This window comes from Canis lupus, chromosome 26, assembly GCF_048164855.1.
Source record: "Canis lupus baileyi chromosome 26, mCanLup2.hap1, whole genome shotgun sequence".
Taxonomy (NCBI): Eukaryota; Metazoa; Chordata; class Mammalia; order Carnivora; family Canidae; genus Canis; species Canis lupus.
The window spans coordinates 40,242,946-40,387,124 of NC_132863.1; the positions used below are offsets into that span (position 1 = coordinate 40,242,946).

Consider the following 144,179-nt stretch of genomic DNA (forward strand, 5'->3'; position numbering starts at 1 on the left):
ATTAAGTTTTGCTTGTAATACACAGAGGATTTCTATTCTATTGTGTCCACGTATTTGCAAGGTACAGGCATTTTTTAATTTGGCCAAAGAGAAGATGATAAAGGGCAAGATGTGTGTAGGTTTGTTCAAGTGTGAGCACTGGAAATTACTACCAACAAAATAAATCCAATGCAAACATTACGGAATTAATTCCAAAGTCACACATAAATGATTTGATTAAGGAAACTCTTGCACAGCCTAGCAGGCTTGGATAGAGAGTTATCTGCAGTTATTAACTACACATTTACAGATACAAATTATAATTAGCTAGCTCTTGATCTGGGGCTTATTATATGCCAGCTACTATTCCAGCTCTGTATATAGATTATTTTATTTTATTTTATTTTATTTTATTTTATTTTATATTTATTTAGTATATAGATTAATTTATTTAGTTTTTGAGACAATTCTGTGAGGTGGACACCATTGATTCTCTTCATTTCATAGATTAAAAAAAGGAGGCATGGAGGTCTCATGCAATATAACCAAGATCATGCAGTTAATAAAATGACAGAGCCAGAATTCAACCCAGGCATGATGACTGCAGCCTCTGGGCTCTTCCCACCACCATGCTATATCCGAGGTTCATATTCAAGAAACAAGGATGCACTTTACAGTTATCCGCAAAGCTTTTCGTCATAGGATTCACTACAGGGCACATTCCTTACCTGCCCTTGGGTTGCAGGTGCTCCAATATCAAGACATAGCAATGGTGGCATTACAGGGTTTTAATTATTATTTTGCTTTTCAACATTTTCTCTGATGGCCACTTATTGCTTTTCTCGGAAGAAAACAAAGTTGCTTAAAAAATACAGACAGTTCTTGAGGACGGGACACTGTCAATACCACAAAGCGGCTCAACCACCCTCCCTACCAACGGCCACTCGGCATCATTACACCAAACCACAAAAACCTCGTAGACACCAGAGGCAAAGTTTCAGAATTCCTGATTATAACATGTCATGTCAGTGTTTCACATACTTCGCATACAAATCTGGAAGATACTGCCCACCCACGGAATTTACTGTTGACTTGAGGCACCCTGGTGTCTGTATCCCTGGTGGAGGGGTATGACGTGGGCAAACGAACACCACACGAACCCTGAACGTGGAATCCGACAACAGCTATTGTCTGCTTTGGGAAGGAAAAAAGGAAGAGAAGGTCCTCCAGTTGGGCAGGATTAGGAGGTGGCATTTGAAATAGGCTTCAAAGGATGGAAAGAATTCCAACAGAGAACGTGAAGACCCTGCTAAGTGCAGGGGTTGTTGGTACTCTCCTCTGATGCTTTTTTGTTTTCATTCATTTGCTCAGCAGTGCAGAGCACCTAACACCCACTGTCCCCACTGCCATTGGGATTGAGTGGAAAGACTAGGAACAGCCAGCCTGGTGGTTAACGCTGTGGGACCTCAGGTTGGTCGTTGGGGCTTCAGTGCCACCGACTCCACCACTCAGAACCTATGTGTCCTCGGAGAAGTTCCGCAGCTCCGGTTGATTCATGTGTAAAATGGGGATAAAAGGGCCTTTCTTGCCCCCCATCACAGTTCTTGTGATGATTCCATGACTGAAGGTAGGTAAAGCACTATGACAACAGCTGGCACACAGTAATCACAAAACCAAGGCAAGCTCTTGCCAGTACAGTGAGTGCCAACTGTTCCGGGTTAGGGCAGGGCGGGCAAGCCCCTTCTGAAAAGATCACGCACAGTCTTAGCTAGTTTAGGCTTTGCGGGACACGTGGTCTCTGCCTCTCCTGGGCCACTGCTGCACAAAGCAGCCATAGACAAGGTAAATGCATCGACGTGCTGTGTCTCAGTGCAGTGTTCCTTACGGACACGCATATGAATTGCATGTAGCTTTCCTGTGTCACAAAACAGTTTTTTTTTTCCCCTTTCAACCATTTAAAAAAATCTGAAAACTATGCTTAGCTCAAGGGTTGTACAAAAAATAGGTGGAGGAAATTAGGTGCTGCACAAGGGCTTGCTCTGTATGATTTCTCACGATCGCATGTGAATCTGTAATGATCTCACTCGTACGTTGAGATTCCAGTACAACTCTTTTACAAAAACAGGTGGCAGGCCAGATTTAGCCCCTGGGCTGTAGAGTGCTGGTCTCTGGATTAGCTTCTAGGTCCCTACTCTTCTCTACTAGAATTGTACACCCACAGCCTTGGCTGGAGAACTCCACAGCCTTCCCACCGCACAGGAAATGTATCTCCCACCTCTCTGATACTGGGCTTGCTGTAGCCAATGGAATATTGGCCGACAGGATGTGAGCAGAGGCTTTATCCAGTTTTGCTTTGCTGTGTGTGCTCCTGTGAGTGGCCATGAGATCATGACCATCACTGACTAGAAGAGAATGAGGAGATTCACAAAGTAGTCTGGAACCCAACGTGAAACCTGGAGCCTGGTCCAGTTAACCTAAAACCTAAACCTAACCCTAAGTGAGAAAAATAACTATCTGCTGAAAGCCCCTGTGGGTTTTTTTTTTTTTTTGGGGGGGGGTGTTGTTAGGCAATATTATTTCAGCAATGGTTGATTAACACACTATCTAACGCCCTGAGCCAAGCACTAGGGCACTGCTTTCTGGTCTTAGAGGCCTTTGTCAGGGGGTAGGTTTTGTCTGCTTCACTGTAGTCTCTGTTTTCCAGAGGAAGGACTATGGATTTGTAGCTTAGTCTGACTAAACAAATGTGGGCTTATTTTAATGGTTGACCATGCCCACCGGATATAAAAATGCAAGAGCTGTCAGAGGATATGTGTCCTATTAGTCTTTGCCTATTCAAGAACAATTTTTAAAACTTCAATACTTGTTTAAAAAAAAAAAAAGAAAGCTGATTTTTGGATCCGTGGAATCCTTATTGGAATGGTCACAGGTAATGTGCCATGACTTGCAGGGAATGCATCTCCAAGGTGACCACGATGGCCCTTTGCAGGAGCCTGTTGCAGAGGAGGCCCCCATGTAGATGGGAGGAGTAGAAAAGGAAAAGAGAATGGAGAGAGGTCGTTCACAAGGTGGGAGGCAAGGATCACTACTGCTTGGTGTGTGAGCCTAGACAGAGGGCCTTTGGCCCCATGCCCTGGTGCTTCCTGTGCCGACAATGGGGAGAATGACAAGGAAATGTCTAGGACCACTACCTGCTAGTGACTGATGACTTTTTCAGGAGCTCGATCTATAAAGTGGGGCCAGCATCACCTATGTTGGAAAGTTGCTGTATGGAGTTGAGGTGTTGGAGGCTCCCACCTGCCACTGGGAGCTACTATAATTGCCTTTGGCAGCTAACCCAATACAAAAACAGCCACGATGACAAATTTGAAATTAAAGCTTTTATGGATACAAAGACATTGCTAATGAGGAGCGCCTCTTGGAAGGGACAAAGAGGAACCTAGAGAGACTTCTCACGACACATCCTTTTTTCTTTCCCTAATCCATGTGTATGCATTACGATTTTAAAATACAAACAAGACGCTTAGAATGCAAGACTTTTTTTTTATAAACGACTTTCATAATTAGAAAGCTCGACACATCATCTTTCCTCAATAAGCGAACATCTGACAAATGTAAACTCACTTCATCTATCAGTTAGATGCTTGAGAAACACTGGAGTCTTTAATCACATGGATTCCTACACGGCAAAGGCTTTTTTTCTATTTGAACTACAACACAAAGGCAATATTTAGGAACAGCACACATCAGAAGAAATCATGCTCAAGCATTCTGTTCATGTCGAAAACAATCTAAGAAACGCAAGCAGTTTAAAATCAAATACCGTATTTTCATAAGCTGTTCTGACTGGCAGGGGTTGTAAACTATAGCTTAGGGACCAAACCCAGCCTATTAAAAAACAAAAGAAAAAAAAAGAAAAAACCCCACACAACACAAAACCTTTCTACTGAGACCTGTAGGTCCATAATGCAGTTGTACAAAGTAACAGAGAGATCCCTTGTACCCTCTGCTCAGGCTTTCCCGGGGCAATCCACCACCTGTTTTTGCACAATCCCGGAGCTAAGAGCGGTTTTTAGATTTTTAAATGCTTGAGAAAACAAATCAAAGAAAGTATTTTGTGACGTGGAAAATTACATGAAGCTCATTTCACTGTCCATAAAGATTACCTCGAGCACAACTATGCATTCCTTTACGTATTGTCCACGGCTGCCTTTATACTACAAGGTCAGAGTTGAATTGTTGCAACAGAGACGGAATGGCCACAAAGCCTAAGATATTTACTACCTGGTTTACAAAAAAGTTTGCCGACCCCTGGGTTAGAGACTGGGTGAGGGTCAGGGAAGAAATGAGTATCTGGAATAAAGATTTTTTTCTTTCAAAGGCTGCACATTTCTAAAGGACATTTGCAACCATGGATGCCCTCAGATACCGATATTAGAGATGTCTTTCTGCACCTGGGGATGGAGGGATGGAAGAGGCAAATGCATCTAGTTTTTCTCAAAATCCAGAGATGTCTGTTTTAAAAGAACTCTACAGGGGGAATCAGTTTCTCTTACTCATAAAGGGATCTTTTACCAAAATGAAAAGAAATGAAGGTAGGTTGTTTCAAATCCATAGGTAACCACCAATACAAGTGAAACACTATTCCCCTCCTGGGACACTTAACACTAACAAGGGCAGAGGACTGTACACTGAATACTAGAATTAACTGTGTCATTCATGTTACCCGTGTGGCTTTGGCCAAAAGCTACACTCTGTGTTAGGCTGAAGACAGTCTTTTGCAACCTTTTAAGAAACATATGGTACAATGTGAGTGGGTACAGTGGCTTGAGAACTTCAGAATTGTTTGACACACGTACAATCTGTGTCTTCAATGGATCAAAGTCCCTAGAACTAAGGAGTGAGGATTGAGTCATGTTAAAGAGCTGCTTATTAGGAAAAGACCATGCACTGTACCACAAAGAGGGCATTTGGTGAAGCCCTCCTAATGCAAAGTATTTTGGGCAGGGCTGGTGGGGCTAAGTTTTTTTCTTTTTTAAAATGTTATTTATTCATTAAAGAGAGAGAGAGAGGCAGAGACACAGGCAAAGGGAGAAGTAGGCTTCATGCAGGGAGCCTGCTGTGGGACTCAGTCCCAGGAACCTGAGACCACAAGGAGCCAAATGCAGATGCTCAACTGCCGAGCCACCTAGGTGTCCCTTTTTTGTTGTTGTTTTAAGATTTATTTTACAGGAGGAGAGAGAGAATCTCTCTCCAAGCAGACTCCTTGTTCAAGCAGACACATTGCTCTCCAATGGGGGGTTTTATCCCAGGACCCAGACCATGACCTGAACTGAAACCAAGAGTCAGAAGCCTAGCCAACTGTGCCCCCCGGGGGGTAATTTTTCAAATGCTGGTGCTACTAGATCTAGTTATGATGGAAGCAACTGCAAATTCAAATTTGACCACAGACACCAGATCCTGGAAACTGCATTAGCATGAAAGGTCTTCACACAGGGGTAAGGGGACCATGGATGGAATTTACAGGGTCCAGGGGACCTGGACAGGAAAGAAGAATTGATTGCACTAGCCTCTAACTGAAATCAAGCATTTCTGTCAATTCTGGATATACGTACCACACCATGGTAGCATTAGCAAGTCAAAGTCAGTCAGGTATTTTCATATGACGTATGAAATATATCATTTTTCAGGTTCTAGTTATCTTGAAACACCATTACTACTTCAAAATAGATACTAGATCTGCTGCTAGAACTTATTTAATGCACTAAGTGTACATAATTCAAAAAATATTTTGATAACTATTTCAAAATTTTTTTTAAAGATTTTTATTCATGAGAGACAGGCAGAGACATAGAGGGAGAAGCAGGCTCCCCATGGGGAGCCTGATGCTGGACTCCATCCCAGGACCATGCCCTGAGCCAAAGGCAGACATGCCAACCACTGAGCCTCCCAAGTGCCCCTATAATTGTTTTCTATTAAGCATCACTCAGAAGGTTTTCATAGACTTCATTGGACTGAAAGAGGTCCCGGACTCAAAAAAAAAAAAAAAAAAAAAAAAAAAAAAAAAAAGAAATCCAGCCTTAAGGCAGTATTGGATATTAGAAGGACTTCCACCTGCAGGCCTCAGATGTGGGTTCAAATCCCAACACCCCTGACTTTAGTCAGACGCTACAGTTATGTAACCTACCTGCATTGGAAGAATGCAAAGTTGGTCATGCCTGCAATACTTGCCCCAGCATGTGGTCAGACAGCCTAGGGCCATTTCTACAATCATCTAATGATACCCATAGTTGACTTTTTTCCCCCAATCCCACCACAGACAACATTCTTGCAGAAAGATCTTATCCTTTTTCTGCCTTAACACTCAGAACTCATATGGTCCCATTTCTGATTCCCCCCCTCCCGCCTCTGCCAGGGGAAGACACCCTATACTCAGTGGAGAACTGGACTGCACGTATCATGCAGGTATGTCGGGCACACCTGGGTTTTACTACCTGTACTAGCTGTATTTTTTCTGGAGGTATGTTCCCTTATTAGGACAAATGCAAATACCATTCATAGTGAAGTCTGAATGGAATGGTGCAGAGAAATGCTTGAACATCATGGTTCTCAGTGCTTGTTGCTCCTATGCAAAGCCCTGGGTAGCCAACCAGTGGCCATGACCGTTGCTGTACCAGCAATGCAGACAGGTCTCCTTCTTAGGTTCTTTTTTCTTCCTTCATAGGATCAGCAATGTAATTCTCAGGGTCTGATGCCAAATGAAAAGGCAGGACTCCTTGCTTAAAACTTCAGAACTTCAGGATGCCACGAGCAGAGCACACAGGTATAGCACGGGTGTCACGTCCATGAGGACAGCACCTCCACCCCCCTGCTCCCCACTGCTGTACATTAGAATCACCTGCAGAACTCCAGGAACTACCACTCCTCCTTCCCCCTAGGTAAGATTCCATATACCTAAGTGCTTCCCGGGTAACCGGGGCCACTGTTAAAACCCACCGGACTAGACTGACAGAAAACCTTGGACAACCGCCATGGACCAACATCAATAAAGAGCAGGCAAAGGCAGCCCCAGTAAAGCCTTGACCAAAGAGAAGTGTTTGTATATTCAGGCATTCAGGATCTGAGCCACGTGTTTCTAGAAAAGTCATCTCCAACTTTTAGGAGGTTGCATTACTGCTCGAGAGCAGAGAACACTCATGACCTAGTGTCTCTTTCCAGGTTTTAACTTGGCACAGCTACTCCAGAGCCACCACCTCCCCGCACCCTTCACATCAGCAATGGCTTATGACCAGCCAGGTAACCAGGGAAGGTCCTGGGAAGGGGTATGGCCCTTCCCACCTGCTTGGGGCTGAAGGCACTGCCATCTTGGACCACGTGGAAGAAATAGAATGGGTGAGAAGACGAGAGCCACATTCCCCAACCTCAGAAGGTCACAGTACTGGTTCTCAGTTATTTTCCAGTCTGCCTCCCTCCACACAAAGAAAAGGACACACAGGTTTTGTTTTACACCAGTTGATTTTTATCATTAAGCCAAATGCCTGAAGCGGAGCATTTAGAGGAGCAAATGGAGAATCTGAGTCTTGTTGGATGTCAGCCAGAGAGTATGCCCAGAGGCAGGCCTTCCGCACATCCTTCCTCCTCAACCCCATTAACTTACATCAATAAGGCTTCTTTGGGATTGTCCACATCACCCTGTTCAGATCAATTATTACTTGAACAGAATTTTTCTGAGACCCAGCCTAGCATTTTGTTAGCATGGACTCTGGAGTTACCCTACTAGGGGCTGAAACCCAAGTCCGTTCTAGAAGGTTCTTCACCTTTATTATTTTGGTTTTTGCCTTTGGACAAGAGGCAGGGATCAGGGTGAGGTAGATGAGGCAGTCCCCTCAAGTGCCAATATAGAGAGTTGCCAAAAATCTCACTGACCAAGGTCAATGCTTTAATACAATTTTATGTGATAGGATCCAATCTACCCCTGCAGAGTTGGCCCTAATTCCCAGGCCAACTTCTAACACTAATTCACGAAAATACAGTGACTGACCTGTGAGCCAGAGTTTGTCAATTATTTCTTGGTTACAGAGCTTTTGGTGCCCCAGGCAAGTGCCTCCCTTCCCTTACCCTAGTCCCAGTTCTGGATGGCACTGGGAGAAACCAGTGATGGCAGGTTAAGTTCAGCATAGTGCCTGGCTCAGAGTAGGGACTCATGTTGTCATGGCAACAGAAATGGGGGTTTCATCTTTAAGAAACTAGATGCGGGGATTAAAAAAAAATCCCTTGTTCTGTAGTGTTTAGAAGGCAGCAGGAAACTAAGAAAAAAAAAAGTGAGGTCATCTGGATTTCTGGACTCTTCTCTGGAGATTTTATAGCCAATCTAAATACGGATCAGAAAGACCCGGTTTTTCCTAAGGCCTAATCTTGAACTCGTCTGTTGCATGAAGTAGCCCCCTGCCTTGAAGGGACACCCCCCCCCCCAAGACATTTAGCATTCTCAGTACCTCTTTCCCACATTTTAAACACATGATCATTTACCCCATTGCTTTCACTCAATAGTTTGGGGGCTCAGGGGCCAGCAAGCTACAACCTTCCAAAAAACAGCCTTTTTTGTAAATACGGTTTTATCGGCACACAGCTATGCCCATTTGCTTACCTATTCCCAGCTCCTTTAGTTACAATGGCAGAGTCCAGGGAGTGTGCTACAACAGCAGAGGTGAACAGAATTGAACAGTTTTATCAGACAAAGGCCAGCAAAACTCAAAATATTTACCAGCTGGCCCTTGACTGAAAAAGTCCACCAACCTCTGGTCCGGGGGGAAGACAAACTGCAAACATCCTCGATTTCCCTTCAGTCCCATTCTGACCTTGAAAACAGAGGCGCAGAAACTTGGTCTTTCTGGTCTGTACCAGGTCAGCAGCCCCTTAGGCCTTCAAGGCTGTTCCCCCCCCAGTTGTCATTATCTGCATATTTGAGGTCTCATCCTAGAAGGGTTAGTAGCCAGTTTACTCTCCCACTTCCTGAATTGTTTTACAAAGTTTTATCGGAATACAGACAAGTTCATTCTTTTTCTTCTAGCCCATGGCTGCTTTTGTGCTAAAACTGGAGTTTCGTCACATGAAACCTTATGGCCCCACAATGCCTCCAATACTATCTGATCTGGAACTCTTTGCGGACAGATCTTTGCTCTATGGGGAATCCCAAGTTGCTGGGTGATACCCAGGGAGAATTTCAGAGCCCTGAAGTCCATATGACTGGCAGGGTGGCGGGGGTGGGGGACGGGACCCAACTTTCTAAAAAGGTGGTTTCGGAGTTTACCTAAAGAGCTGTGATAGGAGAAGTTCGAGGCACGTTTACATGATTTCAATCTATGGGTTCCCACTTGAAAGGTCAACAGCCCTCCTGCTACTAAAAGAGAAACAAAGATAAGACTCGCGACAAAGGTGACAAAAGGATCTGTACAATGCACTGGCATGCAGTCACCAGACACTCCCCTGGACAATGGAAAAACCATTCCAAAGCAAAGATTAATTCTAACACGGGTCTCTGACATCATTTTCATCTTTTTCTCCTTATAACAAAGAGATCCGATAGTGTATGATCATTCATCTGCTGCCAGACTTAAGTCAGGTACATTCACACAGGATGCATAACAAAATCAGCTGCATATCCTTCATAAGTGAACTATTTATTCCCTTGTATACAATCTATAAAAGTTTTCACGTCTTTCCCCCCCTCGTTTACCAAAAAACAACATATCTATTTAGTCTGTTTTAAAAGCACAGATGTTTAACTTGATGACAGCACATAAGAATTTGTATTAAACAAAGATTGTACTTGAAGATGCCAAACAGGGAAACCACTCTGGATAAATCATATCCACTGGCATTCCAGAGCCTCCTCTAAGGTTTTTGCCCAAGTAAAATGTCCATCGACAAGACGTTTGGATTTTCATTTGTTGGTTCAGCAAACACCAAGAGCTTATTAGGATGAAAGACACTAAGCTCAGGCTGATTCATGCATCACAAGTCCCAGAACCAAAAGCCCCGGCCCAGGGCACCCCTCATCCTTTCTAGGTGAAGGATGTTAAATGCAGGTTCAGGATGGATCTGCGAGCGTTAGCTTGATCTCCGACGCCACCTACAGGTCACACTGCGTTTCCCCTTCGCTGCAGCAGGGAGACCTGAAGTCCCGCGCGCATCTGTGCATCTAGAATGCGTTACCGAACCATCCAGAATCCATTACTGAACAGGGTGGGGATGGAGAGCCCCACACACCTTAATCAGCCTAAATGGAAGAACGTAAGGAGAAGTGGAACGTTCCTCTTACATCATCCTACAGAGGAGTCTGCCTTTTTATTAGAAGACAATGATAAAAGGAACCACACCAAGGCATAAGGCGAACACTCCTAACCATCACCCGAGCTAAGAAATAGAACCTTTCCGGCTGTCCCCAGGCCCTCCACGTGTCCCCGCCGTCCTCTTCCCCTTCCGCTAAACGACACACATCAGTTTAGTTTCCTGCGTGGTCTGGAGAGTTTCATAATGCCATCGGAGGCGGGTGGAGCTTTAGGATCGGAATCCAGCATGAAACTATCCCTACTGGGATAGGGCGGCGCGCAATGGAACCCCCACCTTGGAACCACCGGGTCACAGCCAGTGGAGAAGGTGCACGGGGGAGAAGAGAGCAGGTGCAAGGGGGGTCTCCGTGGTGTTGCTCCGGCCTGCCTCTCATGCCAGGGGCTGCAGCCGTGGCCTCCAGGGCCTGTCAAGTTGGGGCAGCCGACCCCACTGGAACTGGCAACTTGAGTCTGGCTTGATGGGGGTGTGGGTAGTGGGGGGCTGGCCCGCAGCATCTGTCTGGGATTCGGACAGCTGACCGCCCTCTTTGGCTGATCTAGAGGCACTGGCTGGGCTCCAGCGATGTCTCCAGCTGCCCCGTGGAGACCAGGGTGCCCAGCTGCCCCGAGGCACTGCTTTCGGGTGGGAAGGTGACCAAGTCTGAGTTCTTGGTCTCACTCTGGTCATTGTGCTGCTTCTTATGGCATCTCAGGGAGTCGTCCCTGACGAAGGAGGCACCGCAGGTCTCGCAGCGGAAGGCCCGCTGGGTCACTATTTTGGCCACATGCTGGGAGCTGCCCCCGCGGGGCCCTTCCTGGCCCTGCGGGGCCTGGTTCTCCGTTTTGGTCTCGTCCCTGTGCACCTTGTCAATGTGCTTGGCCAGGCTGCTGGGCCGCTTCGTGTCGAAGCTGCAGAAGTCACACTTGAAGGGGCGGTCGGTGCAGTGCACCCTGCTGTGGACGCGCAGTGCCGCGGCGCTGGAGCACGAGTAGCTGCACTCGGGACACTTCTCCGGGTGGTCGGCCTGATGCAGCCGGCTGTGCTCCAGGAGGTCCGCCCGGTCCCGGCCTTGGAACGAGCAGTGCAGGCACTTGAACGTGTGCTTGATGCGGATGTGCGACTTGAGGTTGGCCTTCATGGTGCAGCGCACATCGCAGAACTCGCACTTGAAAGGCTTCTCCCCCGAGTGCACGATCATGTGCCTTTTCAAGTCCGAGCTGATTTTGAACTTGGCGCTACAGAGCCAGCACTGGAAGGGGGTGTCCCCTGACAATGGAAGGTGTGTTTCCATTAGAGCAGGCAGGCAAAAGAACTCCCTCCCTGGTTCCCCCCCTTGACCCCAAACATGCGTCAGATGCTTGGCCGCAGAGATGGTGAGGTCTTTGAACTCCCTAAGGCAGCCACTCACCATGGACATTAACTTCTTTTATCCTCAATCTTATGAGCAGGTACTATTAACCCCATGTAACAGAGGCTTACAGGTCAAATAGCCCGATTTTGAACTCAGGCACCATGGCATTCAAGTCCATACTCTTCACGAGGACACTTTACTTCCAAATCTCTTGCATTTCATGTAACACTCCAAAACTGGACACGGAAGACATGCAATTTATAACTGTTCCAAATCAAACTAGGACTTATTGCTTAGTGTTTTAAGCTCTACGGCATCCATTGATTGGCTTGCATTACTAAAGTTTCATGGTTACATACCTAGACGGAATTTTATTTATAAGATACAGAAATAAGGCTCAGGGAACAAATACTGAAAATCCATCGCCTCCTCTGTCCTCTGAAGGCACTGCTAAGGATTTTTAATTCTTTTGGAGGTTGCTACCGTAAAATCCTTATCATCAGTTGAACATAGCAAAGATGAGGATCTCACTTACCCTATACCACTTCCACCCCTCCCCTCTAGCCACTGCCACCACCACTGCTGCCGCTGCCGCCGCCGCCACCACCACCTCCTCCCTCCACTGTTGGGTGTGTTTTACTCCTCTGGCATTGTCTTCTACATTGGGTAATAGCCTCCTTTTAGTCCACCAGCTTGCAAGGTTTCTAGAGGATTCCCTTGTCCTCACTATAAAACCTCTCCCTACTTGTCAGGATTTTCACATTTGAGTTCAAGAACATTTGCATTCTGACCAGTGAATTCCTATGTTTTAACTAGTGTTAGAATCACACTCTAGTTTATGACCGGGTAATAGGTCATTCACCAGAGCCAAATACTTCAACAGAATTCCACCTACCTCCTTAGAGGGTTCACAATTTAGCTTGATTCTTGATTGGACTGTGCATGGAGGAAAAAAAGAATCTTGCAATAATCTCAAAAGTCACCCCGTCTTTTAGTGCAAATTTTGAGGTTTTTGTTTTTTTTTTTTTTAACCTTCAACATAGGAATCATCCTGCTATTTCCCTTTACTGAAATTTTATTAGCTATCTTCAAATATACAAATGAGAAATTTTGTTTTCTCCCTGGAGTTTATCATCCAGTAATTTCCACCAGCATGATAGCTGGAAGTTTGATTTCTTGCATATTTTTTGTCTTATCTCTATTTGTATACTTCAAGTAGTTTAGCTGGGTATAGAATTCTTCATTCAAAATCATTTCCTAACTTTGAAAGCACTATTCCACTATCCCCCCTAGAAGCCAATTATTACTGAGAAGTTTTTCTAGGTTTGACTCTGCCCATCCATTCTGTCCTGCTTGGCATTTCATGAATCCTTTCCACTCCCATGGCTCCTTGGAAATGGGAAATTCTTTTCCCAATTTTCTCACTTCTATTTTCATTTTTTCCCCTAGACCTAGTCAGTAACAAAACTATAAGTTTGGTTTTTAGTGGCTGACCCAAATCAGTTTTTTCTTTCTTCTAATCTCTGGGAAATTTCTTTACCTTTGTAGCCAGCAACTCTAGTTTTAACTCATACTTTGTACTATTTTTTCACAGAACTCTTCTTGGATGTTACATTTTTGCTAATGGGTAGATACCAATTAGAACTGAAAGATTCTTGTCCATCATTCAAGTACTCTGTTAACTACAGCATTTGTTAGATTTGGTGCATTTTAGATGACTCATTTCTTGCCAACGATTCATAATCCATAGTTGACATTTAGATTAAGGAAGAACAGACTGATTTAAGGATTAGATATAGGTGGCTATGGGTTTTACCTACTACTGGGCAGCATGGGCCAAATTGCCAATAGGCTTTAGCTTTTCCTCTGAGCTTTGTGGCCTTGGCAGTCTATATCCCAGTTCCAAGTCCAGAGCTCTCAGGGAATTAAGACACTGTCTAGAAAGATTGGGAGGCAGCCATAGAGTTGGGAGCCATGTATCTGTTGGAAGAGGTTTTTTGTTTTTAAACTTAGTTTCAGATGTCAGCACATTCCATCGGCTTGCCATCTTCATTGAAAAGTCTCATTTACTGAGCCCTCTTATGAGCCCCCTAGTCCCCAATTTTCTGTGCCATGATGAATTGGTTGATTCTATCTATTGTTATTCAACAGGGTCTCACAAAGGGAAGATAGAGCTCTTTGGCACAAGTCTAATTTTTAGAACTAGAAGTCTGATTTGCAGTTCTAGTCAACTAATTTTGCTACATTTCTGAATTCAACCATGTGATCAGTTTATGTGAAATGTCTGAAACACCTAGCTCATATCAGACTTTTGAGATACATCCTTTGCTTAACGGCTGTATTGGGTACTCATCCCCAGCTGTGGCCTATGTAGTCAAGTTAGAAAACCCAGCTGTCAGACTTTCATGTTTTACTGAAAGTTGTCATCTTGGTGAAAAACCACAGAAATTCCAATTCCTTTACCTACTACAAGTCATTTTAGTTGTGTTTTAGTGAGACGAAGGTTAAGAAACTGGAGAACAAGTGAGGCACAGGTTTCCAGGCCAAGGACTTACCTGTGTGGGACCGCAGGTGGACGGTGAGCTGGCTGGAATTGCGGCTGGCGTAGGGGCAGAGCTGGCATTTGTATGGCCGCTCATCAGAGTGTATCCTCAGGTGCTTCTTGAGACTGCTGCTGTCCACAGCGGCGTAATCACACAGGTGACACTTGTGGGGCTTCACACTGGTGTGGCAACGCATGTGCATGGTCAGGTTGTCTTTCCGGCTGAAGCACTTGTCACAGAACTCACATTTGTGTGGTTTGTCTCCTTCAAACACATAAGGAAGATTCAAGGTTTTAAGGGTTTCTCGATTAAGATGACTGCAAAGAGATCTGACCAGGATGGCGGTCTGGACATTTGGGTCTGCCGCTTTTGTCCAAATGCCCAGAAAGGAAGATACTGAAATATTGTTCAGAATGTTGGGAACGGAGAAGGTGTGCTATCCATTGATGGCTCACAAATTTTAAAGAATCCTAAGGAATAGATCAGATCAGATTGAAGGAGAAAAATCATTGGCCAAACCCCGTTTTTTGGGGGGGGGGGGGGAAGGTGTGGATATAGAAGCATTCAAGATCAGGTGTAGGGATCTTGGAACAGCTTTCATGGGTCAACAGTTGATGAAACATATAGAATGGTCAAGTTGACTCCTCCCTTACTTGTACCAAATCATATAATGGTATCTACCCCAGGCTGTTAGATACTTCGAGTACAGATATTCGAAGAACAGAACCCATGGCCAGAGCATTTCCTCTAGTGTTCCATCCCTCCCCTACAACCACTCCAGACTGATCATATACAAATAAGACATCTATCCAATAACTACATGCTTGGGGGAAAACCAGAACCAGGAAGACATGCTCAACTCAAGAAGTGAGGCTCTAAAAGCAAACCATTTTCACTTCCATAATAATTCCTATTAAGACTCTCAAGACATTGAGTCAAAGAGCAGAAAGGAGGTCAAAAAAAGGACTTTGAAGTTGGAGCTCAAGAATCTCTCAGAAGGCTGCCCAAAAGGACAACAGGGAAAATATAAGACATGAAAGCCAGTTCTAGATGGTCCAGAACAGAGCAAATAGTTATTTCTCAACAGTAATGACAGTCACAAGTCTTAAGATGGTTTATTAGGAGGCAGGGTGGTACAATTTCAGAGGTCCAAGAATGAGCTCTTAGTTTTCTGAAATGCTCAGATTAGCATGTAACTCTTCAGACAATGGAAGCAGTGTCTGCAAAGTTCTATAGAAATTATTTAAATAGACTCCTGTACTTGAACTAGCATTCAGTGGTAAGAGAAAATAAAGCCATTTGATGACTCAGAGCATCACACTTGAACTGTGTACATCAGAAAAAAGGAAGTGGATAAGATGTGGAATATAATAAAATGGAAAGCATTGCTTCCAAACCACAAGAGAACCATAAAAAAAAGGCAACAGGACACAAGTAAAAGTCAAACTATGTATAAGTAAAAACAGATTAAGTTTCCCTGCTAAAACTTTTAAAACATTAAAAAAAAAATCAGCTTAAGGTACATAAATATCTTAGGAAAATACTTTAAGATAGGAGTGTCAAATACTGCGCAAGACAGAAATCCTGGTGAAAGCTACTAAAAAATTCATACTGAAAAGATAAAACCAAATAGATGTGACTCAAACTTATGAATCTGGTATGGTTTCACAAAAGGTCTTTCAGAAGTTAGGGTGTATTTTAAAACCATTTTCATTTAAGAAGAATCAAAATCAGATTACCAACTCCCTAGCGATGGGCAGGGAAAGCTCCACGTGTCAAAACCCAGAGCCTAGCCCCGTTTTCAGAAAGTTTGTAGACTTAAGTTCATTTTTAACAAAAGGCTGGAAGCAAACTGTAATTCAATGTACTAGAAATAAAGAAACATAGGTAAATCAGATAAACAAAAAATGGTTAAAAAGGGAGGTTTGCTCAAGATACCAATACACCAGGGCCTTCAAGCTCAGCATTACTGCCTTTTTGGCCAAGTAATCCTTTGCTGTAGGCGGTTTTTAGCAGCATCTCTGACCGCTTCCCAGTAGGTGCCAGCAACACCTCCATCCCTAGTTTTAAGAGTCAAAAAGGTCTTCGGATTACTATCAAATGTCCCCAGGGCTGGGGGGACAAGACTATCTGGTTGAGAACCATTCCAACCGACATTGGGAAAGGAAAAAGGGACCACAGATCAAGTCCATCACAGCTTAAGTAGAACTTTACCCCCAATAAATGAAGACTTGATAAAATGGATAAAGTTCTGGGATGTATCAAATTATAAAGCCTGAACCAGGATAAAAGCAATCAATGACCATTAAAGTTGCTAGGTCAGAGATGAACCCTAAGGTGAACTGTTTGAGTACTCACTGTCTCCTTTCCAGGAGAAAATTCTGCCTCCTTTTCCCAGTGACCACAGGTTTGGCATGTGAATTGTTCTATCTACTAAAATAGGACTGAAATGGAGGGATCCCTCTCAGGCAAATGCTTTTAAGACCTGATGTGTGGTTCACCAGGTTTCCCTTGCCCAGATGACCTGTAACATTCCAGGTCAGAGTTTTTGTTTTTTAATTTTAAAAAAATTGGGGGGGGGGGAGGAGGGAAGGGTAGAGGGAGAGGGAGAAGCAGGCTTCCTGCTGAGCAGGGACCCAGACACAGGACCCGATCCCAGAACTCCAAGATCATGACCTGAGCCCAAGGCAGACATTTAATCTACTGAGCTACCCAGGTGCCCCTCCAGATCAGGGAGTTCTTAATTCAGGGTTATGGATAAAATTGGGGGGGGGGGTCCAATACCTTGTATGGCAAACAATTACATTTTTATTTCTATTATCTCTAACTGGAATTCAGCATTTCTACCAATTATGCATTCAACAAACCCAGTATGGTACCAAAGACCCTGGACAATAAATGGGAGCCATGTTCATACCCTAGGAGATTTGCTGCAGTTCTCCTGAAGGATCATTTATGCTCATCACTACTTCACAATTAATTTAGGATCTAGTAGCTGATCTGCTAACATTAAATGTAGTTTTCTTCATGTTCCTTTGCATACTGATCATCTAGGGGTAAATAGGGGCTCATTAAAATGTGTTTTTTTCCCCCCCCAGCTTTGGGATTAATTGATGTGACATTAAGGTATGCAACGTGATGATTTAATACAAGTATATATTGAAAAAGGATTACCACTATAAGGTTAGTTAACACCTCCATCTCAAATATGTTATTTATTTATTTATTTATTTATTTATTGGGAGAACATTTAAGGTCTACTCTTAACATTACAGACTTGAAAGTTGCTAATGGAACCGTCACCACAGAGTACGTTAGCTCCCAAGAACTCATTCATCTTAGAACTGGAAGCTAGTACCCTTTGACCACCATCTCCCATTTCTCAAGTCAAATTTAGAGAAACAGAGTAAACAGTAGTTTCAGTATGTCCAGGTTGGCTCTGAGATTTGGGGTTTCTAACAAGCTCCCAGGTGATGCTGACACATCTTGTCTTTGCTACACTTCAGGTAGCCAGAGTTTATGTATTAAAATACCACACGTTTAGCACAGCTAGAACTTGTACTGAAATATAGTTGAATGTGACTTCATTTAAAAACATTCTGGAAAGGATTCAGAAGCTTCATAAAATTGCCAGGAGCCCACAGCAGAAAAAAGGTCAAGACTGCCTTCATCTGGCATGTTCCAGACAGGCTATTCCACCGGCCAGGTCCTGGACAGAAGACCACAAGGTGCAGAGTGGTGACGGGCTCTGGGAGACCCAGGGAGGGATGGAGCCATCTTCACTTGTCCCTGAGATGGACACTGTCCTAACAGCCTAATCTACACTCCATCCGCTGAAAGAGTCATAAGCAGAGAGCATTGCAGGCGTGTTCTATCAGGCTTTCCAGGAAAAATGTTTAACATTCAATTAACGGTCTACAGCACAGGGAAAGAAAAAAAAAAAAAAAAAGCCTCCACTCTTTTCATGACCAATTAACCCTGATTCTAATGCCAAATGATGAAGTAAAATAGGATAAAAAAAAATGGAAACACTAAGTCAATCTCCTTTACTAAGCTAAATAAATGCTACATGAAGGGTGCCTGATGGCTCAGCTGGTTAAGCATCTGCCTTCAGCTCAGGTCATTATCCCAGGGTACGGGGATTGAGCCCCACATCGGGCTCCCTGCTCAGTGCTTTTCCCTCTGCTTGTGCGTGCTCTCTTTCAAATAAAATCTTAAAAAAAAAAAAAAAAAAAAAAGGTACACGAGCATCTTGAACATTTAAAATTCAACTCTAATTTTCGATTAAAAATTTTCATCCAGGATAAACTGGCATTTGAGGTATAGAAAAGAAAGATAACTTTTATTTTTTTTATTTTTATTTTTTTTTTATTTACTTATGATAGTCACAGAGAGAGAGAGAGGCAGAGACACAGGCAGAGGGAGAAGCAGGCTCCATGCACCGGGAGCCCAACGTGGGATTCGATCCTGGGTCTCCAGGATCGCGCCCTGGGCCAAAGGCAGGCGCCAAACCGCTGCGCCACCCAGGGATCCCGAAAGATAACTTTTAGAATAAAGGTAATAAAAACCCCCAAGATCAAGGCCTTGTTTCCCAGGTCTTGAATGCAAGCACATCCAGCTTTCTAACTTACTCTCCCCCAAATAAGCCCACAGCAAGTCCCTACTCTGGGCACACAGAGGTCCTGTTCTTTGGAGCTGCTCCTGTGTCTGCTGCACTCCCCTCCCCCTCTCCCCCTGCCATTTGCCTGTCAAACTGCACCCCTTCTGTTCTCAAAGTGCAGGGAGTGCCTGGGGGGGTCCTGGAATCTCTTCAGGTGGTGTGGTCTGCAGTCAAAAGCATCTTCATACTACTAAGAGGGGACGACTTCATGGTCGACATTCTCTCTCCTGTGGGAGCACCTGGGCAGCCCTTGCAGGTGCCTGAGCCCGGATCACCAGCCCCTGCCGACCCGCACTAGCAGGATGGAGATGCATCAGGGCCACACCCTCCCAGTAAACCCAGGGCCAGTTTCACTCAGGAACAGCCCTTCCAGCAGCAAACCCTATTCCTTACATTAAAATCTCTCCCCCTGAAGCTGAACACTGTCATGAAATGGGAAGTATGCAAACCAAAGTACGCTGGTAGTTTTGAGGAGAAGCCCTGGCAGGGTGGCTGCATTGCAAATGAGGTGAAGAAAGAACAGACCCTCTGTGGCTTTTTCAAATCTGGTATTTGGCGAATTCTTGAAGAATGAATGAAGTCAGTCTGTCATTTCCAGGAGAATTACTAACAATGCTGTGGCAGTAACATTCCAGTTTCAAACCCAAAGTAGGATATGGAACATCTATCCCTTACCCCTGGTGTGCAGCTTTTACTGAGAGTGGGAATATTATTATTATTATTATTATTTTTTTTAAATTTATTTATGATAGTCACAGAGAGAGAGAGAGAGAGGCAGAGACACAGGCAGAGGGAGAAGCAGGCTCCATGCACCAAGAGCCCGATGTGGGATTCGATCCCGGGTCTCCAGGATCGCGCCCTGGGCCAAAGGCAGGCGCCAAACCACTGCGCCACCCAGGGATCCCGAGAGTGGGAATATTAACAAGGGATTTTTTTTTCTATTATAAAATGGGTCAGTGTCTAGAAGAATTATGTAAGTTGGTAAACCAGGATTCTCTAAGTGACCAACGTAGGCCACGTCAAAAAAAAAAAAAAAAAAGAAAAAAAATCAGGCATGAGTAAGAGCCATTCAAGTGTATTCAAGTAAATACACTCTGAAACTAATATGTTAACTGGATTTAAACAATGAAATGTGTTACCTCTAAAAAACAATTGATTTTATCAATTCGAAAAGCTTATGGATGGGTCTTCAGAGTCTATATAGCAACTGATCCTTAAACTACCCTCAGGCACCTTGGGGGTGGGGCTCAGTCCAGTAAGCAACGGATTCTTGGTTTCAGGTCATTTCTTCATGGGTCATGGGATGGAGCCACGTGTCCAGCTCTGCGCTAAGTGGGGAGTCTCCTTGAAGACTATCTCCCTCTGTCCCTCCCCCACCCACATTTTTTCTAATTTATTTTTAAAGACTTGAGAGTGAGGGAGAGAATGAGTCAAGGGGAAGGGTGGAGAGAGAGGGAGAACCAGACTCCACGCTCAGCAGGGAGCCCAACATGAGGCTCAATCCCCAAACCCCCATACCACAACCTGAGCCAAAGGCAGATGCTTAACCAATTAAGCCATCCAGGTGCCCCTCAAATAGTCCAAAGAAAAGCTACCCTCCGTTGTGTTTTGGTAGAATGTTAGAATTTCTCTGGAAAGGCTTTCAACAAAATATTCCATTTCCAACCACATGTGAGGCATCAGATTTCCTTCAGATATTTCAAAATACACGGCAATGGACTGCATGCAGCGGTGAGAATCCAGCTGACTTGAGGAAATTTGCAAAGATATAGATAATACCACTGCTCACTTTTTTTTTGGGGGGGGGGAATTAGTTACTTCTCATAAAAGATAGTTATAAGGAGCTTCCGGGTTTTTTGTTTTGTGTTTTTAAGATTTATTTTTTAAGTCCTCTCTCCACCCAGCGTGGGGCTCTAACTCACAACCTTGAGATTGAGAGTTGCATTCTCTACCACCCAAGCCAGCTGGGCGGCTCTGGCTGCTATTTTTAAGTGGATAAGTATTTTAAAGTTTGGTTTTTAATTTCTAGCGCAGTAGATATAGACAGCCACAAATTTGGGATAGGGGTGGGGAAGATCTTCAATCTTTAGATGTAAAAGGATCACACACAACACAGTGCTTTGAGCAGCACCATTGTATCAGTTTGGCAAAGGTCCAGCCGAAGCCTGAAGAGATGACCTGCACGTATCACCAGGCTCGGTCAGGGATGCCCTTCAGCCCACACACCAGTTCTTGATCTTGTAAGTAGAACCTTTGCTCTATGAGCCAGCCATGTGGCCAGAGTCAAGACTTCTTTCTCCCAGCCTTCATTTCCATAGCTAGGAATGGCCATGTGACTATGTTCTGGCCCTACAGACATGAACCCCAGTGACATGAAACTTGTGGGCAGTAAGCCAGCTCGGACCATGCCAACGTGGGCTACATCCTCAGGATGCCGAAGCAACAGCATAAGAGCCTGAGTTCCCAAAACCACAGGACTGTCTACCATACTTAACTCAGACTGTCCCAAGACAGAAATATCTTGGTTTTAAGCCACTATTAGGTCTCACGATCACAAGGGATACTACTTCTGGGTCACACCCTGAGGGAGAGATGCTGTAAGGCCCCCAGACCCCTCTCTTGTTTTTCACTAGTTAAAATATTCAGAGAACTAGAGCATTTGCCCTGGAGACGGAGAAATAGCTTTAGTATCTGCTAGAGAAGCCATCTGTCTGCTCCCCTCTGTATCACTGAGTCTGAAGCCCCACCCGTGACAGGGCCTTGCCTTCTTTCTGTATCCCCATCATGGTCTGTATTATTCCAACAAGACATTAATCCAACCCCTTCCTATCTTCTGAGGCCCGGGCACTGCTGACATTTGGGGTCTGGGAATTCTTTGTCATAGGGCCCAACCTGAGCATCGCTGGAGTTCGGTGGCACCTCTGGCCAGCTACATAGGGGAGGTCTCCTCTTGGTTCACGTAGCTTCTGCAGTCTGCGTGCTCCTGCTGACCTCATCCTGGCAGCCCTTTCAAGTTGAGGACCAAACTTCCCCTTCACTATGGTACCTCTCATGACCTACCTTTTCCTGGGAAAAAGGACCCTTTGTCCTATTTGCATAGGACGATGCCCATTTCACTAGATGCCGAGAAAGCGGTCCTCCTATTGGAGCTCTCAGGTTTAGCTGTGCATGAGGCTGCCCTTCTGGAAAAAACCTCCCTGCTCTCCTTGATGCCTGAGGTGGCTCATATCCCACTAGTCACCAAGGATGCTGCTTGGGGAGGATGCAAGGCAGGGCATAGCCCATGGGAGGGATGCTGGGAGTCCCATCCCTGCTAACGCTTTCCACTAGTTCACAGAGCAGTTGCCTTGTACCTGGAGATGAAACTATAGGTTGAGGAGGACAGTCATTCTACCAGCGGTGGAGTACCAAGTTGTGCTTAAAAGAAAGTGGATTATAAGCCACTTGGTTCGGTTTCTGTAAGAGCCAATCGATCAGTATCTTTTTTTAAAGAATCTGAGAGAAGGAATGGGTAGGAGTGGGGGGGAAGGGCAGAAAGAGGGGCAGGGAGAAGCAGACACCCTCCTGAGCCCAGGGCTCCACCTCAGACCGGAGATCATGACCTGAGCAGAAGGCAGTCAGGTGTGTGCCCCGCCCTTTTGTAGTCTTCTTTACGCTCAATGTAGGGCCTGAACTTCCAAACCCAAGATTAAGATCCTTGCTCTCCCAACCGACTAAGCCAGCCGGGTGCCCCAGAGACCACCAGATCTTAACTTTCACAGGCTCATACAGGGTCTACACCAGAAATCAAAAGGTGGGCAAAGTTTCTCTGAGGAGCCAGACAGTAAACGCCTTCAGCTTGATGTATCGTGCAGTCTTTCTGGCAAAGACTTAATAATGCCACTGTAGGGTCAAAGCAGCCACAGATGACAAATGACAAATTGTCACAAGCTGCATTTGGCCCACAGGCCATAGTGTACAGACCCTTATTATAGATCATAGAAATTCCTTTGCTCCGGCACATCTTATTTCTCTGTGTTCTCAGTAGCTGGCTGCTCTTAAGGAGGAACTGTTAAGAAGCAACTTTATTATTATTTTTAAAGATTTGAGAGAGAATGTGTGCACACAAGTAGGGGAGAGAAGGGAGAGGGAGACTCCCCACTGAGCAGGGAGTGCAACGTGGGACCCGATTCCCAGGACTTTGGGGAGTATGACTTGAGCCAAGGCAGGTCCCTTAACCCACTGAGCCAGCCAGGTGCCCAACAACCTTATTACTCTTACGTGAGATTTAATAGGGCCACAATGCCTCTTAGCCCTGCCTCACCAACCTCTCCAATGAGCTCACACCTTCCAAGCCTTTGCACTTGCTATTCCCTCTGCTGGAATGTTCCTCATCTGGTTACATAGCTATCTTTATAGTTTAAGGCAAGCATCTTCAGAAAGCCTTTCAGGAACAGCCTAGATCTGATATCCTAGGATAGGATCTCCCAGGATGGTCTCCTAAGCCTCTTTTTAGGTCACAGCCCAACCCGCCAGACCATTTCATGGGGCAGAGTCCATTTCTGTCCTGCTCACTGCTATATGTCAGCACTTAAATTCATATCCATTTCCTTTTTTTCGACATTAAAGTTTCAAACAAATGAATGGATACCTACCCGTGTGGATTCTCAGATGGCGGTCCAAATCTTTCATGCCATGAACAGTTTTGAAGTGGCAACCTGGAGGAGGAAAAAAAAAAAAAAATCAGCTTTTCTCAAAATACAGCCTCAAAAATAAGTTACTATAAACCTGAAGTTCTCGGGGGAAAGTCACACCGAGCTCTGATGCCACAGGATGCTTGGAAGGCATAGAATGTTCCTGTGTGGGGATTACACGGAGTGTGACAAGGACTCCGAGGATCAGTCAGGCCCAGCTTGCCCACCAGTGACACCCCCCCACCCCCAGAACGGGCTCCGTACATTCAAGTTGATGCTTCACCTGGGTAGCAACAATTGAATGTCCTTTCTCCGAGGGTCACGGTTTGTTCCTTGGACTCTGAGGGGGGGGCCGAGGCAGGGGCTTTCTGGGCATCACTGCTGTCCGTGGAGGGACAAGTTGGTTTGGGAACATCATTATCTAGTTCTGAAGCTGAAATGGAGACAAAAAGAAGTATTAATTTCTCAAATATAACCACCATGGGAAGTCTTACAATATAAGCAGGCTTGTTTTACCTCCATCACCTCTCCAAAAAAAAGAACCATTAAAATGGAAAGCCATAGGGGACCTGTGTGGCTCAGTTGGTTAAGCAACTGCCTTCGGCTCAGGCCATGATCCCAGGGTCCTGGGATTGAGCCCTGCGTTGTTGGGCTCCCTGCTCAGTGGGGAGTCTACTTCTCCCTCCCTCTGCCACCCCCCACTTGTGCTTTCTTGCTCTCAGATAAAAGCCTTCAAAATTGAAAGCCACAAAAACTCTGGCCTTACAGAATTCCTTTCTTGAACTACCAACTTCCAGGAAATATAGGAGACAAGGGACATAGTAACAGGACAGACAACTGGCAAGGTTCAGGCTGCCAAACTTTGCAATGGTGGCTTCTCAAATGACCAGTGAAGACTTAGTTTGTAGATTTTTGGACCACAAGCTGATTTTATTATAACGATAACACGAATTACAAGTGGTACACAACAACGGCCAAATATTAGAGATGATACAAGGCTGGTCCAGCAATGTCAAGCTATTTTTGAAAGCTTACTCAATTTGAGTTGGTTTTGTCTCCACTCAGTAGGTCACAGACCACACTTCAAGCACCACTGATCTCCTGGACAAAATGCCACTGCTTCAACAAATCATTTAGAGAGGGAGGAGGAGAAAAAGCCTGGAGAGGAGGAGGGCTTGCGTGATCAGGAGGTTACTTGGGTCCTGATTTTATTTTATTTTTTTTTAAAGATGTATTCATTCATGAGATACAGAGAGAAACAGAGGCAGAGACACAGGCAGAGGGAGAAGCAGGCTCCATGCGGGGAGCATGATGTGGGACTCGATCCCGGGTTTCCAGGATCATGCCCTGGGCTGAAGGCAGACGCTAAACCGCTGAGCCACCCAGGGATCTCTAATTTTAAACATAAGAGCCATGTAAAACCATGACAAAGCCTGAACACTAGTTTTTTTGTTTTGTTTTGTTTTAGGGTGTGAAGATGAAATTAGAGTTTTTAGAGAACATTCTCCTAGTTCAGGGATGGTTATTTACAAGGTGTATAGATATCTGATTTGCTTCAAAACAATCCAGGGCAGGGGAAATAGCTGGACAGAAGAAACCAGACTGGCTGCGTGTAATGGATATTGAAGCCCAGCACCAGGTACATGGGATCATTTCCTGTGTAGAACTATGTGAAATTGACATTTTTTTGGGGGGGCCACAATGGTCAGATAGTTTCATGGGGTTCAACCTAATGTGGAGGTTTAAAACTTTCTGTAACAAAACCCAAGCATTCCTAAAAGATTAGAAAGTGAGTGCTTTCCAAATAGATTTAAACCCAAGGAACAAGAGGCGCTGTGCTGTTAGTCTGAAATCTAAAACAAAATTTACTAGTACATATAAGTTAGAGGCCAAAAATTGGGGCTTTCTGCTCCAGATACAGAAGGTGGATTTTATGCTCAGTGAGAGGTTGGTTTCCCTTGAGAAGCTAGTGAATACGGTGAAGGCTTCAGCTCTGGGCACAGGGCTTGCTTAGCTATTTGCTAACAAAAAGACTTAACCTGAGCCTCTGTTTACTGCTCTGAAAAAGGATCACTGACCTGCTGTAGAGTTAACAATGCAAATTCTCAGCACATCACCCAGCCTGTGCCTTGTAAGTACTATTCAGGGATGGAGGACCTCAGGGGTCACAGCTTAATGGTGGTAGTGCTCAAAGTCCTATAACGGGCTCTGAACAAAGTGACCTAATCCTATGGGTCTCAATTGAGGGTCATTTTGCTCCCAGGTGACATTTGGGAATGCTTAGAGATTTTTTTTTTTAAAGATTTTATTCATTTATTCATGAGACACACAGCAGAGGCAGAGACACAAGCAGAGGGTGAAGCAGGCTCCCTGCAGGGGGTCTGACACAGACTGGATCCAGGACCTGGGTATCAGGCCCTGAGCTGAAGGCAGCGGCTCAACCACTGAGCCCTGCCCCCACCAGGTGTCCCTGCTTGGGGACATTTTTGATGGTAATATGCACACATATAAGGAACACTGGCCCCTCACTGGTAGAGGCCAGGGATGTTGCTAAATAACCTACAATATACAGGAGAGCCCCCATACCTGTGTCAGTCACCTGAATTGTGGGTTTTAAATGTAGCTTCCCAGGGCTCACCCCAGATTACCAGGGGTGAGGGTGGTTAAGGATAGGTCCCAGGAACCTGCACTTTTGAAGTGCTGCCCGGGTGACTGACACTCAGTCCTTGCTTCTCAAAGGGTGGTCCCCAGGGCTCCAACATCAGCATAACTTGGAAGCTTGTTAGAAATGCAGAACCTCAGGTCCCAGCCAACAGATTCCATCTGCACGTTAACAAGATCCCTAGGTGATTCCTATGCACAATAGGAGGAGCCCAACGCCAAGGCAAGGCTTCTCAAACTAGCGCATCAAGAGTACCTGGAGGGCTTGTCAAGGCTCAGGTGGCTAGGGCTTCACCTTTAGAGTTCCTGATTCAGTAGATCTAGGGTAGAGCTGGTAATTTTTCATTCTAACAAGTTCCCGCTGATGCTGATCTGGCAACTATCCTTTTCAAAACTGCTCAGTGAGAAAATAAACTGGCTCAGAGATGCTGAATAAAGGGTGCAGGGCTAGAAGTTTTCAGCTGATCAAAACGCACACTTGCCAGATCTGAAGGAAGCCCATCACTAGGCCCCTTAAGAGGAAACCCAAAACCTTAGCAATTCATATTAAAGAAAACCATTAGACGGGTAAGGATTTTTAATCCCAGAGAAACCAAAAGAGATTGAAAAGTGAAATCGAAGGGAGAGGTTGTTAAGGCACTGTTTCAGGAACTAACTGGAAAGCCAGCTACGTTTCAAATTTCAGTTCTATCATTTATTAGCTGTGTGACCTTGGAGAAGTTACTCCACCTTTCCTGTTCCTCAATAACCACATCTAAAATGGGGATCGTGGCCCTCACCTCCTAGGTTTCGGTGAAGATTAAGTCCTTTAATATATGTAAAGGGACCTGGTACAGAAGTCAATGCTACATAAACATCGATTTTGTCTAATGATGTATACACACGAGCCACCAGATTCTGCAAGGGAGCAAAATGCACTGGGCCAGGAGACAGGCAGAAGAGATGGGGTTAAGGCGATAAAGCAGTCATCCAGTGCACAAAGGGCCTCCCAAAGAGACTTCCTTACTTTTAAACCTCCCAGAAGCCAAGCCAGGCTGGAAACCCACTCTCTTCTGATGATGAGCTGGGCCAGAGACCCTTCTAGCATGAAAGTGGGGGTGGACCACATAATAGAACTCAGTTTAGCACAGTCAACATTTTAGCCCTATGAAAAACCACTGTTCCTTTTAAGGTTAACCTTTTTTTTAAGTCGATTTTTTTTTTTTTTTAATTACTGGTCGTGACTGAAGTCTACCTGTTGACCTGCTCCATTTTATTTCTTCCAAAAACCTATTTGAGTCACAAAGCCATTTGCAAATTAACAGTGGCCCACTCCTGCTAAATTTGAGGGGGGGGGGGGGGGGGAAGGAGCCTAAACAAACCTCAAAAAGGAGGTGGACTTTTGTTCAGTTTGACGCACCTAAAATGCAGGAGGAAAAAAAACACCGCATCAGTTGGAAGGTTGCTTTCTCACTACAGTGGTGGCTGGTGCTTAATTCTGATTGTGTCCTGCTCCCACAGGGGGCATCCCAAGTTCCTCACAACGCAGAGCACCCTCAGCCTTGGAAACAGAGGGCGTCTCCAGGAGGCATCTCCCCAGCAGTGTGTGCAAGAACAAAAAGGAGCCCATGGCACTAACTGAGCAACAGCCAGGGGTCATTCAGGTTATGGTCTTTTATGATTGCTTCGCCCCAAGATTCAACACCCCCAACAACATTCTCCAGTTCCTCTTTTACAGAGGATCAGCAGGGGGCCCTGCCCCCTCCCCCAGCTCCCTTCCCAGGAAGACCCTCCCGAGGCAACGCGTGTCCATTACAATCCTGGGGCACAAAGGCAGTTAATGGTGTTTTGGTTAATGGTAGCTCCAGCCAGCCAGATTTTAGTTTTAGGGACTGTCGTTTCAAAGTAGCTTCGTTGAACGTCTCCCCTCCACCACCTCCTCGGGCCTGTGGTCCTCCAAGCCCACGGGACCTGCCTGCACCGTCGGAGGTGGGAGCCTTATTCGCGGAGACCCCCCCCCCCCCCTTGCTCCCTTTCTAGGCCGGAAAAACCCAGGGGGAGACGGAGAAAGAAGTTCACTTCGAACTAAGAGGTTATCAGCTAATCGCGAAGGTGGGGTGGGGGGGTGGGGTGGAGAGGAGATCGAGTGGAAGTTACGTTATCTTAATCTGAGGGCAAGATAATCAGAAAGGAAGCGCCTTAGAAATGCAGACTCCGCAACCCCACCTCACCCCCGAGATTCCAACGGGGGGGGGGGTGCGCGAGCTAAGGGTGGACCGAGGCATTTAGCGGCTTAGCAAAGCTGCCCACCTGCAGCTTCTTCAGAAGCGGAGGCTCCACCGGCCACTGGGTGAGAAATGCCGCCCTGAGGGTTTAGGCTAGCCCCGGGGTCCCCCCTCCCCTCATCCCTCCTCTCCAGCCACCTGGCTGCCGGCTCAGCCCGCAGAGCCCGACCGTGCACTGTTCTGCTCAACGCACCCCTCCCTCCAGAGCTTCATTTAAAGTAAACAGGAGGGGAGCCCTGGGTGGCTCAGCGGTTTGGCACCTGCCTTTGGCCCAGGGCGTGATCCTGGAGTCCCGGGATCGAGTCCCGCATCGGGCTCCCTGCATGGAGCCTGCTTCTCCCTCTGCCTCTCTTTCTCTGATACACATAAATAAAATCTTAAAAAAAGAAGTAAAAGGGAAAGTCCTCCCATCACCTGTCGGACCTCAGGTGCCCCCCCCCCCCGCCGGCTGTAGCCTTGCTGACGTCCCCGGCCTCTGCGCTGCGCCTGCAGTGCCCTCTGCGCCCCCCGCTCCCCCCCGCCCAGCATCTCCAAGCCCCTCGTCGGGTTTTTACTCGACGCCCACCTCCGCGAGGCGCTCCCTGGGCCGCGCATTTGCAGGGCCCCCTCCTCTGCGCCTCCGCGCTCACGCACCTGACCCCCGGCAAGCCGAGGGGACCAGAACTCCGTCTGCTTGGTCCTCGCCGTTGCCCACCCGCCCCCCCCAGCACCCGGCCACCCCCCGTCCCCCGGCCGCGCCGCCCCAGGCCAGCACCAGGAGGTCGGGGACCCGGCGACCCGGGCCGGCGCATCCTCCCGGGGACCCGCGGCTTCCCAGCGCAGGGACGGAGCCGCAGAGTTTGCCGGAAGACGGGGCAGCTGCAAGGAGGTGCAACTTCCAACGGCGCGGGGCGGGGCGGGGCGGGGGGCGCGGGTCCCAGGTCCCGGGGCGCGCGCGGCGCTACTCACCGGGCACCCCGGCGGGCGCGGGCGCGGCCTCGGCGGACTCCCTGCGCGCGGGCTGCGGCCGCCGGGGCCCGAGGTGCTGAGGCCGGGCCTGCTTGCGCCGCGACATGGCGAGAGGGACCTGCCTCCCGCAGCCGCCTCCCGGAGTTGGGCAGTCACCCCCCCGCTCCCCCGGCCGGAGCGCGCATGTCCCGGCAATTCTGCTCCTCGGCCGAGCCCGGGCGATTTATCAAGAACCCTGACGGCTGATTGGCCCGGAGCCAGGACCTCGGGGGTCCCCGGGCCGCGCGCTCCGCGCCCCTGCAGCCCTCACCACCTGAGCGCTCGTTAGAAATGCAGACTCTCGGGCCCCGCCCCAGACCCGCCGAATCAGAATCTGCATTTTAACAAGCTCCCCAGGTGATTCGCAGGCACATTAAGGTCTGGGAAACCGCGTCTGCATTTTAACGAGATCCCCAGGTGATTCGCTTGCCCATTAAAATTTCAGAAGCACAGCTCTCCTCCAACTTTCATGTGCGCGCGAATCACTGGGGATCTCGTTAAAATGCAGATTCTGACTCAGTGGGTCTGGGGTGGGGGCCTGAGCTTCGGTATTTCTAACGAGCTCCCAGGTGATGCCACGGCCGCTGCCGCTGCTGCACCGGCCGTGTTTTTTGGATTCTGGATTCTGACTTAATTAGTCTGGGCGGAAACCTGGGCATTGGTTTTTTTCTTTTTTTTTTTTTTTTAAGCTCCCCAGGTTATTCTGATGTGCAGCCAAGGTTGAGAGGCCTGACCTCCAGCATCTCTGCATTTAAAATTTAAATGAGGCTAGAGAGTCTCCAACTGCAGAGGAACCACTTTATGGAGGAGTCCATTAAAAATGCAGATTCTGAAAGTTTTGGCTTCCGGCGGGCGGCCGAGCCCAGTAGTCTGTGTTTCTAGACGGCGCCCCCCTCCATCCCCCCATCCCCCCATCCCTGGCGCGGTGACTCGGGCGCCCCAGGTCTAGGACCACCCGCGCAGGAAGCCTGGGGCCAGCAGGGGCGCGGCCCGCCCAGCAGGTGACGGGGGCGTGGGTCCTGGGGGGCGGGTGCGCTAATTGGCGTTCATGCTCAGACTGGCTGGGACCTTGATGAGACCCGAGGGGGACCCCTCCTTGCAGCAGGTGAGCGACATCCAACAGGGAGCAAAGGAAGCCACCTACATCCCTCGGGTGTTTACTCTCTACAAATTGGGGAAGTTGCTGGAGGCGGGGCAGCGCCCTAATCTTGCCCAAACCTGCGCGTCACGTGGGGGCCCTTGCGAGAAAAGAGCCGGGTTCGGCCTGAATCCGGGTTATCTCACAGCGCCCCTGCTGACAGTCTACGCTGTGGCCCGCCCGGCGCCGTGGGGTCTCAGCAGCCGCCTGTCGCCCGCCCTTCTGTGGGGTTGCCGGTGGCAACTCCTAGGGCAGGGCCTGTGAGATGATGGTTTTTTACGTTTCTCAAAAACTGAGCTGGTTTTCTCCAACTTCCGGCCGATTTTCACGTGGCTGAATGGATTTTAGGGAGGGTTGTGTAATGCCAGGTGATGTCACCCAAGGTTAAATGTACTTATTTACGCGTTTCCTTACGACTTTTTAGAAAAGCAATCTCTACCCTCCACGTGGGGGCTTGAACTCACCACCCAGAGATCAAGAGTCCCAGGATCTATCTATCCACTGAGCCAGCCAAGTGCCCCAAGGTTAAATTTTAGAGCCAAATAAATTTTTTTTAAAGCAACTTTAAAATTTTTCTTTGGGATGTGCATCTGCCTACCTACACACATGTATAAAGCCATTTGAGAACTTAGGTCTGTGCTTAGGGTTATCGTGCCTTGTGGGACGTCTCAGCAGAATACTGGATTCCCGCAGGGACAGGGGCTGCCTCTAGGGGAAGCTACCCAGCCAGAAGGAGGGGAGGTATCGGATACCTGCCTGAAGCGAGTATATGGGTTTATATTTAATATTTATATAGCATCTTGCCAGGTCAGGTGCACTCAGTTGGATTAATCCTTGGTACATGACACCTGGTCATTACTGATCCGTTGCTGGCTTATGTTTGTGTGGCTGCTTGTTTGTCCCAGGGCTTATTAGGATATAATAAATACCAGGGAACCCATCACCCAAAACTGGGAGCATAACCTAAACCCCACGTACTTCATTCCTTTGCTTTATCTTTTCAGCAAGCTCTTTTGCACCTACATGTAATCTTAAAACACCATTTTAATTTTTAAAGAACTTAAGGGTGTGTAATTTTCTATGAATCCCTCCCTCATTTATTATATTGCTAAAACCATCCAGATTGCTGTCACTGTCCTTGTCTGACTGCTGGGTAATATTCTATGGTGTGAAAATAGCACAGTTTATTCATCTGCCTTCCTGTTGATGGACGCTTGGGTTGTATCCCAGTCTTTGTGAATCGTGTGGCTATGATCTGGGATCCTTCTGAAGTGTCAGAGGTTAAGGTTAAGTGACTGTACACATTTTTGGATGGTAGGTGACTGTTTTAAGAGATTATGCCAAAGTGGTGGCGCAAGTTTACATTTCAACCAGCCAAATAAGAAATACTGGGGAGCCACGTCCTTTACTATACTCGGTATTTTCAGATGTCTTAATTAATGTACAGATGTCAAATTAATATTCAATGATATTTCACTATGGTCTGGATTTGCATTTTCCCTGCACGTACGGTTTCAACAAAAAACAAAGCAAAAATTGTTTTTCACAAAAGGACAGCAACTGATTAAATTTCTTTCATTTTTTGAAGGTATTGTTGTAATACTTCTTTTTTTTGGTAATACTTTTTAATACATCCGTTCAAAGTTATGGCTGTAAATTGAATTCACTACCATGATTGGTTTTAATGGCTTGACTTCAAGGGTCATAACTGAAAATCTGAAAAAAAAAAAAAATACAGGTGTACCTGGCTGGCTCAGTCAGTAGAGTACATATGTGCCTCTTGACCTAGGGAGGGGCTGTGAGTTCAAGCCCCACGTTGGGCATAGAGCTTCCAAAAAAAAAAAAAAAAGAAAAAGAAAAAAAAGAAAAAATATAACTCATACAGTAGATATCTAAGTAAAAGCCGGGTATCATTCATTAGCTATGATAAGTCATGATTTTCCTCCAATCCCATTCATCAATTATACAAGTTGACTATTTGTTTTTTTTGAAATGCAGCTCATAAATTTTCATCTTCCCTGATACTCAACCTGGGGCCTTTGCCAATTAAACTGAAGAGGGCGCATCACTAGATCTTTAACAGATGAATTCAAACCCACTGGACAATGTTTAAACCGATCAGAAAATTCTGTTGCTTAAGTTTAAACACGCAGAATGAGGTTTTTCCAGGTGATACCTTTTCATTGTCCTTCAGCAACAAAATTACAGAACAAGGAAACTATGGCCAAACATGCATTTCAAAATACTTTCACCACAGGATGTTTCTCTAGGCAATGAGTTACTTTTTCATTCTTTATATATCATCTTGATCCTGAATTTTTTTTTTTTTTTTTTTTTTTTTTTTAATGCTTGTGGGATGCCTGGCTCAGTGGCAGGGTCCTGGGATGGAGTCCCACACTGGGCTCCCTGCAGGGAGCCTGCTTCTCCCTCTGCCTATGTCTCTGCCTCTCTGTGTCTCTCATGAATAAGTAAATAAAATCTTAAAAAAAAAAAGAATGCTTGTTGGGTAGTTCCCTTCAAGAGAAAGTAAAATTTTCTTTTTTTTTTTTGAAAGTCAAATTTTCAATGCTTGTCACTTTTTAAAGGAAAAGTGGAAAATCTCTATAATTTTGATAACTTAAGTCTTTTGCCAAGAGATAAACGGTGCACTTATGAATTATATGAAGGATTCTCCTCATCTCTCTATATCTCTTTTCAAAGCATTATAAAGCCTGAGAGGCAGTAAAATGTAAATAACACATAGACTAGAGCCAGCATGAGTTAGAAAACTGGCTTTGTGACTGTATGGCCTCGGGAAAGCTGCTGTGTGCTCCAGTTTTCTCATCAATAAAATGGCAATGTTAACACAGCTAGGGCGAATGAATTTCTATACGCAAAGGACACAGGACAATGTCTAGTGCCGAGTCAGTACTCCCTAAGTGTTAACCGTGTCTATTTATAATAATAGAGTGAATGTATTAGTTTACTAATAAGTTATTAGGTATAACAATAGCTCACAGTCCTCTACAATTGGTGGTTCCAATTAAGTAGGCACAGATATTGTTGTCCATGGGAACTAAATTGGAAGCAAACAAGCCTGTGTCTTCACTCAACCCTTCTGAGTTGCAGATTTTCCATTCTTTTCATACCAGTTTCAATATATGTATATTATTATTTTTTGAGAAATAGGGTGAGACAGCATGAGTCAGCGGTGGGGGGGTTGGGTAGGGAAGGCAGCGGGAGGGGGAGAGGGAGAGGGAGAGAAAGAATTTTAAGCAGGCTCTCTGCCCAGCACAGAGCCTGACGTGGGGCTGAAGTCACAACCCTGAGATCATGACCCGAGTGGAAATCAAGAGTTGGATGCTTAACTGAGCCACCCAGGAGCCCCGTTATATGTATATTAAATGAGAACTTCATTCATTTAATATTGCTCAACTAATTGCTCTCTTTTTTAAGAGATAAAGTCATTGCTCACCTGACTTCCGTCTTTTCTGCTACCTTTCTCCACTATGGATACAGGAATGAATGAATAAATGTTTATCCAGGTACAAATAATTCCCCAAATGCGTGTAAAGGCAGGAGCAAATCTGACTCTTTTCTCTGCTAGGAATTTATTTGTTCAATTGATAATTTTTTGAGCTCATACTACTACCTGGCTCTGTTCTGGGTATGGGGTATAGAGTAATATGCAAGACAAAGAAGACCCAGCAGGGCAGCCAGACAATGAATGAATGAGTGCATGAGGTCATGTCAGATAAAGATGGGTGCCCACAATCAAGATGACATGGGGTGGTAGGAACCTAGAGTGACTGGGTGGTATTGGGGAGGGTTGCTGAGTTTGGCTAGAAGTGACCTTTGAGCTAAAACCTGATAATAATAGGCAACCATGGCAAGAACCACAGAGAGCATTTCTGGTGGAGATAACCAACAAAGGCTCTACGGAGATCAGCTTTGGTGTGTTTGAAGCAAAGTAAAAAGCATTGGTGACCAGTTAGTTCCCAGAAAAAAAAATATGGCTCGTAAAGAGTTGGGAAAAAGAAAAAAAAAAAAGTCCAAGCTCGCTTATGAAAGACATGCAAGTTAAAATACATTGAAATTCCATTTTTATCTTGTCTGAACAGGAAAGATTAAACACACATATTCGCAAAGGTGCACATCTGCCACGATCCAGCTATTCCTCCCCCACACTGCACTTCTCGCACTTCATGAGAATCACCTGGGGACCTTGTTAAATGCAGATTCTGACTCCAGTGAGTCTCAAAATTTAACATGAATACAGATCACCTGGGGACCTTGTTAAGGAGCGGATTGCGATTTCAGGGCTTCTCAGACATCCACATGCAGAAGACTGACCTGGTGATTTTGTTAAAAGCAGATTCTGGGCAACCAACCTATAAAGAGGTATTCAGCCTCACTAATTATGAGGGAATGAATATTAAATAACCACAAATTCCTCTCTTTTCTCCCCCCATTAGATCAATAAAAATTAAAAATGCTGGTAACATCTACCGTTAGCAAGAGCACAGGGAGTTGGGTCTTCTAATGCATTGCTGGTGGGAGTGTGAATGTTTATAGCCACTTCAGAGGGCAATTTGGCAATACCTTTTTAAATGTGCCCTGCCAGTGATCTATTAATTCTGCTCTCCATGCATTCTCCAGAGAAAGGTCTGCCCATGCGCACAAAGGAGCATATCCAAGGATATTTGTGGCAACACCACTGTCGTAGTAAAAACAAAGCAAAGCAAAACAAAACACACACACACAAACACTGAGAAATAACCTAACTACCCAACAACAGGGGACCGGTTAGGTTAAATTAGGGTTTAGCCATACCATGGACTACCAGGCAGCAAATAAAATAATCATCCAGATTTATGTACACCAGCATGGCTAGAGCTCCAAATATAGTGCACTGAAGACAAAGCAAGTCCCACACAGATAGAGTCAAACACCTATTCAAATCCATATATGCTTTCAATGGTGAAATATAAAAATCCAGAAAATAAAAAGTACTAGAAGGATACGCACTGGCTATGTGTTAAGCAAGATGATGGCAGGGGTAGCAGCTTGAGGGAGGAAGGATTGGAGAGCCTCAGTGTTCTGTGTCTGGGTAAGAAGATGTGATCCTTAGTATTATCTCCTTTTTAAAAAAAAATATTTTTAAATTTATTCATGAGAGACACAGAGAGAGAGGCAGAGACATAGGCGGAGGGAGAAGCAGGTTCCTTGCAGGGAGCCCGATGTGGGATTCCATCCTGTGACTCCAGGATCACGCCCTGAGCTGAAAGCAGATGCTCAACAACCACTGAGCCACCCAAGCATTCCGTATTATCTGTTTTTTTTTTTTTTTTTAAAAAGGGGGAAGTATTCCCATATTGCTTGATAGTTAAATAGTGAAAAAGCAATAATTAAAATAACTAAATTATGGTTCCGTCATACAATGGAAAACATTCCAAATGACCATGACGAGAATAATGTTATTTCCTTGTGCACTGATATGCAATGTTCTTCAAGATATGTAAAGTGAAATGTTCAAAGGACAGAACACAGAAATTATGCTATTGTGTGTGTATGTATGTTTTTACACACATAAATTGTGCATATACAATGTACGTATATATGTATGTATGTTTTTACATACATGCACACACAACAGCATAGTGAAAACATACACATATAACGGCATTTCTCTATTAAATTGAACACACACAGATACACACAGACACATGAATGCCGAGGAGACCAGGGAACTGGTAACATGAATTATTCCTGGGGACTGCACAGCAGTTGTCTGAATAACTGACATATAAGGTATATACTTCTTGGCAATCTCTTAAGTTAAAAAATTTTAAGTCATAAAATTTGGCACACCCACAAGAGTGTAAAAAACACATAGGTGTGATTTATGGAATAAAGCAAACACCCTTATAAACACTCAACAACTTAAGATCTAGAACGTTCTTAGTTTTAGAAACTCTTTACATGTTCCCATCCATTAGCTTTTTCTGCCTTCTGCCACCTTCTTCCACTAGCTCTAATTTTGTGTAATTATTATTTAAAAATAGTTTTATTACTGTATGTCAACTATACTTCAATTAAAAAAAAAAACCCAATAGATTTGTCACCTAAATAATGTTGCTTAGTTTTGCTGCATGGCTAATATTCCTTCCATTGCTTCTTTCTTTTTTAAAAAAGACTTTATTATTTATTTGATAGAGAGAGAGAGACTGAGAGTACAAGCAGGGGGGAGGGGAAGGGAGAAGCAGGCTCCCCACTGAGCAGGGAGAAGATGCAGGGCTTGATCTCAGGACCCCAAGATCATGGCTTGAGCTGAAGGCAGATGATTAACCCACTGAGCCACTCCAGCACCTCCTTCCATTGCTTCTTTAAGTTTGTGAGATTCACCATGGTGTGCAGGCAGTGCAGCTGATTTTTACTCTTGCATAAGCTCCACATGAATTTAACCACGTTTTACACCTTCAGTGCCAACGGGTGGTTTCCACTTTGGTAATTATGAGCAAACATAGCTGTGAAAATTCTTACACAGCTTTCCTGGTTCTTGTGTGTAAGTTGCTCTGTGCCCAGAATCTGCATTTTAGCAAGATCCGCCCCCCCCCCCCCCCCCCACGACTCTTGCGTGCGCTAAGTCTGAGGCGTGCAGCGTGGGGAGGAATAGTTGGATCCCAGCATCTGCTCACCTTCAACTTTCCTAGGAACTGCCAAACGATTTTCCCATGTGACTGTATCAATTTATGTTCCTATCAGCATATGTAACTTTTAGTTTTTTAATAATTTATTTATTTGAGAGAGAGAGAGAGGGAGCGAGAGAGCACAAGTGGGCGGGGAGGGGCAGAGGGAGAGGGAGAAGCAAGCTCCCGGCTGAGCAGGGAGCCCCATGCGGGGCTTGATCCCAGGATCCTGGGATCCTGAGCCGAGGGCAGATGCTTAACCTCCTGAGCCACCCAAGCGGCCCTCAACATATGTAACTTTGAAAATGAAAATGAAAGAAGAAAAGGGGGGGCAGGGAACTAGTTAAAAAAAGTCACTAGGGCACAGTCTTGGTTGAAAATATTAACAACCACTACACAGATCTTCACTTCTCCTTTCTGCTCCCACACCCCAGCTCCTCCCCTTCAGGGCTTAGAATCTGAAATGACGAAATGAATTACTGGAGGAAGATACTGTGTGGGTGACACGGTGGATCAGGGCCTTTATTTGTAGAGAGAACAGCCTCCACTTCACCTGCTGGCTCCTACAGGTTTGGTAGTTCCTGAACTATAAAGGAATGTGGTCCAAGAATTAGACCTGGGGCAGGGTGTGGCAAAACTGGGGTTGCCAGTTGTCTTCCTTAGTCCTGGGGAAATGTGAATTTCCGATCCCTTTGTGGCAACACTGGGATCACCCAGACCAAGTGTCACCTGCAGATTCTCTGAGTGTTTCTATATGTCTTAGGCCACACAGTCACCCTGGCTCTGACACTGTCCACTAGGGTTTGCTCCAGAGCCGTTCCTTTGTTTAATAAACATTAACTGGGTTCTGTCTGGTTGTGAGACACCATGCTCACATCCAGGAACGCAACAGCAAGTCTTTAAGGAAGTCACGGAGCAACGAGGAGGGACAATGAGCAAACAGGCAGGTGCAAGACTGTGTAAAGGTAAAGGTTGGCACGGTGGTCAGAGAAAGCTTCCTGTAGCAGGTGGATTCAGGAGACTGGATGTATAGGACGAGTAGGTTTTGGGCAGGTGGAGAAGTGAGGTGAAGAGGCTTTCAGGCAGAAGGGACAGTTTGTGCAAAGAACAGGAGGTAAAGAGATGGCCCTTTTGGAGAAACTCAGTCTGGCTGGAGGTGGGCGGAATGCTGGCAGTGAGGCAGAGGAGGAGGTGGGAGAAGGAGGTGCAACCGCCGTGCAAGGCCAGCAGGACACACTCAACCCTTTTCTGCTTCTCCTTTCTCCTCTCTTCCTGTTCAACGTGGACGCATCCAGAGGCGGATCCCAGGCTTGGTGTGACAAAGTGAAGGTTACTTCACCTTTCCTTACCCGAGAAGCAGCAACACTGGCAGTGGAATGACTCTGACAATGAAAACAGTGAACGCTCACAGACGCTCACTGTGTGCTGGGGGCTGCGTTAGAACATTCTACAGGGAGTATCTCACCCGAGTCCAGCTCTCCACAGATGTGTGCTTTGAGCAAGTCCCTTAACTCTTGAGCCTCAGACTCAGCTGTAAAATGAGGATAATAATTCTGCCAACCTCGAATGGTTTTCCTGAGTATTAAAAGGCAATGTGGGCACCTGGATGGCTCAGTTGGTTAACTTGGTTTCAGCTCAGGTCATGATCTCAGGATTGGGAGATCGAGGCCTCTGCACTGAACATGGAGCCAGGAAGATTTCTCCTCTGCTTCTCCACCCCCTGCTTACATGCTCTCTCTCTCTCTAAAATAATAAAATAATAAAATAAAATAAAATAAAATAATAAATAAAATAAAATAAAATAATAAGATAAAATAATAAAATAAATAAAATAAAATAAAATAAAATGTATGTAAAGAGATCAGTAAACAATAAATAATGAAGAATATTACTTATAATTATTATTGGCAGTCATCCACCTACTCCCCAACACTATACTAACTTTGAAAACTACTCTAAAATATAATAACAATGATTGTAAATGTGATTGACCATAATATCTATATTGCACTAGGCATGGTGGGGATACATCTGTGAAAAAGACAGAAGGGGCTGTGTCACCAAATAAAAGTGACAAAACAGAAGGTTATTTCCGGTGGATGATGCTCCAAGAGATTATCTAGGGACCCATCTCCTAGCTTATTGCTATACTGTCCCCTGGAGTGTTTCTCTCAAGACGAACATCCACACCTATGATCTAGTCCATGGGAAGGGGCAAAGAGGCAAAGAGGAAGAGGAAGGCAAGAGGCTGCCCTTTATAGAGTGACCTAGAGTATGTGTGTGTGTGTGTGTGTGTGTGTGTGTGTGTGTGAGACTTTCTGGTTGTGTCCCATTGGTCAGAATTTAGAGTCACATGTCACATGTAGCTGCAAGAGAGTCTGGGAATGTGGCTCTAATATGGCGGCTGTGTGCCCAGCTAAACCTTGGAAGACTTCTGGGAATTCATCCTACTGATATACAGGCACACTCATAAAATGCCTCCTCTACAAGATTATTCATTGCTGCACTCTCTGACATTGCAGAAGCCAGGATGCAACCCAAGTATTTGTTTACAGGTCACTTGCCAAATAAACTGTGGTAAAGCCACACCATGGCATACTTTGCAGCTGTACAAAGAAAGAATGATGAATCTCTATATGTACTAATATAGTTAAGATTTTCTGAATATATTAAATGAAAACAGCAAGGGATAAAACTGTGTATATAGTATGCTACTTTTTTTTTTTTTTTTTTTTTTTTTTACAAAAGGGGGAAAATGGAAGAGTATATTCATATTTGCTTATGTTTGTATAGAGAGACATGGGAAGGCTATGGAGTGCAGCAATTGCTGTTGGCACCCCATACCTATCCTCTCGCCCTGGTCACCCTGGTGCATGCTGGAGTGACTTTCAGCTCTCAGTACTTAGCATTTTTTCCTCCCTGAGGGTTTTCTCTATTTGCCAGCATCCACTTTGCCCAAATGTGCAGCAGCCTGAAAGACATGGGCTATTAATCTCTTCTTACCACCTCAGGAGTGGCCCTCAGTCAGCAAATGCTGGGAGTTGGTGGATAAATACCTCAGCTCCCTTGCCCCACCAATGGATAACTCAGAGGCATCAGTTCAGTTCCTTCCTGCCTCCCAGGGGGTCCCCAGCAAGAGTAAGTGCCAGATGCCTGCAGTGGCAACTATGCCGATAACAGTCTGTATCAGCTCTTTCACTCCTTTGTGTCACTTCCCCACCTATCCCACTATATGGGTGTTTCCTGGGATCACCTCTCAAATAAGCTACTTGCTCTCTGATCCTTGTCTCAGGGTCTGCTACTGGGGAAGATCCAATAAGACCACAAAGAAAAAAAAGAAAAGGAAAGAAAAGAAGTTATCCATATGGATCAGGAAGGGACACAGGATGGGAAAGAGACATCTCAATGTATAACACCCTATATTGTTTTGTTTTGCTATTTGAACATTGTGAATGGTATGAATTATTCACAAAAGAGCTCACAAAACATTAGTGATTCTAGTCCTAAAAAGAACACATTGGTTGTTGGGGTACAGTTAACAGTTTTGGACAGAGCCCTATTCCTGCTATGCTCATTTCTGGTTGATGCCAAACAACTTGCCACATCGCAAAGGTGTGAGTCCCCCCCGCAACTCCTCTCTCCCTTTTCTGTTAGGGGCATGAGTCCTAGGTTGCAAATGGAATGGGGAAGTTGAGTGTGATGGTGAATCTTGGCATTGCCTGTCTGGCAGTGTGCATGCGGTATGGACTGGTGTTGAATCCATGACTTCTGGGCTTCAGTGTTACCACCTAACAAGTGGATACAATAAATACACATGCTGCTTTCCTCTCAAAGTTATAAGGAAAATTCTGGAGCTTATGGCTCCATCCATCAATCAATCAATAGGGTAAATGTATTTAACTTGAGGTGCTGGGCTTATAAAGAGTCTACAAAGAACTAAAATGTATGATTTTTTCACCAGAGACACTCACTGAGGAATAATGTAGCCTAAAGAATATTCAAAAATATAAACTTTTATTTTTTTATTTATTATTATTTTTCAAAGACTTTATTTATTTATTTATAGACACAGAGAGAGAGAGACACACACACACAGGCAGAGGGAGAAGTAGGCTCCATGCAAGGAGCCCAACGCGGGACTCGATCCTGGGACTCCAGGATCACACCGCAGGCTGCAGGCGGCGCCAAACCGCTGTGCCACGGGGGCTGCCCTATAAACTTTTATATTAGACAGAACTGGTCAAGTCATAGCTCTATAGCATGAAGTAAATGGTTTTACATATATCTTTATGTAAATATCTATCTATCTATCTATATTTAGATTTTATTTATATGAGAGAGAGAGAGAGCACACACACGAGTAGGGGTAGGGGTAGAGGGAGAGGGAGAAGCAGACTCCTCACTAAGTGGGGGAGCCCCACAGGGTGCTTGATCCCAGGACCCTGAGATCACAACCTGAGCCAAAGTCAGATACTTAACTGACTGAGCCATCCAGGTGCTCCCAAATGATTTAATATTTCTGGACTTTAATTTTCTCATCGGTAAAAAGAGCATTATTGCATTGTCTACAGTGTAGGGCTGCCAAAGGGTTGGTGAGATAGTAGTTGTAACGTGCTCAGGGCATTACTTGGCACAGAGGGAACGGTTAATGAAAAATCATTTTTTTTCTATGAATTACTAGAGATATTCAAGGCTTCCTTTGACTCAACTTCTGTAGTGGAGGGTCTACCATTCAGGATTGTATGTTTGCAATAATAAAACACCCTTCCTTTTGTTCCTTAGGAAGAAACAATAATTTGTGCCAAAGAATTGACAGTTGGGAGTACATTTTTATTTCAGCTCTAACTTTATCCAGGGGCTCAAATATCATGCTGGCTTTGTCTTCCTCTGCTCCTCTCAGCACAGCTTTGCTGTGTGTTGGTTCACTCTCAGGTACTTCTCTCATGGGGGCAGGCAGCTTCTGACACAGCTCCTAAAGAGCCCCACTTCCTCATGTGCTTGCTCTTGGCTAATCCCTTCCTCTTGGCTGAACCTAGAGACTCACTTCTAACAAACAGAATTTGGCAAAAGTGATGAAATGCACTTCTGAGATTACATTACAAAAAGACTGTCTTCCTTCTTACTCACCATATCTTGTTCTCTCTTGCTTGTCTGTTTTGAGGGAAGCCAGCTGCCATGCTGTGAGCTGCCCTATAGAGAGGCCCATGTGGCAAGATACTGATGATTGCCTCTGTCTAACAGCCAGTGAGGAAATGAGGCCTTCAACCCAGTGGCCCCCAGGTAACTGAATCCTGCCAAAACCCATGTGAATGAGCTTGGAAACAGATCCACACCCCCCAGCTGGGCCTTCAGATGAGACCCCAACCCTGGCCAACAGTTTGATTATAGCCTTGGGAGAGACCTTAAGACAGAAGCTCCAGTTAAGCTATGTTTGAACTTGTGACCTACAGAAACTCTGAAGTAATAAATATTCTTTGTGTTAAGCCACTAAGTTTTGGGGTAATTTGTTACACAGCAATAGATTAATAATGCATCTTTAGTTGGAGGTTGGGGGCAGTGCCAGCCCTATATCCTCATAGCTCCAAAGAAAAGAAAGGTAGAGAAAGTGCTCTTTTCGTGATCATTCAAACAAAAGTCCCAGGATTTAGCCCTTCTTAGGCTTGATTGGCTTATCATGGGCCAAAAGCCCATCCTTTAGACCAAGAGATGGCAAACTATGGTCTGTGGGCCAAATTGGGCCACTGCCTGTTTCTACAAATAGGTTTTGTGGGAACACAAGCTTATTCATTGTTGTTTATTGTCTAGGGCCGTTTTTGTGCTAAGAGTGCAGAGTTGAGTAGCTGCAACAGAGACTGGAGGCCCCCTACATCTGAAATATTTACTATCAAAGATTTCTGTTGAAGTCAGTAACTATTTCTGTTGCTTTAGAAAGAATTTGCTGACCCTTGCCTTAGACCAGTATCTTTGACCCAAGGTCATGGGATGCTTTCATTGACCAAGCATGGGACCATGCCTTCCCCTTATGGAGGGGGTGTGTCAGCCCCATTTGGAGCATATGGGCTGAAGGGGTGGTGGTGGAATGGGTCCCCAAAGATCATCTAGGAAATGCTCAGCTCAGGGTAGGAGATAGTTAGCAGAGGGAGCAGAGGCTCAAGTCCTCAGCAGTGAACACTTATGGTTTTGTATAACCACACTACCCTCCTTCCTTTGGGAGCTAGTTGTGGGAATGGCAGTGTTGAGTGAGGTCATCTAGAGGATGTGACCACTGGTTGACCTGTGAGCTGGACCCAGCAACTGGAGGCTCCTCGCTCCCTCCTCAGTCCTTGAAATATGGGTTCTACTTGCCTTCTTGGCTCCCAGGAACTGCCCCAAGGACATAGCCTTGAGATAGTGATGTGGTGCTTGTGACCATCTGGATGGTCCATGACTGAACCAGTTAAAGTCTCTATGTAGACTTTTAAGGGATGCCTGTGGGGTGCAGTTGGTTAAGTGTCCAACTTTTGGTTTTGTCTCAGGTGATGGTCTCAGGGTCGGGAGATTGAGCCCCGGGGTGGGCTCCATGCTAATTGCATGAGAAATATTTTAAAAAATATTTTAAAAAAGATTTTATTTACTTATTTGAAAAAAATATTTTAAAAAAGATTTTATTTACTTATTTGAGAGAGGGAGAGCACAAGCAGGGTTGGGGCAGAGGGAGAGGAAGAAGAAGCAGACTCTTCGCTGAGCAGGGAACCCAATGTAGGGCTCAATCCCAGGACCCTGAGATTATGACCCAAGGCTGAGGCTTAACCTACTGAGCCACCCAGGTGCCTTAAATAAATTTTTTAAAAAATTTAAAAATTAAGCTTTTAAGATTTGGCAGGAGGGTGCGGAGATCTATTTCTCTTGCAGTTACCCAAGACAAGCATCGTGTGCAAGTTCTCTTACTTATTAAACCTACCATGTACCAATCTGGAATGACTTGACTCTTCCTTCCAGTATGGAGCCAGTTTCAGATTTCCCAAGAAGCTCCCCAAGAAGTCTAGGATTGACAGCTAGTTATAGAAAGCTACTGATGGCCGGTGGGCAGGATGGGCTCGTCCTAGCTCACAGTATCCCCAGACCAGAGCTGCTCTAGCACTGGGCATGTGCCTCAGTGAACTATTCCTGGACTATGTATATGTCAAAGTATAGAGAGAAAAGGGCTGTCCTCTGGGTTTGCTGAATTGAGATGACATTAAGCTGGAGTTGTCTGTGCCCATATCCTTCTGTCATGTACAGAAAACCATCTGTAGGAGGAAAGAATAAAGCCAAGCAAAGGCCTGCCATGATGGGCATGATTGCAAAAAAAAGAAGCCATGCAAGACCGTCTCCCTGGGTTAGGTCCCAAGGTCCCCAGAGCAGCTATGACCCATGTTTCTTTCTCAGATTCTGGAAACTACCTAGTGTCTGTCCAGGAAATGTTCTTACTTCTGCTAGTTTTTATGTGTTTCCTGTTACTTGTAACCAAGAGTGTTGAAAATATTGAGCTGTAGAAAAAGACTAGAGAGGGGCTCCCCTCAACTAAAATCAGGAAAAAGCTAAAAACCTAGGTAGAAGCCATGTGGTATGCAAAATATAATAGAATAGAGGACGAGGTGAAGAGTCAAAAAAAGAAAATAAACAGATAAAAGTGAAATATCTGAGTCTCATCTACGGCAGAGAAAATACCTAAGAATTCCCAGAACTGATAAACTGTAGTTCTGGGGACGCCTCGGTGGCTCAGCGGTGGAGCGTCTGCCTTTGGCCCAGGGCGTGATCCTGGAGACCCAGGATCAAGTCCCACATCGGGCTCCCTGCATGGAGCCTGCTTCTCCCTCTGCCTGTGTCTCTGCCTCTCCCTCCCTCTCTGTGTGTCTCTCATGAGTAAATAAATAAAATCTTAAAAAAAAATAAATAAGTAAACTGTAGTTCTGGCTTCTGATCTCCTGGTGTCTGGTGGCCAAGCTTTCACTGTCATCACCTGGGTCTTACGACCATTTAAGCCTTGGATTAAAAGTCCCTCTAAGGGGATCCCTGGGTGGCGCAGCGGTTTGGTGCCTGCCTTTGGCCCAGGGCACGATCCTGGAGACCCGGGATCGAATCCCACGTCGGGCTCCTGGTGCATGGAGCCTGCTTCTCCCTCTGCCTAAGTCTCTGCCTCTCTCTCTCTCTCTCTCTCTGTGTGTGACTATCATAAAAAAAAAAAAAAGTCCCTCTAAGAATGAACTAATTTTGGGATGCCTGGGTGGACCAGTCAATTAAATGGATGCCTTTGGGTCAGGTTGCGATCTCAGGGTCCTCAGCCCCACATTGGGTTCCCTGCTCAACGGGGAGTCTGTTTCTCCCTCTCCTTCTGCCCCTGCCCCTGATCATGTTCTCCCTCTCAAATAAAGAAATAAATCTTAAAAAAAAAAAAAAAGAATGAACTAGTTTAGAGGTGCCTGGCTGGCTGGTTCAGTTGGTTAAGCCTCTGACTTTTGCTTTCGGCTTAGGTCATGATCTTGGGATCCTAGGATTGAGCCCCACGTTGGGCTCCACGTAGAGTCTGCTTGAGATTCTCTCTCTCCCTCTTCCGCTGCACCTCCCCCCACTCATGCACCATCTCTCTCTAAAATAAATAAAATCTTAAAAAAAAAAAAAACTAGAGGTACTGGCTGACTCAGTTGGTAGAGCATGTGACTCCTGATCTCTGGGTTGTGGGTTCCAACCCCACTCGGTTAGAGATTACTTAAAAACAAAATGTTAAAAAAAAAGGAGAATGAAGTAGTTTCACATCAGCTGATATAGAATGATTTCTAAATCTTTAGCCCCAGATGGTGGCTTGAAACTATTCCACCCTGTCAGGGTATCCACTGTGCGGAAAAAGTACCTGGCACATAGTAGGTGTTTAATAAACTTTATGGAAAAAATCCTGAAAGATATATTGTTAAATGGAAGAAAAAGGGAAAGAGAAGACCAGCTACAAGACCACTGCATACAAGACCACTTGTCTATAGAATAAGAGCCCATTAAAAAGAATCAAGAAAGAAAAGAAGGAAAATCTATACATATAAGCATATGTAAGCACATAATTGCTTTCGGGGAAGGGAGTCGAGAATCTGGTGTGGGAAGGAGAAAAACTTTCCATTAGATAACACATTGAAATGTTTGAATTTTTCCACTCTGTGCATTTATTACTTTTTCAATGAAAAATTTATGGTAATGGAAAGATCTTTGACAAAGCAAATATAGTATCACGGTGATTGAATCTTCATGCAAAGGATATGGGTGTTCACTAGAAAATTCTTTCAACTTCGCTGTATATTTGAAACTTAAAAAAAAAATTATTAGGACATGTTTACTTTAAAAAGTTCCCCCTCAAAAAAATAAAAAATAAATAAAAAGTTCCCCCTCTGATGAAATCAAAGGCCAGCCCCGAAGCTGGTATCCATGCAGCTCTCAGAAGGGAGGGGAGTTCCCATGGCAGTGGTGGGGGGCATTTTTCTGAATAAAAATGCCAAGGTTTACACTGATAGAGGGGCTGAGTCTACAGCAAAGACTTCTATGTTGGTATAGCCTCAAATTCTGTCCATTGAAGCCCTCAGTTTTGGTTGGTACCAAGGGACCCAATCAAAGTGTTTCTCTTTGGGAATGTATCAGTTGGGGTTTGCTGGGGATATGCAACAGAAACTGTTGGCCACTTGAACCAGAACAGGAACTCCTTGGCAGCATGGGAAGCAGCTGAGTGCCTGCAGGGGCATGGAGAGCCTGGCCCAGGTGATGGGCAGAGAGGAAAGCTGGCCAGACAGGTGTAACCATGAATGACATACTATCTGCTTTGGATGCTGCAGGGAGACATCTCTGATACTGATGTGGGAAACCCCTAAGTTGTACCCTGTGCCACCATCCATCCCATGCTGTTTTGGCCTCTCTCTGCTAGAGTGCAGTCACTGTGAATGAACTCTGGTGTTTCCCTGTGATTTGTGCTGCTTGCTGCGTCTTGGGCAGAAGTATCTGACTGGCCAAGTATAGGTCCTGTGCTTGTCCTCCAGCTGCAAGGAAGTGGTGGGAGTAGCTGATGTTCCCCAGCTTGTACAATGGCAGGTAGGACACTGCCTTCCACCCAGGTGAGCACAATGACAAGCCCTCTGCACAGGAAGGAGTTGGCTCCTGAGCAGCCCTAGGGATGATGAGCACGAGCTCTTGACAGCTCCACCAAGGATACACAGGCACTGAGAAAGCGGATCATTAGTGCTGCCATTGTATATGGCTCCATAAATTGACTGCCTACTATGTGCCAGGTACTTCACATGTATTATTTTATTTAATCCTGCTTTATAAGGCTGAGGTAGGTATAGTTATTAGTCTCACTATACAGAAAAAGAAATTGAGGTTCACAGAGGTGAGGTCACTTGCTGGGTCATATCTCTGAGAAGATGTGGAACTGGGATTTGAACCCAATTCTTTCTTTCTTTTAATTTTTTTTTCTTTTTTAAAAAGATTTTATTTATTTATTTGAGAGAGAGAGAGAGAGAGAGAGAGAGAAAGAGCACAAGTTGGAGGAGGGAGAGGGAGAAGCAGCCTCCCCACTGAGTACAGAGCCTAATTTGGGGCTCAATCCCAGGACCCTGGGATCATGACCTGAGGCAAAGGCAGCTGCTCAACTGACTGAGCCACCCAGACATCCCAAGAACCCAATTCTTTTTGATTCCATGGCCCTTGTTTTGTTTTGCCTGCTAGGCAAACCAGGCAAGAGAGGTCTTTGAATGACTTCTCATCTGCTCATGGGTAATTTGGGTGTGTCTATGCTGTCTGTACTGCACTGGATTAGGTTGAAATATACTCTATAAAGATGACTGCCAGTTTGCTAACTTGCAAGAAATTTAATACTAAAAAAAATGAAATTCTCATTGAGCCTTCAACATACTCATCTTTAAATTAATCTGAACTCTGTCTTTCTGAGGACACTGGTAACTGAGAGTTAGCTCAAAATGAGCAGAATGCTCTATGGGAAGGTCTAACGTCTCATAAAAGTGGAGGCCATTCCAGCACGCATCCCTTTCATGTATCTTCTACTGGGAGGCATCAAGTCTCACAGCCACCTGGGAAAATGCTGCCTCTAACAAAAGATATCATGATGAAGACCAACAGGTCCTATGTAGATTGGGTAGGGAGTCATATGGGCAGGTTGTCCTTTCCCATGGAAGGAAATTGACCAGAAATTTAAAAAATAAATAAATAAAAAGGAACCAAGGAAAAAGAGGCAAGGCAAGATGGGAGGAGAGACCCACTATATTTGGATACAAATTGTACCTTCTCATCATAATTGTGTTGAAAGTGATTTTTAAGTAGTACTGTAGGAGAAATATCACTTCATTCATTCAAATAAATACTGAATCCTGGATAAGGCAATTCCATAGGCAGTTGTTTCACTTATAGTCTCCTGCATTAGTCACCTTTGGTGTGTAATAGGCAAACTCAATATCTCAGTGGCGTTCCAGAATGAGTATTTATTTTCTTTTTTATAGGTCTGTGAGTTCATTGTGGCTCTGCTGGCTATGGCTCAAGCGTGAGGTTTGGGTTGAGGTCAGTTCCATTGGTCTGCTGATTTCTCCTTGGGCCATCAGCCACATGGGGCATGTTCTTTTTATGACAGGTCATTTGAGAACAAGAGGAGAAGCCATACCATACAGGCACATTGAAAGCCCCTCATCTCATCAGGTCTACTAGTATTCCACTAGCCAGAGCAAATCACAGGGCTTTGCCCAGAATCAGTGTGGTGGGGAAGCACATTCCACCCCTCCAAGGCCAATGGGCAAGGGTGGATACATAAATTCCAGACCAGGGATGGATGGTCGAGTTGGAAACAACAATCTACCACAGGGGTTAACATTGAAAATAGGAATATGGGATGAGCACTGGGTGTTATACTATATGTTGGCAAATCAAACTTCAATAAAAACAAAACCCAAAACAAAACAAAAAAGAAAATAGGAATATAGTCACAAAGTAAAGTATAAATGTATTGATAAAGACTGACAGATTTATACTACTAATAAATTTATGTCTAAAGTATTAGGCCAAGGGTGCCTGGGTGGCTCAGTGGTTGAGCATCTGCGTTTGGCTCAGGTTGTGATCCCAGGGTCCTGGGATCAAGTCCTGCATCAGGCTCTTTGCTCAGTGGGAAGCCTGCTTCTCCCTCTGCCTGTGTCTCTGCCTCTCTCTGTGTGTCTCTCGTGAATAAATAAATAAAATCTAAAAAAAAAAAAATAAAGCACTAAGCTGAAAACCCAAACTTCAATAAGCTTTGTGGCATAGGACTTCTTTTTCTTGAAAAAACTAACCAGTGGGAGGTGACACAGTCCTCTTTGCCTCTTGTTGTGATGCTGCCTTCCACCGCTAGGGTGAAGCATGAGTCATTATTATTTTACAGCTTCTGGCTTCCATCCATCAGTAATAACGGCAGGTCAGAAGCTGATTCACACCTCCTCTCCCAGCATTTTTATCAATAATGCCTCCACACTCCGAGTTTGGATGAGGAACTATATGATCGTCTTATATATATGGTATAAATGTGGCATTTTTAAAATCCTGAAATAACATTCTGAGGTGCACAAGGTGCACCAATCTTTTTTCTCTTTTTCCCCCCTTTACCCTTCTGGAAAAATGCTCCAATTACAAATGACCTCTCTCCCTCCAGACCTTCATATGTTATCCTCCACCTTAGAATGTTCATCCCCCATTTCTCGGTTCCTCCTTTTCAACTGTGTCTCCTATTCATCACTTTGACTTTCCACAGACAGCCTCCCTTGGGCAGTCCAAATCTGGGTCATACAGCTTCCTCATCATTCTTCTGTGTCCCCCACTAGAGCACTTATGTGCTGTGGCAAATGCGTATTTGCCTATTTGCCCTATTAGACCATGAGCTCCCATAGGGCAAGGATCCTGCCTGCCTGGCGACACCAATATCCTATGTTCACTCCTTTGGCAATTGGTGTTTGCTGAATGAATGCAATTGCTATTGCTGTTTTAATGAATATTGTAATATATGTCAGATATGCACAAAACACAGAATAATTCTCTCGTCAACCTCATGGTCTACCTGCTTCTCTTTTCATGCTCTGTCTTCTCCAGCTACATCAACCTCAGACCCCACAGGCACATTTCTCTTTTAGGGTGTTTCCACTGGCTTTTCCCTCTGGGATTCTCTTCTTCATATCTACATGGCTCCCTTCCTCGCTCCCTCCCTCATTTCAGTCTTTGTTCTAATCTTAACTTCTCAGGGAGGTCTTCTCTGACCACCCTATTTAAAATCTCAAGCCCTCTCTCCATACGAAACTATTCCCCCCACTCCCCGCAGCACTCATCACCTCCTGACAACGCTTGACACACTTATGTATTCTGTTTACTGTGTATTGTCTGTTTCTCCACCACAGAAGGTGGACTCCACACAGGCAAGGATCACTCTGTGCTCAGTGATAACCTCCAAGTTTCCAGAACTGCACCCAACATGTAGTAGGTGCTCAAAAACACTGAATGAGTGAATGAATGAGTTCAATAAACATTTACTGAGCACTTTCTTCTGGGGGTTTAGAGTGGTCAGAATTAGTCTCAGCCCTCAAGATCCACAATTTTGGTGGAGGAAACAATGGTACACTGAACAATACACTGCTCCAAAGCAAGGGCTCAATTATACGATCTGGTATCCTCATAGCCCCTTGGGCCTGTTACTAGTTCCATACATGTACACAGAATGATTCTACCAATGAACTGCCAGTATCATAACAGTTGATAGTGTCTAGAACATTTACTCTATAGTCTCCCTTGGTCTAATAATTCAATAACACTCAGTTCCACCTTCAGAAATCAGTGAGGTAACTCTCAGGGGAAGGATAGTACTGGAGAAATAGAGCCCAAGGGTAATGACCATCACCATTGCTCAAGAACCACAAAATCAGCATTAAAAACTTAACTACTGGGGTGCTTCGGTGGCGCAGTCGTTGAGTGTCCGATTCTTGGTTTCGGCTCAGGTCAAGATCTCAGAGTCACGAGATTGAGCCTCACACTGGGCTCTGTGGTCAGAGTAGAGTCTGCCTCCTTCCCCCTCTCCCTTTCTCTCTCTAAAATAAACAAATCCTTAAAAGACAAAAAACAAAAAAAAACTACTTCCAAAATTAATTCTTCTAAAATGTTATAGCTAACTTTTGAAAAAGGAGATCGATTTAAAGAAGACGATGAAAAGTGCCATTTGACTTCTAATTTTTCTGTCCAAAAAGTCTTCACTCTCCTAAGAAGCTATATTTTAAAAATACCAATAAATATATCTTTGTTAAAAAAATATGATATGGGTAGCCCTTATGGGCTAAGTCAACTACAAGAAAAAATTTGGAAGGACCACAGATACTTTTCCAGGGGGCTAAGTAATGCCAGTGTTGTGCTGGTAGAAATGTCAGGACTTTCCTCTGGTTCATTCTTGATGTTTTGGGGAGTTGGTTGTAGGAGGCAGTAGTTAAATGCTTAGCAAGGACCCAGCCCATGGTAAGTGCTCAAAGGATGTTAGCTTAGTAAGAGAACTGAGTAGCTCTTGGCCAGGCACCTCTACCTTTCCTCTTTACCTGAGGGAGAAATGTGTCTATTCCCCTGCCATGTCCTATAATTTTCATGTTGGCCACTGGGCTAGAATCCACTGCTTCGTCTTTGTGTTCATACAGAGATGGACTGATGTGACCTGCTCTCTACTGGATTTCCAACATGGGATTCTGGCTCCAGAATAAGATCTTAATCACTGTATGATTCAAATCATATCAAATCAACTAGCTGTGTGACCTGCTAACCCATTCCACTGCCCGGCCTCATCAGCCCTAAAATGGTGGTGGTAATAATAACTCTGTTAGGGGGCACTGCTGGGGACGTTCATTGAGTTAGCGTGATTCATGCAGAGTAACTGCTCAATATGTAGCAGGTATTTTCATGAAAATTCCCAAATAATTCTAAAAATTGTACTATATTAATATTTTTAAAACTAAGGCAAACAGTGAAACCACCCAAATTTCCATCAACTGCTGAACAGACAAAATGTGGTCTGTCTATACAGTGAAATACTAAATGGATGTGAAAAGGAATGAACACTGATGTGCATTCCAACATGGATGAACTTTGAAAACACGATGTTGAGTAAGAGAAATCACTCACAAAAGATCCCATGTGGTATGATTCCAAATATGTGAAATGCTCAGAATAGGCAAAATCAGTGACATAAAGCAGATCTGTGGTTGCCAGAGGCTGGGGAGAGGAATGGGGAGTGATTGCCCCTGGGGACAGAGTTTCTTTCTGGGGTGTCGACAATGTTCTGCGATTAGATGCTGGTAATGGTTGCACAACTTAGTGAATGTACTAAAATTATTAACTTATATAATTTAAAGGGTGGATTTTTATGGTGTATGAGAAATATCTTAAGAAAACTTTTGTAAACAGATCATCTAAGCAGAAGATCAACAAGGAAACTAGGGCTTTGGATGACACACTGGACCAGACAGAATTAACAAATATATTCGGAATATTTCATCCTAAATCAGTAGAATCCACATTCTTCTTGAGGGCATATGGAACATTCTCCAGAAAACATCACATGCTGGGTCACAAATCAAATCTCAGTTGGTACAAAAAGATTGAGATTATACTCTGCATATTTTCAGACCATAATCCTTTAAAACTTGAAGTCAACTACAAGAAAAAATTTGGAAGGACCACAAACACAAGGAGGCTAAATAGTATCCTATTAAAGAATGAATGGGTCAACTTGGAAATTAAAGACAAATTAAAAAAATATATGGAAGCAAATGAAAATGAAAACAACAGTTCAGAATCTTTGGGATGCAGCAAAGATGGTCCTAAGAGGGAAGTATATAGCAATACAGGTTCTCCCTCAAGAAGCAAGAAAAGTCTCAAATACACAATCTAACTTTACACCTAAAGGAGCTGGAGAAAGAACAGCAAATAAAGCCTAAATCCAGCAGGAGAAGAGAAATAATAAAGATTAGAGCAGAAATCAATGATATAGAAATTAAAAAAGGGCAGCCCGGGTGGCTCAGTGCTTTAGCGCTGCCTTCAGCCCAGGGTGTGATCCTGGAGACCCATGATCGAGTCCCATGTTGGGCTCCCTGCATGGAGCCTGCTTCTCCCTCTGCCTGTGTCTCTACTTCTCTCTGTGTCTCTCATGAATAAATAAATGAAAAAAAAAAAAAGAAATAAAAAACCCCAGTAGACTAGATCAACGAAACTAGGATCTGGTTCTTTGAAAGAATTAATAAGATTGATAAACCACTAGTTTGCAGTCAAACTTATCAAAGAGAAAAGCAAAAGGATCCAAATAAATAAAATCATGAATGAAAGAGGAGAGATGGAAATCAACACCAAAGAAATACAAACAAATATAAGAGAATTTTTTTTATATAAGAGAATATTATGAGTCATTATATGCCAGCAAATTAGAAAATCTGGAAGAAATGGATGCATTCCTAGAAACATATAAACTACCAAAACTGAAACAGCAAGAAATGGAAATGTGAACAGACCCACAGCCAGCAAAGAAATCAAACCGCTAATTAAAAATCTCCCAACAAACAAAAGTCCAGGGCTGGATGGCTTCCCAGTGGAATTCTACCAAACATTTAAAGAAGAAATAATGCCTATTCTGAAACTGTTTCAAAAAATAGAAATGGAAGGAAAACTTCCAGATTCATTCTATGAGGCCAGCATTACCTTGATTCCAAAACCAGACAAAGACCCCACCAAAAAGAAGATTTACAGACCAATATCCCTGATGAACATGGATACAAAAATTCTCACCAATATACTAGCCAATAGGATCCAACAGTACATTAAGAAGATTATTCATCACGACCACATGGGATTTATTCCTGGGCTGCAAGTATGGTTTAACATTCATAAATCAATCAATGCGATACACCACATTAATAAAAGAAAAGACAAGAGCCATATGATTCTCTCAATAGATGCAGAAAAATCATTTGACAAAATATAGCATCCTTTCTTGATAAAAACCCTGCTGTGTAGGGATAGAAGGAACATATCTCAATATCATAAAAGCCGTATATGAAAGACCAGCAGTGAATATCATTCTCAATGGAGAAAAACTGAGAGCTTTTCCCCTAAGGTCAGGAACATGACAGTAATGTCCATTCTCACCACCACTGTTCAACATAGTAACTGGAAGTCCTAGCCTCAGCAATCAGACAACAAAAAGAAATAAAAGGCATCCAAATTGGCAAAAAAGAAACTCTTCTCTTGCTCTTTGCAGACAACATGATACTCTATGTAGAAAACCCAAAAGACTCCACCAAAAAATTACTAGAACAGATACAGGAATTCAGCAAGGTCGCAGAATATAAAATCAATGCACAAAAGTATGTTGCATTCCTGTGCACTCACAATGAGGCAGAACAAAGTGAAATCAAGAATCAATCCCATTTACAATTGCACCAAAAACCATAAGATACCTAGGTATAAACCTAACTAAAGAGGCAAAGGATCTGTACTCTGAAAACTACATAATGCTAATGAAAGAGATTGAGGAAGACACAAAGAAATAGAAGAACATTCCATGCTCATAGAGCATCTAGACATTCAATGCGATTCTTATCAAAATACCATCAACATTTTTCACAGAGCTGGAAAAAATAATCCTAAAATTTGTATGGAACCAGAAAAGACCTTGAATAGTCAAAGGAATGTTGAAAAAGAAAGCCAAAGCCGTAGGCATCACAATGCCAGACTTCAGGCTATATTACAAAGCTGTGATCATCAAGACAGTGTGGTACTGGCACAAAAACAGACACATAGGTCAAGGGAACAGAATAGAGAACCTAGAAATGGATCCTCAACTCTGTGGTCAACTAAGCTTCAACAAAGCAGGAAAGAATATCCAGTGGGAAAATGACAGTCTTTTCAACAAATGGTGTTGGGGAAATTGGACAGCCACACGCGGAAGAATGAAATTGGACCACTTTCTTACACTGTACAGAAAAATAGACTCAGAATGGATGAAAGACCTAAATGTGAGATGGGAATCCATTAAAAACCTAGAGAACACAGGCAGCAATCTCTTTGACCTTGGCCACAGCAACTTCTTGCAAGACTTATCTCCAAAGGCAATAAATAAATAAATAAATAAATAAATAAATAAATAAATAAATGCAAAAATGAATTATTGGGACTTCATCAAGATAAAAAGCTTTTGCACAGCAAAGGAAACAGTTGACAAAAACCAGATGACAACTGACAGAAAGGGAGAAGATACTTGCAAATGTCTTATTGGATAAAGGGCTGGTATCCAAAATCTATAAAGAACTTATCAAACTCAACACCCCAAAACCAAAAAATCCAGTCAAGAAATGGGCAGAAGACATGAACAGACATTTCTCCAAAGAAGATCTACAAATGGCCAATAGACACGAAAAAATGCTCCATATCATTTGGCATCAGGGAAATATAGATCAAAACCACAATGAGGTAACACCTCATACTGGTCAGAATGGCTAAAATTAACAACTTAGGAAACGACTGATGTTGGTGAGGATGCAGAGAAAGGGGAACCCTCCTACCCTTTTGGTGGGAATGCAAGCTGGTGCAGCCACTCTGGAAAACAGTATGGAGGTTCCTCAAAAAGCTAACAATAGAGCTACCCTATGACCCCAGTAATTGCCCTACTAGGCACTTATCCAAAGGATACAAACATAGTGATTCAAAGGGGCACCTGCACCCCAATGTTTATGTGCAGCAATGTCCATAACAGCCAAACTATGGAAAGTGCCCAGATGTCCATTGACCAACAGATAAAGAAGATGTGTATAGTATAAATAGTATAAATGGAATATATATAAATATATATAAATATATATATAAATGGAATATATATATATAGTATACAATGGAATACTACTCAGCTATCAAAAAAATTGAAATGTTGCCATTTGCAATGATGTGGATGGAACTAGAGGGTATTGTGCTAAGTGAAATAAGTCTAGACAGAGAAAGACAAATACTATATGATTTCACTCATATGTGGAATTTTTTTTTTAAGATTTTATTTATTCATGGGAGACACACACACACACACAGAGGCAGAGACACAGGCAGAGGGAGAAGCAGTCTCCCTGCAAGGAGCCCGATGTGGGACTCGATCCTAGGATCACGACGACCTGAGCTAAAGGCAGATGCTCAACTGCTGAGCCATCCAGGTGTCCTTCATATGTGGAATTTAAGAAACAAATCAGATGAACATAGGTGAAGGAAAGGAAAAATAAGATAAAAACAGAGAGGGAGGTAAACCATAAGAGACACTGAACTCTAGGGAACAAACTGAGGGTTGCTGGAGGAGAGGTGGGTGGGAGGATGGGGTAACTGGGTGATGGGCATTAAGGAGGGCATGTGATGTCATAAGCATTGGGTGTTGTCCCCCCCCAAATTAACATGTGTAAGATTTAATTTTATGAATATACACAAACTGACAAGTATTAATACTTGTTGATAACACTGTAGAATACAGAGGAGGGTCTAGTACAAAGCAAGTATGTCTAGAATCCCAATTATTCAGTCAGTACATGTTCAGTAAGCACTTTTTATATGAAGGATATTCTGCTAGGAACTATGGAAGATGCAAAGAATGTTCATGGCGTTGAGTTCATAATCTAGTTGTAGATATAAAAAAAAGTGAAAATATTAAAAAAATCAATTATACAAAAATTTTCAAATTAAACCCATAGTTAATTGGGGCTAGAAAAGGAGGAAAGAAAGCTGTTATCTTTAGATGGTGTAGAGGGTAGGTTGCCATGGAAGTAGAACTCCGTTGAAAAGAATTAAAGACAGTATTCCTATTTGTTAATAGTGCCCTCCATTATGGACTCTAAGAAAAGATTTTAGTGGGGCTTCACATATATAACCAATATATACTAATTTGAAATGTGTGTGCTTATATCAAATGACACTACAGTCAAGCCTCAGATAATTTAAATTTTATTTGTGTGCACTTGCATGCGTGCACATACACATGTGCTCATTTTAACACCAAATATATCTTGGTCAAAATACACTGACTGCTAATAAGTATTCATCTCCTCACTATATAATTATGGAAATCAAATCTTTGGGGGCATTATATAAAGCACCGATGAAATTATCCTGTTTTCCCTAGACTTTATGGAGCACTGGGTATTGTATGCAACTGATGAATCACTGAATTCTATCTCTGAAATGAGTATAATACAATATATGTTAACTAAATTGAATTTAAATAAAGAATAAAAAAATAGGGACGCCTGGGTGGCTCAGTAGTTGAGTGTCTACCTTTGGCTCAGGGCCTGATCCTGGGGTCTGGGGATCGAGTCCTGCATCGGGCTTCCTGCATGGAGCCTGCTTCTCCCCTCTGCCTGTGTCTCTGCCTCTCTCTGTGTGTGTCTCTAATGAATAAATGAATAAAATCTTTAAAAAAAAAAAGAATAAAAAAATAAAAAAGGAAAGTTTTTGTAATAAAATAAACTGGAGCAAAACAAAGATAAGTAAATATCTGTCTGTCCCACCTATCTCTTCTCCCTGTTGAATGAACCTTCTCTTGTATTCCTCATGTTGATTACAATGTCCCAGCCCCATTTTCCATTAGGGTCAGTGGGCATCATGCTCAGAATCCATGAAAGTGTTTTCATTTCTTTTGAAATCAAAAGAAAAAAAAATGGGATATAAGCCAGCCTGGATTACCCATCTCTGTACCCATACAGTTGTAAAATATAATTTTAAGTGTGTGTGTGTGTGTGTGTGTGTGTGTGTGTGTGTGTTTGCAGGAAGGGGGCTTATGTAGGAAAAAGTCCCCACAGCCCAAGACAAAAGACTTCTGGTTCTATACCTTAATATTTCTTAACTGCCTGGATCAGAAAAATCTCCAAAGGTTCTAGATTTCTAATATAGATGATCAGGTCCCTGCCCAGATGCACTGTATTGGAATTTCCAGAGCTCGACTGTGACTGTGGGCATGCTAACACGTTTTCCAGGTGATTCTTATACCAGGCAAGTTGGGAAACACATCCTTTTCAGCATAATGTGAGCTCTAAGATTACTTCCCTCGTGGGATGTTGGGTGCATTAAATGAGATTATTGTGTACAGCATTCAGCACTGTGTTGGCGAGTCAATAAATATCAGCTTTTATCACTGAAAATCATGAGTGCCATTTATTTAATAAATATTTATTATGCACCTACTATGTGCAGGGTCTAGTAGATCAAGGGTTAGCAAACTATGGCTCAGCACCTGCTTTTTGTATGATCTGTGAGCCATGAATGGTTCTCACATTTTTTTGAATGGTTGAAAAAAATATTTCCTGACATGTGAAAATTTTATGAGATTCAAAAAAAAAAAAAAAAAAAAAGAAAAAATTTTATGAGATTCAGATCTTGATGCCTATAAATAAAATTTTATTGGAACACAGCCACACCCCTCTTTTGTACTGTTGATGGCCTCCACGCTCCATAGCTGAGTTGCAGAATTGCAACAAAGACTGTGGCCCACAGAGCTGAAAGTATTTACTACCTGGTTCTTAACATGGAGTGCTGAACCACTGCTCTAGGGCAAGGGTCTTCAACTAAGGTTCTTGTATTTTGGCAATATACAAAGATTTTTCAAAGGCATGATTACAGAAATCAATTCTCAGAATCTCAATTTTTGTCTGTACTTTTTCTTAAAATTGATCATTTATGAACACCCCTCCCCCAACACACACACAGGTCCCCTTGAATCATCTATGCTGAATCAATGCATGGAGCTATAAAATATCTGGGATACCAAAAAAAAAAAAAAAAAAAAAAAAAAGACAACATGTTGGAAATCATGGTGTTAATGCTGAGAAATCGTTCCATGCCTGGGAGAGAAATCCTATTGGTTTTCAGTTCTTTGCTTTTAAGAAAATTGACCCACTTAGTTATGATCAACTATTATGTGAGATTTTTCTAGTATTTAATTCAGAAGGAATTAAAATAATTGAGACTCAACACTATAACAATACAATTTCTGTTTCCATATCCTTATTTGTATGAAAGAGACTTCTCAGAATTTACATCACTAAAAAAAGAAAACAACTGAAAATTATCTTATTCTAATAGTTGGTAAAAAAATTTTTTTTAGAAAAGTAATATACATCAAGGATATATAAGCTGAAAAAAGAGCAGGTCTATCTATCGCATCAAGACACATTACCAGTAAAATTTTCCTTATATTTAATAATTATCAAAATGTGTAATATAGCTGTTATTTATAGCATACTAACAAAAAATTGTTTCTTTTTTAAAAAAAGTTTAAGTAATCTCTATACCCAATGTGGGCTCAAACTCTTGACCCCAAGATCAAGAGTCACATGCTCCTCTAAGCCAGCCAGGTACCCCCGAAAATTGTTTCTAATGATTTGGTATAGAAAAAATGTTGAAAGCTTGGAGCTCTATATAAATTCTTGTAGCCACTATGGAAAACACTGCAGAGTTTCCTTAAAAAAAAAAACAAAACTGAAACTAGAACTATCATATGATTTAGCAATTCCACTTCTGAGTATTTACCAAAGAAAATGAAAACAGTAGTTCAAAAAGACATTGGCATCCCTGTGTTCATTGCAGCATTATTCACAACAGCCATGATACGGAGCAACCTTAAATGTCCATCAATAGATGAATGGGTAAAGATTTTGTATAATACACATATAATGTATATATGAATATTACTCAGCCATAAAAAAAATGAGATCTTGCTTTTTGTGACATGGATGGACCTAGAGGGTATTTTGCTAAATGAAATGAGTCAGAGAGGACAAATGTCATATGATCTCATATATGAAATCTGAAAAGCAAAACAAATGAACAAACCAAATAGACTTTATAAATACAGAGAACAAACTGATGGTTGCCAGATGGGAGCAGGGGAGGTGCAGGGGATTAATAGGTACACCCCTCTGGTTATAAAATAAATAAGACATGGGGATCTAATGTACAGCAAGAGAATATGGTCAATAATATTGTCAAAACATTGTATAGTGACAGGTGGTAACTAGACATATGGTGGTAATCATATTATAATACACATCCATAATTGTATTATAATATACATCACTATGTTGTACACCTGAAACTACTAAAATATTCTATGTCAATTGTACTTCAACGAGAAAAAAGAAGCTTAGAGCAGTATGGTTATAAGGAATAAAACATTTTTGAATTTTTTCAAAATACAAAACCATAATTTTGTTGCTGAGAAGCAGGAGATGAGCAACAAAAAGTCTTCTAGATCATAATGTTCAAGCCCCATGTTCAAGACCTCCTCTCTATTCTGGAAGCTTCAAAGTTTGGTTCAGTCAATGTGATTGGCTAAGTCGAGTGAGGTAAGTCCCCACTTTTTTTCCTAGCAACACTGACACTTTGTCTCAATGTGACTGGTCACTGGATCTAAGGCATCTGAGAATTGGATGAGATTGATCTTAAACCCTTCATCTCCACCAGAACAGAATTTGAAGATTACTGAAGAGAAAAGAATCCTATGTCCACAGGTATCATTCATCTGCCAGGAAGAAAGAAATGCCAACTGAGGGGCCCGTTCTAAGGAATATACTCAAGAACACACTCTAATGGAATAAAGATAAGATCAGAATAAAGACGTGAAATAGGGAAGAGGAAGAATAGAGAAGAAACGATGGCAAACAATGTCTATTCTCATCTTTGGCCAAATCTAAGTAGGTGATGGTAACATGGGAATTATGGGACAAACCACAGGACAAAACTTAGCAAAAGCTTGGAAATAAGCTCAGGAATTGTCTCAGCAAAACTTGGAACTTGGGGAAAGGGAGTGGAGGAAGAGATAAGGTCCACGGGCCTCCTGTCATGGGGGAGGAGACTTTTAGTGGGAGGTTGGGGGATGGTTAATATTTATATTTGAGAGAGCAATAGAGAAATATAAATTTAAAAATCATTAGTGAAGCTTGGAAAGTAACTGCTAGCAGAAATGAAGACCTAGGCAGGAACTTTCAAGAGAACGGAGAAAAGCTAGAAAGGAAAAGGGAGAAAAAAATCACAACGTTCAATAAACAGTAAATATTCAATAGGACAGAAGTGAATGGAGGCACCTGGGTGGCTCAGTCGGTGGAGTGTTTGCCTTCAGGGCAGGTCATGATCTCAGGGCCCTGGGATCAAGCCAAGCATCTAGCTCCCTGCTCAGCGGGGAGTCTGCTTCTCCCTCTCCCTCTACCACTCACCCGGATTGTGTTCTCTCTCTATCAAATGAATAGATAATTTTTTTAAAAAGTGAATTACGAAGTCTATGTGACTGATAAATGCCAACAGTGTGAATTCTCCTACCAAGGACAAAGGGAGGCTGATAAAAGAAAGATAATAAATAACGGAGTAGGCAAAGGTAAGCCAGGCACATGTAAATAAATATCAAGTGGGACTTAAAATATTATTATGAGATCAAGTATAATTTAAGGTCAAAAGCTATGGAATGGAAAGGATAAGTATAGAATAAAGGGAAAAAGGGAAAATTGACAGAACATATAACAACTACAAACTCGTACACCTCAAACAACATAGGGCAAGGCATAATAAAACAAAACACCTTAGTAGTTATAAGAAAAGACTGGTTAAAAAAAAAGTAACCATGGTGAGAAGTTTACAAATACTTCCTGCAAAGTTTATCAAATAGACAAAAACTGAGAGAGGCTTGGAAGAACTGAGTAATTAAGTTAATGTGTTTATTTTTATTTATTTTTTAATGTGTTTATTTTTAAAAAAGATTTTTATCTATTTGAAAGAGAGAGTGCATACTTGCACACAAGCAGGGGAGGTGCTGGCAGAGAGAGAGGGAGAAGCAGATGCCCTGCTAAGCAGGGAGCCTGATGTGGGGCTCCATCCCAGGACCCTGAGATCATGACTCCAGCCCAAGGCAGGGGCTTAACCAACTGAATCACCCAAGCACTCCATCCCCCCTTTTAAAGATATTATTTATAATATTTATTTATAAATATTTATTATAATATTTATATATTACAAAATTTTAAATTTATAAAAATAAATTTATATTTATAAATATTTATTATAATATTTATTTTTTTAAATGTGCTTATTACATAAATACCTGCTGATCATAGCAAAAACTGGTCATGTCCATGGCCATAAAAAAAACCAAACAAACTAATAAATTACAAAAAGCACGTATTTTCACAGATCACATCCTCAGGCCCATGACTATCAGAAACTATAACCCAAATACAGTTTCCCAAATTGTAACTACTTGAAAAATAAGAAACATACCTTTCTATGGCTCTTGCATTCCGCCTGACAATCCACTAAACCAAGCAACCCACCCTAAAACTGAAATAACAAAGCATCTAGAAACTTATGAAAGAAGGATACCTCATATAAACATCTACAGGGATATGGATATTGGGAACATTTTGGAAAGACTCCAAAACAGGCAAAAAAGATGACTGGGTGTCCTGTTATCTGCTCTGGGTTATCTGCATGTGGTTATCTGAGCCTTTCTGCATGTGTCTGCGAATTCACTGTAGCATTTCTCATGGCCTACGTAACTATACGTGCACGGAAATCTCCTTTGAGCCTATTGTAACCTGTTGAAGCCAATGCCCTCATTAATATTTTCATTATAGTTCATCTACTAATATTTTATATTTGTGTGACAGTCGTGATTTTAACATTTAAAAACATGATCCTTTAACATAAGTGAGGTCACGATGGAAAATATGTAGCTTTAAATGTGTTCGTTATGAAAGGCTACAAATAAGTGAACTTACAGGAAATTAGAATAGCAAGATAAACTGAAAGAAAAGCAGGAAAAAGAATTAGTAAAAAGAGAAAAGCCAAAATGGATAAAATGGAGGAGGGCAAAGAAAGTAACTATAAGCAAAAGCTTTCATACTACTATTTTTACGTTTACTTTAATATAAATGAAAAATAGGGACGCGTGGGTGGCTTAGTGGTTTGGCACCTGCCTTTGGCCCAGGGTGTGATCCTGGAGTCCCGGGATCGAGTCCCGCATTGGGTTCCCTGCATGGAGCCTGCTTCTCCCTCTGATTGTGTCTCTGCCTTTCTCTCTCTCTCTCTCTGTGTGTCTCTCATGAATAAATAAATAAAATCTTAAAAAAAAAAAGAAAAATAGATAAACCCTTTGACAAACTTAGGAGAACTGAAAATACAAAACAAAAACAAAAACAAAAAACAAAAAAAACAAAAAAAACAGAAACTCTCCCCTCCTCCGAAACCATCAGTAATAAAGCTGATAGACTCACCCGCCAAAATGCCAAAGATTTAAAAATAATTTTAAGAGCATGTATAATGGAATCATAGAGCTAGCAATGTGAAAGCCAGAGCAAAGGGAATGGTTTTTTTATTTTGTAAAATATAAATGATCCAAACGGAGCCACATGGGTTATAAAACTTACACAGGCTGGTCATTGTGGAAAAGGCATGGAAGTTTTGTTGAGGATATGTAATGAGAAAGGGCAGCAGCCTACACAATAAACAGATCATTCCCAAGACAGTAAAACTATTGCTGAGTTGCTGAAAAAGAAGGAATGAGCCCCAATTTATTTTCAGAGTCACATCACCTACAACAAACAAACAAAAATCAGAGCACAAAAAAGAATCCCAGAGTTCAACTGCACTTATGGATAGAGTTGGAAAACTTTCAAGTGAATGATAGTAAATGCAACCCAGCAGTGTGTTAGAAGAAGCCAACGTGCCCATGAGGGCTTACTGCAGGAACGCAAGGTGATTCTGTACCAGGCTATTCCAATTCATGACATCGGCATACTCAAGTGTAAAATCAAGGAGTTATGTCAAAAGATCCTGAAAGGATATTTGCTAAAATTCAGCAACTGACCCTGATACAAACTATAAGTGAAGATTGCAGTAGAAGTGACCCAAGTACTAGAAAAAGCACCACTCAAAGGAACAGTATATATATTATATTAACCCAGGAAATTCTGAAGCCATTCACATTAAAAATGGAGACATAAAAAGACATCAGCTGTACCAGCTTTGTTTGGAGGCTGTGGCTAATTGCAATTGGACAAGGAAACAAACGAAGTAGGATAAATGACAAGATAAAACACCGGGGAAAGGAGAGGACTGTATCATAACCGTCATAAATTATATTTATCAGAGACCAAGAGTTTCTAATAAATATTTACTGTCAAAAAATAAATAAATAAATAAATAAATAAATAAATAAATAAATAAATATTTACTGTCAGTTAATAAGAACTTTTTAAAAAAGATTTTGTTTTTAAGTCATCTCTCCATCCAACATGGGGCTTGAACTTACAACCCCAAGATCAAGAGTCTCACACTCTACCAACTGAGCTAGACAGGTGCCCCAATTAATAAGAATTTTTTGCTCAATATAGACAAATATACCAAATATAGTTATTCTTTATATGTTTGTGACATTTATTTTAACATAGAAAAAATCTTATTTACAATTATAATAAAATTATATACCAATAAGGAAATACAGGACTCATATCATAAGAATGGATTGCATATGAAGACAACTATATGAATAATGGTTACTCCCGGGATTTGAATAAAGGTTCTTAGGCATAAGATTTAACATATTTTAGAAAGTTATTATTTTTTTAATATTTTATTTATTTATTCAAGAGAGACACAGAAAGAGGCAGAGACACAGGCAGAGGGAGAAGCACGCTCTCTGCAGGGAGCCTGATGCGGAACTCGATCCCAGGACCCCGGGATCACAACCTGAGCCGAAGGCAGATGGTCAACCACTGAGCCACCCAGACGCCCCAAAAGTTATTCTTTTTATAAGTTCAATATCACATTGATCCATTTCTAATAAAAATTCTCAAAAGGCTTTTTTTTGGGGGGGGGCTTGAGAAGTACTGGATAGAGTGAGCGCATTTGGAAGAATGAGTATCTAGAAATTGCTACAAAAATTTTGGAAAAGAATAGCTAGAGGGTGGCTTTATAATCCTAAAAGACAGTGAAGCTTTCCTTAATACTAACACAATAGATGTGTGCTGCAGACAAACCAGAGAAGATGTAAAGATCAGTGACACAAAGCAGATTCCTGAAACAGATTCAAGCATATTTGAGAACTTCTGTCAATAAGTGAAATTAGGATTTTAGGACCGAGGAAAATAATATTTTATTTAACAAACGGTCCTGGCATATGTGGGCCGCCAAATTCCCATGTCATACGTGCGCAGATTGGGATTTTTGCTGTCATACGTTGCCAACTAAAAAAACAGCAAATATATTAAAGAAAGAAAAACACCTTTTTTTTCAGCTGAGGGAAGAGAGGACTGTTCCAGAAAAAAAACAGGAGCCACGAATGAAGCAATAGGAGACCAGACTATAGGAAAAGAGAGTTTTCTGTGAGGTGACAGCACCACAAGAGCAATCAGAAGACAAAGGACAGGAGAACAGAAAGATCTGCCATCTATGACAGACATGGGGCTCGGGTCCCTAGTGCCCAACGACCCAAGGAAAAACATGAGGGAGAAGTGTTTTAGGTTCACAGACAAGAAAACTGCAAATGATCAACAAGTTTCTAGAGAGATGTCACAAATGCAAATCAAAGCAGCAGCTGGGGGACGCCTGGGTGGCTCAGCGGTTGGGCACCTGCCTTTGGTGCAGGTTGTGATCCCGGGATCCAGGATCGAGTCCCACATCAGGCTCCCTGCATGGAGCCTGCTTCTCCCTCTGCCTATGTCTCTGTCTCTCAGTCTGTGTTTCTCATGAATAAATAAGTAAATCTTAAAAAAAACAAAAAACAAAACACACAAACAAAGCAGCAGCTGGGGAGATGCACCGAGCCCAGATGGCTCCTTTTACTCATCAGACCGACAAAACTTCGAGAGATGGCTAACACCCAGGACTAGTGATAGTTGGGGCCCACACCGCAGATGAGGTTACCGCTTCGAAAAAAGTTATCTAAAGGGCGCCTGGGTGGCTCAGTCGGTTAAGTCTCTGCCTTTGACTCAAGTCATCACAATCCCAAGGTCCTGGGATCGAGCCCCGTATAGGGCTCCCTGCTCAGCGGGGAGTCTCCTTGAGATTCTCTCTCTTCCTCTGCCCCCTCCTCCCATTGACTTGCTCACTCTCTCTTTCTCAAATAAATAAATAAAATCTTAAAAAAAAAAAAAAGTAATCTGAATCTATGCAAGTACAAACTATGGATGCTCACCGTAACTCCAGAAGCACAACTGAATGCGAGCAATCTTGCAGGAGGTTTCCTGCTGCAGTTGTGATGGCAAATGAAAACAAAACCACCTGAATATCCCCGAGTACAGAGACAGTGGAATAACGCATGGTATGTTCACATTACTGCCTTTTGCTTAAAAAAAAAAAATTAGAGATAGCTGTATTCACCCGCAGTACTGTTAATACATGGAAGAGTAAGAGCAACTTGCACAGAAATATACATGGTGTGATACAGTTACTAGAAAAATAGGAAAAAATCTTTTCTACACTACTGAGTCTGTGTATGTTAGTATGAATATGGAGAAAACTTAACATTCCTAACCGGGGATAGGAGGAGAATAAGGAGGGAGCTGGAGATGATTGGCTCAGTGTTTGTACAATTGTGTATATAGTTTATTATAAGGAACAAGTTTTGCTGTTGTGGTTTAAAAAAATCCACTTATGCATGTGTATGTATATAGAAATGCATGTATAGGTGCATATTGGAGGGTAGCAGCTAGCTAGAGATAAATTATATAAAGGGAAATATATCAACAGAAAATAGTGTGCTCCATTCAAACCCAACTCTGTAACTGGAGTGGAAACCATATATATACATAAACATAGAAATAAAAGAAGTTCATCAAAAAAAAGTCCATCAAAATGGTCACAATTTTGTGTCTGGGTAGTAAGATTACTAGTAACTTTAATATTAAATGTTTTTAAAAAATTTTTTAAAAGTTGTATTTTTTTTTAAGATTGATATTTATTTACATCATGCATGGGTGGAGGAAGACAAAAGGAGAGAGAATCTCAAGCTGATTTGGTGCTGAGTGCAGAGCCTGACATGGGGCTTGATTCCATGACCTAGAGATTGTGACCTGAGCTGAAATCAAGAGTCACTGGCTGAGCCACCCAAGTGCCCCAACTTGAGCTTTTTAAAATAATATAATGTGTTTTACATCTTTTCTACTTTGAATGCACATTACATTTCTAACCAGGGAACCATTCCTTTAAAAGTCGAAGAAAGGGGTACTCTGGGAAAGAAAGATATAGAAAACAGGTTCATGACAATAGAAGTTTCTTGGCTAAAACTGAATAGCTAAATAGTTTCCTAAGAGCTGTAAGCAGGACACCTGGGTGGCCCAGTTCATTAATCATCTGATTCTTGCTTTCGGCTCAGGTCCTGTTTTCAGGGTCCTACTATTGAGCCTTGTGTCTGGCTCCCCACTGGGGGTGGAGACTGCTTAAGATTCTCTATCTCCCTCTCCCTCTGCCCCTCTCCCCCCTACCCCGGAGCTCCCCTCCTCAATTAAAAAAAAAAAGAGCTATAATCAATAATTCTAAAGCAGTGAAATTATTAAAATATGAACATAGCATGCTGCAAGCTCTCATTTTCTTGCCAATCCAGTTAATGACTCATTATTACCGTTGCTAATATGACAATAAATTGTGGCAACACCCCCCTCCCCCAGAACTCTCAGAATTGTGTTCAAATATTAAGGATCAAGGAAAGAAAAGAGACAACGCAAACTTTATAGCTATTTCCTAAGGGAGGCCGACTTTTCCTATTTCCAGTAGGCAAGGCCTGAAGGTTTCCGCATCACCATTTTGTGTATTTCCTTAGTTTGTTATTACCAAAGAAATAAGGGGGTAGGAGGGTAATATCTTTGTGTACGAGTGAGATGATCGCCGTGAGACTGTTAGTAAGTTCGTGTGCTAGGAAAGTCAAAGCGGTGAGGGATCTGGTAAAAATATACGTAAGAGTTCTCGTTACATTTTAAATATGCTTCTCTCACAAGGGAAACCTCTCTGCACCCGACCTTGCTGACGCTCTGTGAGAGCATGTTTCAATCATTCCGTATGTTTAAGAGCCCACGATGAATTGGAAGATGATGCTAGAAGCTGGAAATTGTAGGTAACTACCCCACCTAGTTATGGCTTTTTTGGAGGTTAATTCTAGCTTGCTCTCTGGCGCCACCTACTGATCGAACAGCATTTCAACTCCCAAACCATAACCTTTGAATTTCTCTTTCCTCAGTAGAGCCTAATGCTTTGGAAAAACCTAGATGCTTTTCCAATCCCACTGCCAATATATTGATATTTAAGACAATGGCATCCTAGAAAACCATCCTAAGGGTTAGTAGGAACTCACATCATCTTTGCATCCCTAAAGAGAAATGTCAGGTTTGTCAATCTCAAGTTTCAAAACGGAAATGCTACAGGTTGGGTCACTTTAGGCACCAGGCACATTTAAGTCGACCGTGAATGCTTGTGTCACATTTACTGGAGGACTCAAAAGCTTTGTTTCTTCAAATCCTCTTTTTGGATAATTCACACCCCATCAAGTCCCAGTCATACTGTGACTCTCAAGAATCATTAACATTCGGTATATTTTACTCACGTATCAATTTATTAGGAAACCATTCCTTTTTTTCTCATTAGCACTAAACATCTTTTTTTCGGGGGGGGGGTGTCAAGTATCCACGTAACATCATGTAGAAAATGGTCCTCATGCCAACAGATTTGTATCCATGTACTAAAACACTAATAAGCCCAGATTTTGGGGGGCAGGGGTAATATTTCAGGATGGTGACTTAAGAGACGTTGGGAAGTCCCGTCTCCCACATAAATTTCACTAGATTGGAAAAAACCCTTCTCAGAACTGGGAAATCAAGCTGGACAAAACAAATGTATTCACTACTCAATGCATTTAATTCCAACCCCTAACTGGAATCATCTTGGCAACGTTCTACAACAGTTATAACACGGCGATTCAGAGGTGGTCTCAACATTATTACAGCATTTAAAAAAATTATAGTAAGCAGTATAAAATTACAATTTATTACAAGGGGAGGGGTTTCACAGCAAGCCTTAAAAACCTTAAGAGCAAACCTCTTACAGACTTCTATTTACGCCTTCTTTTTTTTTTTTTTTTTTTTTGGTCACACCTTCCCCCCCTTTCTTTTGGTTTTTAAGTATTAATCTGGTATGGAATCTGCTGGACAGAGCAAGGCTGGGTGGGCTCCCCCTTGAATGATGGAGTAAGTCTGCTTAGGCAATTCTTGTTGGGAGGAGGAGGAGGAGAATATAGGTGGGGCCGTGGTGGCCACGGCGATGTTTTGGTCTCCATCACTCACCACTGTCACTTCAGCTGTCCCCTCCTGAATCAAAGCGTTAAGGCCTTCAAAGTCAGTGCATGTAATACCCGAACTGGTGATGAAAGTCTGGTTGCCGGAGCCTTCCTGGGGGCTGCCTGGGGTGGTGGGGATGAGCGTCTGGTGCAGGGTGGCCCCATCGGCCTGGTCGTGAGTGGTCAGCAGGACAGCGGGCTGGCTCATCGCGCCCGCCTCGCTCGGGCACCCCGAGGGCTGAGGGGGGGCGATCAGATTGACCTGGCGCAGGATCTGCAGCCGGCTGTTCCCGGGGAGTTCCTCCGGGTTCTGGGCCACCAGGGCGGGCGGTACGATGTTCACGGCGGCGGCCGCGGCCTGGATGATGGTGTTGGCCTGGGGCACCTGATGCCCAACGATGATCTTGACTCGCCCCTCGCTGAACTGGGGCACTTGGCTGGGCTGGAGGGGCACCTGCAGGTGGCCCACGGTGAGGGGGGCGGCCGGCTGCTTGCTGGGGTCTATCTGGAACTGCAGGACGGTCACATCCGAGTTCTTATTCTCGTTGTACTCACTGTGCTGCCTCTTGTGGCTGCGGAGCGAGTCCTCGCGCATGAACGAGGCGTCGCATATGTCACAGTGGAAAGTCTTCTTGGCGTCCAGCTTGGCCACCTGCCGGCTGCTCTGGCGGCCCGCGTCTTTCCTCTCTGACACCTCGGTCTTCACCATGTCCCCGTGGAACTTCTTCATGTGCTTGCTCAGGTTGCTGGGCTGCTTGGTGTCGAAGCTGCAGTAGTGACACTTGAAGGGGCGGTCGGTGCAGTGGATGCGCTCGTGGATGCGCAGCGCCGCCTTGCTCGAGCAGGAGTAGCTGCAGTCCGAGCACTTCTCGGGATGCTCCGACTGGTGCACCCGGCTGTGCTTCCGGAGGGTGGCTTTGCTGTCACCCAGGAAGTCGCAATGCGGGCACTTGAAGTTATTTCCGCTGTGCTTGATGCGGATGTGCGACTTGAGGTTGCCCTTCATGGTGCAGCGGACATTGCAGAACTCGCACTTGAAAGGCTTCTCCCCCGAGTGCACGCGCATGTGCCTTTTCAAGTCCGAGCTGATTTTGAACTTGGCGCTACAGAGCCAGCACTGGAAGGGGGCGTCCCCTGTCAACACAAGGTGAGTTTCGATAAGAACAGGCAGGCAACAACCACAGCGGATTCCCCCCGAAGCACACACCAGAAAACCGCTTATACCAAAGGCGGGCGGGTGGAGACCTTCTAACTGCAGCTGCTAGCAGCCCCTGGGAGGAAAAAAAAAGGGGGGCTGGGGGTGGGGTGGGGGGGCTTCTTTTCTTTCCCCAAACCTAAACCACCAGCACTGTTATAAAAACCCACAAGAAAAACGGGAGATGGAAAAGCGCTATTCAATTGTCCCAAATAAAATAGTACTTGTGAGCATACTCATGTTCTTTAAAACGATCAAGCTACCGTTCATTTTGCTAAAGGACCCACTCTGCTAGTTAACGGTTCACAGTTGTGTAAATTTTGCATCATCCGTTCACTTTGATTGAGTTACATGTTGTAACAGATTCGAGGACACATTTTGGAATCCGTCAGCTCCATGCTCACTCATCAGAATCGTCTGTATAAAGCGACTGAAACGCCCAGCTTACACTTCATGCAGATTTTTATTAATAAAGACGTGTTTATTGCGCCAAATTTATTTATCCCACATTGCCAGCTGCGTTCTTTACTTGTGAAGTTACGAAATCCAGCTGCTTGATTTTATTTTATTTTATTTTTTTATTCATGTTCGCTGAAAGATGAGCAGGCAAAGTGAAATTGCAACCATCTGAATGCACATGATACTCCAAATTTATTTCCTCAATGAATGGCAAGTCCGAATTATCTAAGGCACTGATAATTCAAGCAAATTGGTGACCCCGCCCATTTCAGTATTGTTAAAGCAAAGTAGCAGCTAACATTCTTCGGTTGCTTCCAGGATGGCAGGCACTCTGAGGAGCACTCCACAAGAATGGTCTCATTTGATGCTCTCAACATTCCCACGAGGTGGGTACTATTATCAATATTATTCTTAACACTACTGTACAAATGAGGCCTAGAGAGACTACGTAACTTGTTCACCGTCCCCCTGTAGTACGTAGCAAGGCTTGGATTCCAACCCAGGCTGGTTCCAAAGCTGGTATTCTTAGATGCTGGGTAATTATCTGTGCATATGCCTGATGTTCGCTTTCTTAGGCCATAAGCTCAAAGATGGGATCGTATTCCGGCTTTTTGGTATAAGGCCTAAAACATCACCGTAAGCTGCTTAATAAATGCAAGTAAGTAACGATGACAGGGAGCAAATTTAACAAGCTCCTAGAAAACTGAGAAGCTCAAACCTAAACAATGCTTTGTATGACTAAATACCACCAAGATCATCCACACTAAGCTCCAGAACAAGGAATGGTAAGCTATAGCCTGTGGGCCAAACCTGGCCCACAGCCTGTTTTTATAAATAAAATTTTATTGGAATCTAGACCACGCCCATTTGTTCATGTGTTGCTTATGGTTGTTTTACACTACAAAGGCAGGGGTGAGCGATAGTGACAGAGACAGTATGGCCTGCAAAGCCTAAAACATTTACTATTTGGCATTTTATAGAAAGTTGGCTGACTCCTGCCTTGGAATCTTATTCTTCTTTTATGCCATCAACTCCTTTTTGGCAGTTTAGTGAAATGCACAGATCTTTTCTTAGAATAATGTTTAAATACACAAAGTAAACTGAAATAAAAATCTGTAGGAATGCAAAAGAAGCCAAGTATATTGAAATAGTTATATAAAAAATTAAAAGAAAAAATTCATGATATAGCAATGTGTGTGCTTTAATAAAATCTTTTAAGTAATCTCTACACCCAATATGGGGCTCGAACTTATAACCCCAAGATCAAGAGTCCCATGCTCCACCAACTGAGCCAGCCAGGCGCCCCATGTGTGTTTTATTTATGCATTAAATAAGAAGCTCTAGTAGCAGATCTATAACTACAATAATTTCTAAATAGAGAAGAGCATAAATGATATATTGATCTATCTACAACAACTGTTATGAAAAGATCTGTGATCTCTGCTGAAGACAACTTCACAGGCACTATTCTTGGATCAGTTGCCAATTTTCATAATTGAAGGACACACCCAATTTCAACACAGGTTAGTGAAAATGAGGATCTAACTTTTTTTCGATGTAAGTTCATGGACCATCTAAATTCTATTCATGGATCCCTGAGTGGAGGTATCTGTATACCCAGAGTAAGAATCCTTACTTTAGAATATTCTAAATAGGTTTAGAATATTCTAATAGGTTTTCCTGTTACATCCCTGCCCAAATAAGTGACAGTCTTTTTGCCTTTTTTTTTTTTAAATAATCAGCAGAGGTGAAACCCAGAAACACCAGATAACCAAATCTCACAGCAGAGATGCAGAGTTAACAACACTCTTTGATATGAAAGCAAAGGTTTTAAATCCCTTTGTCATTTCTTTTTCTTTCTTTCTTTCTTTCTTTCTTTCTTTCTTTCTTTCTTTCTTCTTTCTTTCTCTTTCTTTCTTTCTTTCTTTCTTTCTTTTCTTTTCTTTCTTTCTTTCTTTCTTTCTTTCTTTCTTTCTTTCTTTTTCTTTCTTTCTTTCCTTTTTTTTTTTAACCACAGATTTCTTAATTGAGGCATACTGGTCAGTAATTGTTCCATGGGATCAAAAGCTCTCCAAAACTAATGATTACATTTATTCCTGCCCAGTATGTGATCCTCACAGTGTCTAGTACCTAGTGGGGACTTAATGAATGTTGTTGAATGAATAAGCAACTGATATATTTAAGCCGACAGATCTTTTTTGAGTTTAGGTTGCTACTAAAACCATTGATGATGAGTCAACCCAAACGATCAAAGGATGAAAACCAAATCCTATTAATTTTACAATCTGTAAAATTTTCTAAATGCCACAGATTTATAAAAGGGAAATGAACATTCCGTGGAAACACTGCGTAAATGGTACACATTTAAAGTTTTAGAAAATGCACCTTTTCTAGACCAATTTGAAGATGCTACTATAAATGGCAAGTTTATCCTAAGAAGTCAAAAATGATTCTGAACCACTTTCATAAATGAGTCCTTTAGCTCATCTAACATAGGCTGGGGAGATTTCTGAAATACATCAGTTGGCCATTGGTTATGCCCATGTCTTAACTGGCTTTAGCAGATGACAAAAATGTTCCCAAAGCTCACCACCTCGCCTCCCTCCCTGTAGCCACGGCCTCTGCCATGTGTGTAGTTGTGCATTGTCTCCTGATAGGGACGGGATGACCTGCCATGACCCTCAACAATTGTGTCATTGGATTTGGCTGATAGTATCTTAAGTAGACTTGATATGAGGAACGGCTTGAAATGGGCTTGTGCACTGGGGTTTGCTTGCTTGTACCTCCATCAGCCTTCACCATGAGAAGAGTGAGGCTGGCTTAGCACGCTGGTCCCAGGAGGAGGGTGACAGAAATGTGGAGCAGAGCTGGATTGCAGCAGCCAAGACCAGTGGACAGACAGCTCACGGCCAGCAGATTCTCAGACATGTAATTGAGTCCAGCCAAGATCAGAACTGCCTACGTGATCCCCAGCATGTCAACGGAAAAGACATGTCACCGCATCCACTGAGATTTTGTGGGAATATTTGTTCTGCTGCATTTGTGTGACAACAGGTAGCTAATACAGAGATTGGTATCTAGGAGCACAGTGCTGCCCTAACAGGAAATGAAAATATGTAGCATTGGCATTGGGATGGATGGTAAGAAAAGACTGGAGAAGTGGCGTGCACACTACTGAATGGCAAACATTTGGTCAAACTGTCACCTGCAGTAACTTAGAAGATAGAGAATATAATACACTTGTTCAATTTGGGACTTGAGCAAAAGAGATTAATTCTGGGCAGAACAGTGGAAGTGTCTCACGAGCTGCACATGATGAGGTCCTATAAGGAAACGAAAAACTCAGAAAAAGAAACGGCCATTTTCTAAATGGAATTTAGAGAGAATAGACCAAAACAAAGATGTGCTGGGTTAGATAAAATTTCTCACCTCCAACTAGCAAAAAGTCTTCAAAGTAAGACAGAAGTCTAGGGACAAAGATCATCCCCAGGGACGTGATCTCAGGGGGAAGACTGATTGAGAAATGATGGGTATGAATATAAGTCTCTTCGTAAAAATCTCCAAAAGAATTAGGTTGGCGCCAAGTAGGTGGACAAGGATTCCCAGGAACATCAAGGGATTCAGCCACAGAAGGTCATACGCCAAAAGTGCCTACAATGGGGTTCAGAGGAAAGGAGAGTCTCCGAAAGAATCGTGGGGTGGCTTTCGGCACGCAGATGCACAGGAAATTCATGAAATTTTGCACATGGCTCTAATGGCAAACCCGTCACCACCCTCAACTAAAAAGAGCCCTACTTTTAGTAGGCAGGAAGCAGGCTGAGAAAGTTTCACAAAAGTACATTTTCCACTACTTTTCGGAAGTGGCTCAGACAGGTGAAGGAAAGGATGCTGCAGTGGGCAGAGTCAGGAACCAGGGAGCAGAGCTGAGCCCCAACCAGGAAACATTTCCTGTCCCCAGAGTGTGGGGATGTGGGGACATTTGCCCAGAGGGATTCTGGTAACCTGTGGAGCAGTGATTGCCAAGTGCCGCCCATTCTTCCCCTTGCAAACAGGATTACTGGAATTACCCTGGCTCTGTTTCACCACGGTGCATCGGGAATGTAGGAACAGATGACTTGTCATTTACTTCAAAGGTCTCTGGGTCAAGAGAAGCCATATTCAGACCTGATGGAGATCAGACAGGATCCCGGTGTCTGAACCTGATCCCGTGATCGAATGTGACTTACATGGCTCTTGGGAAGACATGACTACACCTGCATGTCCCGAATTGTGAGTGATGGTGGAGTGGACTGTGGTTGCTTGCAAAATGGTCCCAATTCTTTATCCTTCCTCCTATCTCGGCCTTTGCCCTGTAACCTTGTGGTGACCTCCCACTGTGGGTGAGCCCAGCCCCACCACATAGCATGCTTCAGCCAACGGGATGCAAGCAGAAGCTTGAGATGGGCTTATCCACCGGCATATCCTTGCTTGTACCCCTGCCACTGTCATGAGAAGGATAAGCCTGGGGTAGCCCATAGGTCCAAAAAGAGGATGAGAGGCACGTGGAGCAGAGCCAGACTGCCCCAGCTAAACTGAGTGTACAGCCAGCTAATCCACAGGCCACAGATCCCCAGCCAAGGTCAGTGGACACCCAGCCTTTCCTGCTACATGTGATTGAGCCCAGTTAAGATCAACAGTGTCTAGCCAGCTGGCTAGACCTGCAGTGTGTGAGCAATAACCACTTATTATAATCTGCCACTGAGGTTTTGTTGTGGTTGTTACACAGCATCATTGTATCAATAGCTAACTGGTCTACTTGAAACGTGGATGATTTGTTAGGTTACCTACTCTGCTGCGTTTTTCCACAAAGCTGTCCCAGGCTGAACTGAGTTTGCTTCAAAAATGATCGAGATGCAGAAACTATGCAGAAATGTATTAAGAAGGCGTTGTTTATATTTATAGCTCTTCGTCATTCGGCTCACCTCCTCATTAAATACTTTACTAGTGAATAAGTTATAAAGTTACAGGAGGATACACAGGAGGTTATAAACTCGAGGTTTTTCCCTAATGGACTGAGAAAGGCACTTCCAGCTGGATGCAAAGTGAACCCGCAAACAGTGCCACGAGCGGACGTCCCCATTCGTGGACTTAGATCGTGACTCAGTGCTTTAAGGTGCTTTTAAGCAGCTGGAAGTGAGGAGCACAGCGCGAGAGCAGTACGAGGGACCTACCTGTGTGGGACCGCAGGTGCACGGTGAGCTGGCTTGAGTTGCGGCTGGCGTAGGGGCAGATCTGGCACTTGAAGGGCCGCTCATCCGAGTGTATGCGCAGGTGTTTGTTGAGGCTGCTGCTGTCAGCTGCGGCGTAGTCGCACGTCTTACACTTGTAGGGCTTCACACCCGTGTGGCAGCGCATGTGGGTCTTCAGCTTATCCTTCCGGCTGAAGCACTTGCCACAGACCTCACACTTGTGGGGCTTGTCTCCTTCAAACACACACACAGATGGCATCAGGAAACAACACTAACCAAGAAAGAGGCTTCTTTCCCCACTACCTTATGGGTAAAAGGACTATGTGGTCACTGGAGAAAATTTAGGAAACTCCAAATGCCAGAGAAGAAAATATGCCAAGACCTAACATCCCGGGAAAAGGGGAGTTTTTTTCCATTTTGCCTATTGTGATTTTCTAATTTTTCCTACATTCAAGATTGTTCCTAATTGGCCCCTATTCATTTTCTAATCAATTCCTTATCAATTAAAAATAGAAAGCCATGCAAACGTCTAAAGTAGAGCCAAGTAAAGTAAGGAACTGTTGATTGTCTCATCCCGTTCCCTCCTCTCGTCTTCACAGACACACGCTACAACTCAGAGGGTCTAAGTTTTCGGAGAGCTCCTGGGAAGGCAGCTCAAGGCTAAGCCTCTCCCGCAGCCAGGTGTCATTCTGCTACAACGTCCTCGCCCATGAAATGGCAGAGAAGGTAAATGTGTCCCTTTTGTAAAGGACGTGGTTTGTCTTTTATTTTTCTTTTTCCACTCTTTCTGCCAACTGTTTCCAAGATGTGGGGTGAACTGGCAGGGGAGGGCAGCTTGCCTGTAGAAGGCAGATCTGTGACATGATGCATTATAATGACACAGAAGGAACTTAAGTCCCTGGATTATCTGGTAGGACAGAGCCACCTGCCTACCCTAGACACCTGCTTACCTCCGGACACTTAGTTGAAAGACACATAAACGCCTATCGCGTGGGAGCTGGTGTTTGGGTTTCTTTGTCCTAGCAGCTTCGTTGACTTATACTCACTAATGTACATGTCAACTTACTCCCTGTGAACAACTGCTGATTTCTGGATGGATATCTTTCCAGTTATTTGTGTGTCTGTATGTATTTTTGGTACCAAAAACCTTTCTGGCTAACATCAGCTTAAATATTTTCTGAAAGGCACTGTGCCTCTCAATAATGGTTTTCCTTGATTCTCTCAAGAACTGGGATTAAACTCACAACTCTTTTGTTCTCTGAGCCAAACACAACAGTGCCTCCCTGTTGACTTTCTTGTACTTAAAATAATTCTGATCATGTTCACATCATGAAATAACTAGGACATGACTTTTAAAGCTTTTAAATACTTTTTTTTTTTTTTTTTTTTTTTTTTTTAGCTTTTAAATACTTTTAAAAGTATTTTACTGGTTAATGTACCATCAATTATTGAACCAGTTCCCTATCAGGCCACTGAAAAGAATGAAGCACATATGTACTACTGACGTGGAAAGATGACCAATATTAAGTGGAAAACAGCAATTTGCAGTGATAGGATATATAATATTAACTTAATAAGAGATGGAAAAAGTAGATTCTGTGTGTTTTAGGCTCAGCATAGGTATGCCAAAATTTAAGAACGAGACACAGTAGATTATTAAAACTGGTGACTCTGGGCTTATATTGGATAGGGAAGCAGGTTGTGAATCAGGATTTCCGCTTTTTACTTTATATATTAAATACGTCTTTTGACCAAATCCTATATAGCTAAGTGTTAAAGTCAATTGTCAGCCAAAGCTGATCACTACTGTCACAGAGCAAACATCTGGGATTTAAGAGTATACCTAAAAGTGTCTAAAAGATTATCATTTTATTAATAAAAAATGTTAGTAGCCAAATTTAGAAATCCACAAGCAATAATTTCTCATGATTGTCAGCGGCTGATTAGCTGCCGTGGTCGCCAGGCTGTGTATGTGCCACACTGAGCAGCTGCCAGATGCTGGTGAAGGATGGTTTCCAGCTAGTTCTGCTGGTGAAGAGCTTGCCAGTGCTGCTCCTGGCCACGCCATCCTCTCTGGAAGTAACTAAGGTGAGGACACCTTGTCACCTCTCTGGCCTGAAGATGTTATTGGAGATGCTGCTGTCATGGAGAAACTATCCTACGAGCCCACACTGGGCCAAGTGCGTGTATAAGGTGCTTCCTGAAGGTGTGCAGAACCGGACTTAAGGTTGCAGCTTCGCTTATGTATTTACAGTGTTTCCTTAATCCTCATGAATAATGACAGCACTCTACTCTGGCAACGATGAGTATGCTATGCTTCACTTGACTGACGGAACTCATTAAACCCGCACGGAGATATTCATTTTTTATTACATCGAGAATGCTTATCAACACTTGAAACTTACTATTCTGATAATTAGAATAAATCCAAATGACGTGACACCATGAAGTTGGCTAGGATAGGATGGTGACCCCAGTATAACAAGGCAATCGCTGGCCATGGCCAACAAATTTCAAAAATCATTGCTGGGTACTTGATCTTCCAAAGGTTTGAGGCTAAATAGCAATCTTTGGGCAATTAGTGACACCCCAGCCAAATTTCAGCACACCCCTACCTTATACACACACTCTCTGATTCATATTCTCTCATTTGAATTAAGAGTATCTAATATTTGGTTAAAAATAGTCTAGGGACTCCTGAGTTGCTGGAACTCCTGGGTGGCTCAGTGCATGATCCCAGAGTTCCGGGATCAAGTTCCACATCGGGCTCCCTGCGAGGAGCCTGCTTTTCCCTCCACCTATGTTTCTGCCTTCTCTCTGTGTCTCTCATGAATATATAAATAAAACCTTTAAAAAAATAGTCTAAATGCAGTTCCTGCTCCATTCAGAAAATCTGGGAGACATAAAAATAATATATTAAAGAAAATTAAAATCACCAGAAATAAGCACATTTTTCTTTTCCATGCATCAACCTTTCCTTCTCCTTTTATTTTTATTTTTTTATTTTTTTAAGTAATCTCTACACTTCAGGTGGGGCTTAAACCCACGATCTCAAGATCAAGAGTCACAGCCTCCACTGACTGAGCCAGCCAGGCTCTCCATCAATCTTTCCCTCTCCTTTAAAAACAAAAACAGAAAATATTCACTTATTAAATTTCACCTTCAAAATGACAAAAATAATACACATATGCTGTGTGTCCAGTGATACAATGTAAAGATACATAAAGAAATTTACTATTTTTCTCCCTTATTCCTTTATCAAAAATTACACATACACATTTATAGGATCATCTCCTCAAAATGAGAATATGCACGTTTATTTATTTATTTATTTTTTAAAGATTTTATTTATTTATTCATGAGAGACACAGAGAGAGACAGAGACGCAGGCAGAGGGAGAAGCAGGCTCCATGCAGGGAGCCCGACGTGGGACTCGATCCCGTGTCTTCAGGATGAGGCCCTGGGCCGAAGGTGGCACTAAACCGCTGAGCCACCCGGGCTGCCCGAATATGTACATTTAAATTTTAGTTAATTCTGGCAGATTGTCAAAACAGTTGGAGCCATTCACACCTCCACCAGCTAAGTTTGCTCCTATCTGTTCCAGCACTGGATTTTATTGCTTTAAGCATTTTCTGCCAAAATCATGTGTGGAAACACCATCTTATTTTTATTGAATTTCTGTTTGTTTTCCTGTGACAAACAGTGAGGTTCTGTGTCTTATGATACGTCTGGCTCGTCTGGATCCCCGGCTCCTAGCACTGAGCACACGTTCCCGGCAGATGTGTCAAAGAAATGTCACTTACCAGTGTGAATTTTTAAATGACGCTCCATGTCCTTCATGCCATAGGCAGTCTTGAACTGGCAACCTTAAAAAGGCAGGAAAAGATTAATTACAAGGGAAAACAGTAATTTAAAGGTGGAGAAAGCTGGCAGAAACTTCCTTAACCAAGTGACAAGGGTAAACCCCACAATAAAGAGGACAAACAGGTATCATGTGCCGTCTGATACGACGCACGAAGGATACACATCACTTCTGTGCTTCCCAGCCAAAGCGCAGAGCCTAAATCTAATCATGAGGAAATATCCGACAAACCCAAACTGAGGAACATTTTACAAAATAACTGGCCTGTACTTTGCAAAAATGTCTAGGTCATGAAAGACACAAGTTTAGGATTCAAGGAAACTAAAGAGATAGGAAAACTCAAAGCAACATGTGATCATGAATTAGGTCCTAAACCAGGAGAAAATGTTTTTCTTTTGTGATAGAGGACATGAATAAGAAGCTAGTAAAATATTAATAAGGTCAATGGTTTGATAATAGTGTATATAAATGTTAATTTCCTTTCCTTTTTTTTTTTTTTTAAGTAAAGTCTCTGCCCTACATGGGACTCAAACCACGACTCTGAGATCGAGTCACATGAGCCAGCCAGGTGCCCCTAAGTATGAAATTCCTGATTTTGATGATTGTGCTGTAGTTTATAAAAGAACTTCCTTGGTTCTAGGAAATATACATTGAGGTATTTAGGGGTAAAAGGACATCATGTTTGCAACTTACTCTAAAGTGGTTTTGGGGGAAAATATGTATTTATAGAAAAAATGATGAAGCAAATACAATAGGTTAACATTTGGGAAACCCAGATTAAAGGCATACAGAAATTTTTGTCCTATTTTTGCAACTTTTCTGTGAGTCTGAAATTATTTCCAAATAAAGATTTTTGTTTTTGTTTTTTAAAGGAAACAGCAATCTTTCTGGATGTCTCCCTAAGCTTAGCACAGAAAGAAAAACACAGTAACCTGGATACTCATGAGTCCCGTTTCAAAGGTCCACGGCTGTAAAAATCGTCCACATGCATGGTGACCAGGGACAGCGAGAGATAGGTCGTATGTGATGATGTAAATGCTGGTGGGCTCTGGCTTTTTTTTTTTTTTGGCTCTGGCTTTTAAGCCCGGCAGTTTGGAGCACATCTATACCCAGTTGTCAGCACGAGCGAGAGCCCTAGAATCTGCTAAATGTCACATTCTCTATGCAAGCCGGACACAATGCTGCCTATACCTGGATAGCAACAGTTAAGCCTCTTCTGAGCAGGTGGGGCTGTGGGCTTTTTGGCACGTGACTTGGCAGGCAGAGAGATGACAGTGGCTGTCTGGTTTTCATTGCTTTCCGTGGGCAGATATGTCTGATAGCCATGTTCAAACACAAATTCTGGAGCTGAAACTAAAAGATGATTATTAGTTTTCATAGTATGAATACCCAACAGTTATTCCCTTTGCCTACCTTCCTTTGTAGAGAATGCACAGGCTAAACTGCTTTCCCAGTCTTCTCTGCCACTTAAGAGTAATCCTGTGACCCCATTCTAATCACTGAGACACTAGAGAACATTTGTTGTTCTGGGGCTTCTGGACAAGATTTTCTCCCTGATTTAAAAAAAAAAAAAAAAAAAGCATTTGAGGAAAGCTCATTTGTGCTGTCCTGGTTGCCCATATCCTAGGTCTGCTGGGGAGAGGAGGTGATGCCTGGATCTGTGGCAGCCGTTCTGTAACCATAAGAGGAGAGCAGGAAAATCTGCTGTTGAGCCAGAGCTCTGAAACTCTTCAAATCTAGACCTATTAAATAAACAAGAATTGTCCCTGTCATTTATACCAGGCAAGCTTTCCATTATCTCCAGCCAAACGCATTTGGTACTTTCATAAGCTCTATCACAAAATCCTAGCAAACAGCTGGAAAGAAACTGATCAAGGGAATTCTGGCCCAAACTATAAATACTCTCTAAAAACACAAGTCCTCCTAAAAGAAAGCTTTGTTTTCTTACTGAAGTCTTCAGAGGAAAAAAAAGAGAGATCAAACAACTTTATCATCTTTATTTTTGTCATTATAAAGGATAAAATAAGCACTCTCAAATTTCTTTCTCTGCTTATACAAATTTTCGTGACTACTCTGTTAACTAAATTTATGGTTTGGGGTTTGGAAATCTTTTCTTCCTTTATTTTACATAATTTGTCACATGGAGATCTGGTTTCACATGAGGAGTCCATATGACCAGTGGTAGTTTCTGTTCGTTGGGTGAGTTTGTCAGGTTGAGAGGCCCTAACGACGTCTCTGAAAAGCCACTGTCACATTCTGTTTCCCCAACTTCAGTCACCGAGGCATCACCTTCAGCATTTCTGCCATTGTATTTATAGAGTCTCCTTATTAAAATCAGCCCCGGCCTAATATTACTACTTATTTTGGCTTTGTCTAGAGCATAATGTCCATGCCATGGGTTTGTGGTACTAGTTATATTTTCTCTTAAAACAAACATCATCTTTCTTTGAATCTAAAATCTTGTCTAAGATGCACCATTATTTTTTGTACAATAAATTAAAAAGCTGCCAACTTTATGATGCAATGCTTTCACATTCCTTATTTTACATTTATTGATATTCCTTAGAAATTGTACATTTATTGAATGCATTATTTTCGGTTTCTTTGGACATTTGACAGGAAACCCAGGTTCCTTATCTCCACCTCTTGAGCACCTCTGGCAATGACAGCATCACTGATGCATGTCCAAGAACACCCCGTTTCTACCAGCATTTGCTACTCCAGTAAATGGTTTCACGGTTTCAACTGCAATATGCAGGGTGAAGTTAAGTGGCTTTTATTTAAAGTTGGCCAAAAGATTCTGACAAACTGATGTCTGTCTTCACCCAAGTGCCTTGGAGGCCTGGATCAACCACACCTGCCTCTTGTTGAAATGTTTCAACTACCCTGTGGGTTTTGGCTTTTGCTCCTGCTTCCCTTGCTCTGCTCAGTTCTCAAAGCAGAGGGGTCCCCAGCCAGCAGCACTGCACTTATGGGGGGAACTTGCTACAAAGACAGATCCTCAGGCCCCGCCCCAGCCCCCTGAATCAGAAGCTCTGGGGTGGACCCAGCAAGCCTGTGTTCTAACAAGCCACCCTGAGTGTTCTGATACATGCTCAAGTTTGAGAACCACTGGCGTACACGATTCTTTTCCATGAACCTCAGCAGTAAAACTTAACCCAACTTTGTCTGATTCTGGGAATCCATCTTTCCTGTTTGTTGCTTTGCAAGAACTGCAGTTGTTCCTCCAACAACCACCCTTTGCTTCATGAATATCAAGTGGACCCCCGCTACTGTTTGCAAGTATTTCTGGGTACACAGTTACTTTTCATCTTTAACTGGAATCATCACACAGTTATCTTGGAAGATGTTTCAACAATGAAGCTCAATACACGGAGTTCCAAAAAAAAAAAAAAAAAAAAACATGCCACTCTGCCAAAGTGACAAAAACATGTTCAGCCATGTTCAAGTTTGTTCACAGGCTCACAAAAGACTTTTTTTTTTTTTTTTTTTGGTGACTGCCTGTTGGTTGACAGCAATCTCATTGATTCTGACATGCTCCTCTATTTCAGATATGTTAAAATCTATCTTCGAATTAATATGAGGCCAAGTCTCGCCACTTACTGTGTGTGTGTGTGTGTAGGCCAGATACATAACCTTTTGGGTTATTTTTTAAGATTTATTTATTTATTTCAGAGACAGAGCATGCGAATGAGTAGGGGGATGGGCAGAGGAAGAGCGAGAGTGAGAATCCAAAGCGGATCCCACACTGTGTGGAGCCCAACGTGGGGCTCGACCTCACAACCCGGAGACCATGTCCTGAGCAGAAACCAAGTGTTGGTCGCTCCTATGTAACCTCTCTGGGGCTCACTTTCCTCACCTGGGGGATGGGGATAATTTCTATCCCTATCTCCTAGGGCTGTGGTGCAGATTAAAAATCAGGCATGTAAAATTGTTAGTGCCGTTGTCATTATTCACGACCTTATCCAGCAAATATTTATGAAGCACCTTCCTTGTGCCAGGCACTCTTCTAGGCACTAGAGACACATCAGTGAACAAAAAGGACAACAAACCTGCCTTCATGGAGCTGACACTGGTTGGGAGTGGTGCAGGCAATAACTAAACATATGCTACACAGCTAATACAGAGCTAAAGGCTATGCAGAGAAATAAAGCAGAAAAGGGGCACAGGGAATGCAAGGGGGGAAATGCAATTTTATGTAGGGTCATCCATGAAAGGTGACATATCAGAATACGGAAGCACATACTTATTAATACTTTCTGTCGCAGGTGGCTGAAATTCAACAGCCAGCAAAGGGGCCTGGGGGCATCTCTTACCAAGTCTTGCTGGAGCCTCTTGGCTGGCTTTATAGAGGGTCATCCCCTCCCATCATAGATATCCCCACACCTGGCTTCTTTCCAGGCTGCCCTGGGAACAGCAGAGCCTATAGATCCCCCGGGGAAAGGCTTCGAGTGGCTTTGGTCCTTGGGAGGTTGCCTCAGGCCTGGTGAAGTGTTTGTGTGATTTGATGTTGGACTCACCACTAATCCCCAGGTGTGTATAGTCCCACTGACCCGAGACCAACTCTTTGCAAGCACTCAGGGCCTCATCTCCCCTGGCTTGGCTACTAAAACCAGTCCCACATTTAGTGAGATCAGCCCCCCCTACCCCCAGTAGCTCACAGCCTCACACCCCTCCTGAGGGCTTTTGCTTTGTTTCTTGTCCCCCTGGAATTTCTCTTGCTGCCCAGTGTGTCCAGGTGTCCACCCGAGAGCCTGTTTGTTGTAGTCAGCCCTGGTCTGTAGCGGTAGCACCTCGGGTGTTCGGTGACTCAGTTACGATGCTGCTTAAAATGTAAGACTGTTATATGAATGCCACAGGGAACCAGAATCTTTCTCTCTGAGGTCATACCCATCCGTGTCTGAACCTGCTGGGCTCACATGGACCACTAGTCTAGCTCCTTTCCCACGAAGCTGCCCTTTGGATATCTGAAGACAGTTTTCACATCTTCCAACCCATTTTACTTCTCCCTTCTCTTCTTCAATTTAAAAACTCCACTTTTTAATTCTCTTTTTAAATTAAAAACTGTGTTTTTCTTAAAGATCTTATTTTATTATTTTTTTTTAAAGATCTTGTTTTTAAGTCATCTCTACATCCAATATGGGGCTCGAACATACAACCCTGAGATCAAGCATCTACTGACTGAGTCAGCCAGGCACCCCTGTATTGCTGCTGCTGCTTCTTTTTTTTTAAATAAAAGTAAACACTAATTGTAGAAAATCTAAGGAGTACAGAAAAAGGGTAGAGAAGAAAATAAAAGCTGCCCAAAGCTGCCCATGATAATATATCATATGACAATATATACCCCTTCATTATATGCTCATTATATAGTATACTTTTACTCTAAAGCACTTATCTCTACTGTGATTACATAATTAGTTGGGAAGTTATTTAATGACTATCCTCTCCTCCCCTTTGGCTGGATGAGCCACTCGAGGACACACCTGTTCTCTCCCTCACTGTCTCCCAGCACCTAACACAGAATTTGGCAAAGGGCAGTGGCTTAACAGACATTTGCGAATTAATGATCAACCTAATGGAGAAGATATTCTTTGTATACAGATTTTTAAAAGTATAAAACTGGCAATGTGGCTTAAATAATTTGTAATCTCCTTTTTTTTTTTTTTTTTTTTTTTTTTTTTTGCCATTTGAAGCTGTTTGCCATGCTATCATTCATCCAAAACACAATTTCAAATGGCTGCCTACTACCCCTTCATTTTGGTTGTGGCATGGCTACATTATTTATTCCCTTGTCTTTGACAGTGAGTTGGCTTCTAGGTATTATTTTTATAAATAACACCTATGCCCAATTTTTAACTGACGTCCAGATTCTCTGGATACCTTCCTCTAAAAGTTGAAGAATTGGTCAGAATGCTATGGCCATTTAATTGCTTACTGATACATAATTATAAGATCCTTTCCAAAAATCTAAATCCATTTACATTCTCTCCTTTATTTCTGCTAGCTCGATGGCTATGTGACAGGACAAAATGAGATCAATTTAGTTTCATGTGCATTTCTTTCATAATTGGTGAGGATGGACCCCTTTCAACACTTTTTATCCATCCCTATACTCTCTATAGTGAATTCCCTGTTTATGCTATTAGCTCTTTCTTTTTCTATTGAATTTCATTTTTTTCCTCATTGACTTGTACATGAGCTTTACAGATGAAGGATATTACTACATTCTCATATATACAAATCTATTGTTCTTTTCTTCCTGTTTCTTAACCAATGGTCTCCAGGCCTACGATTCACATTTAGGGTTCTGGATTCAACTGCAAACTCCAAATTCCTCTCCTGAGAGAAAGAGGTTTTCATGCCAGTGGTGCACATGGAACCCACCAGGCAAGAGACCCCGGGGCTGACCCTCCGCCAGGTTCCCATCCCTGAGTCCACCCCCCTCTCTCTGCCACAGGTGATTGGTCCAGCAGCAGATACCTGACAAAAGCCGAGCCAATCAGACCCGCTTGCCCTTGAAGGTGAAAATTGGAACTAATATGCTGCAGTTTGGTGTGCACTTCTGGAAAAAAAAAAAAAAAAAAAAAGGAGGCATTAAATTGGGAGCAGTCAGGTAGACAAGCTTCTTGGGATCTTGGGATCCATCTGGGGAAGCTCTTTAAAACACAGATTCGATTCAGTTCTTTAACATGAGCCCCCATTGGCTGGTTCAAATTCCCAAGGCCCAGCTCAGAGCCATGGAGATGTTACCCTGGGGCAGAACACGGGGTCTGGGTATCTGCAGGGTCCACCGGGTCACAAACAAGTTTGAGAAACACTGTCATGAGGGCTCTTCCAAGGGTGGGGTGTATGCAGGCAAGAGCAGATTCTGCAGCCGGGTAGCTTGCATTTGCCACTTCGTGGCTCTGTCATCTTGGACAAGCTTTCAACGTTTTGTGCCTGAGTTGTTATTGGTAAAATGGGGATAATAACTCTCAGTACCTAATTTATGGTTCATACGGAGTGCTTAGAAAAGAGATGGCAAAGAAGCACTACATCAGGATTGGCTGTTGTTATTATTATTGTCAGATCCTCTGAGCAAATCATTAGTTTGTCTTACTAAATCGCTCACCTGCTCAACAACCTTCAATGGCTCCCCAGCTCCTTCGGAATAAAGGCCAGAGCTGAGCATGACTCCTACCACGTAGGCTCTTTGTCATCTCTAGCCACTGTTACCAGATCTTGCCTTGAGCTTCCCCACCTCTAAACCACCATTAAGAAATGGTCCCTTCCCACTATCTTCCTCCCAAAGGCCAGTGAGTCCTTCAAGGGCTATTATACATTTGATCTCACTCAAATTTTCCCTCTGGCCTTCCCCACTGGGACCAATCTACTCCATTTACTCTTTGCACAAGACTATGCTTGTCACAGACGGCTGGTCTTGTATGTCTTACGACGGAATTCTCCTCCTTCACGGGCTTGAAATTCTCCAAGGGCAAGCAACACCCACAGTCAGCTCCAGCATCTGGCACACAAGAGTCCCAACACTGCCACTGCCGGACCCTCCCGAGGGGGCAGACCCCATGCCACCAGCTACATTCACACTAACCTAATTCTCACAGCTGCCCTTCCCCTGCGCTCACTCCATTAACTGTTTTATTGAGTGCCTATGGTATGTCAGGCCTGGTCCTGGAGGGTGATGGGGGGTGGGGGGGGGGAAGCAGGAAAGCAAGACTGATGAGGTCCCTGCTGGCAGGGAGGTTTACAATCCAGTAAACTAGAAATCAAACCACTAACTTGGGGCCCCCAGGCCAAACAGAGCCTTCAGATTCTCTTTTAAGGTTTTTAAAATCAACTGGGTGGGCTGGGTCTTCCCTTTGTCAACATCCTCTGGCCAGAGACCACCAGGGACACGGCTGTGGCTGTGGTTGAGTAAGTTGTTTACTTGGTGCGACAAGGGAACCTCATATCACGGGAGCCCTGGGGTAGTTCAGCAACAGGGCTGCTACAAAGGACTTATTCCCGGTTGTGGGCTCAGGTCAGATGAGGTGTGGGGAGGCTTGAGGAAGCCTGCAAGGGACCTGTCAAGAGGTGGGGAGAAGCAGAGAATTTGGTTATGGCTCATCTGGAATAGCTAGAGAAACAGGTGTTACTCAGAGCAGCAGAGGAGGGGATGTTGGGTATTTTGTGCCTTAGATGGGAGGAGGCAGGGGTCCTGTTTCGGTCTTGTTCTGCATGGTCCCAGAGCACCCAGCTCATGCTGATGTTTTGTGAACTGTTACGTTCAACAGGAGGACGGCATGGCCTACCTGTGAGAGCCAGCCCAGCTCCTAGTCCCACCAGGATGTAGCCGGCGATGGTTCCTGGCTGTCGGACTGCTTTCCTTTCCCAGCTGGCTGTCCACAGGCCCTCCCACTCCCCATCGTGGCATATCTGCAGCTGTACTCCCTGCCGCTGCCTGGCCTCTGACAGCATCTGAATCCATTTCTCTATCGAACTAAAGGCCGCGTGTCACCAAATTACTAGTTAATTGCAATGGAGATAAATAGGTGCCGGGAGGGGAGCGGTGAAACACCTAACCTCAGGGGAAGAGAGGTGGGGAGAGGGAGAAACCGTGGCTAGCTTCTAGGTGGAGGTGACTTTGCGCCTGGGACCAAAAGAGTAGGAACTAACCAGAAGGGGAGAGAAAGACCATTCTAGGTCAAGAGGTCAACTCAACTACTATTGGCTGGGGGACTCGTCATGAGCCAGGCACTGCATCCACATTTTCCGTGTGCTGCTTCACAGCCCCCTGATTTGGTAAGTAAGGAGAGCTAACCCTGACAGCTCTGAGTGTCTGGCATTTAGGAGCCCTGGCTAGAACCCTCGGAGGTGGGGACGGTCATGTTACAGTGGGGAGAACAGACACCGAGATCCTGTTACATGCCCAAGGTTACCTGGTCAGCAAGTGGCGCCGCGGGAATCGAACCCGGGCAATCTGGTCCGGACTCTTTACCAAGCCCGTGGCCTTTCTAGTTATTCTCGTCCTTACTTTAAAAACGAGACACCAGGAGCTCTTGTAATTCGCCATGGTCACGAGGCTCCTCAGTCCCTAAGTGGCCAAGAGGCCAAGTCACGGGCCTATCTCCTCGGCCCCCCGAGATTTTCAGGACTTAGGAAAGGCATGTGGGATGCTAATGGTTTTCACCGGCGTCGATCTTTAACGTCACCGCCCCTGTAGAAAAGTTCTTAAACCAAATGCCAAACAGAAGGCAGCTTTCAAAGCCAGCAGGCAGAGAATATGTTTTGCTTATTGTAAACTACTGTCCGACTATTATTGGACAGAGAAGGGGCAGAGATGAGCTGATTGGGGAAGGGTTTGGCTTTAATCGTGGCCTGAGAGGCACAGACAAGTTTGGGCAATGTCTGGGGGGGGGGGGGGGGGGGCGGAGTATCTGGAGAAATCTGTGCAGGGTCGGGGGTCAGGCTGTGTGGCCTTGGGTGGTGAGTGACTTACCACACTGGCTGAGACCTGGAGTCCCCCAGGAGCTCGTTAGAAATACAGATGCCTGAGCCTCAGCCCCGGAGCCTCGAGTTCAGGAGGTAGAGCCCGGGCACCGGTATCTTTAACAAGCTCCCCGGGGATCCTGGGCCCCAGGCCGGTCGGGGAGCTGCACTAAGTGGAGCACAGAAGCCCACTCAGGTGCAGGGGGGGAGTTGGGCCCAGAAAACCAAGTGAAACAGTGTGAAAGGAGGGAAGCAAAGTGGGCTTCTGCTTGTTTTGTGGCAGAGAAATAGGAATGGCGAGGAAGAGCCGCTGGGTCAGGCAGAGACGGAACATACAGCAGATCTCAGCATCCGTCTGCCACCTGGTCATTAATCTCCACGTTAATAAAAGCCGTTGTTTCCTGGGCCCAATTATTCCGTCCCAGGCCCTTTATGTTCATTATCACAGAGTCCTCCAATAACACAATGATTACTAGGTAATTGGCATCTAATTCTATTACCTAATAGTATTAGGTGCCACTCTAACCACCCCCCCCCCTTTTTTTTTTTTACGGATGATAAGTATTAGGGAGCAGAGGGTGACTTGCCCGCAGTCTGGGGCTGGGGGTGGCAGACAGGGATGCAAGCCCAGCAGTCTGTCTGACCGTGTAGTGGGTGCCACTGTGAGCTGGGCACACGGAGGTCTCCAGGCCTGGCCTGAGCGTACAGGGTGGCCGGCAAAACCCAGGCTTGCCCACGGCGAGTGATTGCACGGTGGTGAAAACGCCAAGGGGAGGGTGAGCGTCTCTGAGCAAAGACCCAGGACAGAGGCAGGAGCGGGTATGTGGGTGTGGGGTCAGCTTTACCGATGGACGGGGATGGGGCCAGCGGCTCATTCCCTGCACCAAGACCCGCACTAGGGATCCAGGGTGGACACGAGGGGTGCAGGCCTGACCTCAGGGTGCTTACGGCCTAGTGATGGTTTATTTACAGGGACCTGAGCTGGCCTGGGGGAACAGTGTGTGTGTGGGGTCATGAAAGGGGTCTCTAAGGAGCGTCTTTAAGCTCAGCTCTGATGTCCACGTAAGAGTCAGTTCCAGGCAGATGGAATGACACATACACAGCTTCTGGGGCAAAGCGATGTGGCTCATTTGTTAGGTAGAGCACTTCATCTTGGCCGCTGCCACAAAGAGCAAAGGGGAGTATCTGGAGATGAAACGAGACCCTCTGTGTGTCCACCCTCATGCCAGAGAAAGCTGGGAAAAGTATTTCAGGCAGAGAGGACAGTGTAAGCAGAGGCTCAGAACCCAGGAAGGTGCTTTGGCCACAAATAAAGTGTGGGCCTTGAAGCCTCCTGACACTAAGGCATTGTTTGAGAGTTTTCACACCCAGTGCGTGGGGTTACTGGGAGTCTGATGTTGAGGACCCTGAACAGGAAGATGACCATTAGGGTAAAGTCCAAAATGGGTAAGTCCCCCAACCGTCCTAACCTGGCTGTGTCTCCTCCCCACCTGCGGCTTCCCTTTGTCCAGAAGTAAAATAGGAAAGTTGTACCCAGGCCCACTGCTAAGGTGGCTTTTAGTTTTCACGCTTTCTTGGTGACTCCCTCTGGGATGATATTTAAGATAAACTCAGGAGAAAAGTGGGAGGTGCCTTTCTTAAGGCTTGGGAGGTGATCAGGTAATTATATTGCAATATTTAAAAAACTCAGCAGAAGCATTAGTTTGGATGCATTAAGGAGACAACCACGAAACTTTGCTTATTGTCAAAAAACTCAAACACCACACCAACACAAAATCAAGGAGATAAAAGTCCGTGCCCCCACGTTCGATGTTCTTTTCACCCTTTGGCTCCAGATTAACTGTACTAAACACTGTCGGAGAAAAGTCTGGGAAAGGCCTGTGGGCCCAGTCAGGCTTATTGATATATTTCGTTTGGCCAACAGAGTTTTAAAATTTGGGAAATTTTACAGTTTTCAGCTTCTCTGAAAAACCCAAGTAGCTGACTGTATCCAAAGGGCAGCTGTCCCAAGTCATGCATGCTTACTCTACTTAACCAAAGTCCCCACCCATCCCCATTACCTTACACACAGCTTACTTCTTTCGTTAACATTACCTGCCTTGTTCCTGTTCTAGAAGCTTGTCTTGAATATAATACTATGTGTGCATGCATACGTGCGGTTTTTTTTTGCAATTCTCCTGAGGATCTTTCTGTCTTTCTGTATCTGTACAAAGATCGGGGTCCCTTTTTAAAGGTTAGGTCATATTTCATTGTCTGAATATCTGAGGTTTATTCATCTAATTTTCTCTTGATGTACACAAAGGTTCCACTTTCTTTATAGCATATACTGGAGAGGAATGCCCTTATACATCTGTTTATAAAATTTTACGGGATAAATAGCAAGAAGTGGATTTACTAAGTAAATGTGTCTATGTACAGTTTTAAACTTGAAAGATTTAAAAGATATCACAAAATTGCTCAGGTTATAGGAATTGACATCCCCAGAAAAGGAAAGCAGTATCCTGTCCCAAGCCTTCCTTTGACTTGCATTAATTTAATTACTACGGTGACGGAGGATCCTTTTCTCTTCAGTGGCCTCCTTTATATACCATCTGCTGCCCTTTGAGGACTTTTTCACTGGGTTCTTTTCCTGTACTTTTATTGATTTTAGGAGTTCTTTATATATAAAGGACATTAAACCTTAGACATCTGTGCTGCAGTTTTTTCCCCCCAGTTGCTGGTGTTTAGTTTTATACATTGTTTTTACTTTGGAAAAATTGTAACACTATTTGTAGCCACATACAGGATTCTTTTTCTTTTCCTTGAGGGGGCCTGGCCTGTCTTCTTTGGTAGGCATGGTATTGAGATATACATAGAAAATTATTTCTTAAAGACTTTATTTTTAAGTAATCCCTACGTGCAATGTGGGGCTCAAACTCACAACCCCAAGACCTAGAGTCACATGTTCCACCAACTGAGTCAGCCAGGAGCCCCATATATTTTAATTTAAAAATCTGAAAGCCTTTAGCTAAGGGATAATTCTGTTTCCCACAGGATCCAGCAGTGTCTGCGCCAACTATCTCATAAATGGGTGACTTTAAAGTTGTCTGTCTCGTCCCTTGAGACAGATTCTACAGGTGTAGGTATAGGTATGGGTTAGTGTGAGTGTGTGTATGTGTGTGTCTGCGTCTAATATTTACTCTAGAGCTTTTATGGTTTTACTGCACACATTTAAATTTTGGATCCATCTGTAAATTATTTTTGGTGGAGTAAATGAACACAACCAAGATCTAGGATGAAGTTTTCTATTTTCCTGGCTGGCAGCACAGGGGGTCGGGGGGTAACCATGCCTATTGGTAAATTAAAAAAAAACAAAAAAAGCAAAAACAAAAGCACACCCCATGTTTTTTGTCCCTTTATAAAAATAATGCAAATTTGGGGATCATACCCATACTCCCACTACCCAGAATAATTACTTTTTTTTATGCAACGTATTTCCCACAAGTATTTTTTTTCTTAGTGTATATATATATATATATATATATATATATATATATATATAGGTTTTTGTTTGAGAACTCTGTTTTTTGTCTGTTTTAACATGTGACAACATCTATAACTGCTAACAGCTCATGTTTTCACCCAGCAATTCCCAAACCTGGCTGGGCAGCTGGCTTCCCAGTGGAGCTTGTTAAAAATAATGAATCAGCAACCCTACGGGGTGGACCCTGGGAATCTATATTTTTAATAAGCTCCACGGAGGTGTTTGGGACATAACCAGGCCTACTCTCACCATCTCTCCCACCCTCCGGGCTGTACCTGTGATCGTCTGGGTCTCTGAGGTGATGGTTCTGGTGGTGGTCTGAGTTTGGGTGGCAGGCACTGTTTCTTCAGATACAAACTGGACCGTGCTGGGGGCTGCCCCGGACGTGCTGGTCAGCTGGCAGCCACTCTGCTTGTGAGCTACAAAGGCATCCAGGTTGTTAAACTGCTGCTTGCAGAGGCCACAGATGTGGATGTCGGGAGTAAGCTCAACCAGCACCGTTGTACCACCTGGAACTCCATGGGACAAAGCGGAAGTCACAGATTAATTAATTAATTCCAAACTGCTCGACATAACAACAGAAACCAGACTCATGTTAGAAAAAAAAAGGCACTGTGGCAGAGATGGCTAGTTGCTGGCCAGATGTCCATTCTACTCCCCTCTTCTCTCTTAGCAGCACCGGATGTCCATTCTACTCCCCACTTCTCTCTTAGCAGCACCGGATGTCCATTCTACTCCCCACTTCTCTCTCAGACCCAAGTAATGGCCAGTGGGGCGCGAGTGGCATTTCATGCAAGGAATCTTTTTGATGTGCAACGTTGCTTGCACTTTGAAGGACCAGTAGCCATGTCCTATCCCAACAAAAGGTAGTTGTACTTCCCAGTCCTTATGAAAACCAATCCCTCCACTTTTATACCCTCACCTCCATCCCCACCCCAACCCCATGAAAACTACTCAGTAATAATCTTGGTCCCTTACATGCTTGGGAACTTCTGGGAAGTTTGGCTTCCATGATAAAAAGGGATCAGACGTGATTGGCACTGGTTCCCTCTTCTTTTGGCCTGGAATGCAGATGGGATGCCAGGTTCTACAACCATGTTCTTACTATGGGGAAAATGCTAAGATACCTACATATGCTGATCCCTACCTCATCGATCCCGTGAATCAACTAATTCCAGACTTCTCATTAGGCTGGTATATAGTTCAGTTGTTACTTGTCGTCAAAGTTCATTCCTAACGTTTAGGGACATTGTTTCTCAACAGTAATGATGCCAAGAGTTAATACTGTGTTAACATTTGCAAAGCACTCACCACAATATCTGGCACTGTATTAGTGCTATGTAAATGTTGGTTAAATGAAGAAATTCAATTAATAAGTCTCTAATAGGACTACCTTAATTTTTATTTTTAAAAGTTTCTTTGCCTTATGATAAGGAAACTCATGCTTATAACAATGAATCTGGAAGAAGCAGAGGGAAAATCACTCACAATCCTTCCACCTATGTGTACCATGAACATTACAAAATATTTTCTTTCATTCTCTTTATGCTTAAAATTTTTAAGATCATAATGTACTGTAAAATTAGTCTTTTCCCCACATAATATTGCATAAGCACTGTGCCTAGATCACTAAAATTTTTACAAGTATAATTATTTAAAGTATAATAAGCGCCTGAGTGGCTCAGTAGGGTAAGTACCAGACTCTTGGGTTTTGCTCTGGTCATGATGTCACGGGTGGTGGGATGGAGCCCCGTGGTGGGCTCTGAGCTCAGTGAGGAGTCTGCTTGAGATTTTCTCTTTGTCCCCCCCACCCCCAACTCTCTCTCTTCCTCTCTCAAATAAATCCTTAAAAACATATGTAATCACCTAAAACACACTATTCTATGTTATCTATGCATCATAATCTCAGTACTTATAGGGTCTTTTTATTATTTCTAATTTTCCTCAGGTCTAAATCACACGAGAACTACCTTTGTGCATATATATATAGCTGGTATATATATGAAGCATAACTTTCTGAAAATTTATAAATATTATGTTCAATTTTCCCCAAGTCAAGCTAAGACAAGAAATCGCTGTGGGAACACAATCTGGTTGACTTGCTAAGGAGAGCTAGTCTGGGCTCTGTTGTAATGTTTTATAAGCTGTTCTGCAGAGCGCCCTGCACCCTAAGTACATCGAAATCAATGAATGGAAGGAATGAAGGCTTTTCTGTTCCCCTGAAACACTGCTTCCCTGGAGCTGAGGCGCCCATGGGACTAACAGGAAAATAAGGAACCAGGAGATGAGGTGACTGACATTGATGAGGATTCCTTAGTGATCTAACAAGACTGATACTCAGTATGAAAGGGTTTTAATAACCAATGCCTCCAGCATGTGGCAGACACACAAGTAACGACCTAGACTTTCTTTTAGAATCCTGACACTACAATTTACAAGCCGTGACTTGGACTTGGTCTCTCCCATCTGTAAAATGGGTATAAATTTCTGTTTCACAGGACCATTAAGAGAATTAAGTAAGATTGCGCTTGTAAAAAGCCAGCACAGGGGGCCTCATGCCCCAGCATGATACGTGATGGGGTTATTCCCGAGACATCCTATTGAATGTGACATCCCCCTCTGAAAATTTGGAATGGTGAATATATACCTAACCTCCTGCATTTGTAGTGAGAATTAACAGATCAAATAGAAAACACTGGGTACAGGTAAGAGCTCAACAGCAACAAGAGAGAATTCCTTTATCTTCACTATGTTCTCCAAACCTGTAACAGCATCATAAACGATCAGGGTGCGTGCGTGTGTATGCGTGAAACACGGACATATCTGAGGCCACACCTAAGTCCCACTTCGGGGATACTGAGTCCTGATGGAGGTAGGATGCAGAAGGGACTGGTGTTTAGAGAAATCTGTGCTTTCCACAACTTCTGCAAGGAATACCCAGCTAAGTTTGGGAGGCAATGTCTCCAAAACAGCTAACAAGCTGAGCGCTTACCATGTGCCAGGTGTCTGCAAACCCCCGTGCCAGGGGTGCGTTTCAAACTGTGTGCAACCGAATGGCTCAGGGTCTGGCCACAGATCCCCTCCCCCCACGTCCCCCATCTAATGGGTGGGGCCTGGGGAGCTTTTTCCTTTTTCCTTTCTTTTTCTTTTCTTTCTTTCTTTCTTTTCTTTCTTTCTTTTTTTTTTTTTTTTTTAACAAGCGCTCGCGCTCCCAGGTGGCTGGTCTGCGCTCAGTCTCTGGACCACACTTTGGGGAAACAATGCGGCGGGCGAAATCAGGTACTTGGATAAGGCTGCTGTCCTCACCAGGAAAATTACGACGAATCCCAAACTCAAAGAAAGCGACCACCGCCCCATTCCCCATTCAGATCTCCACCTTTAATGTGCAAAAGGCTTTCCAGGGCAAGCCCAGCCCGCCAGACCTCACGAAACCCTCGGATCCCCACACTTCAAGGATTTCGAGCCACCGAGGCAGAAGCTTTCCCATCAGCGTAATCGCGGTTACCCCCAACCCCCCCCCCCAAACTCCGCCTGGAAGGGGGGGAGGCGGGGAATGCCCCGAGGGGGTGGCGATTGTCTGAACGGCGTGCCCTCCTCCTCCTCCCCCGCTCCCCGCTCCCCTGCAAGGGGTCCTGGAGGCTGGAGAGCGCCCCCCGCCTTGCGCGGGGCTGGGTGCCCCGATCCCGAGCCCACTCCGCGCGCCCCCTGCACGGCGCGCCCTCCGCGGTGCCCTGGACGCCGGCGCGGGGCCGTCACCCCGATTTCGGGGCCCCGGGCCTGCTCGCTGCGTCGCAGACGTGCTTGGGCCCGGGCCCCGGAGCGCGCACTGGGCCCCGGAGCGCGCACTGCGCCCGGAAAAGCACTTACTTTGCACCGAGCCCGGGAAGCCGTCGCCCTCGCTGCTCGCGTTCATGGCCGCAGACTGGGAGGCCCCCGGCCGGCCGGGGTGCCAGGCTGCGGGGCGCTGATCTACATGGTGCAGGGACTTTTCCTTTTATTTTTCCACACCCCCCAGCCTGCCTTCTCCCAACTCCGCCAGGCGGGGAGGACGGATGTAAAGCAAGCTCCACTTCCGCTGCCTAGAGGGCGCTGGCCCGGCCCGGCGGCCCCAGCCTGGCTTTGCAGCGGCGGCTCCCGGGGGAGGCTGCGGGCCAATCCCGAGGCCCCGGACCGCCGGGTCCCCCGGGATCCCGACCGCGCGCAGACGTCCCGGCGGGCGGGGCGACCGCGGGCGGCGAGCGATGCGCCCCAACCCCGGGCCGCGGCAGCCGGCGCCCCCCACCCCCGCCCCCGCCCCCACCCCCACCCCCACCCCGCGGCCGTGGCCCACGCGCCTGGCCTCCCCGGCTCGGGCGCCTTTGCACCTGCCGCCCTGGGACGCTGGTCCCCAAGGCGCCGCTGCCCGGTGGCCGGGATGCTCTGCCCGGGGGCGGGGGTGGGGGACCGCGCCGAGCTGCGGCTGGAGGGCGGGGGGGGCGGGGGGCGCCGGGCTTGGGAGAAACCCCAGCGGAGCATCCGCGGCGGGCAAATCAGCGGAGCGCTGGGCGGGTCCCCGGCCCTGCTAGGGAGATAAAGAGGACAGGGATCACGTGCATCCCGGGAGTAACGACGGGGACCAGACGCCCGAGGCCCACCTGGCCGCGCGCCGTCACCCCGAGGGCTCGCCCCCCCCCCCCCCGAATGTCTGACTCCGTAAGTCTGGGGCGAGGCCCGAGAACGAGCATTTCCAAGTTTGCAGGTGTGGGTGGGTCGACGCTGTCCCCGCTGATCTGTGTCTACGCGGCCGACCTCACCTCCTGCAACTCTCTCCCCTTTACTCAAGACTCCCTCCGGCCTCGAGTCTCCTGCGGGGCTGTCCCCTCTGAATCCACCTGCCACCCTGCGGCGATCTCCAGTCCTTGCTCGATTCAAATTCACTGTTCTTGGAGAGGCCCGTCTTGGCCAGCCCTTCTTAATAGTACAACTCCCTCTTCCCCCACCCTCCCTGTCTCTCTGGTCTGCCTTTTCTTTCTTCTTAGAACTTGATACATTGAACGTTTTTTTTTATCTAGAGTATGTCTGTCTACCCATCAATGGATCGATTGATCTATGAGATAGATATGAGACAGGTGATGGATCTATTTATCTATGAGATAGATAATTTACTTGTGTATTACCTGTCCCCCCTTACACATTCAAAAGCTCCCAAGAAACTTTTTTTTTTTAAATCTCTTTGCTTCACTGATCTATCCCCAGCCAGTTGGCCTAGTGCCTGGCATATAGTAGGCTCTCAGTAAACATGACTGTATATTCCCTGCTGCCTCCTTTAAGGGTTTGTTCATTCCTCCAACAATTATTTATATATTAAAGAGTTCCAAATGTGCCAGACACTGTGCTGGTGCCTGGAGGTACAAGGGTGATCCGTATGATTTGGTACCTTCTCTAATAGAACTTGGCTAGTGGCTCGTGATTCAGTCGACACTAAATAGTCAAATCAACAGTGTGATTTTTTTTTCTTTTTCTTTCTTTCTTTCTTTCTTTCTTTCTTTCTTTCTTTCTTTCTTTCTTTCTCTCCTCTCTCTCTCTCTCTCTCTCTTTCTTTCTTTCCGATTTTATTTATTTATTTGAGAGGGAGAGCAAGGGAGGGTACAAGCAGGGAGAGTGGCAGAGGGAAACATGCAGACTCCCCGCTGAACGGGCAGCCTGAAGCAGGGCTCCAGATCTCAGGACCCTGAGATATGACCTAAGCGAAGTCAGACACCTAACAGACTGAGCCACCCAGGTGCCCCGCACTGTGATTTCTTAATAGTGATGATGTCTTAAAAGACCTAAAACAAGGTTGTGATCATGGCTGCAGGATTGGTCAAGGAAGACTTCTCTGAATTATCTCTGAATAGATAATAGTCAGAGAGCAGGTAATATTTGGAGGTGGGGGGATGGGAATGCAATTCCAGCCTGAAAGGTTGGCAGGAGCAAGAGCCCTGAGACAGGAATGAGCTGAATGTGAATTGGCCATTACCCACCATCCCATCGCACTTGGCACATCGTACTGCTTCCCTCTTGCTTTGTTCACAACAGCGCTACCTGCTTTCTTGAAGTTGCCCCCAGGGCTCTTCATCTGCTCCTCCCTCTGCCTGGATTGCTTTTCCTGGTCTTCTGCAGGACTGGATTCTTTCTGTCACCCGAGGCCAAATGGAATGTCACCTTCCTCAGGCAATTTTTTCCTGTCCCATATCTAACTCCTCTTGGCACTCTCCCTAGCTAACATGATCCAGAAAGGCAGCTGCAGCTTAGGGCAATGTTGATTTTTGAATGCTTGATAAATGTTCACATATGTGCACACCTGGGTAAGCCCCCCCTGGATCAAGATGCAAAATGTTTCCAGCCTCATGATCCTTTGTCAGTCTACTCTAGTTCCCCAAGCCCAGGTGAGCACCCCTCTGACTTCTGTTGCCACGGATTCCTTGTGTTGAGAGCAGCAGTCTTCATATTAACCTGGAGAGAAGAAACACCTAGAGGGCTTGAAAGACCAAATTCTCAAGTCCCAGTTACCTAGAGCAAGACCTGGTAATTTGCATATATTTCCCAAGTGCCTCAGGTAATTCTTATTGAGATGTAAGCCCAGATCTTAACCAATTGGTGGTTAAGTCTGTAGGTTCTAGAGTCAGCCTGTTCTACCACCAAATAAATCCTGGAGCTGCTACACTGTGACTAGTTAGGTGAACTTAGGCAACTGCTCTGTCTCAGTTTTCTGTAAGTCAAGATGATAGTAGCTACTTCATTAAATTATTTTTCAGAGGAAGCCAGGAAATGTGTATAACGTGCTTACAACAGTGCCTAGCTCATATAACTAGGCAACAAATCCCTGCTATTCTTATATTTTTAAAAATCTCTACTTGGTTATTATCTATTTCCCCACCAGACTGTGAGTTCCAGGAGAGCATAGACCTGGCTTATTTTAATTAACCCTGTATCCCCAAAGTCTAGGACAGGGTCTGGTACCCAGGGGCCTCAATACATTTTTTCATTGTTGAATGAATTTATGTATGTTTCCATCAGCTCCGTTTTTTTTTTTTTTTAAGATTTTATTTATTTATTTATTCATGAGAGACACAGAGAGAGGCAGAGACACAGGCAGAGGGAGAAGCAGGCTCCCTGTGGGGAACCCGATGTGGGGACTCCATCTCAGGACCTTGGGATCACGACCTGAGCCAAAGGCAGACACTCAACCACTGAGCCACCCAGGTGCCCCATCAGCTCCATTTTAAACATTTGCTACTATGTCCAGCCCATACCTTCTCTTGTATGTACCCATCACTACAGTGTTTTTTTTTTTTTTTCTTTCTATATTTGTTTTTCCTATTGTACAAGCATGGCAAGTTCACTGTTAGAAATTTGGAAAAAAATACAGAAAATATAAGGAAGAATATAAGATCCATGTATAATCCACTACCCAAAAATAACTTTTTTAAAAAAGTAAACTCTACCCCCAATGTGAGCCTTGAACTTAGAACTCCAAGATCAAGAATTATATGCTCTAATGACTGAGCCAGCCAGGCACCACCAGAAATAATATTTTGATTGATAAATATAATAAAACTCTTTTTTCTTTGTGTCTGTGTATGTCTGTGTATGCCTGTGTGTGTGTGTGTGTATATATATATATACCCCATATATATATAAACACAAGTTATATTAATATATTTTATAAAAATGATTTTAATTTACATGTTTTTTTCAATCTCCCTTTTTGGGTACATATTCTGATCATTATTTTTGAAAATAACAGAATTAATACCTGGCTACCTGAGATCCCACCATCCAGAGATAAACAGTAGTCACATATATACTATATATCACTTCAGATTTTTCCACAGAAATATGATAGGATCATATGAGCTGCTGATATTTACCTATTTTAACTAAAAAATGTTAATTTCATGTGGTTCAAATCAGTATGATTCACCATATTAATATTATACTTCCAGTAGAGATTGCTGTTTGTGTACCCAACATTGTTTGTCTAAAATTCTGTTAGTAGCAGAATTTCTGATTTGCAGCTGAGTGCATGGCCCCCTGGAAGAAGACTTTTTTCCAGCTGCCTTTGTTGCTAGACATGGCTAGACCACTACATTCTCACAATGTAAATGAAATGTTGTGATGTAACTTCTGGGAAATCGCATTGACATAGCCATTTGATCCTTCTTTTTACCCCTCCCTTCCTTGCTTACAAAGATGTGATGGGTGGAGCTTCAGCTGCCATTTTGAACTATGAGAATAAAGTTATACTCTACATATGGTTGGGTAGTGAGATGGAAGTAGCTCAAGCCCCCAACTGCTTTGTGGAACTGTCAACTGGACTGCCTACTTTTACCTGAGAAATGCGTTTTTAATTTGTTTCAGCTACTGTTACTTGTGTGCATGTTCATGTGCCAGGGGTGTGTGTCTCTTTCATCTGTAGAGGAGTCAAATCCAAATCAAACACAATACTATGCACAGTGTTTCATAACTGGCTTTGATTTTGAAGAATTTTCCCAGTTCAGTTGGTGCATTAGAATCCCCTGGGAGGTTGTGAAATGTGCAGATGCTGCAACTCCATGTGTGGAGACTCTGCTTTAGTGCACTGGTATGAAGCCTGGACGGCAGTATAGCTGATAAGCTCCCTGGGTGATTGTGATGCTCTTGGTGTTTGCAAGCTTCTCCTTCTCACTGTTAGTTTTAATGGTTGCGTAATATTTTATGATAGGATTGCATCATTATTTGATATGCTACTGAGTGTTGCTAATTATTTTTTAGATGTCATAAGTTAACATACTCGGTAGCTTTTTTATTGGTCTATATGAACCTATTATCTCTCTGTGCCAGCCATCCTGAACAGAGCTGCTAGGATAACTTGTTTCAACACCATTTGGAAGAGCTTTTCCTCCCCACTTCTTTTCACATCATTTTTTGCCAGCTGAACTTCTTGGTAAGAATTACATATATTAGAAAGCCTTTGCCTGACTAGAATGCTCATGGTTGCTTCTGTTTTTAAGGTTTTGACTACTTCTCAATTAATAGATAAAATACAATTTACCAAAGGCAAACTTCCTGTAGGTTATCAATGTAATCTGGCTACATGTTGGAAATCTAGACTCTAGAATAAATTTAAATCTGTTGCCAATGCTTTTTTTGTTGTTGTTGTTGTTGCCAATGCTTAAAAGATGGTAAATGTCTCATAAAAATTGGGATTTAAAGTGTCCCCCACCCTCCAAGTGGAAAGATCTGGCAAATCTGGGCCTGGATTATCTGTATGTGTATGGTAGCACTTGCCTGCATCTGAGAAGCTTCTTGTTCGGGTGAAGCCCAGCCTCTCCAGTTGACCCCAGTACCCACTCCTCCCTGTTGCTTCTTGGTATCAGGATTGAGTTTCAGTTCCCTACATCATTGCCCTTATGCCACGTGTATTTGAGCTTATCCAAAATTTCTAGTATGTTTCTGATAGATAAGGAGATTTGTCCCTTCCTACAGTTTAAATATCTCTTTTGACTAAAAATATCTGCCAAGGAATTGCCTACCTACCCTATGTGTATTTTGCCATTTAATCCTCAAAACAACAGAGGGGTAGGCACTATTATCACTATTTTATAGATGTAGAAACTGATTCTCAGAAAGGCTTAATAAATTTCCTCCTCCAGTCAGAAGGCCAATGAAGGATGATCTCAGGTAAGAATCTTTGAGGGCAGGTAGCATAACCTGTAGAAGAACAGAGATTTGGATAGTGTTTCAAAATCAATATATCAGAAATATTTTCTTAAATAATTTCTGGGAGGAGATTTTCAGATACTTCCTTAAATTATTAAGAGAATACACATTTTAAAATTCTGATGATATTAATCATAACAAGGATAATAAGGTCATAATCACTCGATTAATTGTCATAAGTTTTGTGAGCAAAATGCCCTACTCTTCACAAGATAGTTCCTAATTTCAAGTAACCATTTTTTTTTCAATAGTAAACTTTTTTTTTTTTTTTAAGTAGGCTCCATGCCCAGGATGGCACCCAACATGAGGCTCAAGGTCATGACCCTGAGATTAAGACTTGAGCCAAAAATCAGGAGTCAGGTGCTAAACCCACTGAGCCACCAAGGTACTCCTTCCATAGCAAACATTTTAACAAATGTAGTTTCCTATAGCAATCATGCATAGTCCACTAAAAAGTAAGTTCTCAGGATTCCCAGGTGGCTGAGCCATTTAACCCCTGCCTTCAGCCCAGGGCATGATCCTGGAGTCCTGGGATCGAGTCCCACATCAGGCTTTCTGCATGGAGCCTGCTTCTCTCTCTCTCTCTCTCTTTCATGAATAAATAAATAATTTTTTTTTTAAAGTAGTTCTCAGGGCAGGAACATTTGTTTATTTTCTTCTTTACTGTATACCAGCAGTTATTAGAGATTGGTATATAAAAAGTAATGGATGGATAGATAGTATCAAAGCTCCTTTGGAAGATCACTCAAAGCAAACCTTTGGCTATTACAAGAAAGGATTTTTCCCTTTTTAGTTAAACATACAGACAAAAGTGTGATATGATGACCAAATCTAGAAAAATTATACCTTCCACTGAAATTGTATCGTAACTGGTGTGCAAATATTTTTAAACCTCTCTTACTTTTCGAGTCAAAGGCTAACAGGAATGGCTAACCCAGCACTTTGCACTTTCAAAGGCACTCCTATCAACCACCTCTCCACTCAAAGTTTGTCAAAATTATACAGAAAATTATGGTGCAAGGTTTCCACTATACATTTAACCAAAGTAGGGGGTCCCCTTACCCCGAGTCTGTTGTTCTCTGATCCATTCCCTGTCTCCTCTGCTCAGCTCTCCTTGTTAGGGCAGCTGACCCCCATCTGGGTTTTCTAGGTTTTGGGGGGTTTTTGGTTTCCAGCCGGGTTTGGTTAATGGGTGGAAGGGAAAAGCCAGAGTGTTGCTTCCCCTCTCTCTCTGTCTTGGTAGCTGTGACTGGGTCTGCTCTGTGGCCCCAGATCCCAGCCAGACTGGACCACTGTGGTCTCATCTCTGCCAGGTGACACTAATCCCTTGTCTCTGCAGACACCCCTTCTCCCTTTGTTCCCAGACTCATCCCTGAGGAGGAGGGGTGGTGCCTTCCAGCTGTTATTAATCTCTTGGTTGCCTAACCACTCCCATTTGGCTTTTCAGCTCTATTATGCTGTGTGTATCAAATTCCCTGCATTAAGTTTACACTTAAATCCTCAGAATTGCTTCTCTTTTGCTGATTAGGTGCTGACAAAGCTGTAATAAGGTTTGTGGGGCTTACAATTTAATTCTCACTTTTTTGGATGCTGCTTTGATTCCTAACTGGAGAGCCCCCCCCCCCCCCCCCCCCCCGCCTCTCCATGGAAACTTGCTGGGGACACACATGCTCAGGTACCTCCCAGATGGAGCAGTCTCAGGGCATGGGGTCCCCGCACGCAGCATGGAGACACCTTGGGTGACTCTAGCGAGCCCCTCCTGACTTCATCGGGGAAAGCTGATCCAGAATCTTTGAAGGGGCTCAGGGAAAAATGTATTCCAAAATTGATTCACTAACGATATTCAGCAACGACCTGCAATCCTTATGTAAACATAAAAGTCAACAAAGAAAAACTTGAAAGCTAAAATAAGTGCAAAACCCCCTCTGTAATAGGATATGATCAAGACTCAACCCGTTGTGCAGTAAGTGGTGATTACACAACCAATTATTTTGATGAGAGTTGGCTTTGAGTGTTGCCTGGCACCTAACCGAGGGTGGCACACCTGTGTTTTAGTAGTTATATTGACTTAGATAATTTCATAGGAGCAAGCAGATACAGGCCTTGCTTTTCCCCCACTCTTTTATATAGTTAATGCACGAACATGAAAATACTCCAACGGTATAAAAGGGTATACGGGGGAAAGGTGGGTACCCTTCAACCTCCCTGGGATCCCCCAGTTTCCTTTTTAGGAAACAACTGCTATTACCAGTTTCTTGGGTGTTCTTCAGAAGTTTCCTACGTATGTAAAAAAAAGTATATGTACACTCATCCATTTCTTTTGTCCAAATTCACTACAATGCATACAACATTCTATACCTGCCTTTTTTTGGCGGGGGGGGCTAACAATGTATCTTGGAAAATACTGACTAAGGGTGGTCTAGCCTCCTTGCTTCAGGAAGAGTTGTTTTCCATTGTCTACAAGCATTACTAAAATGTACCTAATTCCTGTTAACAGACATTTAGTTTGTTTCCAGTTTTTTGTTACTATGAACAATCTGCAACAAATATCTATGTCTGTTTTTTATATCTGACAGAAAAGAGTATGTTTGTAGAATAATTTCCTAAAATAGAATTGCTAGGTCAAAGGGCATTTAAAGTTGTGATGCATTCCAACAGGGTCGTGCCCCTTAGAGCCCCCTTCGGCAACTTGTTAGATCACCGGTTTCACACTCACTCCCACAGTATTATCACATTTCTGATCTTTGTCAATCTGATGGGTAAAAAAATGCTAAGTTGTAGACTTAATTTGCATTTCTCTAATTGTAACACAGGCCTAAATTTAGGCAAACTAAAGCAAACTTTTAATGCCCATCTCCAAGAAACCAAAATGATGTGGTTACAATCTACATAATCATGGACTCAGAGGAGGCTCAAGGATAATGCATAGATGGTAAAGGAGACACTCTGTTCCAAAGTTTGAATGTCAGAGAGGGAATCTGAAAGCCCTCAGTGTGTTAAAAGTTAGCATGTAACACTTTGGGGTGTGTATTTTCCAATGGTGTTAATTCTATATTAAAGATGAAATGCAAATCAGATATTTGCTGAGCTGTTGGAACACTCTTCGTAACACTATGCTTTGAATACTACTGATCCAATTCTCATTTTAGCTGAAATCTAGTTCCCATTTTAGCTGAGACCCTTCCCTTCTTGTGGGAATCCATAGCTACTGGCGGATGTTTGAAAAAAAAATTCTTTTAACCTTTTATGAATATCTTTTTATACCCTTTTATTTGGATATAGTTTGACCCACATGAAGTTGCAAAAGTAGTACAGAGAGTTCTCACGTACCCTTTACCCAAATCCCAGCAAAGATAGCATTGTACTCTTTCTGAGTTGCAAAAAATCTTAAAATGTGGATTACTCTTAAATGTTTTTAACCCATCCACATTCATGGCCGTTCAAAAGGTAGTCATATCACAATTGTATTGATAATCCAGATTTTTATTAAAATGTCCTGGAAAGCATTTCAGTTAGGGCCACCTTTGCTCCTGAAATCAATAATCCCCCAAATACAAAGGTTTGAAGTCATGGAAACTGGCTGCTCATTCTCAAGTCTGAGATGGAAGGTCTCCTTCAAGGGCCTGGACCCTTTCCACCTTGTGGCTCTGTTGTCCCCCACAGCTGCATGTGGAGAAGGTCCAATCATGTCCTAAAATCCTTTGGTCTAAAAGATGCACGTCTACTTCCTGCTTATGTACCATCGGCAGAGCCTAGTCACCCAGTGGTTGCAAGGGGACCAGCCTGGAAGTGTAGACCCCGGATGGGGACCCCCCTTGTAAACTATAACTCTAGGCTGGAGGTTCTGCAAATTTTGATGGACAGACAGCTGTCTGCCACAGAAGGTTCTATCCTTTGGCTCAGATCATACATCGCCAAGCAGATCTATGAACCCAGGCTTTGCTTCAGCTTATTATTATTCAGCTAATTCTAGTGGAGGTTGGTGGTTTTGTTTTGGAGTCAGCCTGGTATCTCTTTCTAACTTCTCGTAACAGGATGACTTCTTTCCAAGTCTTCCTTTTGGCAAAGCTTCCCCCTACTCCATGTAACATCAATCACAGCCCCCAATCCCAGTGGTCACAAAGGTGTGACCAGACACAGCCAGTATCTCCTACCACATGACTTATCTGCAGCTCCTCCAAGCTTCTGTATCCTGTATAATCTGTTCTGTTTCCTATTTGAAATTGTTTCCCACCGTATGTATAGGAGTGGACCTGGTTTCCAGAGCTATAGTAGCTACCTTGTGGCCCTCACCTGGCGAGCTTGGGTGTGGAAGCTGGGATGCTAAGAACAAAAATAAAAGGAACCTGGCTTCTTGCTGATCTTACTGAGCCATTGGAGCTACTTTGATAGTGCCTACCTTCTGACTTTTCATTAAATATAATAATAAATGTCCTGATTTCAGCCAGTTCTTTCCAACTTTCTTTTTTTTTTTTTTTTAAGATTTTGTTTATTTATTCATGAGAGACACACAGAGAAGCAGAGACATAGGCAGAGGGAGAAGCAGACTCCCTACAGGGAGCCCAATGTGGGACTCGATCTCAGGACCCTGGGATCATGACCTGAGCCAAAGGCAGACACTTAACCAACTGAGCCACCTGGGGACCCCTGAAAATGAACCATATTTCTTTATGTTATTTCCTCAAAATGTAAAAAACAGTAAGTTTTTGGAAGTAATTAAATGTCATAATTTTATAGAAGTTCTTGTAAAGTGTCAGATTTTTATTTAGTATTGTTTTTAAAGATTTAATTTATTTGAGAGACAGCATGAATGGAGGGAGAGGGAGAAGGAGAAGCAGACTCCTCACTGAATAGAGAGCGTAACATGGGGCTTGATCCCAGAGGGAGCCTAACACAGGGCTTGATCCCAGGACCCCAGGATCATGACCTGAGCTGAAGGTAGGTGGTTAACCGACTGAGTCACCTATGCACCCCAGGTGTCAGATTTTCATACAAGAAACTTGAATTTGTTCCACAGACATGACTTTTGTTTGTCAGACTTTTCTTTTTAATTTTTAAAAATATTTTATTTATTTATTCATGAGAGACACACGGAGAGACAGAGACACAGGCAGAGCGAGAGGCTTCCCTGCAGGGAGCCTGATGTGGGACTCGATCCCAGGACTCCAGGATCATGCCCTGAGCCGAAGGGAGACGTTCAATCGCTGAGCCATCAAGGCGTCCCTGGGTGTCAGACTTTATGATTCAAGTGGGTATATGCAACCCCTATTCAAATATTTTTAATGATGATCTTGTCACATCACATATTTGACAGGCACTATCCCTGAAAAGCTCTGTTAGCACAAAGAGGATACATAAAAGTACAAAACTATTTTTAAAAAAGATTTATTTATTTATTCATAGAGACACAGAGAGAGAGAGGTAGAGACACAGGAATAGGGAGAAGCAGGCTTCATGCGGGGAACCTGACATGGGACTTGATCTCCGGCCTCCAGGATCACACCCCGGGCTGCAGGTGGTGCTAAACCACTGCGCCACCAGGGCTGCCCCAAAACTATTTTTAAAACAACCTTTCAGAAATTTTCAATACTAATACATTTAATTTTTTTAAATTTAATTTAATTTTTAGAGATTTTATTTATTCATTTGAAAGAGAGCAAGTGAGATCACAGAGGGAGAGGAAGAAACAGGCTCTGCTGAGCAGGGAGCCCAATGTAGGGCTTGATCCCAGCACCCCGAGATCATGACTGGAGCTGAAGGTCTGCAGATGCTTAACCAGTGGACCCATCCAGGCGCCCCCTAATATATTTTTTTAAAGCCTCTAATAGCAAACATCTTCTTTCCTGTCATTGATAAATATTGGCATTTCTTGTGGTCATGCAAATGGCTTTCCAGACCAATCAGACACACAGATGAAATGCCATGTTTCCCAATAGTAGTAAAGCTCCCACTTGCAGACCTCACAGGCATGGCTTGAGCGATCCCCGGCAGCTAGACTAAATTCACCAAATAGGAACCGCTGGGAAAGCAGAGCAGTAACCAAGTTATAAAAAGGACAAGAGATCGGGACCACTACCTGGAAATGGACCAACTATTGTTCTGGCCAGACCACCCTCCACCCCACCAACCAACTTGGGCAACATGTTCCTTGGGCGTCTGGAACACAAAGTCCTTCAGGAGCTCCCTGGTGCCTTGGCCACTGCCTGCAGCAGCGAGTCCTGGAGTGTTGCAGTGGAGGTCCAGCTACTGGAGAACTTTCTCCGCCACCTTCAGCATGTTGGGCTCCATCAGGGCTGTCCAAGGGAGGACCTAAATGAAAACTCATGATGCTTTCTGATGTGGAGGGTCCACAGCTTTGGTAGTTGGTTTCCTTCTGGTTGCTAGATGAGAGAAATCCAAATTTGAATTGGCTTTCAACAAAGAAGGGAGTTTATGACTCTCGCTCAAGGCTGACATTATCAGAAATGGCTGTTTTTCTCTTTCCCTTGACCCTGATTTAGGAAAAAACAGATTTCTTCATGTGAAATTTTAAAATTTAGTTTTAATTTCTATCTGTGTTTTACAGGCATGCAATTTAAAGAGTAAAATCGGTCTGCAAGGCTGGTTATGAAGAAGAGTGATCTCCCCACCATTATTTCCCAGGCCCCAAAGGAATTGCAGTGTAATTATGTTCAGACAAATATTCAATGTTTACATCGTGTAAATACTAGTTGCAGCTGAGCCATAGTATATTCTGATTACTTCCTGTTCTGCACAACTTTTTGTTTTCATTAGGGTTCCTAAAAAATGTCCTTTTCTGTTTGTCTGCTTACTTTTTGGGGGTATTAACTCATCTGAATTAATCCCTACCCATTGTGAAAATCTCTTCTCAAAGTATTCACACACATGCCATTTCTGTGGATTTCATCTTTTGAAGAAAATTCTCCCATCTGGGTAGGAGCAGCTGAGCACCAATTGTCTGGAGATGGTGTCTCCTTCATCCTCATCCTCCCAGGATTTCTTATGCCTCTTCCTCATGGTAGACCATCTTGTTCGCTTATGTCTTTCATCTTCACCTTCTTGGGTTACCCTCTTTTTTGGTGTGCTAGGTTCCTGTGACAAAGTACGAGGGAGGTACATTTTAAGATGTAACACTTACATCCTCCTACTTCGTTGATGATTTGCATTGGAAATTCCAGGCTGGATAGAATATGACTCAGCAATAAGAAAGAAAGAAACTGCTGATAGGTGTAAAAACTTAAATGGGTCCCCAAGATGTTATGTTGAGTGAGAGAAGCCCGTGTCAAAATGTTACATGCTGCGATCCCATTTATGTGGCATTCTGGAAAAGACTAAATGATAGTGATGGGGAATGGGTCAGCGCTTGCCAGAGTTTAAAAGGAGAGGGGATGGGGCACCTGGGTGGCTCAGCGGTTGAGCATCTGCCTTTGGCTCAGGGCGTGATCCCGGGGTCTTGGGATCGAATCTCGCATCTGGCTCCCTGTGGAGAGCCTGCTTCTCCCTCTGCCTGTGTCTCTGCCTCTCTCTGTGTGTCTCTCATGAATAAATAAATAAAATCTTTAAAAAAAGATAAAAGGAGAGGGGAGAGTTTGAGAACACGGGGGGCAACATGAGGGTATATTTTAGGGTGCTGGAAGTGTTCTGCATCCTGATTGCGGTGGTGGTCACCCAAACCTATACATGTGTTAAAATTCAGAGAACTATACACTGTAAGGAAATAAGATCTCATTATATTGTACTATGTAAAAAGACCCATTCTAGGGGCACCTGGGCAGCTCTGTCAGTTAAGCATCTGACCCCGGATTTTGGCTCAGGTCATGATCTTGGGGTCCTGAGATTGAGCCCTGCTTTGGACTCCCCACTCGGTGGAAGTCTGCTTGTCTTCCTCTCCCTCTGCCCGCCCCCCCGCTTTCTCTCTCTGAAATAAATCTTAAAAAAAAAAAAAAAACCACATTCTTTGTTAAAATTACAGCTAATTCTTATTATTTGCTGTAGTCATGTTTTATGGTTACCATGACCACTGAACCAGGGAAGAGCGTTCCTAGGTGAAATACGGGGTTGGGTCCGTTTGAGCCTCTGGTCATGGTATTTTCATCAATCCTTCAATGCATAACCTTATGTGTGTTTCTGTTTAATGACACCTTTATTTAATATTATATTGTCGATTCATTAGCACTGAACTCTGCCAACGGCACTGTTACTTATGCCTGAACAAACCTGATCTAACGTACTAACATTTTCTCAGCACATCCCAGCCTTCCTGTGCACAGGAGTAAGAGCCAGCACCTCATCACTGCTTGGGGCCATTTTATTACTATTATTACCGTTGTTTTAATTAAGTATTCTCTATACCCAACATGGGGCTTGAACTCATGACCCTGAGATCAAGAGTCACATGCTCCACCCACTGAGCCCGCCAGGTGCCTCTGCTTGGGGCCATTTTAAATAGTTTTGAAATCACAAACAAAAATCACAGGCACACAAAATGTGTAAAATGTGACACCAAATAGACTGGAAGAAGACACTGGCTCAACTGACGTGAGGAGGCAGGAAGTCACCATGGTTGAACCTTAGCAGGGAAGGTGATGTCCCCCTTGCCCCTCTGCACATGTCCCTGCATGGCCAGGAAAACATCTCGAGCATTGATTTCAGTGTTAAAATAAATTTGAGCCAGTAGGTAAATTCCAAATACTGAATCTGGGAATAACGAGGATCAACTGGAATGGGCCCTGGGAAATTTGAAGGGTTTGTTCCATTGTTTCTGTCTTTCCCATCTCCCAGATGACCTACATCTGATGCCATTCTAATCATTGTGCTTTTATTTATTTATCTGTTAATTAATTGATTGATTTCCTAGAGAGAGAGAGAGAGAGAGAGAGAGAGAGAGAGAGAACAAGCAAGGGGATGGCAGAGGAAGAGGGAAAAGCAGGTCCCCTCTGATCCCAGGACCCCGGGACCATGACCTGAGCCCAAGGCAGATGCTCAACCAACTGAGCCACCAACTAAGCCACCCAGGTATCCCAGATCATTATGCTTTTAGAAGAAAACTTGATTTTTCACTCTTTTAGCTGCATTTTCTTGTCCCTTAGTAACTGGAGTTTCGTGACAATGTTTACTGGTGGGTCCAGTTTCCGCCCACTGCACGGGGTACAGAGAGGAACCCCGTCATCTAATAACTACTGTCCTCTGCCATGAGTTGTGGCACCCTCCGTTGAGTTTTTTTTTTCTTTTTTCTTCCCATTTTCTCTGTCATCTTGCCAGAACCCTGGCATTTGGAACTGGAGCTCCTGCCCTGGTCCTGTCATTATGTATCATTTCTCTCTGGTTTTGTGACTTGGTCTTTTTGCTCTACCTTCTGGGATGTTTCCTCTACTGTATCTTTCAGGCTTTCTATGCAGTTTTCCATTCCTGCTCTCACGTTTTTAATTTCCCAGAACTCTTTTCTTGTTATCTGATTTAAAAAAAAAAAAAAGGCACCTGCTTCTTGTTTTGTGGGTGCGGTATTTTCTCTTCTCTCTCTATGTTGATATTTTGGGGGAGGGGCTTTCTTCCTCCTGCATCATGTGGTTTCCTCCAAGTGGCCTGATGCTTCGCTGCTTAGTTGTTTTTGCCTCTGTCTTTTGGGTTTCCTCGAAGGTCTAATGCTCTTTGGCTATCCAATCTCATTCTAGAAGGAGACACTGAAGCGTTGATTGGCAGCTCTGAGGGCAGGGGGTGGGATGGGCTGCTTGTCAAGCCTAAGAGCATCAGTGCAGGGTGACCTGGTGGGGCTGTGCCATTGCCCAGGCCTGCAGGTTTCTTTTTCCTACACCTGGCAGATTTCCCCGAGAATACTTGCCACTCAGCTGCCAGGAGGAGATCAGCCTTCTTGCCCATCAGCCTTCTTGCCTGTGGTCTTGAAAGGTGGCAGGAGGCAGGGGCAGGGACAGCAGAAAAGGAAGGTCGGAGGTTTCAGGCATTGGTTTGTAACCCTCTCCTTGCCCTTTCTGTTTTCAGTTCAGTTCCTGTGCCTGAAGCTCCCTGTCCAGAGACCTTACACATCAAAAGGCACTTTGTAGATGTGATGAAATGAAGGATCTTGAACTGGGGAGATGATCCTGGGTTGTGTGGGTGAGCCCAAGGCAATGACAAGTGTCCTCACGAAGAGGGGCAGGAGGGCCAGAGTCACAGAAGGTGCGTCAAGGGAAGAAGAAGTCAGAGAAGGAGATTTGGAGACACACGCTGCTGGCTTTGAAGATGGAGGAAGGAGCCACGAGCCAGGGGATGTGGGTGGCAACCTCTAGAAGCTGGAATAGGCAGGAAATGGATTCTCCCCTAGAGCCTCCAGAAGGAACCAGCCCTGCCAACACCTTGGTTTTCAGACTTCGGGCCTCCAGAACTGTAAGATAAGAAGCCACTTAGTTTTTTAAGCCACTAAATTTGTGGTGATTTGTTGTAGCAACTGTAGGAAACAACTACAATTCGATTTGCACAGTCATTTCAATATTCCTGATCTGTGACTACATCAGCTCTTTGGATTCCCCTTTGAATGGGTTCTAACACCCCCAAAAGGAGCCAGCCCTGCTAACACCTAGAATGTAGCCCAGTGAGACTTGAGTTTGGACTTCTGGGCACCTGAGCTATAAGATAATGAGTCTGGAGTGTTTCTAGCCACTAGGTTAGTGGCAGTTTGGGAGAGCAGCAAGAGGCCACTGTCCCACCTCCCTCGGCTGCGGTGCACAGAGGGCCCTTTGGAACCCCAAGGACGAAAATGTTGGTGTGGGGAAGCTCTTGAATCCCTCTCTAACTTCATAAATAACTCAAAAGGAAGCCTGCAGCCGACACTAACGTTGCCTTTTATTGTATCAGGATCACTTACGTGGTTTTTGAAATGCATGCAAAGTCCCCAGACTGATTCATGTAGCAGAAATTGAACTAAAAGTGTGAGAAACGAAGATCCTGTTGGGTCAGCAGGAATGTCTGCCCGCGGGACATGAAAGGTTCCCGAAACCTCCTGTCTCGTCCTAGGACAGAAAGTCGGTGTTAACAAGGCCACGTCCAGGGGGTGTCAAAGGTAGAAGGAAGGTGTGCGGTGATAGTCAGACTTTAATCTTTTTGCCCACATCGCAAAGATGACTTCATGGTTGAAACATCACAACTGACTTCCTCTTTGATTTTTACCAGAGCTTTCGCTGTTCTCTTCATTTTTTTTTTTTTTTTTTTTTTTTTTTTTGCTGGCAGATATGTGACATTTTTTTTTCCCCAAAAAACTTACTCAGCACTTCAAAGTGTCATTACTCTTTAGTCCTGTGTCCTAGCATATTTGGCTCAAGCTAAAAAAGCAAAAAAAAAAAAAAAAAATCCCAAAACAAAACAAAAGTTGGCTTTGGTCTGTGCACTTGGCTGACCAGACCTAGAATGAAGAAGAAAAAAGCGGGCAGAATTGACTGAGAAGATGCAGGCAGGTCTCACGGTGGCTCATTTTTGGCCTAAGTCCTACATATTTATCCCTTGTTTTGTTTTGTTTTGTTTTCTTAATGGCCTCCAACCTGGGAACTACTTAAAAGACACATGAATAACTTAATTTAGACCTTGACTTTGGTTGTGGGTTGAATTGAACACCCTCCTCCCCAATATGTTGACGACTTCACCCCTGGTATTTGTGAATATAGCCTTATTTGGAAACAGGGTCTTGGAGGAGGTAAGTGAGGGTGAGATCCTGCGGGAGGATGGTGGGCCCTTCATCCAACAGGACTGGCATCCTCATAAGAAGGGAAGAGACACAGACAGACAGACAGGCAGACACACAGGAGAATGCCATGTGAGGACAGAGGCAGAGACTGGAGAGATGGAGCTACAAGCCAAGGAAAGCCAAGGACTGCCAGCTGCACCAGCAGCCAAGAAAAGGACATGCGACAGATTCCCCCCTACAGACTTCAGAGAGAACATGGCCCTACTGCCACCTTGATTTTGGACTTCTGGCCACTGGAGCGTGAGGCAATTCATTTTTGTTGTTTTAAGCCACCCAGTTTGTGGGGCGCTGTTACAGTAGCCACAGGAAATGAATATAGCTCATCGACACCGCACTACTGACATCTGGCCCTGGATAAGTCTTTGTCACTGGGGCTGCCCTGTGTGCTGTAGGAGCGTTAGCCGAATCCCTGGCATTCACCCACTAGATGCCAATAGGACCTGCCCACTCAGGACTACCAGAAATATCTGCAGATACTGTCAAATGTCGCCTGGGGACCATATCGCCCCTGTGATTGTGGTGAGAGCCACAGGAAGAAGATTAGGAATCTTCTGTCCGTTGCAATTATAGGGACGTAGCCAGAAGCACTGATTATAATGAACCTTGCTCATTCTTTCGGCCAATAAACCACTTCTAGCTACTGACTACTCTTGGTGGAGTGTATCTTTCTCAAACAACATCGCCAAGCTCTGCACTCCCTCCTGGCATGTTTCTCCTCTCTAGGCAGTTGCTGGACTTGGGTTTTCTGTGTTTCCCTCCTCGGGCCACGCTTAGAACACACCTGCCTCCGCGTGGCTGCAGACCGCCTGCCTCATGCCATCTCAGGGCCATGACTTGGTAAAAAAAAAAAAAGGCAGATTTCTGGGCAGAGACTATTAACTCTGAATATATGAGGATGGGACCCCAGAACAGGTATTTTCACCAGCCTCCCCAGGTAAGTGACATGGGAGACATTCTAAGTTTGTGAACTACTGGCTTAGGAAACAGAAAGCATCCTGAATGTAAATGGGCTTGTTTCTGCCTTTCATGTACATTAGAGAGGAACTTCTGGATCACAGTTATGCTGTAAAGTCCCTTCAAATAGACTGTTTGTAGACATTTGTTCAGGATTTATTTAGAGGGAGGCTCAGGGCTGGGAGGGAGGAGCGCTGAGGATACCAGTCAGTCCCCCAGAAACGATTCAGAGCCGCGTATCCCCTTGGCTCACACCTGCTACAGGGAGCAGAGAACGTGAGTACTGGTGGGCGGCAGCCCCAAGCTCTCTGTGGCTGATTACAAAGAAGTCTGGGTACAGGTAGCCTGTTTCAGGGATCTGCTGCTTCAGGTGTCCCCAGAGACCAGGCTGTACCTGTCCTGCTCCAGCTCACTCAGCATGTGGCTTTTGTCTGTAGGTTAGTCATGTCACTCTTTTTTTCTTTTAATATTTTATTTAAATTCAATTTGCCAACATAGAGTATAACACCCAGTGCTCATCCCATCAATGTCATGTCACTCTCTTTCCAGGGGCCCTAGGTCTCCCCTGTACTTGCTGGTAGGCCTGCATCCTCAGATGGGAGAGAAGCAGAGAGGTGACCAAGGGGAAGGAGAGGAATGTCCTAATGGAGCCTCTCTGCCCTTATTCCGGGTGGGGTGCCCTCTTTGGGACAGTTCTCAGCTGACCCCTCCTTACATCTTATTGCCTGGGTCACATGGCCACTCATAGCTGGACGGCAGGTGGGGGAAGTATGAGCTTTCCCAGTCTCTATGGTAGGAGGCGATGAGTGGAGGAGAGGGAAGGTGAGGACCATAAGGTGACCGAGCGAGTCAGCCACAGCTCCCGGCTTCCCACCCGGTCACTGACCACAGCATCCCTACCCGGAGCCAGCCCGATTCCTGGCTCCTCGCTCATCAGGGAGCCACTCAGGGATCCCCCCTGCTTTTTAAAAAGATTTTATTTATTTATTCATGAGAGACACACAAAGGCAGAGACACAGGCAGAGGGAGAAGCAGGCTCCCCCAATGAGGGACTCAATCCCCGGACCCGGGATCATGCCCTGAGCCAAAGGCAGACGCTCAACCACTGAGCCACCCGGACGTCCTGGAATTAGGAATTCAACATATACGTTTTGGGTGGGGATAAGAACATTCAGTCCGTGGCAGCTCTCTAGAACTGCTGTGATTAAGATGGGGGCCCCCAGCCACATGTGGCCACCGAGCCCTTGACATGGGGCTAGTCTAAACTGAAATATTCCACAAGTGTGAAATATACACCAGGTTTTGAAAACTCAGTACAAAAAAAAAAAAAGACTATGAAAGACGTCATTAGTGATTTTTAATATTGATGACATATCGAGATGGTATCTTTTGACTGTAGCAGGTTAAGTAAATATGTATAATCAAAATGATTTTACGTGCTTATTTTTGCTTTGGTAAAAACATAGCTACTAGAAAACTTCAAATGACACAGATGGATGGCCTGTCCTTTCTACTGGGCAGAGCTGGTTTATACCCTTGCCCTCATGAGTTAAGGTCATCGGTTGGTTCTGGCCTTTCTGGCTCTACTTGATCCCAGACAAAACTGGCATCAGAAGCTTCAAGTGGACAAAGAACCCAAGTGCTTGACTGTCGGGCGTCAGAGTGTCCTGGATTCTGTGTGCAGGTCAACGGGATCCCCAAGGGTACGACGGTGCACTGATGTCGTCTGCTATAGTCCGTGTAATCCCTCTCCCGTGAGTTAGTTATAGTCTCATTTATGTCAGCTTTATGTATGTATGTAAGCATGTATAGCGTGGAGCCCAATGCAGGACGTGAACTCATGACCCTGAGATCAAGACCTGAGCCAAAATCAAGAGTCCAACGCTCAACCGACAGAGCCACCCAGGCGCTCCCATATAAACTTCTTTTAACACAAAAGTTCATCGTGAGCAATAATATTGTGGCATCTCAGGCTTGGTACACTAGTAATATTTATTTCTGAGACCCATTTAAATAAACACAAAACTATTAGAGTAGAATCATATTTATCTCCTGTCCCACCTATGGTGCATATTTTGGAACATTCTGGCAAAAATCAGTGTTTGCTAATCTTCAGCAAAAGAATTCTTTCAAAAGAATAGTCAATCATTCTCTGATATGTGTAATTATGACTTTCCTTCTTTTCGATTTTATGAAGCCATTTGAATTCCTCCAATGTGTTACTTTGACACTTAATGCAATGTTTATGCAACAATCATAAAAATTAATTGTCTTCCTTCTTGAAACTATTTAAAATCCTCATCCTTGGCCTGCCTTATTGACATGTGCACATTAAAGTATGACTATGTGACAATAATAATTTTACAACAATGAATAAATGTCAAATTAATTATGTTAAAATAGTAATTTGTCTGCTTCCTTTCAAATATATATAATTATTAATTTTGAGGAAGTGTGCAGAAAATATTAAGTATATTGTCAGAGCTGAGGTTCAATCTCTGGAGTGATATTTATTTTTCCTTCTGAATTGTATTACTTGGGAGTTTCCTTTTTGTCAGAATCTGTAACTTGGTGGTCAGTAAGTTTTAGGGAAATTCCACACTATGTTTTACATTTCAAACCAGTGGCTAGGAGGTTTTAATGGCCATAATACCAGAACTTTCTGTTCATGAAAACTTTGTGGGTTTTCTTGGGGGAAGGGGGCAGATTTTCCTGTCATGATAAGCATTGTGCCATCTTCTAATTTTGTTTGTTTGCCAGAATATCTGCAGCTAAAAATAGAAAGCATGTGTCCTTCTTTTCATTTTTCAAATGTTGTCTTAAATATACATCCTTAGAGAGTCCTTCCCAATTTAGGCTTAACATTTTTGGTAGTGTTCTGTCTTCATCTCAGATGGTATAAAGAGATGAACTGAATCTCTATTTTTTTTTTGTAACTATACTTAGTTTATAACTTTTACACAAATGATGTATCACATATATATATTTTCACAGCATTTGGTAAATGGGTTTGGTGAAAACCACGGTGGATATTGTGGGCTTTGCGGAGATCCTTGGGGACTCTGGCAGGTTGAGGTGTAGCTCCCAAACGCCTCTCTACTGTAATATGGTCATATTGCAAAATTTCTTACTAGAAATTATAGGGTGCAGCATTCCCCATGATTTTCCTAAAGGCCTGGGAAACACGAGAGACAATTAGAGCTGTTAAATGTGGCTGTTGGCAGAGCCTGGAGACCGGGGTCTGTTCCCAGGGCCGCCCACTAGCCCCTGGGTGCTGGCTGCCTGCCGTCTCCTGCGGGGTCAGCTCACCTCCAATCTTCTGGGTGTGTTTTGGGTGAACCGCTCCTCTCTCTCCTAGGCTAGGACTTGCCTCTGAGCAATGAGCTCTCCCTCCCTCTTCCTTCCTTCCTTTCTTCCCCCCTCATTTCCCTTTTTAGAAGGCAGGCTTGAGACTAGGGTGAGTCCTGCAAGTGGAGGGAGGGCTCCTGTCCTTCCTTAAATTTTTGGTACGTGTTCAGCACGAGTTTTTTTTACATTAATTTTGATTTCAAAAAATATTGCATTAAAATATCATTGATCTTGATGACTGAGCTTTTTGGTGCCACCTTAAATTTTCCACCTGAGGGGAGGGTCTCACTTGCTTCACCTTAACACCAACCCCACTACCACCACTTCTGGGCTCTTTCCTGAGAAACTGAAGTACTTGCCTCCTGACAATACTCGGTGATTACCAAATACGGGTAAGGAGAATATGGGGCCTCATACTGCCTGTGTATGTTTGTATTTTTCCAACAAAAAATACAATTTTACAAATACAATACAAATATATATACATTTATGTATAATAGGGAAAGCTTTGTTGTATTGCTTTACATATTGATTATGTGTAAATGTAAGTATTAATAATAACATTTTTATTTTTTTAAGATTTATTTATTTATTTAGTTTAGAGGGAGGAGAGAATCTGAAGCCGACTCCCTGCTGAGCGAGGAGCCAGACATTGGGCTTGATCCCATCACCCTGGGATCATGACCTAAGCCGAAATCAAGAGCCAGACGCTCATCCCCCTGAGCCAGCCAGGAACCCCCCTTTTTTTTCTTATGTAGACAGTTTCACATTTACATTGTAAACATTTGGAAAACCTTTTTCCAGGCAGAATGGAAAAGATTAAAGTTACTCCTAAATCCCACATATAGAGGATTATTGATAATATTTTTATATATCTCTGTCTTATCTTTGGCTTGTGTGTGTGTCTGTGTGTCCATCTGTGGGACATCAACCACACAACAATTGATGTGAAGACATCAATTGGAAAGTCCCATTAGCATGGAGGTTTAGGACTTCAAAATTTGAGATGGCTCTTTTATAATATATGCAATAGGCACCTTTCACTCTTGCTTACTATATTACATCATTAACCATTCATAAAGTGATTAAAAATAAGTCCTTTTATGTCTGATTCTGATTACAAAATGCATGTTAATTTTAGAAAATTCTATGTTTGTATATGAATGTTCCCCACTGAAGTATCATTATACTACACATTCTAGGTTGCATTATATATATTTTTTAATTTATTTATGATAGTCACACAGAGAGAGAGAGGCAGAGACACAGGCAGAGGGAGAAGCAGGCTCCATGCACCGGGAGCGCGACGTGGGATTCGATCCCGGGTCTCCAGAATCGCGCCCTGGGCCAAAGGCGGGCGCCAAACCGCTGCGCCACACAGGGATGCCTGCATTATATATTTTTATGCAACAAGAAATCACCAGTATTTTTCCATGTCAGTCATATTCCATGATCTTTAATGGCTACCTTATATTCCATCAAATTAATATAGATTAGTGTCTTGGTTGAGATTGTGGGCTTTGTCTTCTTCTTCTTGGGTCTGTTCTCTGCTTTACTTCTCTCTCTCTCTCTCTTTTTTTTTTTTTTTTTTTCAGAGAGGGCAGGGAGGGGAGAGGGCAAAGGAGGGAGAATTTAAGCAGGCTCTATGCCCAGTACAGTGCCTGACTCGGGACTTGATCTCAGCCCTCCAGGTGTCTCCCTGCCTCTTGCTAGCTGTGGATCTCTGACAAGTTATTGGAATGACTCATATTTCTGTTTCCATATCCGTGAAGATAGAAAGTTACAGTGCATACCTCTTGGGTTGTTGAGAAGAGTACAGGAGCCAATGTCCTTTAAGCTCCTGGAACAATGCCTAGCATTTTGTAAGTAATCAATCAGTGAGGGTTTAAAGATAATTTATTTATCTAATCCTCTCTGACTAGTTGTCTCCTACTTTTCTGTTCCTAAGGTCATGCTATGAGCATCATCTTTTTCTTAGGCTAAGTTCTTAGAAGTGGAAATACTGGACTACAGAACACAGATGCTTGTAAAGCTCATGACAGACAAACAGAAAGTGTCCTCCAGAAAGGTTATGCCAGCTTCTGTTCCTGCCATCAGCTGAAATATTTTCGATACCCTTTTTTGCCAAGGTAGATAGTATTATTATTATCATTATTATTTCACACTCCTTTCGCTAAATAATTTGCATTTTTCATTTCCTAGTCCCTGATACGCACCCCTGTTTTAGAATTATCCCCTTATACCTCAAGTAAGTGACATTTATTTCATTCCTTGCTGAGCCGGTATATAGACAAAGTGGATATTGTTTGAAGTGGTAGTGTCTTTTGTTTAAGTGGACACAGGTAACAGTGAATGCTCTTTCCCTCTTATCCTGCTCACTGCAATAACCATTGACAGGCTGTTTGCTATTCTTCTAGAACCTTCAAATAATCATTTAAAAATAATACCGTGACTGATATTTTCTTGTTGTAAAAATGCAAACAATCTTCAAATCTCTCGAGTACTTCTTTCTAGATGACATCTTGGGATTCCTACTGAATGCAGAATGCTTCTTGTGTTTACCACCGGGTCACGGATATGCCCACATGGGTATATGCAGATCTGCTCAATTTTTCAAAATGTCTGCAAAGCATTCTATATCCTGCTTATTTGACTCTAATCAAAATTGATTAGCTCTTCCCTATCGATGGACAATTGTCTCCAATTTGTTACGACTATAATTTGATATATTCGACATCTTTGTACATGTAGTTTTGCTTCTTTGTATGTGGATAAATATCTCAGTGTTCAATTGTTGAAGTGATTCGTTAAAAAATACTGATGCAGCCAGTAAACAAAGACAGATTAAAGATTTGAGACAATACAGTTGTAATCTCTCTTCTTCCCCTAGTGGTTGTGTGAGGTATTCCAGCATAAATAATAAATGTGCTTAATTAAAAATGGAAATTAACCAAACAAAAGAAGTCAGATTTCAGTTTTAAATTCCTATTTACAAACATTAGTTGTACCTTGTTTTTTTTTTCCCCCTGCCTTCGCTGTGAACTTTAATTTTTAACTGTAACCTAAACCACCTTTAAAACAAATCATTTATTCCAAAGGTTTGCGATGTCATAATTGCCTGGTTATTTGGATGATGGATGTGTCATATCTGAAAACAAACTAGTTATCTTGTGAGATTTATTTCAACATGCATTATCTGAACCACCAAAGATGAGAACACTGCGTGGATAAATATGATAAAAACTATGATGGATTTAGAAGCCTTGTGCCCAGGTTTGCTATTTCGTCATTTTTATTATATTGTTGGGTCAAAAATGTAAAAGAAGGCCAGCAAAGGAACCGTTAACGTGCCTCGTGGAGTTTGTGCCTGGGAAGCAGGTAATTCTAGCCTCGAAGCTCTTGAATGCTTTACAAGTAATAGGAACCAAGTGGGAAAAACATGTTTTATATTTTAATGCTGACATCCTCAAAGAAAAAAAAAATTAAAGATTCAGAATACTTGGCTGTGATTCAGTACCTAAACACTTCCTGGTGTTTTTCAGAATTCCCTGGAGACCTATAAATGCTCCTGTGCTGGAGGTATCCATTGTCGAGGCACACTTAGGCCAGTTTATCAAACTAACGAGCTCAAGAGTGATGCTATTTCAGGTTCAACTCCATGGGGGAGGGACAGAGAGAAAACAAAACCAAAATTCAGACAGGAGAGTAATCCTAAGGGCCAACCTGACAAAAAATTTATTAACTCCTACACACCAAATCTTACCCAGAGTGATACTCTTTGTGGAGATTCAACTCCACAAATCTTATGCTAGTTCCTCAAGTCGAAGCCTCGTGGATGAAGCACGATGGTTTTTACACCGAGTGATGTTTATGGGTCTAGACTTGAAAAACAGTACTGTATGGCTTTCTCCATGAACAGAATACTTGCAAATAACTGGGGAAGAGAGAGAATGTGTTTTTTTTTTTTTTTCTCTTATGAGGTGCCTAATGCTTCATCTCTAAATTAACAGAAGGAGGAGGAGGAGGTGGTTCTAAAATTCATTTAGAAGAACTTCTCCTTTACTTTGGAATTCGAATGACAGGTAAGGTTGAGGGAAAAGAATGAATTTCTGTTTCATTCGTCTCATCGAAACCACCATTAAATTAGAATGTGAAATAATGCATAATAATGGGAAAAGAAAACAGAACTTATATAAATGTGTATTTCTTTTTTTAAAAATTATTTATTTATTTGAGAGAGAGAGCAAACAATCAGAGGGAGCAGCAGAGGGAGAGGGAGAAGCAGACTCCCCGCTGAGCAGGGAGCCTGATGAGGGACTTGATCCCAGGACCCTGAGATCATGACCTGAGCTGAAGGCAAACGCTTAACCAACTGAGCCACCCAAGTGCCCCATAAATGTGTTTTTCTTAAACGCTTTGCTATCCATTACTTTCTAGGTGAACTTAGGCACATGTTGGGTACACCTGTGTTGATAGTAACATATCATGTGATCTGAAGTGGAAAGGTGATCTTACAGGCTTGCCTCATGCAATGCTGAATTGTTTTGAAGTCCAACTGGTGTTTATTTATTTTTATTTTTATTTTTATTTTTATTTTTTTTTCCAACTGGTGTTTAAATGGGTTCTTCCAACATTGTCAATGGAACGTGAAAACATTTTCTCAGAGGTGACTTACTACAGTTTGGTTTTACCATTGAAAACATGACCAAAAAAAAAAAAAAAAGAAAAAAGAAAACATGACCAAATTCCAACCTTTGAGTTGTAAAGGTGTTATGTTAGTGCTTCAAATTTGGGTTCTTTTCGTCTGTTTTCATGTTCTTTCTTTTTCTTCTCCCCACCCGTTTGCCTCCTCCTGCAGCAAATTCACAGCCTTCTGTATTAATTGCATTACCTGCTTATTTTTAGGCTTTTCTTTGGGACACATTTTCCACATACAATTAGAATGAAGCATGAAACAATTTTAATCAGTCCATTTTTTTTCTTGTTTCATGGTAGAAAAACTAAAGAAACGTCAACAAATAAAATCTAATATTTCCTACCCTTTGAATCTGTGCTCCAGAGAAGACATTTTTCCTGGAATGGCATTTAAAAAAAGAAAGAAAGAAAGAAAGAAAGTCAGGTAAAATGTACATAACTCTTGCATTCTTTAAACTTTAAGACGTTTTTACTTACATTAATGTTTGAAGTCTTTCCTCTTGAGGAACTAGCTATGTGCTTTTATGTTTTTTTTGTGTTTTTGCCTATTGGCCTAGGCTTCAATCGTAATACTTGGTAAATGATGATGGTAAAATTTATGTTCTTAGAACTTCAGGCCGTGATTCACTCTATTTTGGACCTAAACAAGAACAATTTCTTTCCCAACGGAGTGACCATGCCTCATATTTATCCTAGGTTCCTGATTGACAATTTTGGCCTTAAAAAGGCATGATTATCATGGTTTTTTTTTATCATCAGTAATTTCATACACAAGTACGAAGCACACAGATTTCCTCGTGCTCTGCACACATTTACTTATTTATCTTTCTGCTGTATAGGCTGGATACTTTTGGGAAGAAGACTTTAAATTTAGGATAAACTTAAAGCCTAGGTTTGCAACGAAGGACATGGTCTTTTGCTACAAGGCTGGAAACCAAAAGAGTGTGAAAAAGCCCTTCAGGGAAGCGAAGGCTGCTCACTTGAAATGTGTAGAGCAGGGCTTCTTGCTAAACGATAAGAAAAATGGTAATATCACCACCACTTTCCGTTCGTGCAACCTTTGATATTGCAGTCAACATTCATTTCCCTTCCCTACTCAATATTCACCTTCCCCCTCCTCTCACTGGATCCTAATCTCTTTTTTGAAATTATATTTCCTCCATGAGTATGATCAGAGTGTTCTGACTTCCCACTCCAGAGGCCAAGGAGGTCCCTTCTGGGAACTTCTTAATCCAGAGCAGCCGAGGGTAGACAAGTGGCCTAAGGCCAGCCAATCAGATTCTTGAATTGTGAGCATGACTCAGATGGAAAGATGGTCCGAGGGCAATGGCCCCTGATGGGTGCGCTGCATTAGGTCCTGCCTTATTCCTGATCTTTGTTCATGTTGATTTTGCAGCTGTCCCACAAGTTCTGGAGGCTTCTAAATATCCTTCTGGTGAATTTCCTTTTTGCCTTCTGCTAACCAAACCACGGTGGCCAGACACTTTCTGTTTCTTGCCACCAAAGAACTCTAACTGATGCAGCATGCATGCATTCACTGGACTGGGGTGGTGAGTAGGTATCATCATCATCCCCCTTTGACAGGGGTTCAGAGAGGCTGAATGACTTGCCCCAAATCTCACAGTGAGTCAACGACAAGAGCCATGATCTATTCTTGTAGTTTTGACCTCTGCTTTGGAGGTGCATCTGCAAAGGTAATTGCGATTTCCCTTAGTGGCAAAGCAGGACTTCAATACCAAACAGCCTCATACTTGCCTCTTGGCTGGTGTCTGAAACTCTGAGCTTTATGAATGGAGGATAATAATACCTATGGGTGAGGGACAATAAGATCTACTCCAAAGGACTGTTGTGAGGACCGTGTAAGATAATGATCTGGGAAAGCACACAGGACAGGGCTTGGCATGGAATACATGCTCAATAAACACAATTCCAAAATGAGTAGTTACAAGATTAAGATTTGAGCTCTCTAGATGTTGTGTGGGCAAGCCTAGAGGAATAAAATTCCTTAGTAGTAGGAGAGCTTGTATGTTGGAGAAGAATCATCAGAACAGCAGCCCTGGCTGGTTTAATGAGGATGTGTGGTGGTCAGGTTGCTGGGCCTTTCCCATGCCAGGTGCCTACGTGTCCTGACCCCTTTGGGAGCCACTGGGTATATACATCTCTCCCTCCTTAAGGACAAATTGGCACAGCTGTTCCCCCATGAATATTTTTGCAAGACTTTGTTGAGTCATGCCCTTAAGCAAGGAGATATATTGCCCTGCCAAGCATATGAGGCAATAAAATGGGGGTGGACAGAGGTCTCTGAATTTGAATCCTGATTCCACCCCTCACTGGCTCTGTGATTTTAGGCCAGCAGCTTAAACTTCTGAGCAACAATTTCCTCTATGCCAGGGTTTGTGGGTGTCCAGCCTCCCCTTCAATACTTTTGTGAATCTCTGGGACACTCAGATCCAGTCACTATCTACTGGACAAGGAGTGAGGAGAAGTCTTGAAGAATGAAGTTTAATCAGAAGGTTTTTCGAATGGCAAGAGATGATCTCAGGCCAAGAGATGGGAGCTGCCCCGGAGAGCACAGCAGTGGAAACACCTGAGCAGCTGAGGGCGGGCACCAAGCTGATTGGTTACAATAGTTTTGGGCAAGGCACTTTCTCTTCTCAAGTTTTATTTTCTCCAATCCTGTGAGAAGCTGGGGTTTGGTGAAGATTTCTTACACTGTGAACATGGACCACTAGCACTATGGGAGGTGATTTTGCTGCTACATGGACACTAGTTTGTTTGCTTGTTTGTTTGTTTCTTTCAAGAAAGCATCTTTGAATTTTTTTTTTAAATTTAAATTCAGTTTAGGGCACCTGGGGGGTTCTGTGGTTGAGCATCTGCCTTTGGCTCAGGTAGTGATCCTGGGGTTCTGGGATCGAGTCCTGTGTCTGAGCTGTGTCTGCCTGTGTCTCTGCCTCTCTCTCTCTCATGAATAAATGAATAAAATATTGAAAAAAGTAAAAATATAAATTCAGTTTAGTTAACATATAGTGTATTAGTAGTTTCAGGGGTAGAATTTGGTGATTCATCAGTTGCATGTAACACCCAGTGCTCATCTCATCATGTGCCCTCCTTAATGCTCATCCCCCAGTTACCACATCCTCGCACTCACCTTCCCTACTGCGACCCTCAGTTTGTTTTCCAGAGTTAAGAGTCTCTCATTATTTGTCTTCCTCTCTGATTTTTACCCATTCAGTTTCCCCTCCTTCCCTTAGGATCCCTTTCACTATTCCATATATTCTGCATGTGAATGAAACCATATGATAATTGTCTTTCTCCAATTGACTTACTTTACTTAGCATAATACCCTCCAGTTCCATCCATGTTGATATAAATGGTAGGTATTCATCCTTTCTGATGGCTGAGTAAGATTCCATTGTGTATATAGACCACATCTTCTTTATCTGCTCATCTGTCAAAGGACATCTCGGCTCCTTCACAGTTTGGCTACTGTGGACATTGCTGCTACGAACATTGGGGTGCAGGCACCCCTTCGGATCACTACGTTCGTATCCTTTGGATAAGTGCCTAGTAGTGCAATCCCTGGGTCATAGGGTTGCTCTATCTTTGACTTTTTGAGGAACCTCCACACGGTTTTCCAGAGTGGCTGCACCAGTTTGCGCTCCCACCAACAGGGTAAGAGGTTTCCCCTTTCTCCACATCCTCGCCCACATCTGTTGTTTCTGGAGTTGTTAATTCTAGCCATTCTCACCAGTTGGACAATAGTTTCAAATGACACTGGATCATAGTGAGAAAGTGATTCCTGATTCTTGTCTAGTTCTTCCAGAAACATGGACAAGAAAGTCTCCACTGGTGCCACTTTCTCCTGGACACCTCTGATACTTTGCAACCTTTCCTTAAAACATTTTTTTTATTTGAATTCAATTTGCCAACATGTAGTGCATCATTAGTTTCCAATGTAGTTTTCAATAATTCATCAGTTGCGTATAACACCCAGTGCTCATCACATCACGTGCCCTCCTTAATGACCATCACCCAGTTACTTCTTCTCCCTACCTACCTCCCCTCCAGTGACTCTTAGTTTGTTTCCCAGGGTTAAGAGTCTCTCATGATTTGTCTTCCTCTTCTGATTTTTACTCATTTTCCCATTCTTCCTGTATGGTCCCTTGCACTAATTTTTATATTCCACATATGAATGAAACCATATTGACTTATTTCACTCAGCATAATACCCTCCAGTTCCATCCACATGGAAGCAAGTGGTAGGTATCCGTCCTTTCTGATGGCTGAGTAATATTCCATAATGTATATAGACCACATCTTCTTTATCCATTCATCTGTCGATGGACACTGAGGGTCCTTCCACAGTTTGGCTATTGTGGACATTGCTGCTATAAACATTGGGGTGCAGTTGTCCCTCCGCTTTACTACATCAGAATCTTTGGGATAAATACCGAGTAGTGCAAGAGTCCTTTCTCCACATCCTCACCAACATTTGCTGTTTCCTGTTGTGTCAATTTTAGCCATTCTCACCAATGTCAGGTGGTATCTCATTGTAGTTTTGATCTGTATTTCCCTGAAGCCGAGTGACATGGAGCATTTTTTCACGTGTCTGTTGGCCAATTGTATGTCTTCTTTGGAGAAATGTCTGTTCATGTCTTCTGCCCATTTCTTGACTGGATTATTTGTTTTTTTTGAGTGTTGAGCTTGGTAAGTTCTTTGTAGATCTTGGAGGCTAGCCCTTTATCTGGTAAGACATTTGCAAATATCTTCTCCCATTCTGTAGGTTATCTTCTGGTTTTTGTCAACTGGTTCCTTTGCTGTGCAGAAGTTTTTATCTTGATGAAGCCCCAATAGGTCATTTTTGCTTTTCTTTCCCATGACTTTATAGACTTGTCTTGCGAGAAGTTGATGCAGCCGAGGTCAAAAAGGTTGTTGCCTGTGTTCTTCTCCAGGATTTTGATGGATTCCTGTCTCACATTTAGGTCTTTCATCCATTTTGAGTTTACCTTTGTGTGTGGTGTAAGAGAGTGGCAACCTTTCCTTTTTAAACAAAATCGAGCAGGTCTCAGCCTGAGTACAAACCCCAGTTCCTAGACTGTAACAATACTATCTTAAAATTACTTTATCATTTATTTAAAAAGACTTTATTTGAGAGGGAGACAGAGAGACAGAGAGAGCCCGAGTGGTGGACAGAAGCAGAAGGAGAGGGAAAAGCAAGCTCTCCACTGAGCGGGGAGCCCCACACTGGGCTCCATCCACCGACCGCAGGATCATGACCTGTGCCAAAGGCAGTTGCTAATGGACTGAGTCACCTAGGCTCCCAGATAATACCGTATTTTAAAAAAATTATTTATTTTTGTGGTTAGTTTCTAATTGTAGAATGTGATCTTGATCTTCCTTTAAACAAAAGTCAAGCTCATAAAAGACAAACCTTAAGGACAGATGGGATGTTAATATGGTAAAAGCGAAAGTGAGATATTGTGTAAAATAACCTCCAAGCTCTCTCCTGCTGCAGAAGCTCATTGTTTCTGTGTTTCTTTGAAAACCTTGTTGTTCTAGTGAAACTCCTTTTGTAGACCTTTATGGCTGTTAAACTGCTTAGTATGCGAGGCTTTTAAAGTCTTTCCCCTTTCACTTGAGTGGCACCAAATAGGGATCAACTATGATTAATGGTTGTATATAGAGATCGCTGGTGGCGGGCACTTTTCTGAAATATGCTGTGGCGGGGTTCCTCGGCCCCTTTCTTGCTTCTGCCTTAAGAGGGATTTTAATTCTGTCTTTATCCTCGTCTGCATCAGACCACAAGGAGGCACCAGCGGGTTTGTGCTGGAGGCAAAAGAAGAGAAGTTTTTTAAAAAAGGGACAGATGTGTGTCCCCATCTCCTATTCATTTGAAGTCATGTTTGCATTCAAAGATTCCTAAACAAAGAAGGGTATTTTAATAAGAAAAAGTGATTGCGGTTTCAAGCCTTGATGCGCTGCGAGAAGAAAAAGCTATTTTCAAGACTAACCAACTGCGTTTAATTTAATAGTTGAAAAGGAGAAACATTTAAAAAAATGCAGTGGCTTGAACAAAGAATGCTGTGATTCGAAGCCATATATTCGAAGCAGAGTCTTTTTTCATCCGTAGCATCTCTGAGAGGCAACCCTTTTCTGGAAATAGGTCAAATTCCGAGTCCTTTGTATAAACACTGTGCGCCACTAGAGGGCGCGCGTTAGTCGTATATTTAACATTATCTTCCTTTTTGTAAAAATAATAAAAAAAATGACTATAGGGCTATGAATTCTGATACAATTCTTGTTGAGCATGTTATGAAATTTTCTCCCAGACATTGTTTTATTTTCGGCTTATATGTGTGAAATTCCTCTTTAAGAAGTATAACATGATTCTGAATCTTTCAATATGTATAAAATCCCCACGGTATTACGGTACAATAGAAGCAAAAGACATAAGTTTAAATTATTGTAATCCCATAGGTCTTTTGGCTATTGTTTCTCTATATATGTTACTGCACAAAGAAAATTTATTGTAAATATTAATACCGTCTGCTTAGATCTTTTGCGGCATGTCTAAGGGAGGCAGGGTGGTCTAGGTGGGGGGATTATTCTGCTGGTTTTCCAGAGTGATTTTTGTTACCTAAAACAATTTCCAGGACATTCTTTTACTTTGTCTTTCAGGATTTCCGTCTGTGTAGTTTGTATTGTCTTAGATCCATGGAAATCACCGCCTGCTCTTCTTTGATTCCTGTTCATACAGTTTCTTTACCTCTCTCTTTAGATTTGGGCTTCTCACACTACACTGTATGAAATGCTGGTGTTCTTGAAATGAAGGTATGCCACCTTTAAGAAAATGATGACTTCCCCCCTGTTTTCAGGAAAAGAAAAATAAATCACTCAATAGGAGTTTCTCAATTTATTTCACCGCATTACATTTTCCTTCAACTGCTACAGTTTAAGGCTATAGTTTAATAAGATATTGACATAAAGCAGACACGCAAACTTTCATTATTTAAAGTTTAATAAACGGATTTCCATGGTGTTCTACAAAAGTCTTCATCTAAACATGTTTGTGAATTATAATGTTGCCCTGAAATTACGATTCTTTTAAAAAATGTTTATAATGACGCATGTAACATAGGGACGTGCGCTTTGATACAAATTCAAACAACAAATATTTCATAATTTTATTTGTAATGCAGGGTTTTTGTCCCTCTTCATCCCTTCCAGAAAAATCCTCTTCCTTCCCCAGAAGTAATCACTGTTCACAAGTAAATGTGTATACTTTAAACATTTCCTATGTACATGTGAAATTTAAAAAGAAGCCGTTTGTTTCTATTACTTTTACTTAATGGAATCATAGCCTATGTATTGATATATTGATATATTTTTCTAGTTAGCAATTGCCTTGGTGATCTTTGCATTTCAATACCTATAGATCTTCCTCGTTCCTTATAACAACCGGAGAATATTCCATAGTCAATAGGAATATCTTTTCACTTATTTACCCAGAGAATGAGATTGTGTCTGGTTTTTAAAGTATTTCAAACAACCTTGCTTATGTATCTTTGGTGCCCATGTGGGTGGGTCTGTGGAATGGATCTCTACGGGGTCTCTGGGTCACAGAATAAGTTCACATTTTTTATTGTCAGCATTTCTACAGTCAGGATCATATTCTCCTACTTCTCACCCCCATAAATCACCTAGTAAAACTCTGATCTGGAAGGGGCTCACATAAGTTGCTGTGGAGATCCCCTGAAGCTTGTGAGAACGGAGGCCTCCAGGTATGGATTTCGTGAAAAATTTCAGCCTCTAGTTCCTCAAGGATATGCCAACTCCAAACTCATTTAATTTCTTAGAGATAAGTGGCATTTGAGGCCGTTATTCTGATAAGGTAAACTTTCCTTGGTTAGAAAAAAAAAGAGAATTCAATACTGTGAACAGTGGTTGAATATCTAATCTGTGTAAGCTGTTGTGCCAGTCATGGCTTGAAATAAAAAAGTTAAGTAGAGTATGTTCTCACAACGGTGGGTGGTGGTAACAGGACAGACTAAGACGAGACATTAATTAAATGTAATCCCTGGTTAGACAAGTGAGGGATGGTGGAGCCAGCCTGAGGTCTTTTGTGTTATAGGAGGAGGAGAAGAAAGAGAGAGAGAGAATACAGCTGTGGAGGAGAAGCAAAGGCTCCTGAAGGAGGTAGCATCCTGATGGGTCTTGAGAGATGGGCAGACCTTCCACAGTGCTGATGAGGGAGAGAGAGGTGGGAGGGGGTGGACGATACAGGAGGAACTGTTATTTTACAGTGAAATGCACACAGGGACACCTGGCTGGCTCAGTCAGGAGAGGGAATGTGACTCTTGACCTCGAGGTTGTGAGGTGGAGCCCCATATTGGGAATGGAGATTACTTAAAAATACAATCCTTAAAAAAAAAAAAAAAAAAGAAATGCATGCTATAGAAGAAGAAAAAACTAAAAATATAAAACCTAGGATCCCATTAGTCCAACCTCCCAAAGGTAACCACTGTTATAATTTCGACCTATTTCTTTTGGGATTTTTTCCCAATGCCCACTTTGTAATGGAAGGGTCCACTTAATCCAACTTTGGGAATTTTTAGTGTGATTGGCTCAACTGAGAAGAGTGGATGCAGACGCTGCCCCCTTGAAAGCTGTCTCACCTGACTGCCTGTTAAAAGGAGTTCCAGCTGCTAACACTATGAAAATACATCCTCCTTCCTCAAGCTCAGTTCTTGGGATACACAACAGGCTGATCACCATTTCTGGAAGGCACCATCCAGTGTAGCAAAGACAAAGTCAAGCAAGTAGAGTGTACCTATCAAAACATGTTCACATCCTTCTACACTTGTCAGGACATCAATCAACACCATTAGGCGATTTTTCTCCACAGGGCTCCATCATTCAGGTGCAGGAAAAATAGCAAGGGATGGCTGCAAGAATTCTAGGTTAAGGAAAAAGTTTCTATTCATTCATTAAGCAAACATTTTTTTTTTTTAAGATTCTAAGCAGGAAGACAGTGATCATGTCTGTTTTAGAATGTTTGTCTTCCATCCTGGAGAAAGTCATCCTTCCTAGAAGAATGGGCCAAATGTCTCCTTCTAAATCTAGCAAGAAAGAAGCAGAAGGCAAATTGATTTTTTTCTTATCGAAGACAGTTTGAAACTTCAGATTCTGCAATATATTTTAAGCATGATTTTTAATGGGGTGTTGCCTGGACCAGCAGGGTTGTGGCAGAAAGGGAGAGCATCCCAGAGAGAGATATTGGCATGTATAAAAATGGGATAATAGGTGTCATGCGAGGTGAGGAGGGACTCAACTGCCTGAGTTAGATAGAACAGATGAAAGTTTCAGAAGATCCAAAGGTACCACAATATGTGGTTCTGGCCCCCAAGCGTCATGGTGGACACTTGCCATTTCTTCTGGCTGCTCAAACCCTCTTCACATCCTTTCTAGACATGAGTGAGTCTCCATGTTGTAAGTCCCTGTCACCTGCAGAGAAGGCTCATCCTCTCCACCTCTCCGGCAGCTCAAGGACAGCCACAGTCTGACACCCACTGCAGATCCTGAGATTCCTCCTGGTGAGAGGAGCAGGTGAGTAGAGTGGGATTCCCACCCAGGCTCTGGAGGCAGCAGCTGCAGGGGCTTTAGGACAGTGTCCAGAGCCCACACAGCAGTGCAGGTGGCTGCAGGGTCTGCGTCTAGAGGGGGACTGGTGGATGCCAGGAACATTTCTGTGATGTCACTATGGGCATTCTTCCTGACTGAGCCGTTCCCAAGTCTCGTTCTCTGTCCCTCATGAGGATTCTCTGACCATGAAATGACATTTATTAAATTTCTTTTCTTTTCTTCTTTTTTTTTTAAAGACTTTATTTATTTATTCATGAGAGACACAGAGGGAGAGAGAGAGAGGCAGAGACACAGGCAGAGGGAGAAGCAGGCTCCATGCAGGGAGCCTGATGTGGGACTTGATCCTGGGTCTCCAGGATCAGGCCTTGGGCCAAAGGCAGCGCTAAACCATTGAGCCACCCGGGCTGCCCTTAAATTCCTTTTCTACCCCCAAGTAGCCAGAGATAGTTTCCCTTGGAACTCCGAGTCCTGATTTTAGGATGAGTCAGTCCATCTGAAGAACTCTGGGAGAAGAGGCGGGGTGAGGCATTTGAGATGTAATTTGACATTGAACACGTGTCTATCAGAACATTGGCTATAATACAATTTAATTTCTCAGGCAATTCATAAAAGAATATATTAAACAAACATCTGAAAAATGGTACAGCTTCAGGAATAACAAAATTGCAAATAAAATCATTTTATTTCGGAGAGATGGAAAACAGTAAGAAGGAAATGTTCTGTGCTAAGAAATGTGGGAAAGTGGACACTTAAGGTTCTGTGACATAGACTTTTTTTGAATGAAAGCTGCTATTAAGTGTGTATATATACACATATATACAAACAATAAGTTTATGTGTCCATGTGCCTTGATCCAACAGTTTCATGTCTCGGAATTTATCTGGGGAAATAATTCGATAGGCAGAAAGTCAAACAGATGGAGATAAAAACAGCTTTATTGCTGATGAAATCTTTTTGGAAGTGCATCCACCTGGGTACAACCCATCCAGGGAAAAGTTACACTTTTTTTTTTTTTTTTTGGAAAAGTTACACTTATCGAAGATTGCTGACTCAGAGATTGCATGGTTCTGGGGCAGAGAAGAAGGAGCAGATTGCAAGTAGCTTTTTAATACGCTACCTCGTCCATTTGAGCAAGGAGGACCGATGGCTATCACCCAGCCATCAATGAACTCACTCCTCAGTTGGGGCAGGAGCAAGAGTGTTATAGTGATCGTGGCTCCTCTACAGGGAAACACGGTGAGGAGAGCATAAATGTTCCTGGCCCCTGACATTATCACACGATTCCAGGTTTGTTTTAAAAATCTGTGTATGCTTGCGTAAAGAGGTACAAACATAAGCCTGAGATGGATGTGTGACAAGTAGTTTTCCCTGGAGGTTGAGGCTAGGAGAGAGATTTTCAGGTTTTCTTTATTATTTGATTTTCACAAAGAAACAATAATTAGTTTTTCATGAGACAAAGACCTGCAATATATTTCTATTAGGAAATGAAGTTTCTGTTCAAATGGTGTGTAATTCATACTTTATGTAAATGACATTTAATCATGCAGCAAGTGTCTTCTCTAGTCAGCCAACCACCGACAATCGATGGACACAGTTTCCATGATAGAGTAATTACGGAGACTCTTCATGCCTTCCCCGTGTCCTTTCAATGTTCCGATGTGAAGCGAGTGCCTCTCTGCTCTCCCTCAGATCCCCTTTCAAACCCTCTTTATTAAAACCCATTTCTCATGTTTTCATTGTACCTTGAGTGAGAAGTCATTCTCAGTGCGTTAATTTACTGGCAAACACATAAGTTACAGGTAGGTATCAGGATTGAAAAATAAAGCCGTTTACAAATAATTAGCCTTTGGGGGGGACTTGAAGGCAGTAAATCTGAAATCTGGTAAGCCTGAATCCCAGATTTTGCTAGAGTACGGAACTGTTGCAGATGTACTTCAGCTGCATTAAAATGAAAACCAACAAAACAAAACCAACCAACCAAACCAAAAAAAAAAAAAAAAAAAAAAAAAGCAAACCCCAAACAAAAAACCCCAAGCAAAAAACCCCTGAAGAGATAAGAAAAGCAAAAAGGTGAGTGATTGCTCTAAGAAGATTACTGGTCTCTTTCACTTATCTTTTCATTTCTCCCTTGTTGAATCATTTTGCATTTAAGACTAACACCAAACCGATTCAAACCCACACCTGAAATGTCTGTGAGCTTCAGGACGGAAGGACAAGGACGGCTGTGTCTTTTGTTTTCAGACTTTCAACATCAAAACCTGCTCCTTCTACCTCCAGTATCTGCCCTCTTTTCTTCCTTGCTAGCAAGACCCCAAATCTGTGTGATCTGAGTAATGTGACCCCATGCACGGCCCCATCGTGGGGCGTGTGATCAACCATTGCTGATTTAAGGGTGGATTTATTTATTTATTTATTTATATAAATTTATTTTTTATTGGTGTTCAATTTGCCAACATATAGAATAACACCCAGTGCTCATCCCGTCAAGTGTAAGGGTGGATTTAGAGATGGGCACGTGACACAGTTTTTGCCATTGTTCATATGGTCGGGGAGGGGGATTCTATTTTTCATTAGAAAAACCCATAAGGCCAGAACAGCTGGCCACCATCCTGCCATCATACGGAGCCGGTCATCCTACGAGGGTAGCCGATGGGGTGGGGGTGGGGGGTAGAGTCAGAGCCAAGAAACAGAGCTGAGGAGACTTTTGAGCCCCCAGGTCAGGCTGGGTTAGAAGCCAGCTCTCTCTTCAATATTTTCCAGTGTTTGAGTCAATTAATGTCTTTTTTTTTTCTCTCTTAAGTCTCTTTGAATTAAATTTTCTGTCACTTACAGTCAAAAGAGAACTACCTCTCATAGTAGTAATAGGATCTGGTCCCCAGTTTCCAGACGTGGGATCTGAGCTCCAGGATGATGTGAATTCCCCAAACCACCCAGCTTTGAACTCGGGTCAGTATCTCTCCAAGACTCATCAGTGTTACCACTAAGAAATCACTTCCCTCCTTCTGTTCCACTCTGGCCATGTTCAAAGGTGGGAGCCAAGCTCCACCATCTTGGTACCGAATGTGAATCTGAGGTTCTCCTGGGTCCCTGGCTGAAAACACTGGTCGAATGTAGACAAGAAGAAAAGGAATATTTCCCTGACTAGATTAATTTTTGGACTTGGTGTTTATAATGAGCTATTTCTGAGTTAGCTGCAGCCACCTCTGTGGGTTATTTATTTGATCGCACATGACTCTGAAGAAAAACAGCTTTGATTCGGTTTCCCAGTGACCCAGATGAACCGCATCATTAGGCAGTTGGTGGAGGTCTTCCTAATTACAAGAAATAAAAAGAAAAATCTGAACACCCCTCCCTCCCCCTCCAACATTTCTTTCTAAAACACGCCTTGCCAGGCCCTGGACTAGTTCACGAAAATGTGTCGCTAACAAAATACCGAAGAGGCACAAGGGCCTGATGGAAACAGTTTTATTGAGTGCCTCTGTGACAAAAATATCTTCAAAGGGAGTTCTATCAATTTTATTAAGCTACATTGTGCACTTTTACATGACAAGCATATCAAGCACAATAGCATTTGAATTAGCAATCAAGTTTTAATAGTATTTGACACTTCCCCACCTTGTACTGGCAAAATCTGTCTCTTTGAGGAGAGATGCCGTGAGAGGGAAAAATCAGCCTCGAACGGAGAAATGGGTGGCGTCCAAAAGTTCATGGTGAATCTGTTGGTTCTTGCTCAGAACGTGGTCGGGATGGCATTTAGGGTCCGGTGCGGACACCGGCTCAGAAGCCGGTTCAGCCTGTTTTTATCATTTAAAAGGCTTTGATTGCTAATGCTAGAAAATGGACTGTGGTTATTTTAGGCCAAAGGGAGCTACTGCAAGAATACTGGGAGGTCTGAGCCCGTGGGACGCTGAGGGAGCCGACTCTGCGAGAGGCAGCCCAGCGTGCCACAGAGCAGGCCCCGGTCATGACTGGCAGCTCAATGTCCCTGTGACTCTCTGCCTTGGCAAACAGGACCTGCCTTCGCCCAGTCCCCCAGACCCAATATGTTGGAGTTATCTTTGACTCTCCTATTCCTCTCACACTCCACACCCAGTCCTTTGGTAGATCTGGTTGGCTCTTTCTTCTTAATATATCTGGAATCGGACCGCTTTCCAAGCCCCAGGATTGTACCCCGGGTCTAGGCCCCAGGATTGTACCCCGGGTCTAGGGTCGTTTCTCACCTAAAACACTGCCATTACTTCCTCAGTGGTTTTACTGCTTTCCTTCTCCTCCCTGATGGTCTGTCTAGGTGGGGGGGGGGGGGGGGAGGGATGTTGAAACCTAAGCCAGATCCCATCCTTCCTTCTAAAAGTTTCTCATGTGTTAGTAAACGGCTTGATCTGACTGATCCAGTGCCTGTCACCTCTCCAGCTTTCTCATCTGTCATCTTTCCCTTCCATTCTTCTGTTCCAGCCACACTGACTTCCTCCTCATTGTTCCATTAATACACCAAGAGTGCTCCTGCCTCAGGGCCTTTGCATGTGCGCTACCTTCTGCCTGGAACACTCTTGCCGGAGCCTCTCTCCTCAAACACAGCTTTGTTGGTGAAGCCTCCTCTGGTCATCCTCTAAAATAGGAGCCATCTTTCCCCTCTTCCTGTCACTATCCCTTTCGTTGCACTTTATTTTTCTTTGTGGCCCCATCACCATCTGATATTATATGACACTGATCTGTTTACAATCTAACTCCCTTTCTTTGGATAGAAGTTACTTGAATTTGCCTCTTTTCTTCAATTCCATATCCTCACATCTGCATATAGTAGTGTCTCCCTAAATATTTTTTGGAGTGAAGGAATAAATGCATGCATGAGTGAATAGGAGGACAGCGCTGTGTTGGGAAGAGTCTAACTAGTCAGCCCTCTTCTACTAGAAAGAATGTACTCCAGAAACTTTCGATTTCAAGAATCAAATCCAGGGAGGAGTTTCTGATGAGCATAGGATGGCTAACATGCCCATACCTTGGCCAAACAAGAACAAGACACGAATCCCAGGAGCTTGCACCCAAAGGAAAGAGACACTCCCAAAAGGAAAGTGCTCTCTTTGTTCAACCATGGTAAGGGATTCTTGGTTAGTAGGTAAGGGAACTCTACCCACCAACACATGAATTAGTGCAGAGAGATGAAATAACTTTTTGCCTCAGTCATGGATACTCGATGCTTCCAGTAACCATAACCCAAGTGGTAGTAGCTTAGACACACACAGGCTTGCTTTTCAGGCATACCAATCTGTGAGAAGGCAGTTGCTGGAACTGGTTCAGTAGCTCAACAGTGTCAGAATCTGGGCTGGTATTCCTGCGATCCTCTTGGCCTTTCCCTCATGGTTGCGATATGGTGGTCATGTGTCCAAGGTTCTTGCCTTCACACATTCTTCAAGCACATCTCTGTAATCACAGAAGGAAAGACCTTTCCTAGGAGCTGAGACTTTCCATTTTCTCCTTTTAGCAAAACTATAGTGGCTAGGACAATGCCCATCTAGCCTTCCCAGGCTCTCTGCATAGGATTTGGTCAGTGAGTAGGTTGCTGGGGATGCTTTTGGGTGTCTGCTCCAGACCATACAGCTAGAGGGTAGAGGAATTAATTTGGTCTGATGCCAAAATCTCTTAGGCACCAAGTTTCATTGCCTCTTGGGAGGATGTTTTGTTTTCCTTCTTATTTTGCTTTGTTTTGTTCTTAGATGCTGTCTAGGTAGTGAAACACAAGGGCTGTACATTATAGGGTCCTGTTGGTATGAAATGCCCAGAATGGACAAACCTATAGAGATGAAAAGCAGATTCTTGGTCGCCAAGGGCTAGAGGCTTGTAAGAATGGGGAGGGGTGTGACTGCTAATAATGGATGAGAGTTTCTTTTCTGGGGGTGATGAAGATATTCTGAAATTTGACAGTGGTGATGATTGTACAACTCTGTAGATATACTCAAAATCACTGAATTGTATACTTTGAAATGGTGGGTTTTATGGTGTGTGAATATAACAAAGTTGTTATTTAAAAAAAGGTAAATGCTAAACATACATGGTAATTTGTATAACCCCTTACATTTAAAAATGTACAAGGAACTTCAAAAAATCAAAGCGCCCCAGGCCTCTTGTGTCCTCTCAGAGGTGGGGGGCACATTCGCCCCTGCTGGGCTCCTTGTTGTGTTCCCATCTGTCCATTAACTTCCTTGCTCTCCTTTCCCAGATCAGCACTCATTTCCTCTTACTCCTTTTAAGTCTCCTTTCTAGGTATTTTCCCACATGTCCTCACATATGAAAAAACAATTTATTTCCCTTGCACTCTCATGACCTCATTAAATTGCAAATTCCACGAGACGGTACTCGACATGATAGCTAATATTGTTTCTACATAGTAGTTGCTCATGTGTTGCTAAGTGGAGGGCCGGATTATAAAAGTATTTGAGAAGGACTCGAAGAGGCACCACACATAGTTGCATGAGGATGGAGATTCTCAACCCAGGCTGTGCTTGAGAATCTCTGAGTTGTTTTTCTAGTGCGGGTACCTGGGCTCCATGCCGGAGATTGAGTCCACTGCAGTGGGGGTCAAGGCATTTGAGCTTTCCAGGTGATTCTAATAGGGACTGAGGACTGGAACATTGGTTTTCAACTGGGAGTGATTTTGCCATGTGGGCATATCTGGCAATGGGTGGAGACAATTTTGGTTGTCACACAATGTTGGAGGAGGCCTGTGTGCTCCTGGCATCTTGAGTAGAGAGATCAGATATGCTGCTCAACATCCTCCAGGGCCTAGGGCAGCCTCCTACGACAAACAATTATCTAGCTCCAAGTGTCAGAAGAGCAAAGGTAGGGAAACCCTAGGTTCTAAGAGTCAGAAAAGACAGACCAATTGCATCATCAGATTCTGACTCTGGGGCAGGTGGTCGCAGGCTGGTACCCAGGTAAGCCAGATGGGTAATCACCAGGAATCACAGCTGTGGTTCAACATGACTTTGAGTTTGATCTTCTCATGCATTCCATAGATCCAGACCTCCTTTTGTTGATAATCTCATCCGAAAGCAAGACAGAAGTTAGGTTGTTAAAATTCTTGTTATTTTTACAGACATTCTACAGCTGAAAGCCATCAACTGTCAACCACGATGAGCAAATGCCTATTCGCCTTCAAAACGAAGAACTTTTGACAATTACCATGCATCTTCATTCCTTCGGCATGCTTTCAGAATTATTGCTTTCATTACGGAGCAGAACATCGGCCACTGCATCACATTCCAGAAAACAGCACACCATTATTTGTGATAAGGAGTGAACAGCAGATAAGAACAAACATCCGTAGATTCAGGAGAGAAGTCTTTGTGGGTTGGAGCGAACACTCGAATCGGACACATATCATGTGCAAGCCACGGAAGCAGCAAGCCACCCCTCCACCTTGGGACAAATGTTGACTGGGTGGATTTTTGTTTGTTTGTTTGAAACCAATCACTTGATAGGTTCTCATAAGCTATGCGAGAGATTGCTATCATGGATAATGAAAACAAAATGACAGGCAGATAAATTTAGTTGCTGTTTAAGAAATCTTGTAAGGTATTCTCCATAGTATAAAGATAAGGAAATCGCATAATTGAAAGAGCTGAAAACAGCCTCAGCACTAGAGCATATAAGGAGAGCAAGGAAATCAATTGTGGAAAGCAGGAGAGAGTTCAGATAAAGCCAAGCTCCCCTCGATGAATAAAATTGCCCACTATGGAAGCCAGATGATCTAGCCCACTGGTTTTCAACCCAGCCTGCACCATAAAATCCCCTGGACACCTTTAAAAGCTCCTGATGCCCAGCCTATCCTTGAGACCAATAGGATCTGAACGTCTGGGGTGGGACTAGGAAGCTGCATGTTTTAAAGCTCCAGAAGGGATTGCAATGGGCAGCTATGTTTGAGACCCACTGGTAAGTACTCCCTTCCCCTTCCCCCTGTGGTACAGGTGTGTGGCATCTTGGCTCAGGTCACACGAGGCTCTGCTGTGCTTAAACCTCGAGCACGCAGAAATTCTCTCATTTAGAAAGAATCTGTGGCAAAGGCATCGGGCAGTGTTGCAAAGCCAGTGGCAGCGACGTCTAGTAGCGGCAGTGGCCATGGTACTTGGGGGGTAGTGTCTTAATTAGAATGTCTCTCTGGATTCTCGGACACAACTGCCTTTGGTTCCTGCTCAGTTTTCTAGCTCCTTTCTCTAGATTTTCCCTCAGTTTGGAAGGGGGGACTTCCTAATTTCCTGCCAAGAAATTGCAGGTTTCCTAAGTTAACCAGATTTGGTTTCTGTTGCTCTCAGCCAACATTTATTGAATGTTTTTCTTGAAATTGACAGATTGAAAAAAATACTCATTTTAGCTTCATCCTAAGTAACGATATCCATGAAATCCCTTAAGATGTGTTAGTTGCAATTTTTTTTCAGAATATACGTGAAAATAAATACATAATTGTCAGAAGCAAAATATTCCTCTACTACCTAAAATCGTCTTGACTCCCACTGGCTCCTGTGCTGTCCTTTGGGGGAAAGTCTCAGTTATGATTCTTTTAATGCAGTTAATAGAAGGCAGATCTGAATAACTTAAGCCAAAACATGGCATTCGTTGGGGTTTTTCATAAAATCAAGAAAGCAGCCATGGGCATGGCAGCCGTTGGATAGCTAGGGACTTGGTGAGGATTATGGCTCTTCTCTCTCAAGTGCTCCCAATAATGTGGCGTAACTCCAACATCTCCAGGTGAAACTTGCAAATACAGGGGAAGAAGGGGTTCAACTGGGACCAGGAGGGCGGGTCATGGAATCTACACAGCTGTTGGGGACACTCGTCTATGTCTAGAGGCAGTCCCCAGGGCAGGGTCACTCATTTGAGCAAGGTAACCATTCGAAGAAGAGCCTTCCACATTATAGGAAAATACTCATGAGCAGGGTGGGACAGGCTATAAGGCAGGATATGTCCGATTGTAAGTGACAATAAAACAACACAAAAGGACCTAAACAAAAAAGGGGCTTTATTGACTGAGGAAACTGGAATGTCTAGGAATGAGAACCAATCTGAGTCACTCCTGGATTTAGGACTTAGTTTAGTGACCGCTTCTCTCCCTGTCTTCCTGTTGGCTTCATTCTCAAAGGGTTTTCTCCACCTGGCAGCCCAGCGGTTCTGGGGTTCTTTGCCATCTTTGGAGACAGGCATCTCAGGGCAGGGAGCACCTCCCTTCAGTGGTTTCAGCTGCAGACCTAGAAGAGCTTCTCTTTGGTTAGGCAGAAATAGGGTGCCCACCTATGAACCAACCATTGTGGCCCTGGAAGGCTTGGACTACACTGAGTGGCCAGGCTTGAGCTGAGTGTCCACCCTGGGTGGGCTATGGGTGGGGGTCGGCTCCTGTCAAACCACGTGGGCTGCGACTGTGGGTGAGCAGGTAAATATTTAGCAACTGGCTCTGGGAGTGGGGGCAGGGGGCATTTCCATGTGCAAATACTCCCACCACGGTTGATTTCAAACTATCTGCATAATCTCACACAGTTTAGAAAGTTGCTAGCAATTTATCAGTCAGCCTTCATGAGCTGGAGAGGTAATTTCCTCAAGGAAAACCGTCATACTATAGCACCCGGACCAGGCTAATGGGAAATAGATGTGAGCCAGGCAAATCGAACAGATGCCTCCTATAGAATGTAAAGAACCTTCAATTTATTTTGTTAAATACCCATTGAGGTCTATTTTCACAAAAGCACTAGAAATTAGGTTCTAGCAGAGAATTCATTGATCTTTCAACAAATATTTATTATCTACTAAGGACGGAGCCTACTTTAATTTTGGGATACAGAAAGAAACTCATCATTTAGTGTGGGAAGCTGGCACGCAACAAGAGGTTGTAAAACATAAATAGCAAATGCTCTGACAGAGAAAAGTATTGGAGGAAAAGGCCGCGTAAATGGGGAGGGTGGGGCTGGGGGAAGTTGCACAGAGCAGGACTTATTTGTGCCGGTTCTGGAAGGATGAATGGGAATTTTTTAGACAAATGGAACAAGGTGGGTGGGACATGCCAGGTTGAAGGTACAGCTTTTGCAAAGTCATGAGGGTGTGAAATAGCTCTAAGTGGTTTCAGATGGATTCAGGTGGGAGAAGAGAGGGAGATTGTTTGGGGGTGAATCTTGTGGGATTTTTTAGGGACTTTGGATTTTATCCTGCTGGTGTTAAGAGAAATGAAGGCATTTCAATGAGGCAAAAGGGTCATGATCAGACTGGCATCTTAGAATGGTCTCCCGGGTAGCTGTGTGGAGGACTGATTCGAGAGGAAGGAAACTGAAAGCAAGATCAGTAGGAATTCAGGTGAGAGAAGGTGGGAGGAGCAAGGAGGTGGAATGGAATCAACATGGCAGCTGATGGGATGTGAGGGAGAAGTGAATCAATAAGAATACTTACTGTTTTTGGTTCAAGGGTAGTTTTAACCCATTGGGAAACATGAATTCATACATAGGAGAGAAATGTAAAAATCTACATGCCAAAGAACCAAGAGCTTAGAAATAAAAAGTGCCTCATCCATTTAATATTATAAACTAAAAAAATTAGTGGTCAGGGAAGAGAAAGATCAGTATTGGTTGGCACAACCTAAAAAAAAAAAAATCAAAGAAGCAGAGTGGGATGGGCTCTAATAGTTGAGGTTGCATTTGCCAGAGTGAACCCAAGACTGTGGTGCAGAACCTGACTTCTAACTTCTAGGTCAA

General features: G+C 43.4%; 1 protein-coding gene and 2 long non-coding RNA genes across 8 annotated transcripts; 1 reads left to right on the plus strand and 2 right to left on the minus strand.

Annotated features, from left to right (window-relative positions):
- Positions 1-9,638: 9,638 nt before the first annotated feature.
- Positions 9,639-97,541, minus strand: ZFP64 (ZFP64 zinc finger protein). 5 transcript variants are annotated; one of them, XM_072801455.1, is made up of 9 exons: positions 97,230-97,541; positions 93,638-93,877; positions 81,566-81,727; positions 80,316-80,378; positions 76,495-76,746; positions 23,822-23,971; positions 23,500-23,562; positions 14,218-14,469; positions 9,639-11,577 (listed from the first exon to the last, which is right to left on the minus strand). In XM_072801455.1, exons 1-9 carry the CDS (start codon positions 97,273-97,275, stop codon positions 10,868-10,870), a joined length of 1,938 nt encoding a protein of 645 aa, XP_072657556.1. In that variant the 5' UTR covers positions 97,276-97,541; the 3' UTR covers positions 9,639-10,867. The 5 variants fall into 5 exon arrangements, with proteins under 5 accessions (XP_072657556.1, XP_072657557.1, XP_072657555.1 ...); XM_072801454.1 differs by lacking the exons at positions 9,639-11,577; positions 14,218-14,469; positions 23,500-23,562; positions 23,822-23,971 and adding exons at positions 68,890-70,764; positions 94,341-94,423 and having other exon boundaries at positions 93,638-93,871; positions 97,230-97,522; XM_072801453.1 differs by lacking the exons at positions 9,639-11,577; positions 14,218-14,469; positions 23,500-23,562; positions 23,822-23,971 and adding an exon at positions 68,890-70,764 and having other exon boundaries at positions 93,638-93,871; positions 97,230-97,521.
- Positions 97,542-129,146: 31,605 nt separating this feature from the next.
- LOC140617911 (uncharacterized) lies at positions 129,147-133,556 on the minus strand. Its single transcript, XR_012018057.1, has 2 exons — positions 132,489-133,556; positions 129,147-130,678 (listed from the first exon to the last, which is right to left on the minus strand). It is a non-coding gene; the product is annotated as an uncharacterized lncRNA (long non-coding RNA).
- A 97-nt stretch (positions 133,557-133,653) lies between these two features.
- Positions 133,654-141,865, plus strand: LOC140617912 (uncharacterized). Of its 2 annotated transcripts, XR_012018059.1 has the most exons (4): positions 133,654-133,975; positions 134,482-134,742; positions 136,288-136,401; positions 140,546-141,865. It is a non-coding gene; the product is annotated as an uncharacterized lncRNA (long non-coding RNA). The 2 variants fall into 2 exon arrangements; XR_012018060.1 differs by lacking the exon at positions 136,288-136,401 and having other exon boundaries at positions 133,665-133,975.
- The last annotated feature ends 2,314 nt before the right edge of the window (positions 141,866-144,179 follow it).

Coding starts and splice junctions, on each gene's coding strand:
- ZFP64 (XM_072801452.1), bottom strand. CDS start 97,275: ATGAACGCGAGCAGCGAGGGCGACGGCTTCCCGGGCTCGGTGCAAA. Junction 81,728..93,637: donor AGAGACCCAGACGATCACAG/GTACAGCCCGGA, acceptor ATCATCTTTTAG/TTTCAGCTCCAGAATTTGTG. Junction 80,379..81,565: donor GCTTAACTGTTGCTATCCAG/GTATAGGCAGCA, acceptor TGCCTTTTTAAG/GTTGCCAGTTCAAGACTGCC.